At 42.9% G+C, this 121896-nt stretch overlaps 2 protein-coding genes across 6 annotated transcripts; both read left to right on the forward strand.

Annotated features, from left to right (window-relative positions):
* Window positions 1–36790: 36790 nt before the first annotated feature.
* Window positions 36791–95494, forward strand: WDTC1 (WD and tetratricopeptide repeats 1). 3 transcript variants are annotated; one of them, XM_060205621.1, is made up of 17 exons: window positions 36791–37125; window positions 47131–47252; window positions 54256–54407; window positions 56703–56786; window positions 72146–72192; window positions 73433–73544; window positions 78435–78622; window positions 80990–81172; window positions 82132–82226; window positions 82929–83044; window positions 84728–84803; window positions 85556–85664; window positions 86628–86801; window positions 89846–90081; window positions 91587–91764; window positions 92659–92851; window positions 93525–95494. In XM_060205621.1, the coding sequence occupies exons 3-17, from the start codon at window positions 54360–54362 to the stop codon at window positions 93720–93722; spliced, it is 2037 nt and encodes a 678-aa protein (XP_060061604.1). In that variant the 5' UTR covers window positions 36791–37125; window positions 47131–47252; window positions 54256–54359; the 3' UTR covers window positions 93723–95494. The 3 variants fall into 3 exon arrangements, with proteins under 3 accessions (XP_060061604.1, XP_016047782.1, XP_060061605.1); XM_016192296.2 differs by lacking the exon at window positions 47131–47252; XM_060205622.1 differs by lacking the exons at window positions 47131–47252; window positions 54256–54407; window positions 56703–56786 and having other exon boundaries at window positions 36792–37125.
* Window positions 95495–111674: 16180 nt separating this feature from the next.
* On the forward strand, window positions 111675–121579 carry TMEM222 (transmembrane protein 222). 3 transcript variants are annotated; one of them, XM_060205642.1, is made up of 7 exons: window positions 111827–111964; window positions 114375–114500; window positions 115905–115989; window positions 117243–117274; window positions 118737–118833; window positions 118917–119047; window positions 120585–121579. In XM_060205642.1, the coding sequence occupies exons 2-7, from the start codon at window positions 114490–114492 to the stop codon at window positions 120670–120672; spliced, it is 444 nt and encodes a 147-aa protein (XP_060061625.1). In that variant the 5' UTR covers window positions 111827–111964; window positions 114375–114489; the 3' UTR covers window positions 120673–121579. The 3 variants fall into 3 exon arrangements, with proteins under 3 accessions (XP_060061624.1, XP_007532546.1, XP_060061625.1); XM_060205641.1 differs by lacking the exon at window positions 114375–114500 and having other exon boundaries at window positions 111675–111964; window positions 118917–119003; XM_007532484.3 differs by lacking the exon at window positions 114375–114500 and having other exon boundaries at window positions 111728–111964.
* Window positions 121580–121896: the final 317 nt, after the last annotated feature.

Below are 121896 nucleotides of genomic sequence, written 5' to 3' on the forward strand. Positions count from 1 at the left end.
GAGTGGGAGACAGAAAGGGAAAAAGAGAGATAAACATCTACAGAACTGCTTCACTGCTCATAAGCCTCCTCCCCACAGGTGGAGAGTGGGGACTCGAACCAGCATTCTTACACATGTATGTGCTCAATTGGGTGCTTACCACCCTTATTACTGTACTTATTCTTTTAAAAAATTTTTAATATTTATTTATTTTCCCTTTTGTTGTCCTTGTTTTTCATTGTTGTTGTAGTTATTATTATTGTTGTTGTTATTGGTGTCATCATCATTGTACAAGACAAAGAAATGAAGAGAAGAGCAGAAGACAGAGGGGGAGAGAGAGATAGACACCTGCAGACCTGCTTCACCACCTGTGAAGTGACTCCCTTACTCCCAGCAGGTGGGGAGCCGGGGGCTCGAACTGGGATCCTTATGCTGGTCCTTGTGCTTTGCGCCACCTGCGCTTAACCTGCTGCACTACTGCCCGACTCCCTGTGCTTATTCTATAGGTGAGAAAGATAAGGTTCAGAGAAGGTAAGTAACATACCCAAGGTCATATAGCTAGTAAGTGCCAGGGATGGGTGAGAGCGAAAACCAATTCCATTTGGGGAAGTAAACAGTTTTATGGTTAAAAAAAGGGGGGCGGGTGGTAGAACACATGGTTGAGCACACGTCATAATGTGCAAGTACCCAGGTTCAAGTCCTCAGTCCCCACCTGCAGGGGGAAAGCTTCACGAGTGGTGAAGCAGTGCTACAGGTGTCTCTTTGTCTCTCTTTCTCTCTATCCCACCCTTCCCTCTTGATTTCTGGCTGTCTCTATCCAATAAATAAAGATAATAAAAAAATTTTTTTAATTTATTTTTTATTTAAGAAAGGATAAATTAACAAAACCATAGGATAGGAGGGGTACAATTCCACACAATTCCCACCACCCAATCTCCATATCCCATCCCCTCCCCTGATATCTTTCCCATTCTCTATCCCTCTGGGAGCATGGACCCAGGGTCATGGGTTGCAGAAGGTGGAAGGTCTGGCTTCTGTAATTGCTTCCCCGCTGAACATGGGCGTTGACTGGTCGGTCCATACTCCCAGTCTGCCTCTCTCTTTCCCTAGTAGGGTGTGTCTCTGGGGAAGCGGAGCTCCAGGACACATTGGTGGGGTCTTCAGTCCAGGGAAGCCTGGCCGGCATCCTGATGACATCTGGAACCTGTGGCTGAAAAGAGAGTTAACATACGAAGCCAAACAAATGGTTGAGCAATCATGGACCCAAAGGTTGGAATAGTGGAGAGGAAGTGTTGGGAGGGTACTCACTGCAAACTCTAATGTACTTCTGCTTTCAGGTATATTTTTTGCACTAGTTTATGGATAAGTGTGAACATATGCTCTCTGTCACAGAACCTGGTCTATATCTAGGTTTTGGGACTTTGTTAGAAAGTGAACCACCTGGGATGGAATCAGAGAATACTATGAAAGGAAAGGTCTCACCTGAGTAATGAAGCTGAAGGATTGTCATTCCTGAAGTCTCTGGACACGGTCTGAGCTGAAGCATGTTAAGGTGGCAATCATTGTGTTGATTAGGTTGTGATCGGCAGATGCAATATTATTTGATATGGATTGGGAGAGGCATGCGGGAAAGTGGGCCCTATCCTAAGGTTCCAGGACTGGTGGAAATATAGGCTCTATAGTGGAGATGTGAGGTTCCTGCTGTCTTAGGGTTCAAAAAGACAATGGATAGTTAATGTTATCATCATATTATTTGGTAATTGGGTTAACTTTGAAAAGTCCTTTTGTTAGGGTTTGCTGTATACTACCCAGTATCTTGTATATAGCTGTGCCACCGGTTGCTTCTGATCTACTTGGTCTAGGCTTTTGAGAGAGTTCGCATATCAAATACACAGCCTATATATTAAAAAGACTCAAAAATTTTTATATATTAAAATTTTATATTATTATGTAATATTATATATTATATTACATTATTATATTATATTTTATATATCAAATTTAATTTATTTAAATTTAATTAACTTTAAATTAAAATTAATTTAAATTAAATTAAATTTAAATTATTTATATATTTTATATATTTATATATTATATTATATTATATATTTTATTTTTTATATATTAAATTATATATTATTTATTTTTATATATTAAAAAGACTCAAAAAAATTTTAAGAGAAAAAAACCAAATTTCTTTTTTTCTTTCAGGCAGAGGTGTGTGTGTGTGCGTGTGTGTGTGTGTGTGTGTGTGTGTGTGTGTGTGTTAGAGAGTGAGAAGAGAGAGAGAACGCAAACCACAACACCCCTCCATGGGGACGTGGTCTTACCATGCAAATTCTCTACCCACTGAGCCTCCTCCACAGACTAAATTTTTTGTTGTTGTCCCCCACCCAAGGTTTCACAGCTCTAGGATAACTTTTTTTTTAATACAGAAAGATATACAGACAGGGAGAGAACTAGAGCATCCCTCTGACATATTTAATGCTGGGGATCAAATTCAAGAAATTCAGTGCTCTAGCCACTGCACCACCTCCCAGAGTACCCAGCCCTGATTTCTGACCTCTGATGACTAGAGTGACCTCAAAGCCCTGCTCTTCTTTCTGCACACAGGGTCTCTGCCTAAAAGTCAGAGAGGCTTTCTATATGTTTATCCAGACAGCAACCCCCGTCGCTGACATTCCCTAACTCTGTCTCTCTTGTCTTCACAGCGTTTGCCTTCAGGGTTATCTTTGGGGCTCAGTGTCTACACTATGACTCCACTGCTCCTGGAGGCCGTTTTCTCCATTTTGTTGTCCTTGTTATTGTTATTGCTGTCGTTGTTGTATGACAGGACAGAGAGAAATCACGAGAGGAGGGGAAGACAGATAGACAACTGCAGACCTGCTTCACTGCTTGTGAAGTGCCCCCCTTGCAGGTGGGGAGCAGGGGACTGAAACCAGGATCCTTGCTCCAGTTCCTGCACCTTGCTCTATGAGTGCCCAAATCAGGGCTCTACGGCCCAGCCCCCACGAGTCCACGCTCTTAATGTAACTAAGAGCGTCTTGCTCCATCTCATCACAGCCTCATTTTTTGTCATCATCACAGGGATTTCACTGCTCTGACTTCTTTCTCTCTCTCTCCTTTCCTTCCTTCCTTCCTTCCTTCCTTCCTTCCTTCCTTCCTTCCTTCCTTTCTCTCTTTCTTTCTTTTCAGATTGAAAGAGAAAAAACAGATACACAGAGGGGAAGACACCACACTGCTGATACTACCTCCAGTGTGGTGAGGACTGGGTCCAAACCTGGGTTGTACACCTGACAATACAGGTGCACTATCCTGGTGAGCTATCTTGCTGGTCTCATAGCTTCATTTTTATTCGCACTCTGCTCCTGCTGGTCAAACTATTTCTAGTTCCCTAAATGTATTATTACTTTCTTTCTCATCCTTCCTTCTTTATCCATTTCTTTCTTTCTTGCCCCTTCCTTTTCTTTCCTTCTTTCCCTTCTCTCCCTCTCCCTCTCTCTCTCTCTCTCTTTTTCTAAAGTATTACCCAACTCTGGTTTACAGTGGGCTGGTGATTGAACCTGGGTCCTCAGAACCTCAGACATGAAAGTGCTATCTCCCTGGCCCTCACATTTCTTTCACCCGGAAACTCTGACCAACACAAATGGTTGGTCCATTTCTTCCAGGAATCCCCCTTCTGCACTATCAGACGGGGTTAGGAATTCTTAAGCATATAGCATCCATCATCTCTCCTCCCAGGAATCCTAGTGGTAACCTGATTGATTCCCTACCCTCTTCCACTACATCTTATGGGTGTCACTGTCTGAATAATTTCAATTGCTTCTCCAATGCCTGTTACTCTGCAAGATGCATCTCAAACCTAAAGAAGTGAAAAGAAGTTTGCTTTGCAGACTGCTTACCTAGTGTAGTGGCTCTGCACAAAAACCTTCATGCCTGAGGCAGCAGAGCTTCAGGTTCAAACTTCAGTCTAAACAGAAACCAGAGGTAACACACCCTGGTTAAAAAAAAAAAAAGAAAAGGCGGGGGGGGGGGGGGTCCGGCGGTAGCGCAGCAGATTAAGCACACATGGTGCGAAGCGCAAGGACCAGCATCAGGATCCCAGTTCGAGCCCCAGCTCCACACTTACAGAGGGGTCGCTTCACAAGTGGTGAAGCAGGTCTGCAGGTGTCTGTCTTTCTCTCCCCATCTCTGTCTCCCCTCCTCTCTCAATTTCTCTCTATCTTATCCAATAACAACATCAGTAGTGACAATATCAATAACAACAAGGGCAACAAAAATGGGAAAAAGTGGCCTCCAGGAGTGGTGGATTCATGGTGCAGACACCAAGCCCCAGTGATAACCCTGGAGGAAAAAAAAAAAAAAAAAAGACAAGGGGGCCAGGCGGTGGTGCACTGGATTAAACACACATAGTCCGAAATGCAAGGACCCACTCAAAGATGCTGGTTTGAAGCTCCCAGCTCCCCACCTGCAAGGAGGTCACTTTACAAGAAGTGAAGCAGGTCTGCAGGTGTCTATCCTTCTCTCCCCCCTCTACGTCCCCTCACCTCTCAATTTCTCTCTGTCCTATCCAATAAAATAGGGAGGGAAATGACTGCCAGGAGCAGTGTATTTGTAGTGCCCTCACCCAGCTCCAGCAATAACCCTGGAGGGAAAACAAACAAGCAAAAAAAAGTTTGTCTCTGAGTCAGAACCCCCTATTTCATGTTCCACCTTTGCCACTTCCTACTGTGACCTTAGGTGCCTCACTTTGCCTGAGAGCCTTAGTTTCCCCTGTTAAATGAAGATAATAACATTAACATTCATTTTACTATTGTTATAACTAAAATTATAGCTATTAAAGACCAGTGTAAATACTGAAGTGTTACATAGACACAAGGATGGTTATTATCTTTCCTGGCACTGTGCTCCTGCAGCACTCACAGGCCATGATCCACCATTTGGCACTTAATTATACCCTGCTGCCAATTATCTGATTTTGCTCTTACTGCTTTTTTTTCCCCCTTTCTTGTTACTTCTAACAACCAGTGCAGAAGCCAGCTGGGATGACAACTTTTACAGCTCTTTTGCATCCCCTAGAATCCAGAGTTATGTGCTGAACAAATAGAAAGCATCTATTATTTCCTGTGACTGTAACAAATTACCATTTATTGATCACTTGTTATACTCTAAGTAGTGTTACATGCTATGTTTCTAATTCTCAGGACTATGCAAGACACAGATATTATCATCTTCACTGTGAAAACAAGTGCAGAAAAAATAAATAACTTGTTCATTGTTGTGAGTCTGCTGTGACTTTGGGACAGGGATCTTGAAAAATCTTTCTAGAATCCTTTCTAAGTTGAACTTAAAAGGCTAATGGCTTTCCAACTACTGATACTTCTCTTGATCATCTGCTCATCAGCTGATACATGTCTAGAGACAGGAATAAAAACACTGGATGCTTGTCAGAGGATGTAGCTGCCTTGCCAACGACCAGACACTGACGATAGGAGGCTTTTAAAATTTTTATCTGTATTTATGGTTTAATAATGATATACAAGATAATAAGATTACAGGGGCATAGTTCTACATTGCACCCACCACCACAGTTCTTTACCCTCTTATCCCCATCCCAAAGATTACCATCATAGTTTTCATAAAGTCTTGGTTTGGCTACCTATTTTTTTTTCAAGTTCATGTGTTTCTATTTTTTAAATTTTTTTATTTATTCCCTTTTGTTGCCCTTGTTGTTTAATTGTTATAGTTATTATTGATGTTGTTGTTGTTGGATAGGACAGAGGGAAATGGAGAGAGGAGGGGAAGACAGAGGGGGAGAGAAAGATAGACACCTGTAGACCTGCTTCACCGCTTTGAAGGGACTCCCCTGCAGGTGGGGAGCAGGGGGCTCAGGATCCTTACACCGGTCCTTGCACTTTGTACCACGTTCGCTTAACCGCTGCACTACTGCCTGACTCCCTGTTTCAATTTTTTATATTGCATATATGAGCAAAACCATTCCATAGTTGTCTTTCACAAAAATACTGGTCATTTAGTAGCAGATATAAACTATAGCAAGAGGAGTCCTTGAACAAAAAGAACCAAAGGATAAGCCTCCTTGACTTTACCTCTTCTGCCCTACCCCCATATTTTAAAAAACAACCAGGGGGTGGGAAGTAGCACAATCATTATACATAAGCACTATCTTGCCTGAGCCTCCAGGGTTTCAGATTAATCTCAGGCAACAGTATAAACCTAGAGTTGAAAAGTACTCTAGTGAAAAGAAGAAAAACAAAGAAAAGAAAAAAAATGCGAGAATATAAAAAGAAAAATAACAGAGTCAGGAAATGAACTCAAAGCCTCTTGCATACAGGATGCCAGTGAGCTGTACAGGAGACTTACGGTATGTAAGTTAGGTACAATGCTACCCAGAGCACTGACACAAAGCCTTGGTCTTGTGAGTACAACAGAGTGATACATGGTCAAGAAAAGCCCTGGAGCATCTAACAGTGTCAGCACTGAACTGCTTCCCATATATGTGTGAGCAGAATGGGATCTGCTGACCAAACTACTCACTCACTATAAGGGCTTGGCCACCTGTTAGAGTAGTTTCTATGCTTCCAGAGCAGGAATTCGATTCAGCAGGAGATGCAGAGTTTCTAGTGTACCACTAGGTGGCACTGTGCAGAGAGAGCACACAAATTACCTCCATTAAATTGGAACACTTCAATGTGAAGAATTAGCAGTGATTTTATAGTAAGCAAATATAGAGCAACCTCTTCCTTTTCCAGAATAGATGTGAGTCTATAGAAGTTATCTCAGTTGTCCAGTTTCATGTCTGAGCCAGTACAAAATATCCAGGTCCAAGGTCAGTGCATCTACTTTGAACACTCATCAAATCTCATCACAAAACCTATCTATTCAATCTGTAATATTACTTAGAACACTAATTCAGGTAATTTTTTCTGGGTCTCAGTCTTATTATTCACGGAATAGAGCAATAGTCTAGATCTGTGATGTCAAACTAGTAACCACTAGCCTTATGGATCTATTTCAACTTAAATTAAATCTCAGGCCTCAGTTAAACTAGTCACATTTCAAGTGCTCAAGAAGCAGTTGTAGGTTCTGGGTGCCATGTCAGAAAGCACGGATAGAAAATATTTATGAATTTACAGATATTCTGACAGACAGAATTAGATGGTATTTCAGGTGCCTCCAGACTTAGTGTGGCATAGATATTCTGAGAACATTAGAAGTTGTAGGACTAAATGAATAAAGTTTCCTAGCTCTTAGTCAGAAGTTTGTAGCCACACACAAGCACTGGAAAATACAGAAGAGAATATTCTTTTTTTTAAAAAATATTTTTATTTATTTGTTGGCTAGAGACAGAGAGTAATTTAGAGGGGGGAGAAAGTGAGGGAAATAGTTGAAAAACAAGATCAGAAACGAAAACACAAGTAGAACCTGAAATATAATTGGTGTATCGCACCAAAGTAAAAGACTCTGGGGTGGGTGGGTGGGGAGAATACAGGTCCATGAAGGATGATAAATGACATAGTTGGGGTTGTATTGTTAAATGGGAAACTGGGGAATGTTATGCATGAACAAACTATTGTATTTACTGTTGAATGTAAAACATTAATTCCTCAATAAAGAAATAAATTTTTTAAAAAAGCGAGGGAAAGAGACAGAGAGACACCTGCAGCCCTGCTTCATCATTTGTAAAGCTTTCCCCCTGCAGGTGGCGACCAGGGACTCGAACCCAGGTCCTTGCGCACTATAATGTGTGCCCTTAACCAGGTATGCCACCACCTGGCCCCAGAAGAGAATATTCTTTTCATGGCAGTGACATTCTAACAGACTTAAGGTACTGTATCCCAAAACCACAGCCAATATAATTAAGATACCTTAAAATAGCATGTCTGTCTTAAATTTTAATGTACATATATCTCATTAACATACATTTCCAAATTTTCTTTGAGGTCTGTATGATTTCTCACACTTCCTTCAGTCAGGCTTTGCTCATGTCACATTGCATTTCCTTTTGAAATCTTTCAATGTTTGACATGGGGACACAACACGTATAAATCTTCCTCAGTTCTGTACATCCCAGTAGCTAGCTCAGTGCCTAACAAAAGGCAATGCTAATTTAAATTTTCTTTATATACTCTCAATACAAATTCTTTGTCAGATATATGATTGGAAAATACTTGTCTCACTTGTGATTTGCTTATTTACTCGTTTCACAATGTCTTTTGAAGAACAAAATTTCCTAATTCTGATGAAGTCTAGTATATCAATGTTTTCCATTATGGAAACATTTCCACTTAAGTTTATGATCTACTGTTTACTTAATTTCTTTATTATTTTTATTTATTTATTGGATAGAGATAGCCATAAATTGAGAGGGAAGGGGATGAAAGTGAGGGAGAGAGACAGAGAGACACATACAGCCCTACTTCACCACTCTTTGCAAATCTTCCCCCCTGCAGATGGGGACCAGGGGTTCAAACCTGGGTCCTTGTGCATTGTAACATACGTCCACCCAGGGGCACCAACACCTAGGCACACTTAATTCTTGTATAAGATTCAAGGTATTAATCAGGAGGCATATTTTTAGATTTGGACTAAAGTCAATTATTCCAATGTCATTTATTGTAAAGATAATCCTTTTTCTACTGGACTTCCATCGCACCTTTGTTGCAACTCAGATGACCATATGTATATGGGATTTTTTCTAGATTCTATTCTGTCAAATTAATTTATATGTATTTTATCACCTATTCCATAACATTATTATTACTATTATAACATTATTATTACAGAAAGACTTAAATCAAATAGGAGTGTGACTCTTCCATTTAAATTTTTAAAAATATTTATTTATTTATTTATTCCCTTTTGTTGCCCTTGTTATTTTATTGTTGTAGTTATTACTGTTGTTGTTCTTGATGTCGTCGTTGTTGGATAGGACAGAGAAATGGAGAGAGGAGGGGAATACAGAGAGGGGGAGAGAAAGACAGACACCTGCAGACCTGCATCACTGCTTTTGAAGCGATTCCTCTGCAAGTGGGGGGCCGCAGCTCAAACAGGGATCCTTACCCTGTCCTTGCACTTTGCGCCACCTGTGCTTAACCCTCTGTGCTCCCGCCTGACTCCCTATTTTAAAATTTTAAAATAAGTTTACTTGTTCCTTTTCCTTTCAAGATCTCTTTTTCCTTAATATTTTTTTATATTTAATAGATAGAGACAGAGAGAAATGAGAGGGGGGAGAGAGAGAGAGAGAGAGATACAGAGAGAGACCTGCAGCCCTACTTCACCAGTTGTGAAGCTTTCCTCTGCAGATGGGGGCCTGGGCCTTGAACCTCAGTCCTTGTGCACTGTAATGTGTGCACTCAACCAGGTGCACCATCACCAAGCCCCTCAGGATCTCTTTTTAATCACCTTATCAAATTCTATAAAATATCTTACTGATATTTTAGTTGAAATTGCACTGAGTGTATTGACCAGTTTGGGGATAGTTGACATCTAACAATCTTAAATCTTTTTATTTTTTTTAATTTAAATATTTCTCTTTTTTTAGATTTTATTTATTTATTAATGAGAAAGATAAGAGGAGAGAGAGAAAGAACCAGATATCACTCTAGTACATGTGCTGCCAGGGATTGAGCTCAGGACCTCATACTTGAGAATCCAGTGCTTTATCCTCTGTGCCGCCTCCCGGACCACCAATCTTAAATCTTCTGACACATGAACATAGTATACCTCTCCATTTATTTATTTATTTTTTAAATTCTAAAAACTCTTTTATTATTGTTGCTAGTTTTTTTTATTTTTTTTAAATAATTTATTTCTTTACTGGGAAATTTATGTTTTACATTCAACAGTAAATACAGTAGTTTGTACATGCATAACATTCCCCAGTTTCCCATTTACCAATACAACCCCCACTATGTCATTTATCATCCTTCATGGACCTGTATTCTCCCCACCTACCCACCCCAGAGTCTTTTACTTTGGTGCAATATGCCAATTCCATTTCAGGTTCTACTTGTGTTTTCTTTTCTGATCTTGTTTTTCAACTTCTGCCTGAGAGTGAGATCATCCCATATTCATCCTTCTGTTTCTGACTGATTTCACTCAACGTGATTTTTTTCAAGGTCCATCCAAGATCGGCTGAAAACGATGAAGTCACCGTTTTTTACAGCTGAGTAGTATTCCATAGTGTACATATGCCACAACTTGCTCAGACACTCATCTGTTGTTAGACACCTGGGTTGCTTCCAGGTTTTGGCTATTACAAATTGTGCTGCCAAGAACATATGTGTACACAGATCTTTTTGGATGGATGTGTTGGGTTCCTTAGGATATATCCCCAGGAGAGGAATTGCAGGGTCATAGGGTAGGTCCATTTCTAGCCTTCTGAGAGTTCTCCAGACTGTTCCACAGAGGTTGGACCAATTTACATTCCCACCAGCAGTGCAGGAGGGCTCCTTTGGCCCCACACCCTCTCCAGCATTTGCTGCTGTTACCTTTTCTGATATATGACATTCTCACAGGAGTGAAGTGATATCTCATTGTTGTCTTAATTTGTATTTCTCTGGCAATCAGAGACTTGGAGCATTTTTTTCATGTGTTTCTCGGCCTTTTGGATCTCTTCTGTGGTGAATATTCTGTCCAAGTCCTCCCCCCATTTTTGGATGGGGTTATTTGTTGTCTTGTTGTTGAGTCTGGCAAACTCTTTATATATGTTGGTTATTAAACTCTTATCTGATGTATGGCATGTAAAGATCTTCTCCCATTCTGTGAGGGGTCTCTTGGTTTGGGTAGTGGTTTCTTTTGCTGTGAAGAAGCTTTTTAATTTGATGTAGTCCCATAGGTTTATGCTTGCCTTAGTCTTCTTTGTAATTGGATTCGTTTCATTGAAAATGTCTTTAAAATTTATGTGGAAAAGAGTTCTGCCAATATTTTCCTCTAAGTATTTGATAGTTTGTGGTCTAACATCCAAGTCCTTGATCCACTTGGAATTTACTTTTGTATTTGGTGAAATACAGTGATTCAGTTTCACTCTTCTGCATGTTTCAACCCATTGTTTCCAACACCATTTGTTGAAGAGACTCTGCTTTCCCCATGTAATAGTCTGGGCCCCTTTGTCAAAGATTAGATATCCATAGGTGTGGGGCCTCATTTCTGAGCTCTCAATTCTATTCCACTGGTCAGTGTGTCTATTCATGTTCCAGTACCAAGCAGTTTTGATGACTATGGCCCTATAATACAGTTTGAGATCTGGGAGTGTGATGCCTCCAGTTCTGTTCTTTTTTCTCAAGATTGTTTTGGCAATTCTAGGTCTTTTCTGGTTCAAGATAAACATTTGTAGTGTTTTTTCTATTCTCCTAAAAACGTGCTTGGGATCTTTATGGGGATAGCATTAAATTTGTAGATGGCTCTGGGTAATATATTCATTTTGATTATGTTAATTCTTCCAACCCATGATCATGGAATATCTTTCCACTTCTTTGTGTCTTTTTCAATTTCTTTGAGTAGTGACTTATAACTTTCAGTATACAAGTCTTTCACTTCTTTGGTTAGGTTTACTCCTAGATATTTTATTGTTTTTGTTGCTATAGTAAAAGGAATTGATTTCTGGATTTCAATTTCTTCTTAGTGTTTGCATAGAGGAATGCCACTGACTTTTGAATGTTAATTTTATAGCCTGACACCTTACTGTATTGCCTGATGATTTCCAAAAGCTTCTTGCCGGATTCCTTAGGTTTTTCCATGTATACTATCATGTCATCTGCAAATAAGGAGAGTTTGACTTCTTCTCTTCCAATCTGTATCCCTTTAATTCCTTGCTCCTGCCTGATTGCTATGGCAAGAGCTTCCAACACTATGTTGAATAGTAATGGTGATAATGGGCAGCCCTGTCTAGTACCTGATCTGAGGGAAAATGCTTCCAGTTTTTCACCATTGAGTATGATGTTGGCTATAGGTTTGCTATATATAGACTCCACTATCTTCAGGAATTTTCCATCTCTTCCCATTTTTTGTAGTGTTTTGATCATAAAGGGATGTTGTATTTTGTCAAAGGCTTTCTCTGCATCTATTGATATGACCATGTGGTTTTTGGTCTTGCTTTTGTTGATGTGGTGGATCACATTGATTGATTTACGTATTTTAAACCAACCTTGCATGCCTGGGATAAACCCCACTTGGTCATGATGAACAATCTTTTTGATATACTGCTGTATCCGGTTGGCTAGAATTTTGTTCAGTATTTTCGCATCTATGTTCATCAGAGATATTGGTCTGTAGTTTTCTTTTTTGGTTGTGTCCCTGTCTGCTTTTGGTATCAGGGTGATGTTGGCTTCATAGAAGCTGGCAGGGAGTATTCCAGTGTCTTCAATCTTCTGGAAGACTTTTAAAAGTAGAGGTATTAGTTCTTCTTTGAAGGTTTTGTAGAATTCATTTGTAAAACCATCTGGTCCAGGACTTTTATTTTTGGGGAGATTTTTGATAACTGTTTCAATTTCATTAGCTGTGATGGGCCTGTTCATGTTATCCACTTCCTCTTGACTTAGTTTTGGAAGTTGGTAGGTATCTAGGAAATCATCCATTTCTTCCAGGTTCTCTAGCTTGGTGGTATATAGTTGTTCATAGAAGCCTCGCATGATATGTTGAATTTCTGCAGTGTCTGTTGTGATATCTCCTCTTTCATTTAGTATCCGATTTATTTGGGTCTTCTCCCTTTTTTGTTTTGTGAGTCTGGCTAAAGGTTTGTCGATTTTTTTCACTCTTTCGAAGAACCAACATTTACTTTTGTTGATCTTTTGTATGGTTTTCCTATTCTCAGTGTTATTTATTTCTGCCCTAACTTTAGTGATTTCTGTCCTTCTGCTTGCTTGAGGGTTCCTTTGTTGTTCTTCTTCTAGGTCTTTAAGATGTGCAATCAGGCTGTTTATTTGTGCTTTTTCTTGTTTCCTAATGTGTGCTTGTATAGCTATGAACTTCCCTCTTAGGACTGCTTTAGCTGTGTCCCAAATATTTTCATAGCTTGTGTCTTCATTTTCATTGAACTCTTGAAACATTTTGATTTCTTCCTTGATCTCCTCTTTGACCCAGAAGTTGTTAAGAAGTGCACTGTTGAGCTTCCACATTTTGGGACTGTTACTAATCTTTTGTTGATTTGTTAAGTGTTAGTTTAATTCCACTGTGGTCTGAGAAGATGCTTGGGATGATTTCAATGCTCTTGAATCGGCTGATGCTGTCTTTGTGGCCTAACATATGGTCTATCCTTGAGAATGACCTATGTGGATTTGAATAAAATGTGTATTCCACTTTCTTGGGATGAATGACTCTGAAAATGTCCAATAGTTCTAGTTTATCTATCTCTTCATTTAGCTCCCTTATGTCTTTATTGATTTTCTGCCTGGATGATCTGTCAAGTTGAGAGAGTGGGGTGTTGAAGTTCCCTACTATGACTGTGTTACTGTTAATATATTGCTGTAGCTCTTTCAGTAGACGTTTGATGTATTTAGATGGCTTCTCATTGGGTGCATAGATGTTAATAATTGTTAAGTCCTCTTGATTGACTGATCCTCTGAGCATTAAGTAGTGTCCATTCCTATCTTTTTTAATCTTATCCATTTTAAAGTCTATCGTGTCAGATATGAGAATAGCTGTTCCTGCCCTTTTTTGTGGGCTGTTGGCTTGTATGATAGTTTTCGATCCTTTCACTTTAAGTCTGTGTTTGTCTTGTTGAGTTAGGTGGGTTTCCTGTAGACAGCATATTGTTGGGTTGTGTTTTCTGATCCATCTTCCTACTCTGTGTCTTTTAATAGGTGAATTCAGGCCATTGACATTTATTGATATCAAAGATTGAAGATATTTTAACACCATTCTTGTAGAGTTTTATAATGTTTTGCTATATGTCCTATTTGTGGTGGTCTGGTTGTTTATAGGAGACCTTTCAGAACTTCTTTCAGGGCAGGCTTGGTGATGGTTGATTCCTTCAACTGTTGCTTGTCTGAGAAGGTTTTGATGCCTCCATCTAGTCTGAATGACAGTCTAGCAGGATATAGTATTCTTGGCTGAAAGCCTTTCTCATTGAGCACTCGATAGATATCTTGCCATTCTCTTCTGGCCTGTAGTGTTTGTATGGAGAAGTCTGCTGCTAATCTTATGGGTTTTCCTTTGTAGGTGACTCTTTGTTTTTCTCTTGCAGCCTTCAGGATCCTTTCTTTATCCTTATTCCTTTCCATTCTAAGTATGATATGTCTTGGTGTCTTTAGGTCTGGGTTAATTCTGTTTGGGACCCTCTGGGCTTCTTGAATCTTTATGTCTTTGATGTTGTCTAGACTAGAGAAGTTTTCAACTACTATGGCCTGGAAAATGCTTTCTTCCTCTCCTTCTCTTTCTTCCTCTGGTATGCCAATAATGCATATATTGTTTCTTTTGAAGTCATCCCATAGGACTCTGTTGTTGTTTTCAGCATCTCTTAATCTCTTTTTGAGATCTCTTACTTCTTTTTTAGTTGTCTCTAATTCATCCTCAATCTTGCTAATTCTGTCTTCAGCCTCATAGATTCTATTCTCTCTGCCCTCTACTGCTTTCTGGAGTTCATCTATTTTGTTGCACTGCTCTGATCCTGTTTTAGCTTGTTCAGCTAGTTGCATTCTTAGCTTAGCGATTTCAGCTTTCAGCTCTCTAATAACCATGTTCCATATTCTCATTTGTTCTTCCTGTATTTCTGATTACAATTTTTTCAAATTCTTTACTCACTCCTGTTATTATTTCCTTAGCTAATGTTTGGATGTTGAACTCATTTTGTGCTTCACCCTCTGGAGGACTTTTAGCTGGACTCTTGTCCTGGTTCAATTCTGCAATATTTTTTCTTATTGTTTTAACCATTTTATATATTATGTTATGAGTTCCCTTTATCATTACTTTTCAAATTATTGATCACTATTGCCTGGATTGACTTGTGTCTAAGTAAGTTAATTAAAGGGTTCACAGTGGTGGAAGTTAACAGTTGTTTCAATCCCTGAGTTGGAGCTCAGTGCTTTAAAAGCCTCTTTTTTTTTTTTAATTCCCTGTTGGCTATGGGAGCCTGAGGGCTTTTAAACTATCAATAGGCTTCTTATCTTGATCACTGACTCCTGACCAAGAGATAAAGCAGGGTGTGGCAGAGATAAACCAGTGGTTATGCAAAGAGACTTTCATAGCCCCTCAGTTATGCCACCGAGTTATAGGTCTTCTCCTGAGTTTCCTGGTTAGATCTCTGTCCCCTGGTGTCCCTCCCTGTCACTGCTCCAGATTCTGAGGGTAGTAGAAATGGAGACTCAGAGTTGCACTTGGTGAGTCTCTGGGGAGTCCTCTCCTCCCTTAAGCTGTCCCCTTGTTGGTGGAGCAGACTGGAGGTGGTGTCTCAACTGATAAACTACTGAACTGTTAGCAGTCACTTAATCTCTCCTTAGGCTCCTCTCTCCTTTCTGTCACCAGCCACACGTGTTTGTACTCACCGGTGAATTACTGGGTTCCTGTGGTCATTCTAGTCCTGTCTTGTTTTGGTCCTGGGTGGTCTCCTTTAGTATTCTTAGTTGATCCAGGAGAGGAGAGGAGAGGAGAGGAGAGGAGAGGAGAGAAAGTGATCTTCTGCTTGTAGCTCCGCCCCCGGAAGTCGATTTCCATTCGTTTCTAATTTTGATTGCATCATATCTTTGTAATTTTCAGAATATAAATACTTCATATACTTTGTTAGATTTATTCTTACGTTTTGCATATGTGTGTTGTTTCAAGGGGTACTTTTAAAACAATTTCAATTTCCAGTTGTTTGTTAATGGTATATAGAAATACAATTAGGGGTCAGGCGGTATTGCAGCGGGTTAAGTGCACATGGCACCAAGCACAAGGACCAGAATAAGTATTAGGGTTCGAACCCCGGCTCCTGCAAAGGGGGTCACTTAAACCAGACCATCAAATACATAGAAGAAAACATTAACAGAACACTCCATGAGTTTTCTTTGGAAATAACTTTGAAGATTTGAGCCCAAATGCAAGAAATGAGAAAAATAAACCATTAGACTACATCAAACTGAAAAACTCTTGCACAGTAAGGAACCATGGTCAAAACAGAAAGACACACTACTGAATGGGAGAAAATCTTTATATGTCATACATCTGATAATGGGCTAGTAAATAATAACTTACCAAACTCAACAACAATAAAACCAAACAGCCCCATTAAAAATGGGAGATGGTGTACTGCACCAAAGTAAAAGACTCTGGGTTGGGTGGGGGGCGGGGAAGAATTCAGATCCTGGAACAGGATGGAGGAGGACCTAGTTGTATTGTTATGTGGAAAACTGAGAGATGTTATGCATGTACAAACTATTGTATTTACTGTTGATTGTAAAGCATTAGTCCTCCAATAAAGAAATAAACAATAAATAAATAAATAAATAAATAAATAAATAAATAAATGGGGAGAAAAGGCTCAATTGTGGTGCAACTGGTTGAGCACACACATTACAATGCACAAGGATATGGGTTCAAGTCTTTGGTGCCGACCTGAAGTGGAAAAGCTTCACAAGAGGTAAAGCATCGCTTCAGGTATCTCTCTCTCCCCATCTCTACCCACCACCCACAAAGATGTGGGGTAAAGAGGAACATTCCTGCACTGTTTATGTGAATATAAATTGATTCAACTTCTATGGAAAACAGCCTAGTGGCTCCTCAAGAACACTAAAAATGGATCTATCCTGTGATCTAGCACTTCCTCTCCTAAAAATCTACTCAAAGAACACAAAACCAGCTACTCAAAGAGATTAAGTACACCTTTGTTCATAGCAGCACTGTTTGTAATAGTTCAAACCTGGAAGCAGCCCAGATGTTCAGTGGCACAGTGGTGATGCAAAAGACTTCCATTCTGGAGGCTCTGAGGTTCCAACTTTAATCTCTGGCATCTTAGTGGATAAGAAAACTGTGATATACATACACAGTGGGATACTACTCAGCTGTAAAAAAAAAAAAAAAATGATGAAACCATCTCCTTTTCCATATCTTGGATGGAACTTGAAGAAATCATAACCGAGATAAGCCAAAAGGGAAAAGATGAATACCAGACGATCTCACTTAAAGGAGGTGCTTAAGAAGCAAGGAAAGAAAAAGGAAGCACAAGGCGAAACTTAGACTGAGTGAAGTGTATTGCAGCAAAGCAAAGGACTCTGGACTGGATTAGGAGGTGTGGGGGAGGGGGGAGTCAGGTATCCAGTACATGCTCATGAAGAGGTACTTGGCTTGGTAGTTGGAATGATGTGTAGACACCTATCACTAGGATACAAGAAACAATACTCATGTATTTATCAACAACTGTCCTGTAAATTATTATTTCCCAAGAAAATGATTTGTAAAATTAACTAATTAACTTAAAATAAAAATGTAAGCTAAAAATATTTATTTGGTGGGGGCTGGGTGGTGGTGCACCTGCTTAAGCGCACTTAGTCCTGTGAGCAAGGACCCATGCAAGGACCTGGGTTCAAGCCCCCACTCTCCACCTGCTGCTGGGACACTTCACAAGCGGTAAAGCAGAGGTAAAGCAGGGTTGCAGGTGTCTATCTTTCTTTCTCCCTCTCTACTTTTCCCTCCCCTCTCAATTTCTCTCTGTCTTATCGCATAAAACAGAAAGGAGGAAAAAGAAAGAGAGAGAGAAGAGAAAGGAAAATAAAAGAAAATGGGGAAAGAAAAAAAAAGAGAAAATAGCCTCCAGGAGTGGTCGATTCTTAATCTCAGCAATAACTCTGAAGCAAAAAAAAAAAAAAAAAAAAAGGATTTATTTGTTTAATTCTGAGAGAGAGAGAGAGAGAGAGAGAGGCAGGGAAGTGAGGGAAAAGACAGAGGCAGAGGTGGGAAGAGGAGAAGAGAAGAGTAATTAATACTCAGCTTAGAGAGAAAGAAACCAGAGCACTGCTCAGCTCTGGCTTATGGTGATTGAACCTGGAACCTTGGACCTTCAGGCATGAAAGTCTTTTTGCATAACCATTATACTATCTCCCCAGCCTAGCCCCTACCTTTCAGTTGGGTTGTTTAGATGATTTTTTATATGCCACAAATACTTGTTTAACTCTTTTGAGTCTCAAAAAGTTGTAATTGGATATGTCTTAGAATTCTCAGAGGTCATTTTGGATGAAGTGACAGAAATCAGGGAAAAAAGCCCATGTCCAGCAGAGAAGCAATTACAGTAGCCAGACCTTCCACCTTCTGTTCTTCATAAATGTCTTTGGTCCATACTCCCAGAGGATAAAGAATAGGGAAACTGCCAAACAATGGCGGGAAGGGGATATGTAACTCTGGTGGTGGGAACTGTATGAAATCTTAGCCCTCTTATCCTATAATCTCGCTCACTAATAAATAATTTTTATTTTTATTAAATCACTAATAAAAATAAATAAAGAAAATAAAGAAAACTCACAATGTAGACAAAATTCTTTTTAAATCCACCAACAAATTTCATGTGCTTTTTCTCACATCTGAATCTAAACCTGTTAGCACCAGAATAACATGCTATCCAAGTGAGCTATCGTGCTGGTCTGGAGTAAGAGTGCTTTATACACACCCAGTGCCTGGCAGGTGGACTTTGTACTACTCCTCCCCAGAAAGCAATTGGTCTTTAGTGATAGGTCTTAACCTGGGAATGAGAAGATTTTCTTTGTCCACTCCCAAAGATTTACAGCTTTTGCTGTAAATCTTAAATGTTAAATAGGAGGAAGGGCCTGGAAAAGTGTGAGGGACTTTACACTCATTCCATAGGGGCAGCCAATTATCTCGTGCACATCTTCGCCAGTGTGGGAGCTTTCTCTGCTCACCTATTCTGCCTCCTACTTCGGTGAGCAAGCACTGGATAAATATTTTTTAAAGTATATCTGGAATATCAAACTCACAGTTTCACAGATATTACACTTGGAACATTTCAGAGAAGTCTACTGATTTAAGGTAGACTTGGGAAAACTATTAAATGAATGATAGTGTACAATATTTGTGAGTATAATAATGATATTGATGGCAAGTAAAGGAGAGTTTGAGAAATACTGGCACTTGGGATCTGTTTGGAGGCAGATCAAATCCTGGCTAGGTTCCACGGGTAAGCATCCCAAGAGAGAATTATGCAAGCCATTTAGTCAATCTGTGTCTCTGTTTTCTTATTTCTTAAATAAAAAATAATTATATTTGTTGAAAACTAAATTTGTTAATATTTTTAAGTGCTTATAATTTGTCCTGGCCCTAAGTGCTTGTTCAAAGACTAAATTAAATGAACTGATGTAAGCATTAGGGAATGCATTTTTACAGTTTTTTTTCTTTAAAATTATTTATTCATTTTATGACACCAGGGTTATTGCTTGCCTGCACTACTAATCCACTGTTCCTGGCGGCCATCTTTTTTCCATTGTAGTTGTTGCTGCTGTTGTTGATGTTTTTTGTTGGATAGAACAGAGAGAAATGGAGAGGGGAGAGACAGAGAAGTAGAGAGAAAGACACCTGCAGACCTGCTTCACTGCTTGTGAAGCGGCCTCCCTGTAGGTGTGGAACTGGGGGTTCCAACCCAGATCCTTACGCCGGGCTTATGCTTCCTGCATTATGCACTTCACCCACTGCACTACTGCCCGGCCCCCTACAGTTATTTTTTTATTGTTTAGAGATAGAAACATGGAGAGGGAAAGGAGAGAAAGAGAGATATCTGCAGTACTGCTTCACCACTCTTGAAACCTCCCTACTACAGATGGGAAACCTCCCTACTGCAAGAGCTTGAACCTAGATTTTTGCACATGATAACGTGTGCACTCAAGTCAATGCACTAACACCCAGGGAACTGTATTGGGTACTGATTGTTCAAAGGTAATGTTTGTCTCATTAGTTAGTTCTCTCCTTCCTGCCTGCCTTTCTTCTTTTCTTTCTCTCCATAACTCAGCTCTTGTCTTTGCTGTGTTGATCCATCTCCAGGCCACCTCTCATTCAGTGTTGACAGGGTGGCCTCTGTAACTCCAAGGTTAGAGAAACTGTATATAATAGCTGTCACTCCAAAGGAAAGAGGTACCTCTGTGATAGGAAATGTCCCTGTGTTAGCTCTGATAGGTCCTAGTGGAGTCACATGACCATACTCAATGTTTGTAATGAGAATGTTGTCCAGTCTTTTCAAGTTCCTCATCACAGCTGCATAGGTAACTGTCAACTTATAGGGCAGAGGATGGGACTGGATAATTAAACAACAATATTATTATTATTACCTTTATTTGTTGGATAGAGACAGTCAGAAATTTAGAGGAGGGGTGATAGAGAGGAAGGGAGACAGAGAGACACCTGCAGCACTGCTTCACCACTTATGAAGCTTTCCCCCTGCAGGTGGGGACCCGGGGCTCAAATGCATTGTAACATGTGCACTATCCAGCCAGGTGCACCACCAGCCGGTCTCAATGATTAAACAATCTTCTGATTGTTCTACTTTGTGGCACACAGCTGTTAAATGAACTGCAGTGAGATATATTAATCTTTACAAATTTTAAATGGACCCATACAAAATGGTTAATTTCTTGCTACATTATGTTTCTGGGATTGTTTAGGCTGTTTGGAGACAACTTACTCCTTTTTGTTGTTATACAGCATTCCATTGTATAAATTTGACTATTACCATAATTTAACTATCCATCTTCCTAATCTGTTCCACTTGGTGACAATTTGGCTTGCTTTTTGTTGTTTGGTTGTTTTGATTTTATTGGTTGTTACTAATATTCTTGTGCACTTTGGGTAAGTGTATGAGTATAACACACAATCCACCTAGAATGGAGGATATACATGTATGTTCAAATTTACTTGATAATGTCAAATATATTTTCAAAGTGTTTTTTAATTTATATTCCTACTAACCATGAATAAGAGTTCCAGTTACTTTGGACCCTCACCAAAATTTGCCAGTGTCAATATTTTTTAAAGGATTTATTATTCATTTATTGGATAGAGACAGAGAGAATTCTAGAGGGAAGAGAGAGCTAGAAAGAGAGAGAGAGAGAGAGAGAGAGAGAGAGAGAGAGAGAGACTCATAGCACTGCTTCACTGCTCAAGAAGCTGCTCCCCTGTATAGGTGGGGACCAAGGACTTGCACCCAGGTCGTTGCACACTATAATGTGTGCACTTAATCAGCTGCACCACTGCCCACCTGCTCAATGTCTTTCTTTTAAAAGATATTTTTATTATTTATGTTTAATAAAAGAGAGAGAGAGAGAGAGAGAAAGAGAGAGAGAGAGAGAGAGAGAGCTACCAGAGCACTGCTCAGCTCTCTCTTATATGGTGGCTCTGGGGATAGAACCTAGGACTTCAGAGCCTCAAGCATGAAAGTCTTTTGCATCACCATTATGCTGCTTCTCCAGCCTTCAGTGTTTTTCATTTTAACCATTTTTGTGGGTAACTAGTGAGCTTTTCTATAATTTTCATTTGCATCTCTTTGGTGATTGGGGTTGAACAACTTTTCACACATTTAATCATCATATAAATGTTCTCCTTTGGGGGCCAGGCAGTGGGCACACCTGGTTAAGTGCACATGTTACCAAGAGCAAGGACCAGGTTGGAGCCTCCACTCCCCACCTGCAAGGGGGAAGCTTCACAAGTAGTGTCTCTGCCTTTCTCCCTAACTCCTCCGCCCTTCTCAATTTCTCTCTGTCCTATAAACTGAAGGAGAAAGAAAGAAAGAGAGAAAAAGAGAGAGAAAGAAAGAAAGAAAGAGAGAGAGAGAAAGGAAGGAAGAAGGGAGGGAAGGAAGGAAGGAAGAAAGAAAGGAGAAGGAAGGAAGGAGAGAGAGAAAGAAAGAAAGGCAGAAAGGAAGAAAGAGAAAGAAAGGTTAGGGTCTCCAGAAGAGATGTATTCATCGTGCAGGCACCAAGCCCCACTGATAACACAAGTGGCAATAAATAAAATTTTGGGAGTCGGGCGGTAGCGCAGTGGGTTACGCGCACGTGGCGAAAAGCGCAAGGACCAGCATAAACATACAGGTTGGAGCCCCCCGCTTCCCAACTGCAGGGGAGTCGCTTCACAAGCGGTGAAGCAGCTCTGCAGGTGTCTTTCTTTCCCCTCTCTGTCTTCCCTCTTCTCTCCATTTCTCTCTGTCCTATCTAACAACGACGACATCAACAACAACAACAATAATAACTACAACAACAATAAAAAACAACAAGGGCAACAAAAGGGAAAATAAATAAATATAAAAAAGAAAATAAATAAAAAATTTTTTAAAGTTCTCCTTTAGTATATACCTGTTCAAGCACTTTGTCCATTTTTATTGGGTTGTCTATATCTATTGATTTGTAGTAATTATTTTATTTTATTTTATTTTGCCTCCAGGGTTATTGCTGGGGCTCAGTGCCTGCACCATGAGTCCACTGCTCCTGGAGGCCATTTTTCCCCCCTTTTGTTGCTCTTGTTGTAGGCTTGTTGTGGTTATTATTGTTATTGTTGATGTTGTTCGTTGTTGGATAGGACAGAGAGAAATGGAGAGAGGAAGGGAAGACAGAGAGGGGGAGAGAAAGACAGACACCAGCAGACCTGTTTCACCGCCTGTGAAGCGACTCCCCTGCAGGTGGGGAGCCGGGGACTCTAACCAGGATCTTCAAGCCAGTCCTTGCGCTTTGCGCCGTGTGCGCTTAACCCGCTGTGCTACCGCCGGACCCCCAGTAGTAATTCTTTATAAATTCTGGATTAGAGGTTTTTGTGTTTTTTTTTCCTCTTATAAAGAGACTCCAGGGTCCAAGGCAGAAGAGTATAAAGTGCTCAGATTTTATTTCTATACCCTAAATATGACTCCTTTTCATTTACATATATTGTAAATATTTTCTACCTTTTCGTGATTTGTCTTTTTATATTACTGGTATGTGAAATTGCCCATGCCTCCTCATCTTTGTCAGCATTGAAATGTGCTAAAAAAAAAAAAAAAAAGAAACTTTTAGGTCTGGGTGGTGGCGCACCTGGTTGAGCGCACATGTTACAATGCACAAGGACCCTGGTCCCCACCTGCATGGGGAAAGCTTCACAAGTGGTGAAGCAGGGCTGCAGTTGTCTGTCTCTCTTTTCCTCTCTGTCTCACCCTTCCTCTCAATTTCTGGCTGTCTTTATCCAGTGAATAAATAAAGATAATAAAAAAGAGAAACATTTGCCAAGAAATTCTCATTATATTAATGAATAATCTTGTTGCAAAATGAATATTTGGTGTGCAGAGATCTACATAGCCCCTTTCCACCCCTTCTCCCCTGAGACTTCCCTATTATTGATATTTTGTATTACTGTAGCATATTGGTTATAACTGAACTAATATTACTATGTTAACTAGTCTTCATAGTCTATATTGGGATGCACTCTATGTGTTGTACAGAAATGTGGTTTCTGATGAATATATGTCATATATCCACCATTCCAGTACTATGCTGAATAGTCTCACTACCCTAAAAATCCTCTTTTCATTCCTACCTTCCTTAGTCACTCATTTCACTTCATGCAACATTTGTGTTGTCTCTATCATCTTGCCTTTTCTATACTACCATATACTTCAAATTATAAAACATGCAACCTTTTCAGACTGCCTCCTTTCACTGAATAAAATACACTTAAGATTTATTGATGTCTTGTGACTTTGTAGCTTTTTTTCCCCCCAGGGTTATTGGATAAGACAGAGAGAAATTGAGAGAGGAGGGGAAGACAAAGAGCTGGAGGAGAGAAAAATAGACACTTGCAGACCTGCTTTACCACTTGTGAAGTGACACCCCTGCAGATGGGGAGCCAGGGGTTTGAACTGGGATCCTTGAGCTGTTCTTGGGCTTCCCACCTTGTGCGCTTAACATGCTGCGCTACCATCCAACTCCATTTCTATCTTTCTTTCCTTCTTTCCTTTCCTTTCCTTTCCTTCCCTTTCCTTTTCTTTCTTCCATCCTTCCTTCCTTCCTTTCTTTCTTTCCTTCTCTCACTAGTTAGTTTTCCATTGTATGCATGTATGCTTGTTTATACATTCATCTTTTGAAGAACATATGATGGCTTTCAGTTTGGGACAATTGTGAATAATGGTGCTATAAATATCTGTATTTATGTTTTTGTGTGGACATAAGTTTTCAGCTTATTTAAGTGAATACCTAGGAATATAGTCATAGGATCATACGACAAGACTGTGTTAGGTTTTGTAAGAACCTGCCAGACTGTCTTCCAAAGTAGTTGTGCCACTTTATATTTCTGCCAGCAATGAATGATAATCCCTGTTATCCCACATCCTTGCCAGCATTTGATTGTTAGATTCTGGAGTTTAAGTCATTGTAACAGTTCTATAGTGGCATCTCATTGCCTTTAGTTGCAGTTCTCTAATAGCTGATGCTGAGTGTCTTGTCACATGTTTATTTGCTCCCTGCATGCCTTCTTTGCTGAGATATCCAGACCTTTAATCTGTGTTTTAACTGGTCGTTTTCTTACTGTTGAGTTTTTAAATGTAAGTCCATTACTTTGTTTTTAAAATATCATCCAGCCTGTGTTTTGTCTTTTCGTCACTTCAAGAATGTCTTTTACAGAGCTGAATTTTTTAAATTTAATAAATTCAAATTGTCAATTTTTTTTCATTCATGGGTAAGAAAATTCATCACCCAACACAAGATTATCTAAAATTGTTCCCTTTGTTATCTTCTAAAAGTTTCTTTATCTTTATGTTTTACGTTTAGTTCTATGACCAATCATGTATTTACTTAACCTGATAGGACAGAGAGTAATTGAGAGGGAAGGGGGGATATAAAAAGTAACAGAAACAGAGAGACACCTGCAGCCCTGCTTCATCACATAAGCTTCTCCCCTACATATGGGGTCTGGGGGTTGAATCCAGGTCTTTGCACTTGGTAATGTGTGCACACAACCAAGTAAAATATGCCATCACCCAGCCTCTCAAGTGCATCCTCTTCTCCTTCTTCCTCTTCTTCTCCTCCTCCTCCTCCTTCTTTTTCTTTGACCTCAGGGTTATCACTAGGGCTCAGTGCCTGCACTATGAATCCACTGCTCCTGGAGGCTATTTTTTTTTCCATTTTGTTCCCCTTGTTGTTACTGCTGTTGCTGTTATTATTGTTATTGCTGTTGTTGTTATTATTGTTATTGCTATTGTTGAACAAGACAGAAAAATCAACAGAGGAAGGGAAAACAGAGAGGGGGAGAGAAAGACAGACACCTCCAGACATGCCTCACTGCTTGTGAAGCTACTCCTCTGCAGGTGGGGAGCCGGGGCTTGAACTGAGATCCTTATGCCAGTCCTTGCGCTTTGCACCATGTGCACTTAATCTGCTGTGCTCCTGCCCGGCCCCAAGTACTAATTGTTTGTTTATTTTAGATAGAGACAGAAAGACAGGAAGACAGTGAAAAAGATCACAGCACCAGGGCACTTGTTGGCACACTTGGTTAAGCACACACACTACAGTGTGCAAGGGCCTGGGTTCAAGCCCCTGGTCCCCACCTGCAAGGGGAAAGCTTCACAAGTAGTGAAGTAGGGATGCAAGTGTCTCTGTCTCTCTCCATCTCTATCTCCCCCCTCTTAATTTCTTTCTATCTATATCAAATAATAAATAAAATATTAAAAGAGAGAGAGAGAGACCACAGCACAGAAGCTACCTTCAGTGTGGTGGGGGCTGGACTTGAACCTGGCCTACAGTACATGACAAGCAGAACATTATCCAAGTAAGTTTTTTCACCAGCCCTGTTAATTATTTTTGCTTTATTTTGTTTTACCTAAGTATCCAATTTGTTGAAAATCTATCTTTTTTTCACTGAAGTGTGTGTGTGTGTGTGTGTTTTAATCTAAGATCTATTGATTATATGTGTATAGGTTTATTTCTGGTTTTTCATTTTGCTTCATTGATCTGTCTATTCTTTCACCAATACCACATTCCTCTGATTACTGTATCTTTTTAAAAAATTGTTTATTTATTCCTTTTTATTTGCCCTTGTTTTATTGTTATAGTTATTATTGTTGTTGTTATTGATGTCATCGTTGTTGGAGAGAACAGAGAGAAATGGAGAGAGATGGGGAAGACAGAGAGGAGGAGAGAAAGATAGACACCTGCAGACTTGCTTCACTGCTTGTGAAGCGACTCCCCTGCAGGTGGGGAGCTGGGGACTCGAACCAGGATCCTTACACTTTCTGCCACATGCGCTTAACCCACTGCGTTACTGCCCAACTCCCTATTGTAGCTTTATAATAAGTCTTGACCTTGTATAGTATCAGCCCTACCATATCACTAGTGATTTATTTGTTTGTTTCAACTTTTTTTGATAGGATAGAAATTGAGAGGGAAAGGGGCTAGAGAGGGAAAGAGAGACAGAGAGATACATGAAGCACTGCATACAGTTCATGAAGCTTTCCTCCTGCAGATGGGGATTGAGAGCTTGAACATGGTAGCATGTGTATTTAACCATGCACCCCACCTTGTGGGTTCGATATTTTATTTTATTTTTTAAGGTTTTTGTTTATTTATTAGGAAGGTAGGAGGAGAAAGAGAAAGAACCAGACATCACTCTGGTACATGTGCTGCTGGGGATATTGAAATTGGGACCTCATGCTTGAGAGTCCAGTGCTATATCCACTGTGCCACCTTCTGGACCACCAATATTTTATTTTTGAAAGATTATTTATTTATTTATTTATGAGAGAGAGGGAGAAAGAGAGAGAATGAGAACCAGAGCCAGAACATCACTCCAGTACATGCAATGCCAGGAATCAAACTCAGTATCTCATGTTTGAGTTCAACATGCTAGCATGACCTCCCATATCTCATTGGTATTTAAATTTTGAATTTTCATAACTTGAATATGTTCTACATACGAATTACTATTTTTTACTTATCACTCTTGCCGAGTAGATGATGGAATATGGTATACACTATCACAGAGGTATAAAGAAGTACAATAACCTGTTCATCCAATAGGTAACAAAGTCTTTATTTATCAGTATCTGAATGCACTAATCTGTTCCCTGAGGGAAAAAAATCCTCTATTACCTGCAAGGTTAACAGTTATTCTCCACTGTACGTTAGACACTGAAATTCTATTTGATCTGTCTTCTGTGAGTTTGATTAGCAGAAATCATCTTATCTCCCTAGTTTTATTTGATATATGGGATCCTGATGCCCCTGAAAGCTAACTGTATGCAGCTGGGTTTGGATCCTGGATCTTAAGTTCTGCTCAAAATCATCACCTTGAAAAGCTCTATGGTAGACACATGTAGTTGAGTATCACAATATTTACTTGTCAATCTCCTTCCTTTGACTTCTTTAGCTATACAGAGGTTTTAGATGCTAAAATAAGATAAAATAAAATGTTTAATAGAATTTTCCAGGCCTACTTTGTAAGTAAAAATAGTTTTAAGACATAGCTCTGGCAAGTGAGATAAATGAATATTGGGATGACTTCAGAAACTTTTATTAATGAAAAATAGCTTTTTTTCCTTTTTTTTTTTTTTACAGAGCACTGCTCAGCTCTGGCTTATGGTGGTATAGGAGATTGAACCTGGGACTTCAGAGTGTCTCTGCAGAACCATTATGTTATCTACCCCTGCCCCATTTCCCTTTCTTTCTCTCTTTCTTTCTTTCTTTCTTTCTTTTCTTTTCTTTCTCCTGTTGAGAGAGAGAGGACCAGAGCACTACACTTGTCATTGATGCTACTATATTTGATTTGTCTTTCTTGTTTTATAAAAATATTTATTTATTTATTCCCTTTTGTTGCTCTTGTTTTTTATTGTTGTTCTTATTGATGTTGTTGTTGAATAGGACAGAGAGAAATGGAGAGAGGAGGGGACAGAGAGGAGGAGAGAAAGATAGATACCTGCAGACCTGTTTTACCACTTGTGAAGCGACTCCCCTGCAGGTGGGGAGCTGGGGGCTCCAACTGGGATCCTTATGCTGGTCCTTAGGCTTTGTGCCACATGTGCTTAACGCGCTGCGCTACCACCTTTCTTGTTTTTATGTGGTTCCACAGGTTAAACACAGGGCCTCTCCATTGTTTGTCTGTTTGTTTTGTCATCTCTGGGATGACTTATTTCCCCCCATATAGAGTCACAGAGACACAAGCAGAGACAGAAAGAAAACTATAGCACCAAAGCTTCATTCAGTTCAGTAGAAGCCAGGTTAGAACTGGGTCTCGCACATGCAGTAAACTATCCAAGTAAGCTATTTTGCTGGCCCTAGTTAAGATTCCTTTTGTTTGTTTGGGTTTTGTTTTGGAACAACAAAGTTTTTAAATCAGAAACACCAGAAATCAACTCTGGGTGAAGGAGGAGTTTGCTAGAAGGATGCTCCTATTATTCACACAGATGCTGAGTAGAGACCCTGAGAAGGAAAACTGTACACAGGTTTGCACAATTGTCAGCAGTATATTGTCTAGAGTTTCTCAAAGACTCTTCCATTGGGTAGATTGAACTAGTGAGATTGTTGCACACTGATCTTGGCTGCTGATTAATATTCTGTGCGTGTCCTTGAAAGCACCATGTAAAGCAGAACAGACATAAGGAAGCAGTAGAAAAGTGACCTGCAAATTGAGACTCAGGATCTCTGCTCCCCATGCTCCAAGGTGGTCAAGCTCAGAAAAGGATCTCAATGACAAAGTGAATAAATTTATTTATAGGGAGTCGGGCGGTAGCGCAGCAGGTTAAGCTCACTTGGCGCAAAGCGCAAGGATCCGCATAAGGATCCTGGTTCGAGCCCCCGGCTCCCCACCTACAGGGGAGTCGCTTCACAAGCGGTGAAGCAGGTCTGCAGGTGTCTATCTTTCTCTCCCCCTCTCTGTCTTCCCCTCCCTCTCTCCATTTCTCTCTGTCCTATCTAACAACGACAACATCAATAACAATAATGACAACAAAAAATAATAAAAATAAAAAGGTGCAATGAATAAAACTTTTTAAAAAATATTTATTTATTTATTTATTAATGAGCGAGAAGGAGAACCAGATATCACTCTGGTACATTGGAAACTCATGCTTGAGAGTCCAGCACTTTATCCACTACACGACCTCTTGGATCATGAGCTCAATGACTCTTGAGAGTCTACTGAGCTGACCACTGTTGGGTTCTGTGGTGGGAGGAAACAATTTTTCAAAAATCAAATTTGAAGAGTTTGTTTCTTTGGGTCCTCTATTCCTCTTTTTCTATGAGGTCTGACATGTAGAGCTCCAGACACATCCAGTTTACAGAAAGTGGCTGTCCTTCCACTTGCTCCTACTGGTTCCTCGCTGAGAAGCACCCCATCTACTTGTTTCCCCCTTTCTTTCTTTCTTTCTTTCTTTCTTTCTTTCTTTCTTTCTTTCTTTCTTTATTTCTTTATTTATTTATTTATTTTTTACCAGAGCACTGCTCAGCTCTGGCTTCTTTTTTTTTTTTAATTTTTTTTTTATTTAAGAAAGGATTAATTAACAAAACCATAGGGTAGGAGGGGTACAACTCCACACAATTCCCACCACCCAATCTCCATATCCCACCCCCTCCCCTGATAGCTTTCCCATTCTCTAGCCCTCTGGGAGCATGGACCCAGGGTCATTGTGGGTTGCAGAAGGTAGAAGGTCTGGCTTCTGTAATTGCTTCCCCGCTGAACATGGGCGTTGACTGGTCGGTCCATACTCCCAGCCTGTCTCTCTCTCTCCCTAGTAGGGTGGGTCTCTGGGGAAGCTGAGCTCCAGGACACATTGGTGGGGTCTTCAGTCCAGGGAAGTCTGGCCGGCATCCTGATGACACCTGGAACCTGGTGACTGAAAAGAGAGTTAACATACAAAGCCAAACAAATTGTTGAGCAATCATGGACCCAAAGCTTTGTTTCCCCCTTTCTGAGGTTAGCGGTAACTTCACTTGTGGCAAGCTGGCTGCTCCAATGCCCTGTTTTCATCTCCATTTAGCCACCGAAAGTCAGAGTTGTGAGTCACCAAGTGCCTGATTCCTGCTCTCCTGGTTTTATCTCACAGCCTCTGCAGGACCCGCTGCTCTTCCAACTGCTGGAGGTTCCCTGTGGAGAAGTGATAGATTGTAAATGTGGAGAAGGAGCAATTATTATCAGAGTCTTTCACTGATTAAACCCTCACTCAAGAAGTCCCAGGCTCTTCTTACTGCTAGCCCCCAAATGACAAAAATTCTTGTTCTTTGCCCTCCATCTTCAGCAGACTAGCCTTTCACACTTTTTTTACAGTCACTACTATGTGACTTCACACATGCCAGGCATGAACTCAACTGCAGAGTCACTGTCTCAGCCCATCCTCCATTCTTCTTGCCTTGAACAGAAATGTGTTTGATGTTGTCATTGTCATTATGTTACTACACTGAAACAAACAAACTAATGTTACTGGGGTAAAAAAAAAAAAAAAAAGAATTATGTCAAATAGGTGAACTAACTACAACAGTAATTTAACTCAGGGCTTTTTGTTTCATGAGAAAACTCTGCCTCATGTGTGAAAGCCCCTGTTAACCAGATTATATATTACTTGAAACTGAAACAGTCTCAACCAATCTGCTAACTATTCCTGTGGGACCATCATTTTGCAGACATCTTTGGAATGCTTTAAAAAAAGAAAAAAAGAAGACATGAGATTTCTTGACATATTCTTCTCTTGTCTCTACTAGTATCGATCTTTGCCCCTTTTTGCCTGCTAAAAGCAATGAAGACATGAAGTTTAGGAAAGGAAAGATTTAGTGGGAATATGGTTATTGTATTTATTATCTAAGTTTTATTTTTTTTGGGGGGGAGATGTATGAAAAGGGATCATTATGACTGCCACTCCTGTTACCTTTTTTCAAGTTTGCCCAGGCCCTTGTACATTTAATTTAATACACAAAGTCTACTTTGTCTTAGAGAACAAAGTTGAGTTGAAACTGTGGAAATAAGAACTTTATTGTTAAAAAGTGTCTTTATCTAAAGGATAGGAAGACACTAATTCAAAGGAACATATGTTCCCCTATGTTCCTAGCTGCATTACTCACAAAAGTCAGTGTGGAAGCAGTCTAAATATCCAACAACACATAACTGGATAAAGAAGTTTTGTGACAGTTAAGTGCACGTGGCACAAAGTGCAAGGACCAGCGGAAGGATACTGGTTCAAGCCCCCGGCTCCCCACTTACAGGGGAGTCGCTTCACAGGTGGTGAAGCAAGTCTGCAGGTGTCTCTCTTTCTCTCCCCTTCTGTCTTCCCAACCTCTCTTCATTTCTCTCTGTCCTATCCAACAATGACATCAATAATAACTACAACAATAAAACAACAAGGGCAACAAAAGGAAATAAATAAATATTTCTTTTAAAAAATAAGTTATGTGACATATATTCCATGGGATACTGCCGTGAAATAAAAATTTTAAAAAGATGATACTCTGAGACAAAATGGAAGTGGAGGTAATTATGCTTAGTGAAATAAGTAGAGGTGAAAGACAACTACTGGATGGTTTTACTCATTTGTGGAATCTAGAGAATTGAAATATAGAAGTAAACAAATGATCTCTAAGACTTTGTGAGAACTATAGTTATCATTGGGAGGGTGGGGGCACAGATCTTTGGTGGTGGGTAATCACTGTTAATCACAATTAAAAAAAATAACTTGAAAAAAAAGTGTCAAGTGCTCAGTATTCAAACAAGGAAACATTGCCTCATGAGTCAGAGGGTTTGTTTTCCTGTAAAGGGTTGAGCATGAGCAGAGAACTGAGAGTGGCAAGCAGGAAATAGATTAGGGAGCACTGAACTCTAAGATTTAGCCCCAAGTTTGAGGGTTAAGATCAACTCATTCTTTCTTAGCTTAGCTAAATATGTTTTTAGAGGAGGAGTAGAAGATAGGTAAGACAGATGAAGTAGGAGAATGATCCAAGGGCAGGGGATAGTTTGAACAGAGGTGCTGTGTGCTCAGGGTGAATTTGGATACTCTGGATGGACTAGTTGAACTGGAGTGGATAGTTTGGACCATTGGTGATTTGTGACTAATCAAGTCACTGAACTACATTAGGTCATAGTTTTCTTCTTGGTTAATGAAAGGACTGACATCAGTGGACCTCAACCTTTTCTCACAGTGACCTAAACTATGTTCTCAAAGATTTTGCAACTGCAAGTCCTAAAGAAATTACAAGAAAAGTCTGGCTTGTTTGTTTTCTTAAAGAGATTCTTGTATTATAATAATTACCACAATATAAATTTATAGTACCGTAACTTTTAGATAAACCTGATATTTGTGTTATGATGGATTTCCCCCTCCCCCTATTTAACTTAATTATTCTGTTGTTGTCGTCACTGGGGCTTTACTACTCAACTAACTTTTCAGACAGAAAGAGAAAGAAAGGGGTCCAGCAATGGCGTGCATGGTAAAGCAGACACACTACCATGTGTAAAAACCCAAGTTCAATCCCCATTCTCCACCTTCAATAGGGGAAGCTCTATAAACAATGAATAGTGACGTCTTTTTCTCTAAACCCCTCTTCTACTCTGTCTCTATCAAGGAGGGAAAGAAAGAAAGGAAGAAAAATAAAGAAAGAAAGACTACCAGGAATAGTGGTTATGCAAATGGTTATGCAAGCCCCACTGATAAATCTGGTGACAGAGAGAGAGAGAAAGAGAGAGAGAGATAACACAACATCCAAACTTCCTCCAGTGTGGTGGGGGCTGGATTTGAACCTGGACTGCCTACATGACAAAGTGGGTGTACTGTCCAGGTGACCTATTTTGCCACCTGCACTTACTTACTTTTATTTTATTTTTTAAAATATTTATGTATTCACTTTTGTTGCCCTTGTTTTTTTATTGTTGTAGTTATTATTGATGTCATTGTTATTGGATAGGACAGAGAGAAAGGGAGAGAGGAGGGGAAGACAGAGAGGAGGAGAGAAAGATAGACACCTGCAGACCTGCTTCACCGCCTGTGAAGCGACTCCCCTGCAGGTGGGGAGTGGGGGCTCGAACTGGGATCCTTATGCCGGTCCTTGTGCTTTGCTCCACCTGCAGTTAATCCACTGCGCTACCACCCGACTCCCTACTTTTTAAATTTAAATATCAAATAATAAACTCCCTACTTTTTAAATTTAAATATCAAATTATGAACTATTAAAAACGTTTACAAAGTATAGTAATATTATGGTTCATATTTCATTGTATTTATTTATTATTTATTTATTTTTAACTTGTTAGGGAGGAGGAAAATTGAAGGGGATGGGGAGATCGAGACGGAAAGAGAAAGAGAAACATCCACAGTCACACCACCCTGAGCATGCCCATTCTGATCTCAGAAACTAAGCAGGGTTCGGCCTGGCTAGTACCTGGACGGGAGAAAGAGAGATACCTACAGCATTGTTTTCACCAACCGTGAAGTGGTCCCCCCCACCCCACCCCACCCCCGACCCTGCCACCACAGGTGATGGTGAAGGACTTGAACTTAGGCCCTCTACTGTGCACTCTACTAGATGCACTCCTGTCAGTCTCCCATTGTCACAAGTCTTATTGGTATACTATTTGTCTATTTTTACGAACGGAATCAGTGGTTATTGGTATTGATCTCGTAAATATCCAATACAAAAATTACTTCTAGAGTATCCTGAAACATACAATTACACGCTATTTATATTTGAACACTACCAAAGACAGAGAGCTCACAATCTCTCAAAGTAGCCCAGCTCTGTTGGTTAGAAAGTTCTAAAATTGATCTGAAAACTAGGAGAGGTGTCAGATTCTCAACTTAATCCTTCTTTGAGTATCTGTTTCTGTTTGTTTGTTTTTAGCAGAAGACTGATCAGCTCTGGTTTATGGTGGTGTGGGGAACTGAATCTGGGACTTTGGTACCTCAGGCATGAAAGTCTGTTCACATAACCATTATTCTATCTACTCCCACATGAGTATCTCTTTCTACTGCATAAAATTAAAGGAAGAATAACATAAGATAGTTGTGAGGAGCAGATGAGTTAGTGTGAGAATGTATATCAGTGTATGCACAGAAACATGTATAGATATGTATATATGTATGCATATTAGTATGTTTATAGGCATACTATGTCTGTGTCATGTATGCATATATTCATATATGTAGAAAAAGAGAGGGTTAAAGAGAGAAACAAGGAGAGAGATATCAGAGTACTACTCAGTTCTGGCTGGTGATGCAGGGCATTGAAAAAAAAAAAAAGAAAAAGAGAGGGCAAGTCAGCACCTGGTATAAAACAATCTATAAATAGTAAATGCAGCCTTTTTTTCATGTCCAGGAATTGAACCCAGAGCTTCAACACATGTGAGGCTGTACCACTGAATTGCACCCCTGTTTGATACAGCAATTACTAATTTTTACTCTTCCTATCATCTATCCCCTACCAACAAAATTTCATTCTGACAGTTATCTTCTGAATATGTGCTATGTGCCAAAGTCTGTTAGGAGACACAGAAATATCACCCACACTTCTTCTTTGCTGGTATCTCTGAGACTCTGACATTGTCAGACCAGAACAAGGTTTAACATTCATAACCATCCTAGGAATTCTGGATTTGAATAATTTCTGTGTTAATCTTATCTGTATTAGTTGCGAGCTATGTGACTATGAGAGGATTCTTTATCTCAGTAGTAGGTATTTATCTTTCATCATAATTGTTCAACAAATGTTAGCTATTTAGTTTAATTGACCCAGCAGGCCCAACAAGGTTTTCACCAAGAAACCTGTGGAACTATGGATAGATGATATCAAAGCTTTCTTGTCCCAAAGCCTATAATATTTTTTATTCAATGGAACAGGTATGGGGAAGAAAAAAATGTTTAGTGATTTATTGATTGGTTAATGAGGGGGGGGGGGGTTGAGAGAGGGAGGGAGAGAGAACCAGAGTATTACTCTGGCACATGCAATGCTGAAAACAGAACTTGGGGCCTCATGCTGGAGAGTTCAACACTACATCCTACATCCACTGTGCTATCTTCTAGGCTGTTTCACTCCCCCCCCACACCCCCCATAAGACTTTGTGCCTGAATGATTACACTGCTCCTGGTGGACAGTCCTCCCTCCCTTTCTTCCTCCCTCCTCTTCTTCCTTTCTTCCTTTTTTTTATTTTTCCCAGATAGAGAGGCAGAGTGACTGAGAGAAACAGAGACAGATACTGCTATGAGCTAAAGCAGGTAAACACAAGCAACTCAGGAAGTGAGCGATAAACATGGGACAATACTATAAATGTTTTGCTTTTTTTCTTATCAGAACACTGCTCAGCTCTGACTGATAGTGGCAGGGGGACTGTATCTGGGACTTTGGAGCCTCAGGGATGAAATATTTGCATAACTATTATGCTATCTCCCTCACCTGTATTATTTATTTACTTATTTATTTATTCTTTACCAGAACACTGCTTAGCTCTAACTCACGGTTGTTTGGGAGATTGAAAATGGGACTTTGGGATATCAAGCATGAAAGTCTTTTTGCATAAACATTATGCTATTTTCTCCACGCTATATGTTTTTCTTTTTATTGGCTAGAGACAGTTCGAAATCGAGAGGGAAGGGCGAGATAGAGATGGAGGTAGCATTGCTTCACCATTTGCAAAGCTTTCCCCCTGCAAGTGGGGACGAGGGCTGGAACCTGGGTCCTTGTGCATGTAACATGTACACTCAACCAGGTGCGCCATTACCCCGCCCCTTCCCCCTCCAAATGCTAATGTGGACACTCAGTCTTTATTAAGCCCCTCCTACTGATTCTCACGGGAGGGATGGTTAGTGTTCAGTAGCTCAAACTCAGAAGTCTGGCAGACCTGAGCTTAAATCCCAGTGTGGTTCCTTTTCAGCAATGTGACCCTGGGTAAGTTGCTTTTAACTTCTTTATGCCACAGCTTCCTCTTCTGCAAAACACAAAATAGTTCTCTAAGGAGTTGTACTTAATACAATGCTGACATAGTAAACTCTCAATAAAAGCAAATTAATATCATCTGATAAGTGACACCATATGGGTGTCATTCCCTTCGCAGGAGATAATGGCAATGTCTTTTCTGTTTTGAGACTCCTATGGGTGAGATCTTCAGAAATGAGGCAGGAAGACGCTCTGGTCACTTCAGGAACTTCCTTAAAGTGGAGAATGTCTAGTCCATCATACTAAGGCTTCCACAAGACTAGAACTGTTTCTATTTCTTACAGTGGCAGGGGACTGTACCTGGGACTCTGCCAGCCTTTGGTTTCCCCTTAGTCTAAGGGTTTCCAGATTATTTGTTGCTGGCTCCCTCTATGGCAATCGCTGAAGGACTGAGACCCTTTTACTGTCTTCCTCGAGCCCAGGAGATGAAAGTAAAGAATCTGTTGTTTTAGCAACTCCCTAGAGAAGGAAGAACTAAGGCTCTGGGGGACCCAGGGGTCCCAGACTGAAGAGTCCACACGTCAGGGGCTCTGAAGTCTGGAGGCGCTTAGGAGACTGTGTCAGGTTCTTGGGGGCAATGGAAGCATTGGGGGGGCAGTAGGGCTGTCCAGAAACGACGTGAGGGAACATTTTACACGGATGTGAGTTGGGAGGTGTGTCTGGGGTAACTAATAGCAGGATGAGCCCACACAGCTGGAGCACTCCCTCCAAGAAGCACTACGACTCCCAGGATGCCCCAGGGCTTAGCCCGGCTTTCCCACCCGCCCACTGGCTGCCGATATGGCGAGCGGCGAAGCTGATTGGCCGCGTTGGTGCGGGGCTCCCCTATTAGCAAGCTAGAGGGCGTCGCCGGCAACAGACGTTGACCGGGCGCTGGGGGCGGAGAAGCCCGGCTCGCCATTCTGGAAGCGGCCGGACGCTCCCTCCGTAGCGTGGCCGCGGCTGTGAGGCGCGGGCTGGGGGCGGAGACTGAGTGGCGCAGGCGCGGTGCTGGGCTTCTCCTGGGTCCCCAGACAGCTGGAGGAGATAAACAGAGGAGGAGGAGGGAGGGGTGCGTGTGTGAGAGCGCGCGAGGGAGTGTGAGTGTGTGTGAGCGCGGGTGTGAGGCGGTGCGCAGGGGCGGGCGGAGGCGCTGTCCGATCGCGGTCAGGCGCCGTGCGGGGAGCATGGGAAGGGGCTAGGGCTGCCCGGGCCCCCAGCCCCCTCCCTGGGACACGCGCCCCCCCTCCCGGGAGAGGGGCCGGGCCCCCCGGATGGACATGGGCTCCTGAAGTTGCGCCGCCGCCGGTCCTGGGAAGAGGCCTGACAGGTACAGGAAGCCGCCGCCCCCTGCCCTCTGTGGACGCCCCGGCGCTCGGACGGGCCGCCCCGGCCATGCCGGCCCGGGAGACCGAGCCCGCCCGCCTCGGGGCCCCGGGGTGTCCCGGCGAGGGGCAGGCCTCGCTGGGGCGGAGAGCAGACGGGCCGGGGGCGGGCGGCGGGCCGGGGGCGCCGCGGGGGGACGGCTCCGCGAGCCCGGGGTGCTCAGTCGAGGGAGAGGTGAAGTCGTCCCATCGCGGGACTTTTTGCAGAGTTTTTCTGTGACATCTGAGCCGGCTTCCTTCTCAGGAAGGAGGAGGCAGGTGGAAGTGCCGGGCGAGCTGCGCGGAGTGACCTGCGCTTGGTTCTCTCTCTGCCTCTCCATCTCTGTCTCTGTGTCCACTTTCTGGCAAAGGCAGATGCCTTCAGTGGCCCGTTCTGGCACCAGGGTGGACTCTGCTGGGGTGTTTCCTCCAGGCGACTCGAGCGCCCTTACACAAGCTCTTTAACTTGGGAACCGACTGCTTCAGTCCCACTTGAGAGGCTGAGTAGGAAGTGTGGAGCCTGAGACCGCGAACCGGCAGGAGCCAACTCTTGTTGCTGAAAGCTGCAGTGGGACGCCCGCCGCTGCCAGCCAGGTTGAACTTGGTAGATTAGCAGGGTGTCTAAAAGAGGCATCCAGTCTTATCACGACAGTCTAGCAGCCTAAGTCGACTGTTTCCACACCCCACCCCACTCCCAAAGTTCTTTTGTGAGTTGCTTTAACTTCTTGAAATGGTGATAGAGCAACTTAAATTTTCCCTCTCGGGTTTGTGACCTTAGAAAACCTGATATTTTTTCCCGACGATGGTCAAGGTGCAGTGACAGTGAACTGTTCCCTCCTAACAAAGCCTGAAAGAGTTTTGAGAAGAAAACTGTTTTGAGCCCACCTGACCCAAAAGCATTATGAAATCCCGATTCCAGGTATGCCCAGTGGCCTGCTTCGGAGTTTTCTGTATCAGAGTCCTCCTTCAGTGACCCTTCAAGTTTGTTTTTTTTTCCGGTTGAGTTTTCCGGTTTATTCTTCCTTGTAATTCCTTTTTTTTTTTTTCTTAAGATTTGAGTTAAATATTGGCTCTTGGTTATAGTAACCTCATTGTCTACAGGAGACCAAGTAGTGATCTAGTTGGGCTTCTTTGGGCTGAGTACAAGACTACAATGAATTTCTTTTTTTCATTTTTTCTAATTTTTAAATCTTTATTTACTGGATAGAGACAACCAGAAATCAAGAGAGAAGGGGGTGGTAGAGAAGGAAAGAGACAGAGAGACACCTGCAGCACTGCTTCACCACTCTCAAAGATTTCCCCCTGCAGGTGGAGACTGGGGGCTCGAACCTGGGTCCTTGCACATTGTAATACATACGTTCAGCCAGTTGCACCACCACCCAGCCCCTACAATGAATTTCTTCACAGCAGGTGGTTGTGTGGCATTAATGGTGTTACTTTTCCTGCCATAGTTTGTGGTCATGCTGCTTTAATTCCGGATTCTGCTGTTCCTCCCTTTTGACCTGTTTGGCATTTATGTTGAAGTTACACCTCATTTTGAAGAAGCAGAAACTACAGAATAATAAAGCACCCATCCATATTTCTATATGGGGCTCCTTTCTTTGGGAAAGGAATGTATGTGGTGTTTATGGTAGATGTGTTAATGTTGATAGTTTGCCAGTTTTCTTTTTTTCCTTTTCTTTTTATTGCCACAGTACTTGCATAATGAATCCACCACTCCTGGCAGTCTTTTTTTTTTTTTTTTTTTAATATTTTATTCCCTTTTGTTGCTCTTGTTTTATTGTTGTGGTTATCATCCTTATTGTTGGATAGGACAGAGAGAAATGGAGAGAGGAGGGGAAGACAGAGAGGGGGAGAGAAAGACAGACACCTGCAGACCTGCTTCACCACCTGTGAATCACTCCCTTGCAGGTGGGGAGCCTAGGGGCTCGAACCGGGATCCTTACCCGGTCCTTGTGCTTTGTACCATGTGCGCTTAACCCGCTGCGCCACCGCCCGACTCCCCCTGGCAGTCTTTTAATTTAATTTAATTTATTTTGATAGAACAGAGAGAAGTTGAGAGGGGAGGGGGAAAGGGAGAGAGAGAGAGACAAAGAGATACTTGCAACCCTGATTCACCACTCTTGAAGCTTCCATCCTGTATGTGGGTACTGGGGGCTGGATCCTAGGTCCATGTACATGGTAACGTGCACTCAACTGGTGTGCCACCGCCACTGGGTCCCTTCTTTTCCTTTGGTAAGATTCACTTGATTCTTTTTTAAATTTTTATTTGTTTATTTATTCGTGAAGGAGAGAGAGAGAAGCAGAGAACCAGATGTCACTCTGGTACATGTGCTGCCAGGGATGGAACTCAGGACCTCATGCTCGAGAATCCAGTGCTTTATCCACTGCACCACCTTCCAGACCACCACTTTTTGATTCTTATGAGAGAGAAGGGAGCACTCACTCTTCAGCTCTTAGCATATGCATTGCCAGGGATAGAACCTGAGGCCAGATGCGTGCAAACCCTGTGTTTTACCACTGAGATGTCTCACCAGACCAGTTTTGAGTTTTAGAGTTGTAACCCTGAGAAGTTTTCTAGTTGGAAAGAAGTGTTAACTCTTGGGTATTTTCTCATGAGTATAGTCATCTCTCCCCCCACACACACACACATTTTTTTAAGTGTATTCTTTTTTTTTTTTTTTTTTTATGAGAACAGGAGATAGACCATAGCAACACTCCAGCATATGCAATGCTGGAGATCAAGACCCAAGGCCATGCATGTCTTGCATTCCAACTATGAGCAGTATTTCCATACATGTGAATTTAAAATCTGTTGTTCTAGAAGCTGAAACAGAAAGAAACAGAGAGTTTGAGAGGGGAGGGGGATATATAGAGGGAGAGAAGCAGCCCTTCTTCACTACTCAGGAAGCTTCCCCCCTGCAGGGTCTTGAACCTGGCTCCTTATGCACTATAATGTATGCACTTAACCAGGTGCACCACTGCCTGGCCCCTTTCTTTAATTATTTTTTAATTTTTCTTCTCTCATTTTATTTTGTTTTTATTTTACCAGGGCACTGCTCAGCTCTGGTTTATGATGGTTCTGGGATTGAATTTAGAATCTGTGGTACCTTAGGGATGAAAGTTTGTTGCACTGCCATTAGCTTTCTCCTCTCTCTTTAAATAATGCGTATGACCCACATGGGCAGTTTTGGATCTTAGAGAGTCATAGCCCGTAATATAAGGATAGGTCTTGAGGCCACCAGCTGAAAAATCTATACTGTTTCCTTTCCTCTTTCTTTCTTAACTTTCCAGATACTTCACTGCAACTTTGGATGGCTATTGCATATGAACTTGCATATCTGCTCAGCTGTGTTTTCTTAGCTATCTAAGATAAAATCTCTTAAAAGAAAAGCAGACAAACAAGCCCAAATCCTAGCCGTTGTCATCAGAAACCAGTACCTTAGCACTGTATTTAATTCTGGCTAATATACGTAGACATTTACTAATTGGGATATATCCCAAAACACAGCTCACACTTATTGAGGATCTGATATATGTTGGCCTGGCTAGTGTTCTTACTTTATTTCATTTCATCCTCACAACTGTCTGGTGACTTGAAAATAATTCTCCCTATTACAGAGATGAAGAGATACATTCAGAGAAGTTAATTAATTTACTTACCATCACACAACTAGTACAGGAAAAACTGGAATTCAGTCTCATGTCTGTCTGCATTAAGGCTGGATATAGAACTACCTCTAGGATTGTGTCACATGAGATAGAAGTAAAAGGCTGAAAGCCTGAGGGAATATGATCCCTGCCTTCAAATACTTGAAGAACTACCATGTGGAATGGCAACTGGATTTTTCTCTGTGTGACTCTGGAAGGCAGCACTAGGATCAAAGGACAGACATTCCAAGAGGATAAATTACCTTGTGGGGAGTGAGTTACCCATCATTGGAGGTATTCAAAAAGAGACTTTTCCACTTTTTATCAAAAATGTGACAGAAGGGTATCTATGTAAGTAATACTAACTGATCTTTTAGTGTTTTGTTTATTTACATATTTATCTTGGTTTTAGGGGTTGAACCTATGGTTCACACCTGTGAAGTATGTTATATACCTCTGATGTATTCCTGGCAACATATATGTAATACACAAACACACACATATACATATATATATATATTTTTTAAACAGAGCACTGAATAGCTCTGGTTTATGGTGGTATGGGGGATTGAACCTGGGACTTGAGAACCTCAGGCATGAGATTCTCTTTGCATAAACATTAGGCTATCTACCCCTGCCCCCAAATTTTTTTCTTTTAATTATCTTTATTTATTTATTTATTGGATAGAGCCAGTCAGAAATCCAGAGGGAAGGGGAAGATAGAGAGGGAGAGAGACAGAGAGACACTTGTAGCCCTGCTTCACCACTTGCAAAGCTTCCCCCGCAGGTGGGGACCAGGGACTCAAACTTGGGTCCTTGTGCAGTGTAACATGGTGTACTCAACCAGGTGCGCCACCACTCAGCCCCTCAATCACTTAATATTTAAAACTGTATCATTCTATGAAAATAATAGCAAATTCCTTGTTATCTTTTAATGTTTATTTTATTCATTTATCATCAAGAGAGTGAACTGGAACATTACTCTTGTTATTTTTTTATTATTTTATTATTTTTATCTATTGGATAAGGACAGCCAGAAATCAAGAGGGAAGGGGGTGATAGGGAGAGAAACAGAGACACCTGCAGCACTGCTTTACCACTTGCAAAGCTTTTCCCTTGCAGGTGGGGACTGGGGGCTCGAACCCGTGTCCTTGCGCATTGTAGTACATGTGCTCAACCAGGTGCGCCACCACCTGGCCGCCTACATTACTCTGTTATATGCAATGCCAGGGGTGGAACTTGGGATCTCACACATGCAAGTCTTATACTTTACCTGCTGCACCACTTCTTGGGCCACACTCCTTGTCATATTGACCTGTAAAGGACTGACATATATTGAATACTTTCTGTGCCCAGCTCTTGCTAACTACATTTTCCATGATATCTCATTTAAATCTCTGAAGTTATGTATGGGGTAAGCTTGATTGTTTTCCCCACTTTACATACAAGAAAACCAGGCCTTCAGAAAATTAAAAAATGAGCTGAAGGTTATACAGCTAGATTAACAGGGCTGATAGTTGGGCATGTCTGTCTCTTCTTAACTGTGTGCGCTAGGTAAGTTAGGTGTTTTCTCTCTGCTACGATTCTCCTCATCTGTGAAAGAAAACTAAATAACTAGAAGTATAATGTACACTTTTCACTGGACCTTATTGACTGCTCTTAAGAGCTTAGGTTTGGTGGGGGGCGTATATAAGTGTTACTTTAATTTTTTTTTTGTTTGTCTTTTGTTTTTGTGGTGAAGTCCATCCTGATTACAATCCTGAAACATTCTGAGAGTCACTCTTCATACTACTAGAAATAGTTATTGACTCCTCAAAGTGATTCCTTTGTGGCATTAGTAACGAATACTGAAAAAACTTGAGACCTGAGTAAGAGGAGGATTCAGTCAGTAGGTTGGAATATATGTATTAAAGGCCTGTAGAAAGAAAATTCTCATTCTACTGTAGAATCAGATGAAAAAGGTCACTGTAGATTTTTATATGAAATGCCTTATTTTGAGGATGAACAAGGTCATAATTATTAGAGCTGTGGCAGAGCTGGATGCCAAGAATAATAACCCTTAATCCACCCCTGTAGCCATCTGGAGAGGTATTAACCCTATTTCCTTTGAGTGTGGGGGGTGGGGGTGTGGAGTGAGGATGCAGAACCAGCCGGAGCAGACCTTGCCCAGGAGCTATCCAGGGACTCTCCAGAGGCAGTGTTAGGATTAGGGCCTTGACTAAAGTTTATCCTGGTTTATAACCCCCACATGCTATATTCAAAACAGAGATTGCTTATTCTTGGACTTTTTAGCAAGCCTTTCTCATAATAGAAGCCAGGAATTTCAGGTCAGGGAGCTTCATTAGTTGGTGCTCAAGTGTTTGGGTGTCCATGACTTAACCTTGTTCCCTCTTCAGTCAGACATTTGGGTAAAACACAGTTACAATTGAACTAGAAAGGGAGACATTCCAAATTGATTGGCATAGTTTTCCTAGACATTTTTTGTTAGAGAGTGAAACTTGAAAACAGGACTTCCTTCCAAGAGGCACTTTGAATTACGGCCGGATTCACAAAGATTCAAATAAGGCAAAATCCAAGACTTCATGCAGATGCTTTTAAATGTAGTGAGGGGAGCAGGGAGATGGTTCACCTGGTAAAGTGGACACTTTTCCATGTGTGAGACTTAGGTTTGAAGCTCTGACCACCACATGGAAAGCTTCCTGAGTGGTGCTGTGGATTGTTCTCTCTCTCTCTCTCTTGTTCTCTCTCTCTATCTATCTCTCTCTATCTCTATCTATCTGTCTATCTATCTATCTATCTATCTCTGTTACCAGAGCCTCCCAGAAATTGAATCATTTCTTAGAATGAACTTTCACAGAAAAAGATCCAGTCAGTCCTACAGAGATTCCTTTCAGCCAGTAATTTTAAAGATGGAAAAGAACTTCTCCATTGGTGTTTTCCACATAGGCCTGTGCTACTAACCACACCTTCCTTGGAGTTTACTGTGCTTAGGACAGCTTAGTTCACGACACTGAAATGCATTCTTTAAATTTGAGATCAGAAGAATCAATATTTTGATTCCTTAGCTTAACCGTTTGTTTTGGGTAAAATTGCTTGGACGTGACCTCATTAAAGATAATAACTTTTTCTAGTGTCCAACAGCCTGGGTCTTGATGTTAAATTCTCTAGTTTGTCCATTTAATAACTATAAGTGATCAGATTAATTTATCTGTGTCTCAGAGCCTTTATCTGTAAATTGAGGATAATAATAGTGCCTGTTTCTTAGGGTTGTTATGAGGAATCTGTCAGGTAACACTTGTAAATGCTTAGAATGTCACTTAAATATTATTTACTAGGCTCACTGGCAAGCATTTGACATGCCTTACTCTCATTCCTCTTCACTCTGTGCAGGGAGGCCTTTATCACCCCTGTTTTACAGATCAGGAAACTTGGGTTTAGAAATGCTATCACACAGAAAGTAAATGACAACTGGGATTTGCCTCTTAGTTCTGTCAGTCTTTACAGTCTAAGTTTGTATTATGCTAGTTCTAGTGACATTACTGCATTGGAAATGCCTTTGTTTTCTGTAGAATTGCTCCTGTAGGGAAACTACTCATGGAGTGAAAGGAAACTTTTATACATCTTTTGCATAATTCAAAATGTTGAAATGGCTTCAGTTGTCACCTAGACTAAAGGCAGCTGCCTGCAATGGGAGGCATCTTGACCAGGGGAAACAATAGAGATGACTTGGTTTCTATATCCACTCTCCTGTAGAGTATTCTAGCAGTGTATCCATAGAATCATTGGCTAACAACATTGGGAGGGGGTTTGTGGCTTACCTCAGTCTACTTCTCATATGGGAAATTAGGTTGAGAGAATAAAATGCCTCATTCAGGGTAATACAGGCAGTTAGAAGCAGAACGTGGTCCAGGGCACAATACCCTAGGTTCTAGTCCAGTGCTTCCTCCTTAATACCATATAGTCCTGTGCTTCTGTTCTCCCTTGTTAAGTGGATATGATAATAGCTTTCTAGCTTCATAGAATTGTTGTGAAGTACAGATTTTTTTTTAAAAAAAAGTACTTTGATAGGCATAAAACACTGTATATATGTTACATAGTAAAGCTGTTATCCATTCAAGTATTTATGGTCACTTGCTAAGTCCACATCATTCCTTGGAGACGTCAAGGGGATCAACAAATAAGTGATGAATAGCCACCCCTCAGGATGCTTTTAGTCTTTTAAGGAAGAGAAGCCACATAAATAACTTAACTACAGTTGAAGATAGAGCATAAAGAAAAGGGAGAGAACTGAATTCTAGTTAGTTGTGATTTTAAGGTAGATCAAAGAAGAAAAGTTTGGAGTTTTACTTTATAATTAAGAAGATTCATATAACATAAAACCTACCCTTTAATGTGTATGATTCTGTGGTTTTTAGTATTTTCATAAAGTTGTACAACCATCACCACTAATTCCAGAACACTTTTATCACACCCTCCAAAAGAAACCCATATCCTTTATCTTTCATCACCTCATCTTCTTCCTCAACTCTCAGCAACCTCCAATCCCCTTTCTTTTTCCTTATAATTTATTTCATGAGATAAAGAGAAGAGAGAAAGATCAGAGCATCATTCTGGCATATGTGGTACTTGAATTGAACCTTGGACCTCATATTAGCAAGTCCAAAGCTTTACCACTCTGCTATCTCCCATGCCACCACTCTGTTTTGTTGCTAGGTTTTCACCACTTGAGGCCAACTTTTTCAGATAGAAAGTGACAGTAGGAAAGATGCCTGGGTGACCAGGCTTAAGCCTGGATCACAGGCGTAATAAAGCAGGCCCTTTCCCAGGTGAGCTATCTTGCCAGTTTCCAACCTACTTTCTCTCTCTCTCTCTCTCTTTTTTTTTATAAAAAGGAAACATTGACAAAACCATAGGATAAGAGGGGTATAACTCCACACAATTCCCACTACCAGAACTCCATATCCCCTCCCCTCCCCCGATAGCTTTCCTTTTTTTTTTTTTTTTAGTTTATTTATAAAAAGGAAACATTGAAAAAAAAAAAAAACCATAGGATAAGAGGGGTACAACTCCACACAATTCCCATCACCAGAACTCCATATCCTACCCCCTCCCCCGATAGCTTTTCTATTCTTTATCCCTCTGGGAGTATGGACCCAAGGTCATTGTGGGATGCAGAAGATGGAAAGTCTGGCTTCTGTAATTGCTTCCCTGCTGAACATGGGCGTTGACAGGTTGATCCATACTCCCACCCTGCCTCTCTCTTTCACTAGTGGGACAGGGCTCTGGGAAAGTGGGGCTCCAGGACACATTGGTAGGGTCTTCTATCCAGGAGAGTCTGGTTGGCATCATGCTAAGCATCTGGAATCTAGTGGCTGAAAAGAGAGTTAACATATAAAGCCAAACAAGTTGTTGACTGACCATGAACCTAAAGGCTATAATAGTTCAGATGAAGAGTTGGGTGGTCTCTGTTTTATAGATAGCTAGTAGGCATATTTTAGTTATATTCCAAAGGGCCTGTGGCTATAGTAGTTTTTGTTTTTTTTCCCTGAGCCTGAAATCTGATATGCAGGTAGATCCAAGTTATTGTCTGGGGAGATGATGTCATGGCTGGAAAAAAGACTAGAAAGCCGGATCAGGGAAGAGAGTAGCTCCCAAATATGGGAAAGGTGTATAAATATTGTTGACTGTAAACTCCATTGATTTGATCTGATCTGGGGCCCATATTCAGCTTAGGATCCATGTGACCTCTGCATCCCTGTAGATCCAAGCTCACATTCTGTGGTCATGAGTAGGAACATTCCAGGCTGCCCCAATATCAGGACCCATCTTCCTCAGGTGTAGCATAGAGTATGTTGTCCAGCCTCCTTTCGGAGGGGACGGAACATTCTCTACCGTTGTTGATCCAAGTTGAGGGCAAGGTCCTATAGGGACCTACAGAGGGTTCTGTTTTCCCAACCTACTTTCTGTCTCTAATAGCATTTCCAATTCTTGGCATTTTGTGTAAGTGGAATCATACAACATGTGGCCTTTTATACCTAACTTCTTTAACTTAGCATGTTTTCAAGTTTCATTCAGGTTGTAGCAACTTTGTACTTTAGCCTTTTTATGGCTGAATAATATTCTGTTAGATGGATTTGACACATTTAATTTTTATCCATTGATGAACATTTACCTGTGGATGAACACTGAGTTTTGTCTGTGAATATTCATGTGTGAGTTTTTTCATGGACACATGTTTTTATTTCTCTTGGGTACATATTTTGGAGTAAAAGTCTGGGGCATATGATAACTCTGCTTAACTTTTTTTGTCATTGCTTCAGGCCAACGTTTTCATATAGAGAGAAAGAGAGGGAAAGACAGCACAACACTGAAGCTTCCCACAGTGTGGTGTGGGGCCTGGTTCAACCTTGGTGGTGTGCATGACAGAGCAGGCACTCTTCAGGTGAGTTATCTTTTTGAAAAGTATTTACTTACTTATTTATGATAGAGAAGCCAGAGCATCACTCTGGCACGTGGGATGCCACATATCAAACTTGGGATCCCTTGCTTTTAAGTCTGGTACTATAGCCACCCCTACTGCAAGCCACCTCCTGGTCTACTGTGTTTAACTTTTAAGGGAAGACTTAAAATTTCTTTTAGGTAGTATTGGTATATAAGCCTATAAAGAGGTAGAGTTTCATGTGGTGTGTATATTACCACACCACATCCATCATCCCTCCGCCATAGTTCTTTGGACCTCCTCCACACTCTCACCTACCCCTTTCACAACCTCAGTTCTGTGGTCAGAATCCAAGGGTTTGTTTTCTCTTGGCATTGTTCCATTGCTTTGACTTAAAAAAAAAAAAAGATTATTTATTTATTCCCTTTTGTTGCCCTTGTTTTTTATGGCTGTAGTTATTATTGTTGTTATTGATGTCATTTTTGTTGGATAGGACAGGGAGAAATGGAGAGAGGAGGGGAAGACAGAGAGGGGGAGAAAAAGACACCTGCAGACCTGCTTCACCACCTGTGAATTGACTCCCCTGCAGGTGGGGAGCCGGGGGCTCATACCGGGATCCTTATCCTGGTCCTTGGCGCTTTGCGCCACGTATGCTTTACCCGCTGTGCCACTGCCCTACTCCCTGTTTTTTTTTGTTTGTTTGTTTTTTTTACATACCACACATGAGTGAACTAATCTGATATTTCTTTTCCTCTCCTCAGGGTGACCAATTTTGCTTAGCTACACCCATGTTGTCACAAATGGCAAAAGCATAGTTTATAGCTGAGTGCTACCTCATTGTATATATATTTCACATCTTATTTATTTACTTTATTAGTAATTTAATATTGATTTACAGAATTGTAAGCTAATAGAGATATAATTCCATACAGCTCCCACCACCAGGGTTCTGTGTCCCCTCTCCTCTGTTGGAAACTGCAGTAGTTTTCCCGAAGGGCTGATTCTATATCTATCTATATATCTATATCTATGTTTATATCTGCCTCAGGCATAAAAGTATATTTTAATAACCATTATCCCCAGCCCCAGTTGCAGCTTTTTAAGCACAGTTACATTTCCCTCCTATACTTGCATTTTGCTGCTAGCAGAGGTGATAAAAAACGTTCTACTCTCTCTGTCCCACTATCTTACCATGGAATCGCCAATATAAGCTTTGTCTTTTAGCAAAGAAAAGAAAGGAGAAATTGTAGTACTGCCACTGAGCATAGATAACCAGAGTTTTCACATCTTTTTCAGTAGAATTCAGGTTTGACTAACGTCTGCTGAACACCTTCTACTCTAATACAGATATTGTTGTGTACTTTCATCTATATATACATATATTTTTTTCAGAATTTTATTCTATATAACAACTCATCAGTGTAGCTTCAACTCCCAATTTACAAATGGGGAAACAAATTCAGAAACGTTAAATAATGAAAGGAATGGAATTCAAGTCCAGTTGTATTTTAACTCTGCTCCTCTTTCTGCTCCCTTTTTCAGTGCCCAAACAAGAACTGGCACATGGGAAATAGTTGGTTCCTCCTATTTGCTTACATCTTACTATTCAACCCTAGGTTCCAGATGAGTAATCTTCACCAGGTGTACTTTGTTTTATGGCTCGTTAACCTCAAGCTATTATTTTACTGGCACTGTTTGCATCATGTATAAATTAATTCCTCCAAATTGAGCTGTTAATTGAATTTTATTTTCTTCCTAACTGCCATGGAAGAAAGTTCTCCCAGTAGTCTAAGTTAAAAGTTTGTGGAAGGGATAGAGTTAAATAGTGACACACTAGGCATTTTTGAGCTTCAGAAATAGAATACCTGTTAGGAGCATCTGCATAGCTGCTCATATTTTCTTCATAACATTAAGTCATGTGTTTTCCTCTGTGCCCTAGGTATTTTTGTATTTTCCCTATTCAAGATTCCCAGAAATTGACTTCCTTCTTCCTCCTCTTCTTTGTAGAGCTATCCTGAAATGTTCTAAATTACAGCGGATACTTTTCTTAAATATTTGTATTCCAGCTAAAGTTTTTATTTATTTTTACTTATTTATTTTTTAGTTATCTTTATTTATTGGTTAGAGATAGCCAGAAATCGAGAGGGAGCAGGGAGAGAGAGAGGGAGAGAGAAAGAGAGACACCTGCATCACGCTCTACCACTTGCAAAGATTTCCCCCTACAGGTGGGGACCAGAGGCTCGAACCCAGGTCCTTGCACATAGTAATGTGTGTACTCAACCAAGTGCGCCACCACCCGGCCTCCAGCTAAAGTTTTTATTGCACCTTTGTGTCTTAAAATCAAATTAGCTTCAATGTTATTAGAAGTTGAAATGTGAAAGTAAGGGCATATTCAGATAGCTTGTTCTATCCTTATAATGAAGAATATGCATTAAAACTTACTGTTAAAGTCCTCGTTTTTCTTTTTTCTTCCTTTTCAAAAAAGCTCTCATTTTGATTAGTGATTTCCAAGTTGTATTTCTTGCTCTACTACCATGTTTTTAGTTTATTTCCCCCTTTTCCATTCTTGTGCTTTCTTTTAAGATGTCTTAAGGGGGCCAGCTGGTGGCACACCTTATTTCAGGCCCCTACTCCCACCTGTAAGGGGAGGCTTCCCAAGCAGTGCAGCAGGTTTGCAGGTATCTTTTACTCTCCCTCCCCCTTTCAATTTCTCAATAAAAAAGAAAAGAAGGGGGTCGGGCGGTAGCACAGCGAGTTAAGCACACGTGGCGCAAAATGCAAAGACCGGGTAAGGATCCTAGTTCGAGCCCCCAGCTCCCCACCTATAAGGTAGTTTCCTTCATAGGCGGTGAAGCAGGTCTGCAGGTGTCTATCTTTCTTTCCCCCTCTCTGTCTTCTCCTCCTCTCTCCATTTCTCTCTGTCCTGTACAATAACAACAATAATAACTACAACAATAATGAAAAACAAGGGCAACAAAAGGGAAAATAAATAAATATAAAAATATTTTTTAAAAAATGAAAAGAATCCTGGTTCGAGACCCCGGCTCCCCACCTGCAGGGGGATTGCTTCACAAGCAGGTGTCTGTCTTTCTCTCCCCCTCTTTGTCTTCCCCTCCTTTCTCCATTGCTCACTGTCCTATCCAACAACAACATCAACAACAACAACAATAAAACAAGGGCAACAAAATAGAAAATAAATAATAAATAAAAGAAGGAGAAGAAAAGGAAGGAAGGAAGGAAGGGAGGGGAAAATGTCCACCAAAAGCAATGTATGTGTCAAACAGGCATCAAGCCCCAGCGATAACCCTGGTGTTGATTTAAAATATATATATATATATATATATAATTATATATGAATAACTGTGTACAAATAGGACTTAATTGATTAAACCAAGTGTAGCCTCTGAATTTGCTGTCCTATCTACTTATTTTGGTTATTTTATTGAATTAGCTCTTTTTGAATTTTTGTTTAAAAAATATTTTTATTTTTTAAACACCTCTTTTAAAATGATTTATTTATTTACTTATTATTGGATAGAGACAGAGAAATTGAGATGGGAGAGAAAGATAAAGAGTCAGAGCGTCACGTGCACCCCTGCTTCACTGCTCGTGAAACTTTCCCCATGCAGCTTGAACCCAGGTACTTGTGCACTGTTATGTGTGCACTTAACCAGGTGTGCCACCTGGTCCCTTTTTATTTATTTAAATGAGAAAGATACACAGAGAGACCAGAGCACTGCTTAGCTCAGACTTATGGTGGTGCTGGGGATTGAACTTGGGACCTCAGAGCCTCAGATATAAAAGTCTTATGCTGTCTCCCCAGCCCTTTTGAGTCTTTGCATGGAGCTCTGATTATAATAGTGACAATTGAAAAGGATGGTGTTTGGCTTGTTATTTGCTGAATTTTTAGTCTGACAATTTCTGGCAAAGCATTGACCTTTTTGTCATATGAATTCTTTTATTGAGTTCACAAGGGAGAGACTCAGAGACAGACGGAGACTAGAGTGCCACTCCCCTGTATATGATACTGGGGATCAAGCCTGGCAAGCACATGCAAGTCCTGTGTTCTATCTACTGAGACATCTCCCCAGCTATATATCTGATGGATTCTTGAAGTCAGTTATTTCAGTTTCTCATATGTGTTCTACCACTGAGCCACTTCCTTAGCCATTTTTTTCCCCAGTATTTATTTATTCCATGATAGAAACTAGAGCAACACTGGTTCATGCAGAGCTGGGGGTCAGCCTGTATACCTCAGGCATGTAAATTCTGCCCTCTGCCAGCTGAGTTATTTCCTTACCTCACCCCAATTCTCTTTTTTTTTAAATATGCTTTTTAAAAATTTTTTAAAAATATTTATTAATGAGAAAGATAGGAGGAGAGAGAAAGAACCAGATATCACTCTGGTGCATGTGCTGCCAGGGATCGAACTCAGGATCTCATGCTTGAGAGTCCAAAGCTTTATCACTGCACCACCTTCCAGACCACCCTCACCCCAATTCTCATGCGCGCCTGCGCGCGCACGCACACACACACACACACACACACACACACACACACACGCACACACACAGCATTGCTCCACCACCCACAGAGTTCCACTCATTTTCATTGTTCTTAGGCAGTGCCATAGTGGCACTAGGGGATGCTTCAGTGCTGTAGTGTTTTTCATGCTCTCTTTTAATCTGAAAAAGTCAATCCAGAGTAGTAAAGCTCTGGTGACAACAACAAATCCATTAGTTTTGGGCCAGGAAATAGCTTACCTGGTAGAGTGCAAAGGGCCCAGGTTTGAGCCCCTGGCATGACATGAGAGTGCCATGCACAACACCAGAGCAGCTTCATGAATGATGGTGTTGTGATGTCTGTCCTCTCAGCCTCTCATGCCTGTTGTTCCCTCTCAGCCTGTATGTGAAATTAAAAAGGGAAAAAAAAATCCATTGGGAGCTATGGAATCACACAGGTGCAAAACTCTGGCACCAAAAATAAAACCTACTAGTTTATTTTTACCTCTGACATTTTTCTTTCAGATTGCAAAATGAATGTGCCTATAGAAAATATTTGAAAACTTACCAAAAAATAGATATACTACTACTTGAGAATGGATATAATTATTTTAATATTTCTTTTTTAAAGACAGTTGTGATAATAGTGTTTATTGAAAAAGCAGCATGTTACATATAAACATTTAATACAATATACGTGGGTGGAGGGTAGACAGCATAATGGTTATGCGAAGAGACTCTTGTGCCTGAGGCTCCAAAGTCACAGATTCAATCTCCCGCACTACCATAAGCCAGAGTTAAGCAGTGTTCTGGTTAAAAAAAAAAGTGTGTATGTCTGTGTGTGTGTGTGTGAGTGTGAATATGTGTGAGTGTGTGTGTAAAAAATAATAATAATACAATATAAGCATTCCCCCTTCATTAGTAGCATTTCTAATGTCTGTATTATATCATATGGCTGTACATTATTATATATAGCTACTCTTCTGTCATTGGAAACTTGACTGGTTTAAATTATTTTTCTTTGACAAAATCTGTGATAAATATTCTTGGGTATGGAGGTTTTAAAAATTGTATTTTGTGTTTTCTGATAGTAAATTATAAGATGAAATTCTTCTTCTTCTAGCGTTTGCCCTTCTTCCGTAGCCAGTCAACAGGTCAGGTTGAAAGCTGTCAAGAGTTGCTTGTTGCTGGCTTTGAAAGTGACTGGGATCCATGTGGATTCAGTCGGCTAGGAAGGATCGTCAGTTTCCCCAATGAATGGGTACTCACGGGATGCACCACGAGAAGGTCGATCCAATGCATCCCATAAGATGAAATTATTAAGTCCATCACAATATTTATCAAAGAAATAGGTTGCTTCAAGAGATCAAGAGATTTCAAGCCTACCTATCAGGGTATTAAAGGATTTCTTTATCTGATTGGATCTTAGACATGATACTTGTGTATTTCCTTTTTACTCTTTGATCCAGTGGATCTGTTCAAGGGCTGAGTGTTTTAACTAGGTTATTGATTTAGGTTTTTTTTTAAAATGCAGCATTGGGGAATGAATCCATAGCCTCACTAAAGTGCAGTTTCACTAAACACTCTCTCTAACCCGACTTTATACTCTTTCTTTATTTTTTTAATTAATTAATTTTTTTTTTGCCTCCAAAGTTATCAAGGGGGCTTGATGCCTACACTACAAACCCACTGCTCCTGGCAGCCATTTTCCCCATTTTTTGTTGCCTTTGTTGTTGCTATTATTATTGTTGTTATAGCTGTTGTTGGATAGGACAGAGAGAAATCAAGAGAGGAGGGGAAGGCAGAGGGGGGAGAGAAAGATAGACACCTGCAGACCTGTTTCACTTCACTTGTGAAGCAACCGTTCTGCAGGTGGGGACCCAGGGCCTCTAACCAGGATCCTTATGCCTATCCTTGCACTTCTCACCATGTGTGCTCAACCTACTGCTCTACCACCTGGCCCTCACTTTTTCTTTATTTTAGAGAGAGGGAGGGATATACAGACAGAGAGAAGAGCAACTCTATCAACCATGGAGCTTCCCCAGTGGTCTCATGTGGTGCCATAGTAAGGTGTGTGCTCTACCTTGGTGACCCATATTCTGGCCTCTTGATTTAGTTTTTGAAAGACCTAAGCTGGAGAGAGAGAGTTGAAGTACAGTTTTAAAAGTTTTAGATTAGTTGCTACGGGTATCTATCAAGCAAATGAAACATCTTTCTTACTCCGTGTCTTGTTCTTATCTTTCAGGACAGACTTCCATTTCACTTGATATTCATAGTCCCCATTTTCTGGTGAAGTATGCATGACTCCTTCAGTGTTCAGTCCTGTAGCTGGGAGGCACTGTGTCCTTCTTCCTCCTCCTGTAACCCATTCCAGAGGTTCTACGGAGCAGGGCTGATGTACTATGACATAAGTCACAGCAGTTGACAATTCACTGGGTGACTGGGAGACTGCTTTAGGAGTGTAATCAGGACCTTGGAGTCACCTTATGGTATTTTTTCTCCAGGCTATTAAATGTGTGTCTTGTGGACCTGGGCTTGGCTGGAATGCTCAAGGGTCCTGAAAATCCTTCTATAGCTTCCTTTCTTCTGCTGAACTCACCAAGAGAAGATGGCAAAAGTCAACATAACTAGAGACCTCATCTGTAGGCAGATCAAGGTAAGCAGCTCAGACTTATGAGCCAGTGAATGAGGTCCTTTCTTCCCCACAGATTCATTTTATAATTGAAGAAACAGGTCTAGAGTTGATGACTTGCCTCGAATTCCATAGCTAATTAGGGACAAACCCAGGACTAGAATCAAGGTCTCTTGACTCCCATCTTCCTTTACCCAAGAACATGGAATTTCCGGAGATTCCTCTGTCCAAAGCCCTTGTACCTGGGCTACTGGGGTTAATGGAGATGGGTAAAGGAGTTGTAAACTGTATGTGCACATTTCTCTGTGTGTGGGGGTGTGTATGCATGTTTGGGATTGGGAAAATGCTATGGAAGAAAATGTAGCTTCTTCCTGTTGCTCTAGCTGCTAAATTACACTTGTAACTAACTACTAAAGCCTGCACCTGTCCTCTGCAACTTTAACATAGAAAACACTCCAATACTGTGAGATGCATGAATAACAGGGCATTCAAGTTTATTTAGCAAAGTACTGTAGGCTTTGTCAGGGAAACCCTCACTACCTACAATAAAAGAAAGAAAAAAAAGCACAAGGGTTTTATGCAAGAGATTTTATTTGAATTAAATGAAGAAATCCTGTGCTTTATAGTAAATTGGGTGCAGGAGCTTAATCTCACCATTGCCTTCATTAACTACCTGTACAAAACCTTAGTTATGACCCTCCCACCCTCCTTTTCCCCCCTTATGCCTTAGTTTTCTGTTGATAAATGCCTGTTTGCCTGCAGACTGATCTTGAAAATAAAATCTGGGGCAGGAGTAGATAGCATAATGGTTATGCAAAGAGATTGTCATGCCTGAGGCTCCAAAGCCCCAGGTTCAACCCACACACACACACCACCATAAGCCAGAGCTGATCAGTCCTTTTTTAAATTAATTAATTTATTCCCTTTTGTTGTCCTTGTTGTTTTATTGTTATAGTTATGATTGTTGTTGTTGGATAGGACAGAGAGAAATGGAGAGAGGAGGGAAAGGCAGAGGGGGAGACCTGCTTCACCACCTGTGAAGTGACGCCCCTGCAGGTGAGGAGCCTGGGTCTCAAACCGAGATCCCTACGCCAGTCCTTGCGCTTTGCGCCATGTGCGCTTAACCCGCTGCGCTACCGCCTGACTCCCCTGATCAGTGCTTTTGTAAAGAAAAAAAAAAAAAAGAAATGAAAATCTGAAGGAATATGAGAAAGTTCTTTGAAAATGTTAAGTGCTAATTTTTTTTTTTAATTAAAAATGTTCTTAAAATAGCTGGGTTGTTTTCTGGAAGGATTGTGTGCCTCTTACATAAGCCATGTACTTGATTCATAGTCTGTATGTTCCCTATATTTTTCCCAGAATCCTTTTGGAACTTTGCCCAGTTGTAGGTTTTTATGTCTTCACTAGACTGGGTAGCACTCAAAGCAAGGATTGCTTCTTAGTGGCACAGAATCAGAGTTGGAGGGACCATGCAGGTTATTAATTTTTCCCATACTCTCCAACCTTAAGATGGAAATATTCCTATTTATTTTCAATTTTTTAATTATTTATTTATTTATTCCCTTTTGTTGCCCTTGTTTTTTTTTTTATTGTTGTAGTTATTGATGTCGTTGTTGTTGGATAGGACAAAGAAATGGAGAGAGGAGGGGAAGACAGAGGGAGAGAGAAAGATAGACACCTGCAGACCTGCTTCACCGCCGGTGAAACGATTGCCCTGCAGGTGGGGAGCCGGGGGCTCAAACCGGGATCCTTAATCCCATCCTTGCGCTTTGCTCCATGCGTGCTTAACCCTCTGCACTACCGTCCAACTCCCTATTTTCAATTTTTTATCTACTTTTTTTTCTTAGCATTGTTTCATTCTTATGAATACTTTCATTCATTCATTCATTCATTCATTCATTCATTCATTCATTCGTGGGGATAGGAGGAAGAGGACCCGGAACTTTGCTCATCGCTTCTCGGCCTTTTGGCTAAGATCAAGTGTAGAACTTTGCTCTGGCACATGCCATGCCAGGGTCTGAACTCTGGACCTCATGCTTGAGAGTCCAGCACTTTAACCACTGCACCAGCCCCCCCACCTACTTTTTTTTTTTTTTCTGAAGTCCAACAACTCAGTGATTAATCATATACTTTCTCTTAGTATTATCTATCTTGGCCAAATAGTATATAAGCTCCTACAGACCAGTTTTTTTTTTTTCCAGTTTCTTAGTTATCTTTTCTGACTTCTGCAGTGCACAGTGCTGTATATACACTAACAGGGATATAACAAATCTTGTTGAGTTGAATCAGTGAAGCTCTAAATCTTTTTCTGTCCTCCAGGAGCGGGGCGCCCTGAGCTTTGAGCGGCGCTACCATGTCACTGACCCCTTCATCAGGCGACTGGGCCTCGAAGCAGAGCTGCAGGTAAGAGACCTAGTATGCAGACTCTCCACTCCTTGCCTACAGAGAATGCTTTTGTGTCATTCAAGGCATAAACAAGCTTTTCTATGCAGGTCATACCTGTTAGCTCTCCTTTCTAACAGTTTTGCTAGGTAAATCTGAATTAGGATTCATTATTGACATACAGAAATTATTTTTAGGTCATATTATTTTGCTTAGTACTAGAAAAAAAGTTTGTTGAATTGTACACCACTGGTTTTACTTTACATGTTGACTTATCTTACTTTTGTACAGAAATTTAGATAAATTGCTGCCAGGGTTATCTATGGGGCTTGGTTCTAGCACTATGGAACTTTCAATTCTGGTGACCATTCTTTTTGCTTTCTATTTTTATTTAACTGGACAGAGAAAAGTCAAGGGAGGGGGATAGGATAGGATGAGATGATAGAATAGGATAGGATGAGATGATAGGATAGGATAGGATGAGATGATAGGATAGGATGAGATGATAGGATAGGATGAGATGATAGGATAGGATAGGACAGGACAGGACTCCACTGATAGGTGATACCTGCAGATCTTCTTTAAAGAAAAGCATCACCCCTGCAGGTGAGGAGGTGGGGCTTGAACCTGGGTGCTTGCTCATGATAATGTGTGCACTCAACCAAATGTGCCTGAAATTTCATAAATGAGTGTAACCACAATGTGCCCCCTGCAACCCCCCCCCTCAAAAAAAAATCTCAGTTTACCAAGAGAAATGGTGTAGGTTGATATCTGAAAGATGGATGGGAGGAGATGGAAACACAGAACTCTGGTGGTAGGAATGATGTAGAATTATACCCCTATTGGGAGTCGGGCGGGAGAGCAGTGGGTTAAGTGCACAACACGCAAAGCGCACAACACGCAAAGCGCAAGGGCCAGCTGAAGGATCCTGGTTCAAGCCCCCAGCTACCCACCTGCAGTGGAGTCACTTCACAGGCTGCGAGCAGGTCTGCAGGTGTCTATCTTTCTCTCCCCCCTCTCTGTCTTCCCCTCCTCTCTCCATTTCTCTCTGTCCTGTACAACAACAACGACATCAATAACAACAATAATAATAACTACAACAATAAAAAAACAAGGGCAACAAAAGGGAATAAATATTTTTTTTTAATTTTTAAAAGAATTACACCCCTATTATCTTATAATCTTATAAATCAATATTAAATCACTAATTTAAAAAAGATGGATGAGAGGATCAAATTTGGGGAAGATAGGGAGATAAAAAGTACTCGAGGGGCCAGAGAAATATCTTACTGAGTAGTACATCTGCCTTCTATGAGCGTCCCAAGTTCAAGCCCTGATACCACATGGAAGGTATCAGTCCTGGCATAAAGCTCTGCTGTTGTGGTGTTAGTCTTTCTCTCACTTCACTGTCTGCCAGGAGCAGTGAAATCACATATGGGCGAGACTGCAGTATTGTAGACTGAGAAAGCACATCAGTGAAATGGGTAAGAGTAGAGGCTGCTCGGGTCAAGTGATCACAGAAGGCAAGTGCGAAGCATGATAGATGAGGTTAGAGAGGTAAGTGTGAGAAGGATGGTCATAAAAAGGCCATCTTGAAAACTATGGATTTTGTCCTAATGGCAGAGTCATGAAATGGTTTTTATAGTGTGAGCAGTGTGACCAGAATTAAGCTGTCAAAAAATTCTTGGTTTCAAAATGCAGATGCCTCAGATGTAAACTGGATACTGCTAGACCAGTTAAGAGGTTGTAGCAGTGATTTAGAATTCAGTGATGAACTGTCTGAACTAAAATTGTGACATATTGGCTGAAGAAAAGTTAGTGATCTAAAAGACATTTAGGGACCAGGAGGTGGCACATCTGGTTAAGTGTACACATTACAGTGCACAGGGACCTGGGTTCAAGCTTTTCCCACCTGTAAAGGGAAAGCTTCACGAGCAGTGAAGCAATGCTGTAGGTGTCTCTCTATCTCTTTCTCTCTCTGTCCCCCTTTCCTCTAAATTGTCTCTGTCCTATCACAATAAATAAAATTCACAAATAAATAAATAAAAGCCATTTAAAGGATTAGAGGGCGGTGGGGCAGTGGTGCACCGGATTAAACACGCATGTTACCTTGCATGAGGATTGGGGGGAGGTGGGTAGATAGCATTATGGCTATGCAAAGAGTCTCCACTATGAACCCACTACTCCCAGTGGCCTTTTCTGTTTGTTTTTTAATTTTATAGGACAGAATTGAGAAGGGAAAGGGAGAGCTACAGAGCAATACCTGTAGTACCAGCTTCATCGATCATGAAGCGTCACGTCCGTCCTGCAGTTAAGGAGTGGGGGCTAAAACCTTGGTCCTTGTGCATAGTAATGTGTGCACTTACCCAAGTGTGCCACTGCCTAGCCCCCTATTTTATAAATTAACATGAAAGAGAGCTTGTGTAATGCTGAAGATTGAACTCTGGACTTTGTGCTTGCAAGGCTAATGTTCTAGCTATTGGGAACCTCCAAGATCACAAGACTTTTTTTGTATTAGAGAAACTTGAACATGCTTAATCCCAAACAGAGAGAATCAGTAGAGAAAGAGCAAGTTGAAAATATCAATATGAGAAGCTAGAAGGTCATCTGTGTTTTGCCAGTTAAATCTTGCAAGAGAATCATGAATTCTTAGGGGTGATGTATCTATCCCAAGGAAGGAAGTAAAGGCATGAGGTAGCATGTAAGGAGAGAATAAGGAGATTGACTAACTAAACTGGGAGTTGAAAAATCATTAAGACAGGGGCCAGGTGGTGGTGCACCTGTTTAAGCACACACATTACCATGCGAAAGGACCCAGGTTCAAGCCCCCAGTCCCCACCTGCAGGGGGAAAGCTTTGCAAGTGTAAAGCAGGGCTGCAGGTGTCTCTTTCTCTTTCCCTCTCTGTCTTTGTCAAAAATTAAATAAATAAATAAATAAATAAATAAATAAAAATTTTAAAAAATTTTAAAAGTCATTGAGACATAATCTATTTGTATGTATATATGTCCATATGTGTGTGTGAAAATATCTTTTTTAAAAAAGATTTTATTTATTTACTAATGAGAAAGATAGGAGGAGAGAGAGAAAATCAGACATCACGCTGGCACATGTGTTGCTGGGAATTGAACTCTGGATTTCATGCTTGAACATCCAGCGTACCATTTCCCTGAGCACTGAAAATATGTTTTACTTAAAAATGTATCTTAGAAATTACTTCTGTCAGTTTTTAGATTTCTTTTTTTAATTTCTTTTTGGGGGAATTAATGTTTTACATTTGACAGTAAATACAATAGTTTGTATATACATAACATTTCCCAGTTTTCCATATAACAATACAACCCCCACTAGGTCCTCTGTCATCCTTCTTGGATCTGTATTCGCCCCACCCACCCACCCCAGAGACTTTTACTTTCGTTTAATATGCCAATTCCAATTGAGGTTCTACTTGTGTTTTTTTTTTCTGACCTTGTTTTTCAGCTTCTGCCCGAGAGTGTTATCATCCCATATTCATCCTTCTGTTTCTGACTTATTTCACTTAACACGAATTTTTCAAGGTCCATTCAAGATCAACTGAAAACGGTCACCATTTTTTATAGCTGTGTAGAATTCCGTTGTATATATATATCTACCACAACTTGCTCAGCCACTCATCTGTTGTTAGACACCTGGGTTGCTTCCAGGTTTTGGCTATTACAAATTGTGCTGCCAAGAACATATGTGTACACAGATCTTTTTGGATTGGGTGTGTTGAGTTCCTTAGGATATATCCCCAGGAGAGGAATTGCAGGGTCATAGGGTAGGTCCATTTCTAGCCTTCGGAGAGTTCTCCAGACTGTTCTCCACAGAGGTTGGACTAATTGACATTCCCATCAGCAGTTCAAAAGGGTTCCTTTGACCCCACAACCTCTCCAGCATTTGCTGCTGTTACCTTTTCTGATGTATGACATTCTCACAGGAGTGAAGTGGTATCTCATTGTTGTCTTTATTTGCATTTCTCTGACAATCAGAGACTTGGAGCATCTTTTCATGTATTTCTCGGCCTTTTAGATCTCTTCTGTGGTGAATATTCTGTCCAAGTCCTCCCCCCATTTTTGGATGTGGTTATTTGTTGTCTTGTTGTTGAGATTTGCAAGTTCTTTATATATTCTGGTTATTAGCCTCTTGTCTGATGTATGGCATGTAAAGATCTCCCATTCTGTGAGGGGTCTCTTGGTTTGGGTAGTAGTTTCTTTAGCTGTGCAGAAGCTTTTTAATTTGATGTAGTCCCATAGGTTTATGCTTGCCTTAGTCTTCTTTGTAACTGGATTTGTTTCATTGAAGATGTCTTTAAAATATATGCGGAAAAGAGTTCTGCCAATATTTTCCTCTAAGTATCTGATAGTTTGTGGTTTAACATCCAAGTCCTTGATCCACTTGGAATTTACTTTTGTATTTGGTGAAATACAGTGGTTCAGTTTCATTCTTCTGCATGTTTCAACCCATTGTTTCCAACACCATTTGTTGAAGAGACTCTGCCTTCCCCATTTAGTAGTCTGGGCCCCTTTGTCAAAGCTTAGATGTCCATAGGTGTGGGCAGTTTTTAGATTTCTTTTTCACAGCTGCATAATACTTTTATTATTTGGATGTATTTCCAATGTATAGATTTTTTTTTTTTCACCAGAGCACTGCTCATCTCTGTCTTATAATGGTGCAGGGGATTGAACCTGGAATGTGAAAACCTCAGACAGAAGAGTCTCTTTCCATAACTACTATGCTATCTACCCACCTCCCCAATGTGTAGACTCTGAAAGTTGTTTGTAGAGTTGGTGAAGTAGCTTACTTGGATAATGTGGTGCTTTGCCTTGTGCACAGCCTAATTTGAGTTCAGCCCCTACCACATTGAAGGAAGCTTTGGTACTATACTTCCACCCTCTCTCTGCCTCTATCAAAAAGATAGCAAAAGAAACACAAACAAATAAAGACCATTTACAGGAGTTGGGTGGCGGCACAGCAGGTTAAGCGCACATGGCGGAAAGCTCACGGACCAGCATCAGGGTCCCGGTTCAGTCCCCCAGCTCCCCACCTGTAGGGGATTCACTTCACAGGTGTCTATCTTTCTCTCCCCCTCTCTGTCTTCCCCTCCTCTCTCCATTTCTCTCTGGCCTGTCCAACATAAATGACAGCATTAACAACAATGATGATAAACAAGAACAACAAAAAGGGAAAAAATAAAATAATAATAATATATTTTTAAAATTTTACAACATCATAATGAACAACCTTGTACCCCACTGTATTTTCCTGTTTCTGGAGATAAAAGTTCAGGATAAGTGGGAGCGCTAGGCAGAGGGTAAATTTGTATGTGGTTCTGTTACATATTGCCAAATTTCCCTCTGTGAGAGTTGCACCACTTTGTCCTTCCAGTAGCTATACACAACTGAGTGCAACTCAGTTTACCAAGAGACACTGTCGTCACACTTTTAAATTTCTTACCATCTGAAAGATGAAAAAGTAATATATCCATATAGGACTTTTTTGTTAAATTTGTTTGATGCTGGGTCTCACTTGTGAGCAGTTTTTTTTTTTATATTTTATTTTATTTATTTATTCCCTTTTGTTGCCCTTGTTTATTGTTGTAGTTATTATTGTTGTTGTCGTCGTTGTTGGATAGGAGAGAGGAGGGGAAGACAGGGAGGGGGAGAGAAAGATAGACACCTGCAGACCTGCTTCACCGCCTGTGAAGCGACTCCCCTGCAGGTGGGGAGCCGGGGTTCAAACTGGGATCCTTATGCCGGTCCTTGTGCTTTGCGCCACCTACGCTTAACCTGCTGCACTACAGCCCGACTCCCACTTGTGAGCAGTTTTACAACCTCCAGACTAACATTTCATTTTATTCATATACACAGAGAAAGTAAGAGAGCATTAGAGTGTCCCCTTACATCATGGTGTTTCCATATGGTGCCAGGGTTGGAACGTGGGCTAAATGCCTGGAAGGGGCCACATTCCTGGAGTACTCTCTCTTCAGCCCATGCACAAACCTGGAGCTTCATGCATGCAAAGCATGTGTACTACCTCTGAACTACCCCTGTACAGCTTTAAGTTGCATTTCTCTTATGAGTGAAATTGAGAATCTTTTCCATGTATTTAAGGGCTATCTTAATATGATTTTTGCCGATTCTGGTATAATGAAGAAGAAAAAGAATTTATGTAACTGCATTTTTTTTTTTTGCATTCATGAGCATGGAGTAGATAAGTAAAAACAAATGAAATTGGCTTCTTCCAGGAATGAAATATATAGGGTGGTGAGACAGAAAAAGAGAATAAACCTTTTATTGCACCTTTTGTAGAATTTTTGCGCCACACGTGCTTAACCCCCTGTGCTACCGCCTGACTCCACCATTTGTAGAATTTTTAATTGTAGGACTGTGTTGAGGTTCTTTTTTTTTTTAAGGTAAGAAAAATTTTAATGATATTCTTCATAAACCCTTTTAGAATTTTAGTACATTTATCACATATACACATCAGACTTTTTTTCATTAAAAATGTGGGATTATTAGGAACCGGGCGGTGGCGCAGTGGGTTAAGAACACATGGCGCAAAGGGCAAGGGCCGGCATAAGGATCCTGGTTCAAGCCCCCAGCTCCCCACCTGCAGTGGAGTCACTTCACAAGCAGTGAAGCAAGTCTGCAGGTGTCTATCTTTCTCTCCCCCTCTCTGCCTCCCCTCCTCTCTCCATTTCTCTCTCCTATCCAACAACAATGACATCAACAACAATGATATCAGTAACAACAATAATAACTACAACAAGGGGACCAGAAGATAATAAATAAATAAATATGTTTTAAAAAAAGAAAAATAAATAATTATAAGAAAAATGTGAGATTATTAATGGCTGAGTTCTGCATTAGTTTTTATTTTCTTTATTTATAAAAAGGAAGCATTGGCAAAACCATAGGATAAGAGGGGTAAAACTCCACTCACTTCCCACCATCAGAACTCCACATCTCATCCCCTCCCCTGATAGCTTTCCTATTCTTTAACCCTCTAGAAGTATGGACCCAGGGTCATTATGGGATGCAGAAGGTGGAGGGTCTGGCTTCCTAACTGCTTCCCTACTGAACATGGACGTTGATCAGTCGATCCATACTCCCAGCCTGTCTCTCTCTTTCACTAGTGGGGTGGGGCTCTGGGGAAGCAGGGCTCCAGGACACATTGGTGGGGTTATCTGTCCAGGGAAGTCTGGTTGGCATCATGTTAGCATCTGGAACCTGGTGGCTAAAAAGAGAGTAAACATATAAAGTCAAACAAGCTGTTGACTAATCATGAACCTAAAGGCTGGAAGAGTTGGGGGTTCTCCATTTTGTAGATAGCTAGTAGGTATATTTTAGTTATATTCCAAAGGGCCTGTAAATATGCTAGTTTTTTTTTTTCCCCTGAGCCTGAAATCTGATATGCAGGTGGATCCAAGTTATTGTCTGGGGACATGATGTCATGGCTGGAAAAAGGACCAGAAAGCTGGATCAGGGAAGAGAGTAGCTCCCTACTTTGGGAAAGGGGTATAAATATTGTTGACTCCATTGATTTGATCTGATCTGGGGCCCATATTCAGCTTAGGAGCCTATGTGACTTCTGCATCCCTATAGATCTGAGCTCACATTTTGTGGTCGTGAGTAGGAAAGTTCCAAGCTGCTCCAATTTCAGGACCCATCTTCCTCAGGTGTAGCATAGAGTATGTTGTCCATCCTCCCTTCAGAGGATGGAACATTCTCTGCCGTTGTTGATCCAAGTTGAGGGCAAGGTCCTATGGGGGCCCACAAAGGGATCTATTGTGTTGTTCTGATAGAAATGACTGGTAATATTGGGGAGAGAGATTTATTCAAAGTCTAGGCCCATCATGTCTGTTTGGGATTCTCAGGACTCCCTGACTAGGGGCCCAATTGAGGGGGTGGCCTGATAGTGCCTAAAGAATGACTCTTGGCTTTCCCTCTCTTCCTTCCTTCCTTCCTTCCTTCCTTCCTTCCTTCCTTCCTTCCTTCCTTCCTTCCTTCCTCCCTTTTATATCTCTTAACTTTCATGTTTTTTGACATTTACTGTTTAAATGGAACTTTTAAGGATTTAGATTTGAAGTCAGTGGTTAAGTTAAACTTATAGGTGACTGTACTGTAGTTAAAAAGTTTCTTATATATAGCTATGTAAACTGGGCTACAGGTTTTTGTAAGCCAGAATGTATCTTCAAGGGCCTTTTAAGCATATTCCAAAAACCTGAAGGTCTTTTCTTCTTCTATTGTGGTAGAAAGTTATTTGATGCTGTCATAGACATGAACCAATTTTTAAAAAAAAAAAATTTATATTTATTTATTTTCCCTTTTGTTGTTCTTGTTGTTTTTATTGTTGTTGTAGTTATTGATGTCAGCATTGTTGGATAGGACAGAGAGAAATGGAGAGAGGAGAAGAGACAGAAAGACACCTGCAGACCTGCTTCACTGCCTGTGAAGCAACTCCCCTGTAAATAAGGAGCCGGGGGCTCGACCAGGATCCTTACGCAGGTCCTTGTGCTTCACACCACTTGCACTTAACCCAATGCGCTACTGCCCAACTCCCAAGTTTATCCAATTATTTATTCCCTTTTCTCTCAGTAACTTGTATATAGCACATTGAGAAATGGGTAAAGGTTATGAACAGATATTTCTTATATGTAAAAGGAGAATAATGATAAGATCACACATATAAAATAATCATTTATGGGGGCTCGGCAGTGGTGCAGTGGGTTAAGTGCACTTGGCGTGAAGTGCAAGGACCAGCATAAGGATCCCAGTTCGGGAGTCGGGCGGTGGCACAGCGGGTTAAGCGCATGTGGCGCAAATCGCCAGGACCTGCGTAAGGATCCCAGTTCGAGCCCCCGGCTCCCCACCTGCAGGGGAGTCGCTTCACAAGCAGTGAAGCAGGTCTGCAGGTGTCTTTCTCTCCTCCTCTCTGTCTTCCCCTCCTTTCTCCATTTCTCTCTGTCCTATCCAACAACAATGACATTAATAACCACAACAATGTTAAACAACAAGGGCAACAAAAAGGAAAATAAATAAATAAATAAATAAATAAATAAATAAATAAAAACTTAATTTTAAAAAAAAAGGATCCCAGTTCAAGCCACTGGCTCCCCACCTGCAGGGGGGTCACCTCACAAGCAATAAAGCAGGTCTGCAGGTGTCTGTCTTTCTCTCCCCCTCTGTCTTCCCCTCCTCTCTCAGTTTCTCTCTATCCTATCCAACAATGGCAGCAATAACAGTAATAATAATTACAACAACAGTGACAACAAAAGGAAAAACAGCCTTATTTATCTATTTTTGTCAACAGGGTTGTCACTACAGATAGATGCCTGCATACCACCACAACTCCTAGTGGCCATTATTATCATTATTAGTTTAGTTTTGTTTTTTTTAATAGAGCTTGAGAAACAATTGGTGAGGAAAACAGACATAGGGAAGGGGAGATACCTGCAATGCTGCTACACCACTTGTGAAGCTTCCCCCCTTTAAGTGGGCACAAGGGACTTGAACCTGGATCTTTGTGTATAATAACCTATGTGCTTTATCAAGTGTACTGCCACCTAGCCCCAAAATCTTGTATTTTCTCTAGCAGTGGCATGAGGGGGGTTGCCAGGCTAGCTTCGCGGGCGGGAGAGAGAGACAACCAGGGACTCATGGCTGAGTGGTACGCAGTTCAGTCTTTATTCATGTGGAACACAGCACAATCTAAGATATCTCTAATCACAATCCTGTCCTTATATATCCTGAGGTGGAAGTGTCAGGTCCGAAGAGGATGTAGGTAGGATAGGGGGTGGGGAGAAGGAAAAAGCGTGCAAAACAATGAGGATGAAACCAATGCCCTGGAGGCAGGGCGGTGCTTAGTTAACAGTGGTTATGTAAATAGAATACAGTGTTAAGCAGGGGGGGATTAAACCAATGAAACAGAAGGGGTCTTAGAAGCAAAATTTAGAAGCAGACCAACAGTAAAAAAAAAGGGAAAAAATAGCCTCCAAGAGCAGTGGATTCGTAGTGCAGGCACCAAGCCCAAGCCATAACACTAGAGGCAAAAAAATAAAAAATAAAACAAGAGGAGTTGGGCGGTAGCGCAGTGGATTAAGTTCAGGTGGCGCAAAGCGCAAGGACCGTAAGGATCCTGGTTTGAGCCCCCAGCTCCCCACCTGCAGGGGAGTCCCTTCACAAGCGGTGAAGCAGGTCTGCAGGTGTCTTATCTTTCTCTCTCCCTCTCTGTCTTCCCCTCCTCTCTGCATTTCTCTCTGTCCTATCCAACAACGACAACATCAATAACAACAATAATTGTTGTATGCTTTACATTGGGTTGTTCTAGCTCTCCCCCTGCCAAGAAAATTGGATCAGTCCTGCTAGTTTTGCGGGCCGCTTGGCCCCGCCCCAAAGAACCCCGAGAGGGTTCCAGAGTTCCAGAGTTGCAGAGTTAGAGAGTGCTGGGTGCCGCCGCGGGGGAAAGAGGCAACAGAGTTTTGTTTGGTGATTAGTTTGGGTTAGTTTATGAATCGTCGTTCCTGAATAAAGAAATACAGCTTCCCTGCCCAGCCGTATGTCACTGGTCGTCTCTGTTACCCGCCCGTGAAGCTAGCCCGGCCAGCTGGAGCCTCCGAATTTTAACAACAAATAATAACTACAACAATAAAACAAGGGCAAAATAATGGAATAAATTAAATAAATATAAAAAAATAAAACAAAACACTAATTCCCTAATGAAAAAAATTTTAAAAAGGAAAAAGCATTTCCAGGGACTCTGGTAACAGAGATCTCTCTCCCTCTTTTTTTTAAATTTCTTTATTGGGGAATTAATGTTTTTTTTCTTCTTTTTTGCCTCCGGGTTATTGCTGGGGCTCGGGTACCTGCACTATGAATCCACTGATCTTGGAGGCCGTTCTTCCCATTTTGTTGCCTTTGTTCTTATTGTCGCCATTTTAAAAAAATATTCTATTTATTTATTCATGAGAAAGATAGGAGGAGAGAGAGAAAGAACCAGACATCTTTCTGGTATATGTGCTGCTGGGGATTGAACTCAGGACCTCATGCTTGAGAGTCCAGTGCTTTATCCACTGTATCACCTCCCGGGTTACTGGGGAATTAGTGTTTTACATTCAAATATCTCTTCCTCTTTAAGAGCCATCTGGGGGTAGATAGCATAATAATTATGCAAAGAAACGGTCATACCTAAGGCTTCAAAGTCCCAGGTTCAGTTCTCCAAATCACCATAAGCCAGAGCTGAACAGTGCTCTGGTCAAGAAAGAAGAAGCCATTTCTAAACTGTCCCTCCTCAGTTCCTTAAAAGTGTGAGATTTCTTTCTCTCTCTCTTCTTTTTTTTTTTCTTTGTGACTTTGGGGATAAACTCTGGGCTTCAAGCATATGCAAATACTGTTGAGCTTCCACTGCAGCCAATTTTAATTTTATTTATTTATTTGCCTCCAGGGTAATCACTGGGACTCAATAGGAATCCAGGGCTCCTGGAGGCCATCTTCCCCTCCCATCCACCCCCACCCCCACCCCCACCGTTTTTGTTGTTGGATAGGACAGAGAAGATTGAGAGAGGAGAGGAAGATAGAGGGGGTAGACACACCTGCAGACCTCCTTCACTGTTTGTGAGGCATCTCCCCTGCAGGTGGGGAGCTGTGGGCTTGAACCAGGATCCTAAACAGGTCCTTGCTTTGCACTGTGTATGCTTAACCCGGTGCGTCACCACCACCACCACCGCCGCCATCCCCACCCCACAGCCCATTTATTCTGTATTTTTAGAGATGGGGAGATAAAGAAATGCCAAAGCACTGCTTTACTATTCATGGAATTCCTTCTCTCTTTTACACATTTTAAAAATTCTGATGTCATAGGCCTATTGTATTATAGATTATTATTATACTATATATTCTTTACCTACATCTAAGCCAGACTTAATTGTCATGATCAAAATGACTCCTCCTAAGTAATCTATTCCTAAGCAAATAAATATATATACCAGAGCACTGCTCAGCTCTGGCTTTTGGTTGTGTGAGGGACTGAACCTGGGACCTCAGAGCCTCAGGCATGAGTGTCTCATTGCATAACCATTATGCTATCACTCCTACTCCCCTAAGCAAATTTTAATTTGTAGAGTTCTTTAGTAATATTTCTAATTGAAGTAATGTTGGTTTATAAGACTTTAGCCTTTAATGATAGATATTTTGTCAATATTCTGTACCTTTGTAGAACATGGTTGCAACTTTCTTAATTTGCCTGCTACTAAGGTATTATTTACTGTGTAAGAATTATATTAAGTATCGGATTTGTTCACTGTCATATTTTATGTTATTGGTTTGAGGACAATTACAGTAAAACCTCACTTATTATTACTGATAGGCTGTCACCTTCAGTGCACAATGACAGAGTCATAATACAGTAGGAGTTCCACAGCAGAGGTACACACCCCACCCAGATTTACTAGGTCAAAAAAAGGCCTCTTGAAGTACCAATTGCCTTAAACTAAGCCAAAGAATAAGTTGAAATTTTATCTGTTTTATGCTCTGGACAACAAATAACAGCGTAACAGTAATGAAGATTGGTCAAGTAACTGGAAGTCTGGAAGTAAAGTAGGCCCCATCATTGGTTACTCTGCTCACTCTAGATCTGTTTTTCTTATTCCTTTGCCTGAGATAAATATAAATGTAGATATAAGTATATATATATAATTTTTATATTTATTTATTTTCCCTTTTGTTGCCCTTGTTTTTTATTGTTGTAGTTATTGTTGTTGTTATTGATGTCGTTGTTATATAGGACAGAGAGAAATGGAGAGTGGAGAGGAAGACAGAGAGAGGGAGAGAAAGAGAGACACCTGCAAACCTGCTTCACCTCCTGTGAAGTGACTCCCCTGCAGGTGGGGAGCCAGGAGCTCGATCCGGGATCCTTATGCCGATCCTTATGCTTTGTGCCATGTGTGCTTAACCCGCTACGCTACTGCCAGACTCGCATATAATTTTTTTTAACAAGAGACAGATAAAGATAGAGATCAGAGTACTGCTCAGCTCTGGCTATGATGGTACTGGGGATTGAAGCCAGGGCTTTGGAGCCTCAGGCATGAGAGTCTTTTGCTTGCAAAACTATTATTGCTGTCTCCCCAGTCCTGACCTTTCTTTAGTGTGCTGATTTTACTCAGGTTAACTTCCTCTATGGTGACAATTCCAGGTGTCACATCAGTACATCTACATCCAAAGGGAGAAAGGTGTATTTTTCTTTTTTCCTTTTTTTTTTAATTTATTTATAAAATGGAAATATTGACAAGACCATAGGATAAGAGGGGTATAATTCCACACAGTTCCCACCACCAGAGCTGTATACCCCATCCCATCCCTTGAAAACATTCCTGTTTTTTACCCGTTTAGGAGCATGGACACAGGATCATTATGGGGTGCAGAAAGTGGAAAATTTGGCTTCTGTATTTGCTTCTCCACTGAACATGGGTGTTGGCAGGTCAATCCATACTCCCAGCCTGTCTTTCTATTTCTCTAGTGGGGCAGGGCTCTGGAGAGGTGGGGTTCCAGGCTACATTGGTAAAAGGTGTATTTTTCATAAACTCTAGCTAGAATCAAAAACAGGAAAGAAGAAAAAAAAAAAAAACCTAGTCAGGTGGTAGCGCAGTGGATTAAGCGTACATGGTGCGAAGTGCAAGGACCAGCATAAGGATCCCGGTTCCAGCCACTGGCTCCCCACCTGCAGGGGAGTCGCTTCACAAGTGGTGAAGCAGGTCTGCAGGTGTCTATCTTTCTCTCCCCCGCTCTGTCTTCCCCTCCTCTCTCCATTTCTCTCTGTCCTATCCAACAACGATGACAACAACAACAGCAATAATAACTACAACAATAAAAAACAAGGGCAAAAAAAAAAAACAAAACAAGGGCAACAAGAGAAAATAATAAAAGAATTTTAAAAAAAAGAAAAAAAAACCTGCTTTTCCAGAAACTCCCAGCAACTTGTCTCTGATTAGTGCCATAGGCCCATTTCTGAGCCATTCCGTGTACCCAGGTAAATATCATGTCCAATTTGTCTTATTCCTAAATTCCTGAACTTGTCTGAAGCAAGGATATTGGATTTACAAATCTGAAACACATAGCCATATATAGACAGGTAATTAAACGAAAACCAAATTTTCATTAGGACATGTGGGAAAGCAAAAACTAATATTTGAGAATCTGTAGTGACTCATTCTCTCGTTCTCCTTTATAGAGCTCATTGGTTTTTTGTTTTATTTTTATTTTTTTGCCATTGCATACCTTCTTGTCATGGATTCTATTTCCTATGATTCTCATAAGCTTAGTTTAGTTATGATTTGTCTCTGCATACTTTCAATTTCATCATCTACTATTAACTGTCTCGCTCTCCCTGTGTTTCTCAGTTGATATCCCCAGGCTCAAGATTCTAGCCCAGTTTACCTTTTTATATCTGGCTCCACCTACCTGAAGCCAATTTCAAAAGATCAGGACTTTGTTTTGTACACCACTATCCCCGTAGCATCTGAACAGTGCCTGGCATAAGCTGAATATCCCCAGAATTATATAATTTGTCATATATATAAATGAAAGACCTACTTTCTAGTTCATTTTTTCTAGTTAGTTGGCTGCCATTGGGTTAAATGACCCTCTGGACAGATTTTTCTTTTTTTTTTTTTTTTCAATATTTATTTTATTTATTCCCTTTTGTTGCCCTTGTTGTTTTATTGTTGTAGTTATTATTGTTGTTGTCGTCGTTGGATAGGACAGAGAGAAATGGAGAGAGGAGGGGAAGACAGAGAGGAGGAGAGAAAGATAGACACCTGCAGACCTGCTTCACCGCCTGTGAAGCGACTCCCCTGCAGGTGGGGAGCCGGGGTTCGAACCGGGATCTTTATGCCGGTCCTTGTGCTTTGCGCCACCTGCGCTTAACCCACTGCGCTACAGCCCGACTCCCTGGACAGATTTTTCTATGAGTGATTGAAGGATTGTTCCTAAAGGAAAGGTTTGCATGCCCCATCTAGAAGTAGAAACAGAAATTGGTTTGAATCTCACTTTTCCTTAATGTTGGATCTCACTTTATTCTTTTTTCCTAACTGGCAGCTTCAGACAGCTGTTTCATAGAGAGGGAGAGACACCATAACACCCAGGCTTCTCCTGTGCCATAACACACCCCATATGCCATTGGGGGTCAACTTTGTGTCGTGCACATGGCAGGGCACACATCCTATCAGGTGAACTATCTCTCTGACTCACTGTTTACTATATTATACCTCAACTTTACATTTGACAGAATGGGGTCAATGAAACCTCTCTATGGCTCAGAGTTCCCCAAGACAACTAACTGATTCTCTTCTTTCTATTTATGCTCCCAGGGTCATTCGGGATGTGTCAACTGTCTGGAATGGAATGAGAAAGGAGAGTAAGTATAAGCTGGAGCTTCTGAAGAGTGGTGGAGAAAAAGTGGGAGGCTGGAAAAAAAAAAAGAGATTTCCCTTTTTCTTGACAGACCTATATTAAATAGTAGAACCAAGTGACTGCTCTTCTCGATGTTTTTAAGTTTGAAGGTTTTTTTCTTTGGAGGCTAGGGAGATAGCATAATGGTTATGCAAAAGAGTTTACTCATGAGGATTTTAGGTCCCAGTTTCAGTCCTTGTCACCTCCATATGCCAGAGAGCAGTAGTCTGGTTTAAAAAAATTAAAAAGTTTCTGGGTTTTTTTTTTTTAATCTCTAGGGCTTCACATATGTATAATTTCACTGCTCCAGGCTGCCTTTTTTTCAGGGAAGGAAAGTGGTGGTGTGTGCGGGGGGGGGTTTGCAGCACTAAAGCTACCCCCAGTGCCATTATATTCCCATGCTATACCAGGGGCTCAAACCTGATTGTGTAGCTGAGTGTGTAGCAAAGCAGACATCTAAGCCAAGTGAGCTATTCTGCCTCTACTTTTTTTTTTTAGCCAGAGTCCTGCTCAGATCTGGCTTATGGTTGTGCCAGGGATTGAGTTTAGCACTTGGGGCCACAAGCATCAGTCTTTTGCATAACCACTTTGTTACCTTCCTGGCCTATGTTTTTGAGTTTAGTCTGTCAACACACAGTTAAACAATAATTCCCAGATAGATGGAATGTTGGAGGACTGTCCAAACTTTTATTGATGCATTTAAGATAACAATAAAGGGGCCCAGGTGGTGGCACACCTGGTTAAGCACTCACATTACAGTGTACAAAGATCCAGGTTCAAGCCCTGTCTCTTGCCTCCCCCTCTCCTTTAAGTTTCTCTCTCTATATCCAGTAAATAATAATAATAGTGAGTTCTTAAAACAAAACCAAAAACAGTCGACTGATATTTTGCTAGATAACTTTTGAATTATATGCTATCTATGGTTCATAAAGTTCTGTATGGCCTAGTATCTTATCCTTTGGGGGTGTGGAAAAGGAGAAGCAGTCCAAGAAATTGATGAGAAGACAGAACCTCGGGGCCAGATGGTGGTGCACTTAAGTGCAGACGAACCTAGGTGCCCCCAGTCCCCACTTACAGGGGGAAAGCTTCACAAGCAGTGAAGCTGGTCTGCAGTGTCTCTATCTCTCTCCTTCCCTCTAAATTTCTCTCTATCCAATCAAATAAAATAAATTTTTTTTTAAAAGAACCTCTTTTTCTGCTTGCAGCTTACTGGCCTCTGGCTCTGATGATCAGCATACAATTGTATGGGACCCATTGAATCACAAGAAGCTGCTCTCCATGCACACGGGACACACTGCAAATATTTTCTCTGTCAAGGTAAGTGGGATGAATCACAGAGCAAGTAAAAAGTCCTTTGAGTATGGTTATGCTTGCATGTATGTGTCCCTGTAGTCACACCTTTGTGACCTGAGCATCTTTGGTGATTCCTAAAAATCTTGCCTCTTTTTCATGCTCTGCTTCCTCTTGCTAAGCTGCCTGTAGGTTCTTTACAAAAGTGGAGTAAGATCATCCAGACATAGGCTGTAGACTGTTAAGACATGACGTATAGGGGTTGGGTAGTAGTAATATCTATTACCACAAGGACCCAGGTTCGAGCCCCCACTCCCTACCTACAGAGGGGAAGTTTCACAGAAACAGGTCTGCAGGTGTCTTCTCTATATATATATATATCCTCTCCTCCCCCTCTCTTTCTCTATGTCCTACCAAATAAAATAGAAAGAAATAAAAGGAAAAATAGCCACCAGGAGTGGTAAATTTATCATGCAGTCACTGAACCCAGCAATAAGCCTGGTGACAAAAAAAAAGATACGGCATTAAGGTGGTGATGATATAGTCATGGGAAACCATATTGAATCACCCACTGAGGGTTTACCCCAACCGAATCTAAGTAAACAGGGAAGACACTCCTGCCCCACCACACCACCACAAAAACACAATAGCAGAAACCACAATCAACAAAAACATGAAAAAAATATATTCATCTCCATAAGGATTGTGAAAACATGTCTGAATATGATTTTCAGAAAACTAATTATGAAGACCATTCATGATTCCAAATATAACATACAAACTCTAGTTAAGAAATCTCAAGACCAGGGGTCAGGCGGTGCGCAGTGGGTTAAGCGCATGTGGTGCAAAGCACAAGGATCGGGTAAGGATCCCGGTTTGAACCCCCGCTTCCCCACTTGCAGGGGAGTCGCTTCACAGGCGTTGAAGCAGGTCTGCAGGTGTCTATCTTTCTCTCCCCCTCTCTGTCTTCCCCTCCTCTCTCCATTTCTCTCTGTCCTATCCAACAACAAACAACATCAATAGTGGCAATAATAATAACCACAATGAGGCTACAACAACAAGGGCAACAAAAGGGGGAAAAATGGCCTCCAGGAGCAGTGGATTCATGGTGCAGGCACCAAGCCCAGCAATAACCCTAGAGGAAAAAAAAAAAAAGAAATCTCAAGACTTAGGATGGGGTTAGATTGCATAATAGTTATGCAAAGAGACTCTCATGCCTGGGGTTCCATAGTCCCAGGTTCAATCCCCTGTACCACCAGAAGCCAGAGCTGAGCAGTGTTCTGGTAAAAAGGAAACAAACAAACAAAAAAAGGAATCTCAACACCTACTCACCAAAGAGTTAAGAATTTCACAAGGAGAGTACCAAGAAAAAGTATAGGAGCTAAAAGATAGCCTTGACAGCATGAGCCTACTTGAGAGGCCTTGTATCCAGAATAAATCAGCTTGAGAATAGAATAGCAAAATTAGAAGACAAGAACTCCATACTCTAGGAAAACAAAGCAGTTGAGGAAGAATAAGGAAAAAAGAAGAAGGAGAAAGAGGAGGAGGAGGAGGGGGGGGAGGGGAAGGGGGAGGAGGAGGAGGAAGAGGAAGAAGAAGAAGAAGAAGAAGAAGAAGAAGAAGAAGAAGTCCTTTGTGAGTTAGCAAAATTCCATCAGAGGAAGAATTTGAAAGTTTCAGTGGTCCCTGAAGATGAAGAGAAAGAGAGAAGCAGAGAGTATATTTAGAGCAACTACTACAGAAAACTTTCCTTCCACATCTAGATAATAGCCAAAAACTAGATATAGGAGAAGCTGAGAGGAAGCCAAAGTTGCTGAGCCCTGCAGGGGGAGGTCACTTCACAAGCAGTGAGGCAGGTCTTCAAGTATCTATCTTTCTTCCCCTCCCTGTCTTCCCCTCCTCTCTCAGTTTCTCTCTGTCCTGTCCAACAACAACAGCAGCAATGACAATAACAACAACAATTGGGGGGGAAGGAGTACTACAAGAAAAGATGTAAAGGAAATCTTAACTACAAATGAGGTGATCTGTAGTAGAGTATAAATGGAAACTAAAGCAAAAGCAACAAAAGGACCAACCATATAGGAAAAAGAAGAGCAGAAAGAACAGGGTGATGTGACCAATGTGAGTAAACCAAGGCCAACCATCAAAGGCATAAACAGCAGAACAGAAAACTCATAAATCTCAGTCTCTGCCTCACCTTTGATAGTAACAGATAAAAAATTGTTGGGTGGGATAGGTCAAGAAAAGGATGAATACAGTATAACTTCATGTATGTGGAACTTGGAAGGAGTTATGGAGGGGGGCAACACTACAACAAAGTAGTACTGAACTGGAGGAGGTATACTACAGCAAAGCCAAGTCTCTGGGGGGAAGAAGGGTTTTGAGGCCCCCTGATGAGGGGGTAATAAAAGTGTGCAGCAGACACCTGTTATACAGGGAAACCATACGAATGTATAAACAGATGTACTCTAATCCATTAACCCCAGCCAATAAAAGTAAAACAAAAAAAAAAAAAATTCTCTTCTGATAGTGAAACACTAGTTATTTAGCCCATGGGCTCCCCCTGGTGGCAACTAGTATGTGACAAACTGAAATGGCTCACCCGTAATTTTTGTTGTGCATGTTGTCTCTAGATAGTATTAAAGACCACTAGTTGTGTCTAAAGGTGATTAAATTCCACATACTGCATCCATCTCTTGTCCTTAGAGTGTGTCATTAGAGAAGATTTTATGAAAGGAGTGAGTTGTTGCTCTTGTGTGAACATTTAGTCAAGTCTGAATTCATTGTTAAAATACAGGATGATGGGGGGGACAGGCGGTAGCTCAGCGGGTTAAGTTCACAGGGCACGAAGCTCATATACTGGCATAAGTTCTGCAGGTGTCTTCTCTCCCCACCACCCCATTTTCCCCTCCTTTCTCAATTTCTTTTTGTCCTATCCAACAATAGTAGCAGCAGCAGCAGTAACAACAATGATGATAACAACAACAAGGGCAACAGAAAGGAAAAATGGCCTCCAGGAGCAGTGGATTAGTAGTGCAGGCACTGAGCCCCAGTGATGACCCTGGAATAAAAAATACATATATATACAGAATGATGTCCTACTTCAAGCACTCATTTAAGCCTTGTTGTGGATTGGGACAAAGTATCCAGTTAATATTAAAAGATATTTTGAGTGATATGGGAGGTGGCGCAATGGATAAAGCACTGAACTCTCAAGCATGAGGTCCTGAGTCTAACTCTGCCGGGCTAGCTTTGCAGGCGGGAGAGAGACGACCAAGAACTCATGGCTGAGTGGGAACGCAATCCAGTGTGTTTGTTCATCAGAAAAGAATCTGCCTTTATATCTTCCGAGGCGTAAGTGGCCAGCTGGAAAAGGAAATGGGTAGGAGAGTGGGTGGAGAGAAGGAAAAGAGCGTGAATTCCATCTAACCAGTGGGGATTAAACCAGTGCCCTGCAGGCAGGGCGGGTCTCAGGCAAAACAGTGATTATGTAAATAGACCACAACATTAAGCAATGCAGCAGACCTGGCATAATGATCAACACAACCCCTGGCAGCACATGTAGCAGTGTGATGTCCACTTCTTTCTCCTATCATTCTCATTAATTAATAAATACAATATTTTAAAAAAAGATATTTTTAGAAAATATACCTTGGCTAGGAATATAGCTCAGTGATAGAGCACATGCTTTGTATATACCAAAAATAAATAAATACAGATTCTTGAATCTTTATAACTTTGGAGGAAAAAATTACTATACCCAAGTATTTTCCTTCCTCAAAGCTAGAGGATACATACAACTCTTAAGAAATTGAAAGATAAGTTTGTTTATACTATATGTCACCTGGAGTGTTTTGTTTTCAACTTCATCATCATAGTGTTTTTGTTAGTTTTTTTATTATTATTATTTATTCACTAATGAGAGAGTATGTAGGGGAGAAAGAATGTGTGGGAGGGGAGGGGGAGAGAACACCAGAGTATCACTCTGGCAAGTGTGATGCCAAGGATCAAACTCAGGAACCTCATGCTTGAGAGGCCAGTGCTTTATCCACTGTGCCATCTCCCAGGACAAAGAATAGTGGGTTCTTGTTCTTTACAAAGGTCACAAAGAAAAGTATCTTCTTGATGCTCCACCTCTCCCAAAGGTGTTTCTCCAGCATTGGCTATTATAAGGAGTGCTGCTGCTCTGGGCGTGTGTGTGTGTGTGTGTGTGTGTGTGTGTGTGTGTGTGTGTCTGTGTGTGTGTGTGTGTGTCTGTGTGTGTGTGTGTGTGTGTGTGGTGTTTTAATTATTTCACAGAAGAGAAGGTTTGGATTCAAAAGTTAGAAACAGTTTTGTTTTTTTTTAATTTTTGTTATATATTACTGTGTTGCTCTCCAGAAATGTTTGAAGCCATGAAATGCTGAAAACCCTTTTCATTTTAAAACTACTTTTTACTTAATCCTCAGTTTATTAAATTGTCATCATGAAGGAGCTGTGGTATATGAGAGTCAGGCAGGTTTAGGATTGAATAGAGATATTGCCTATTAGTACCATGCCTTAATTTTCATGGTTTAATACTTTTAAATGTCAATAAAATAACTACTGTGGTTTCAGGCCCATGGTACCACTTAGTAATGGTACTAAGTATGGTTATCATCCATTCAATATCAATCTAAGGAAGGAATTAGAGGAAAAGGGATCATCCAGCTTGGTATAGGTTAGGAGCACTCTGGCAGACTAAGGGTATGTGTCTTGATTTTGATCTTTAGACTAATGCTCAAGAATCAAAGTTTTCTTGATAGAATACCTTGAATGGATTAACTTCATTACCTGATATGGACAGAGAAAAAGGGCACTGACATCCAAGCTAGTCTCCCATCTGTGATCACCTGCCCCCACTGTCTGCCAATCTCATCTTCAATCTCTCTGGAGCAGTTCCTGCCTCATGCTGGGGACCGCATCTTGATCACTGGGGCAGCTGACTCCAAGGTGCATGTCCACGATCTGACAGTAAAGGAGACGATCCACATGTTTGGAGACCACACGAACCGAGTGAAACGCATTGCCACAGCGCCCATGTGGCCCAACACATTCTGGAGTGCTGCTGAGGATGGGATGATCCGGTAAGGGCCCGAAGCAATCGGGTGGGGCCCATGCTTACCCAGTTCCCACTGTATGGCTCCCCTGACCCATCTACCTGTACTGCTTTTTGTCCAAAACCTGACTCCTTCAGTTCCATCCAGGGCAGTTATCTATGGACAAACTCAGCTGGAAATATTTGGTTACTTCACCCTCATCTTCCTTCCTCCTTTGTTACCTATTCTAAAGTAGACCCCACACACCAACCCAATATTACAGATGCTATGCAAAAGGTAAATGAATACATGGGTAATATCCTACTGACTTTCTGAATGACGTGTGTATTTTGGTGCCTTAATTTTATTCTCTACAACTCCAGTTGTCATATGGAGTCCTTATATTGGGTCATAGGAAGAGTCATGACTTATTTTTCTGTTTTTCTATGCAAAAATGCTTCATGACTTTCCTGGCAACCCAGTATTTACTTGGTTTACATTTTGGTCTGTATCCCTTACTGAACACCTTTGTCCCTTTTTTTCTTTTTTTGCCTCTAAGGTTATCACTGTGGCTCGGTGCCTGCACTACAAATCCACTGCTCCTGTGACCATTTTTTTAATTTTTTGGATAGGATAGCGAGAATTTGAGAGGGGAGGGTAAGCTAGGGAGAGAGAAAGATAGACACCTGCAGACCTGCTCTACCGCTTGTGAAGCCCCAGGTTCAGTTCCCCACAACACCGTAAGTCAGAGCTGAGCAATGCTTTGGTAAACAAACAAAACAAGCAAACAAATAAAACCAAGATAAAGAATTCTGTAGTCCATTTAGAAAACTGAGGAGCAAGCTTGTAAAGACAGGTGAAATCAAGGTTTTAGAAATCAAGACTCTGAGGACTTTGGTAAAAATAAACTCATGGTAGAATATTGAGGAATCTTTAGGAGAGCACTTTACTCTTTGATTTATCTTTCTAAACCATCACTCATCAGATTGAAGCCAAACAGTGAAGAGATTGTTACAGATGCCTAAGCAAAAGATAGGTGAGCACATAGGTAATATCCTTCCAACTCTTTGAATGACCTGTGTGCAAGAAGAGGTTCTACCAGGCTGCAGTGATGGTAGTATCCTGTAGCTAGGTGGATATTTTGGCATCTGACTTACCACCTGGAGGGACTTTTGGGCTTGACTTGGCACTTGGTAGCTCTTAGGTGACCTCTCATTTCTTTTCTGTCACCTCCATACTTTTTGTTTGTTTCCTGCAATAATCTAGATCAAAATGAAAACTAAAGGGGTTTGGGAAGATGGCTCAGTGGGTAGAGCACATGCCTTACCATGTCTGAGGTGCTAGATTTAATCTCTGTCACCATGGGAACACTATGAATAGTGGAGTATTCATGATAATATGAGCTCTATCTCATATTTTTAAAAAAGAATTACACACACACACTTTTTTTTTGGTCCTGTGTCCATACTTTTAATTTCTTTTTCTCTAGTTTTTAATTTATTTACCAGAGCACTATTCAGCTCTGTCTTATGGTGGGGCAGGGGATTGAATCTGGGACGTTGGAACCTCAGGCATGAGAGTCTCTTTGCATAACCATTATACTATCTACCCCCAGCCACCTCAGACACACACACACACACACACACACTTTTTTTTTTAATTTATTGGATAAAGGTAGTCAGAAATTGAGAGGGAAAGAAATAGACACCTGTAACACTGCTTCACCACTCACAAAGCTTTCCCCCTGCAGGTGGGGACCAGGGGCTTAAACTCAGGTCCTTGTGTACTGTGACGTTGCATTTAATCAGGTGTGCCACAGACCTTTGCCCCAAACACACATTTTAAGTGAGCAAAGAGATTGTTCACTAGTATCATACATGCACAAGACCCTGGGTTCATTCTCTGGTGCTACATTTAAAATTGTGTGTGTGTGTGTGTGTGTGTGTGTGTGTGTGTGTGTTATAATTAAAAAGGATCAGAGCGGATTAACTAAAATGTAGCCTTAGAAAACTATCCCTACTCTGTACTTACTAGCAATGTCATCCCAAGTAGGTTATTTCACTTGTTTGAATTTCAGTGTTATAATGGCACTTAGAGGTAATATGAGGATTTAATTAGATAATACTTACGTAACACTTAGGAACAATACTGGACACAAAGAAATTTCTTACCAAGTGTTACTGATCATTTGTAATAATACTTAGTAGCAACATCTGTTCTTAAAAATGGTATAGCAGGGCTGAGAAAGTGCTCCTGGGACAGAGGACACACATTACCATGGGCAAGGACCTATCACAACATGGGGACACTATGCAAAAAAGGAAGGTTCACTAGGAGTGGAATATTGCTTCTCTTCTGCCTTCCACAAATGGACTCATGCAGCTCCCAGTCCCCTAACTCTGCCCTCTTTCACAGCCAGTATGACCTTCGAGAGAACAGCAAACACTCGGATGTGCTGATTGACCTGACAGAGTACTGTGGCCAACTGGTGGAGGCCAAGTGCCTCACTGTCAACCCACAGGACAATAATTGCTTGGCAGTAGGGGCCAGTGGGCCATTTGTGAGACTCTATGACATCCGCATGATTCATAACCACAGGTACAAATAGCTCAGCATGCAAGTCCCTAAGAACATGTTGCCTTTCCTTCATTCTCTTGCCCTCTTTATTATTATTATTAGGGTTCTTTTAAATTAAAACTTATGATTGCTTTGGAAATTAGAAAAAATAATAAATTACCAGTCATTTATCATCTGAAAGAAAAAAATCTGTATAATATTTCTGCCTGCTCTTTTACTGTATTTGCAGTTATTACAGTATAATCTTCTTTTAATTTTTTAATATTTATTTCCTTTTTTGTTGCCCTTGTTTTTATTGTTGTTGTAGTTATTATTGCTGTTGATGTCATCATTGTTGGATAGGACAGAAAGAAATGGAGAGAGGAAAGAAAGATAGAGGGGAGAAAGATACCTGCAGACCTGCTTCACCACCTGTGAGGCGACTCCCCTGCAGGTGGGGAGCCGGGGGCTTGACATGGGATCCTTATGCTGGTCCTTGCACTTTGCGCCACGTGTGTTTAACCTGCTGCGCTACCGCTCTTTTTTTTTTTTTTTTTTTAACAAAAGTTGAATATACTCAGAACCTCTTCAGAAACCCCAGATGTAGGCCCTTTTGCCAGTCTGGATTCTTAGTGGACTTCTGGGGCAGATACAGGAAATGTCTGACCTGCTTTACTGTCATTTGTAGGTTTGGGCAATTACTGCTGTTCCTCACACACATGACTTGGAGTCCACCTTGAGCTTTAGCTTCCTTATCTGTAAAATGGAGATAATAGGGTGGTCATGAGTACCAAGACAATAAGAACGCCCCATTGGGAAAGCACTATAATATATGTGTCCCCAGAAATCTAGTTGATGGGTGTAGGGAGTTGCTGAGGTAAGGAAGAAAGATAACTCCTGCATCTCTTGGGATACAACTTAGGATTTCCTATAGAGAATATGATCTGATCTAGTCAGTGGTACAACTCAGGTTCTAACTTATATGTTTGCCTTCCCACCAGAAAGAGCATGAAGCAGAGCCCTTCGGCAGGTGTTCACACCTTCTGTGACCGGCAGAAGCCTCTTCCAGATGGTGCAGCCCAGTATTATGTAGCAGGTAGTGTTCAGCCCAGCTCTAACTCTGATTCTTACCTGAATACTGGCTTTCTTTGGGGCAGTTCAAGGAGGCATCATGGCTTGGTAGCGAAGAGCAGGAGGGTATGTGTGTAAGCATGTGCGAGAAAAAAAAAGATCAGAAAAAGAGCAACAGAGTTATACAGACCTTAACTTTTAAAAAATTTTTATTTATTTATTTATTCCCTTTTGTTGCCCTTGTTTTATTGTTGTAGTTATTATTGTTGCCGTTGTTGGATAAGACAGAGAAATTGAGAGAGGGGGGGAGAGAAAGATAGATACCAACAGACCTGCTTCACCGCTTGTGAAGTGACTACCCTGTAGGTGGGGAGCCAGGGGCTTGAACTGGGATCCTTACATCAGTCCTTGCACTTTGCGCCACATGTGGTTAACCCGCTGTGCTACCGCCCGACTCCCCAGACCTTAACTTTGATCCTGACTATCACTAAATGGCTGTCATGTGACCTTTGGCACACTTACCTTGAATGAGTCTTAAAATTCTTTGCTCTAAAATGGAGTTAATAACTAAACAAAATAAAGCAGCTGGAGCACTTGACCCAGCCTATGCTATTAAGGACTATTAAGGACTCAGTTTTAACTTTTTCTGGCTGACTTCACCCAACTCCCTATCCCTTTTAAAGGTGCTAGGAACCTCACACTAGGGTGACTGGGTTGTTCCCCACAGGTCACCTGCCAGTGAAGATGCCTGACTACAACAACCGTCTGAGAGTGTTGGTCGCCACCTATGTGACATTCAGCCCCAGTGGCACAGAGCTTCTGGTCAACATAGGAGGGGAGCAGGTATTTATGTCTGTGCCCTACCACCACGTTGTACCCGTAGTCAGGAGGCTGTGCACTGCACATCCACTGCTCTGAGGCAGAGAGAAGCAAGAGCCTCATTTAATGATGTTACAAATGAAATGTGAGGATGATGTGGCATCGTTAGAATTCCTAGAAAGATGCTTGGCTCCGCCTTTCTTCTGAGCATAACTCCAGATTAGATTGACAAATCTATCTTCGAATGTTGGCCTTCTGTTTACTGGCTATGTAGTAGAACTTTGAACAAATCTTTTCATTTTTCTGAACCTCATTTTCTTATTCTGCTATTTTCCTAGGAGGAAATCCTGGAGCTCAGAGCATTCAGCCAGGTTGTGGTGTAGGACCAGCTTTGGGAAATGTTATTTGAAAATGAATTTTGTGTCTTCTCTCAGTGAGGATATTTAGTAAGCCTTGCATAAATTCACTTGTTCTGTAAGCACTCACCAAGTATTTACTATGGGACTAGCTTTACATAGGCATTAGGGACGGGAAAGTGAAATAGGATCTATTCCAGGATAATGGGCTATAGTGCAAGAAAACAATTGACATTACAAGGCAAGGGTTGATCATATACAAAAGAGATGGGGTGGTATCTAGGGAGGTGGCATAGAGATGGCACATTGGAGTCTTAAGTATGAGGTCCTGAGTTCAATTCCCAGCATCACATTGCCAGAGTGGTACTCTGATATTTTTTCTCTCTCATTAATAAATAATTTTAACAAAAATATTCATTTATTTATTTTTGCCTTCAGGGTTATCTCTGGGACTTGGTGCCAGCACTACAAATCCACTGCTCCTGGAGGCCATTTTTTCCATTTGTATTGGATAGGACAGAGAGAAATTGAGAGAGGAGGGGGAGATAGAGAGGGAAAGAGAAAGACAGACACCTGCATGCCTGCTTCACTGCTTGTGAAGTGTTCCCCCCTGCAGGTGGTGAGCCTGGGACTTAAACTCGGATCCTTGGGCGGGTCCTTATGCTTAGTACTGCGTGCGCTACCACTCCCTTAACAAAAATATTTTAAAATAAACTAAGTGGAAAATAGATGAGTACCTGAATTTAGAACAGGATTCAGGTTTCGGAGAGTTGAACCATCATCTTACCTAAAAGTAACATGGGGATAGGAGGGAGAAGCATTCTAGAAGAGTTGTTTGTAGCCAGACAGATTTGACTGTGAGAACAAGCTGTGCCACATTCTACTATATAAAGTACTTAAGCTCTCAACCTGCATTTCTTCATTTATAGAAGGTGATGATAATTGTACTTTTTATGAGGTGGTTTCTAGGATGAAATGAGATAAATCATATAAAACACTTAGCAGAGTTCCTGGAACAAAGTAAGAATTCAATAAATGTTAAGCAATAATAAATGCTGTGTTCTGAGAAAAATAACTAGCAATGTTAGTTGGGTAAATTGCTTCCCTTTTCTGAGGCTTTAGTGTTCCCCTCGATAAAATGAGGCATTTTGCCTTATGAACTTGGAGGACCTTTTCAATTTAAACATGTGATTCTAATTAAAGACAGTAGTTCAAGAAGCTCTTAGAAATGCCTCCAAGCCTTGGTCAATAGTTCCATGCTTAATACTTGAGAAGCACCAAGACTTATGCATGGTCTAGCTACATTCTGACCTCATAGCCTGTATCTCTTTTCTTGACCCCTCTACTGTAGGTCTATTTGTTTGACTTGACTTATAAGCAGCGGCCATATACCTTCCTCTTGCCTAGAAAATGCCACTCCACAGGGGGTAAGTTCTCTCTTGGCTATCTCTTAGGATGTCTCTCTTGGGGAACTTGAGTGTGTGCTATCTCTGCCAATAAACCTTCCCCATTGCTTTATGCTACACTTTTGATCCTCCAAAAGGAGCACATTCTATGAAATGACAATGTCTATACAATAAGAAGGAAGATAAGTTAAAGGTCTGTCGAAGGGTTTGCATCTCAGCCCACTACACTTCTCCCTGAACAAACAGATTTCTATGGCAAAGAAGGTGGCTTAGTGGGTAGAGCCCATTCCTTCTATGTGTGAGGCCCCAAATTCAATTTAAAGTACTCAATATGATGAAGCAGTACTTTGGTGTCTTGCTGACAAGCTAAAGGAATAAATCTCTGAGAAAAATGGATTTCCCCCCCCACAACTTGGCACTTGAGACCTGAAGTATTTGTCCTTCCCTTCCAGCCCAGGGTCAGTCTCCTAATTGACCCTGTCCTGGCGCCTGTGGTTGATTTAGGCACCTCTTCACCCCTAGCTTCTACCTCCACTCATTTGTAGGGGTAATGCCAAGTTGAAGCTGTTACTCTCCAACCAGCAGAGGGCGCACAGGCTTTTTCTTTATGAATTTTGCCTGCTCCTCAGAACTTGCTTTCTGGGAATGGCTCCTACCCTGGAATGATAGCCCACCAGAGCCATCAGACCCAGTGATGAAAGCTAGAAGGCTGCCAAAGAGAAACGAGGACCTCCTTCTGAATTATTGCCATTTTTCTCCTCACCCCTTGCCAGAAGTTCAGAATGGCAAGATGTCCACCAATGGTGTGTCCAACGTCGTGTCCAACGGCCTGCACCTTCACAGCAATGGCTTCCGACTGCCAGAGAGTAGGGAACCTATCAGGTGAGGCTAGCCTGATTTGTCCAGTCCTCCTATCCCCAGTTATATCATATGTACTGGAAAAAAAAAGGCATATCCTATAAACACTCCTCCTGACCCCCACCTAGGCAGATTCCTGGAGTCAGAAGACAGGGACAAAGTGGCTTTTGGAGTATAGCTAGTGGTCCCACTGGCACTCCCACCTATCAGACTCCAGTCATGCTCAGACGGAAGCTCCAGTCCTCTGGCACGAGTACCTGGGGTCAGAACCAGCTGCATAGGTGCCATTGAGCTCACTCCTAACAGGGTTTCACACACACAGCCTCTGTGCCATAGCATCTGTTTTGCTTCTCCTCTCTACCAAACCCTGTGCTGGGTTTTGGATGCACAAATCCTCTAGTTCCTGAAAGAAACATTTTACAGAGAGATCAAGGGATGGAGTTGGGTGATTTAAAGGTTCCTGTTAGCATGTGGCAGGTGGTATCAGCCACTGTCATTCCTAGGGGTTTGATTAAGAATTCTATTAAGGGATGACAAAATAGCTCACTTGGATAGTGTGCTGCCTCACTATGTATGTGGCCCAGGTTTGAGCCCAGCTACCACCACACTGAAGGAATCTTCAGTGCTGTGGTCTCTCTCTCTCTCCCTCTCTTATCCTCTTTTCCTCCCTCCTTTCCTCCTTCTCTCTCCCTCTCTGCTGTCTGCCTCTCTGTCTCTATCTTAAAAAAAAAAAAAAACTTTTTTTTTTACATTAAGCCTGTCTAGGACAATTTCATCCCCCACCCTTTTTTTTTCTTTTTACTGACTCAGAAGCTGTAGGATTATGTCCACTACATATCATGGGAATCTAGGCCAAGGATTATTAAGAGTGTGTTCTTCTAGGTAATAGCACAGATCCTAGGGGCCAAAAAAAAAACCTGGGTGGTCATCAGGCAGTGCTACAGACTTCCCCAAGAACTACCTGACTTGGTTCTGCTTTTCCCATAGCCCTCAGGTAGAGTTACCCCCACATTTGGAGCGTGTGAAACAGCAAGCCAATGAGGCTTTTGCCTGCCAACAGTGGACCCAGGCCATTCAACTTTATAGCAAGGCTGTGCAGAAGGCCCCTCACAATGCCATGCTTTACGGAAATCGAGCTGCTGCCTACATGAAGCGCAAGTGGTGAGTGCACCTTGGCTAGGACAAGGAGTGAAGGTTGTGCCCCAAGTGGGCGACATCAGCCAGGGAACATGACGGTGACATCTTGCCACTTCTTAGATCCAGGCCTCTGAAGCTCACAGTTCAGTAGAACAGGGTCATAAGTAGTTTCAACATAGTACTTTGTTATGAAATGCTGTAATAGCTGGGGAAGTAGGAATTGAGAGATTGATTAATCCCAACTGTTGGAGAATTTAGGGTACAATTTGGGCTTTGAAGGAGTGGTGGAATCTTGCTAGGTGGAAATGCAGCATTTGTTGCATTTAGTTGATATCTGTCTGAAATGATTCTACAGGTTCTCAACCTTGGGGGCTTGCTTTCTTATGCTCTTAAACATTTAGACCAAACAAACAGTATCCCAGAGATCTGAAGCCAGCTGTGCTTGTGCTAGGTTGTAGTGATAAAAGAGAGTGTCCATATCCTAAAAAAAAAAAAAATCTTTTATTCTTGTAGACCATCATAGCCCCCAGCCTTCCTGCCTTCAGTACCAGCAGGCAGTCAGGCAACCCCTCCCCCACCCAGGGCCAAGGCTAGAGATGGATAGAGCTGGGCCCACAGCCATTTCTACTCCGTCTGGCATCCGTCGGCTCTGCCCAGACAGACAGGCCAGCTGGTGTGCCATCGTCTGGCTGCAACTAAGCAGGCCAGAGAGGGAGACTTAAGAAACCCACCCAAGTTAGCAGAATAGAGGATGGGAGTTTGGGAATATGCTAGCTTCACAGGCCTTAGCTCAGGCATGGAGGGTTTGCCAAGGGTTCAGATGGCAGTCAAGCCCAAAGAGATCATGGTCTCTGGGTATCTCGCCTCTCTGTCCCCAAGAGTTGGGTAGAGTTCATTGGTCTTTGTCTAGACTTCAATCCATTTCACTCATGCATTTCCTAATCCATATGTGCCCTTGATGGGTTCTTTGAACTCCTGTTATACACAAGTCACTAGAAACCCAAAGTTATGTCACTCTGAGCTGTAGAGCTCCAGAGTTCCTAGTCTCTGGACAAAGCATGTTTGTGTTTTTATTTGTTTGTTTTAACCAGAGCACTGCTCAGTTTATGGCTTATGGTGGTGTGGGAGATTGAACCTGGGACTTCAGAGCCTCAAGGTACAGGAGTCTCTTTGCATACCCCTGTCCTGGACAAAGTATAGATATATAGACACAGTTCCTCATCAGAGAGGCAGGAAAAACAATTAGTAAATCTCTGGCCAGGTTAAGTTCTATGGACATTAAGAAAAGTCAGGTGGCTTTAACTGGGCATCAGGAAAATGTGGTGTTGGAATGGGCTTTCAGTATGGGCAGGGGTAGGCAAGGAGATGGAAAGGAGGAAGGGACCATGGAGAAAGAACATTCCCAGGAAGATGAAGTGGTGTGAACAAAGGCGTGGGGTTGGGGGAGCTTGTTTGCTCAACAACAAATCCATTTGGCTGATGCACAGAGTTCGGGAAGGGACTGGCAGGAGATGAGTCTGTGAGGTAGCCTGGGGCCAGCCTGGGAAGGACTTGGAATGCAGAGCACTGGCGTTTTGGCCTCGATTCAGTGGATGATGGGCAGCTACTGAGGAGTTTTGAGGAGAGGGATGTACTGAGGTCTGTCCTTTCAGAGAGGTTGATCTGGCAGTGAGTCTAGTTGGGTGAGCCCTAGGGCCAGCCTGCTCTCTCTCACTATCCCCACATGCCTGCCAGTGATCCCTAGAATGTCACATTCTGTCCCAGGCCACTGTCCCCAGGGCTACCATCTGCTCTTGGATGCAGGGGGAGCTATTGCCCCCTGGATCTTGGCTGCTCTCTGGTCTGGCTCTCCCCAGGAGCTCTGAGGGGCACCTTGCAGGTTGTAATTGGGTTTCCAAACAGCGCCTGCTCCTTCGTCATAGTCACTTGTTCTGACGCAGGCCACAGCTTCAAAGTACCTTCTCTCCTGCCTGTCCCCACACTGGCTGTACTGCTTGTTCCTGGTCTGAGTGTGGTTGTTCCAAGCACTGAATGCTCCTCTGAGTGCTGTAGGAGAAGAGAGTCAGGAAGACACTGTCTGTATCAGATCTGCTTTGGCCCATGCAGGAGTGTTGTAAGCTGTGCCTTGGTGGAAGGGCTATAGAGAGTTCTGTTTAACACAGGGGTGGTGGGGAGCGGGGGGCTTAGGCCCACCTCACCCCAGTGGAAGAAAAAAAATAACAGCTCCCTAAGGAGAAGCAGTTCCAGTAACCCATCTGGCTCTCCAAATGAAAGGTGGGAGCAGGGTGCTGGGGGACTGTGTATCCTGTTTTCTGGCATAGGATAAGAAGAGAAGGATTTTTCCTTAGACTCCTCCCTACTTGAATCCTACACACATACACACACACACACACACACCATCTCCACTTCTTTAGAAGGTTAGAGATGAGTGGGGGTGATGTGGAGCTCCTGGTGTGCATATACACCCTCGCCATCAGCTTCCAGAGAGCTGACTCTGCCAGATTGTCAGGCCCATCCTCCAGCCCCGGGAGGTAGAGGCCACAGCTGCTATGGATCAGTCAGCCAAGACAGAGGGGGGCCTGGCTGAGGGCATGCTGCCTGCTGGTCAGACCTTGAGTCCCCAGCCTGGCACTTTTCTGGCTTCCCCAGACCACAGAACTGTCCTTGAGAGCCCCCTGCCTTGGACATGGCTTTGAAGGCCAGCCAGGGGGATTTAAGAGGGATAGAGGAAGAGGGGCAGAGGGCTTAGGGAACCTGATGTGGGCAAGATGCCAGGCCTTCTGCTGCAGAGCTGTGGGCGCCTGGGGTGAGTGGATATGCCTTTGCTCTCTCATTTCCAGCAGAGGGCAGCCTGACATTGATTTTTGTCACATATCCAGTCTCCACCTCCACCTTTCCCAAGACCTCAGGTTCTTGACTTGCCTCTTTAACAAACTCTTGTCTCCTGGGGAGCCAGCATTCTCTGTCAGAGGTGGTCTGGGGTGGCTCCAAGAGCAGAGGAGACTGAGTGGGGATTCCTTACTTGCCACATGGTCCCACCTCCAAGCTGTACTCCTTTGCCTTCCCAGGGATGGCGACCATTACGATGCCCTTCGGGACTGCCTCAAGGCCATCTCCTTAAATCCATGCCATCTGAAGGCACACTTCCGCTTGGCCCGCTGCCTCTTTGAGCTTAAGTACGTGGCTGAAGCCCTGGAATGCCTAGATGACTTCAAAGGGAAATTCCCAGAACAGGCACACAGCAGTGCTTGTGATGCATTGTGCCGAGACATCACAGCTGCCCTCTTCTCCAAAAATGATGGTGGTGAGTGGGCACTGAGGAGGGGTTGCTGTCACTCTGCATTTGAGGTGCTGTATTATATTTTGGAAGAAGATACAGGCCTGGATTGGAGAGGCCTGGGTTCAGATATATATTCAAAAACCATATGACCTGGAGAGTTGGTCTCTTAGCCTCTTTGTCTCAAAAGGCATTCAGTGCTTTCACTTCAGGGTACTGAAGATTAACAGAAGCATGTCAAAGGTACTTGGTGTAGTGACTGGGGAGATGGCTCAGTTGAGGAGGTAGCTCAGTGGTAAAGAAAAGGACTTGAATGCTTGAGGCCCTGGGGTTCAATACCTAGTACCACATATGCCAGAGTGGTGCTCTGGACCACTTCCACCCTGCCTGCCCCCCATGAAATGGAAAATCAATCCAAAAGAAAGGGAGGGAGGAAAAAGAGAGGGGGGGGAGAGAAAAAGGAAATAGAGAAAGAGCAAGCCTGTTTATTGCCTGGAACTCAGAGTAGGAGTGAGCTAAGTCTTGCCAGGCCATTACCTCTGCTCACAGTCAGGGCCCTGACTTTCCCTTGGGGCTTCTGAGTAAGGAGTTCCACCTTATAGGATGCGGCAGAAACAGTAATACAAAGCAGTCAAAATGCTTTGAATGTAGGATACAGAGTCACAGCTTCCAGACCCAGCTCTGCCATGTGGTAACCAGGTACCTCAGACAAAGCTGCAGTTATCTGAAGCTGCTATCCTGCCTAAGCAGAGAGCATTCCAAGTCTTGCCCAGCTCACCTTGTTAGCATTAGGGAGTGAGCTGGGTAATTGTAGTATGGTCTGTAAATGTGAAAGGTAAACTCAGTGAGGCAGCTGTGGAGCCTCACCTCTCTCCTTTGCAGTTTACTAACTGTAATTGTTTGCTTGAATATCTAGCAAGCACTTATCTTATGCCAGGCATGGGGCTGAGTTCTAGCTATAAAAAAAAAAAAATCAGGTGAGATTTCTGATTGATAACAGTTCTTGAGAAGAAACATAGAATCTGAAGTCTCAAGGATGATGAGTTAACTAGATACAAAAGGTAGCTGTGTGATGTAGAGTCCTTGGCATTGCAACCAATAAATGTCCTATGTAAAGGCCCCAAAGCACTCGGCCAGCCTTATTGGAGAACTATGATACCTTACCTTCCAGAGGCTTAGACTTTACTGTGTTCAGAGCTATGAGTCTATTTAGAAAAAAAACACGCACTCAAGGCTCCCATGCTAGGGCTTCACCCCTCTCAGCATTTCACCTCCACCAAATAGGCCTTGGGTCTGTTCCTCCTTGGAGCTTCCAGACATTGTTTAGGAACATGAGCGAAGGTGCTCCTGGCATCAGAGGCCTCCTCTTGGACATCCTCAAAGGCTAGGTCCAAAGATGCTTCTTTCCCATAGTTATTCCCAGTTTTCCTAAAGAGGGGTAGAGGCAGATAGCCCTACATCCTCGTGTCAGGGATGGAGCTTGTGAGAAGAGGGAGATAGTACTCTCACCTTTCCTTGATCTCTGCCCTCAGAGGAGAAGAAAGGAGCTGGTGGTGGCGGTGGCCCAGTCCGTCTCCGAAGCACAAGCCGCAACGACTCCATCTCAGAGGATGAAATGGTATTGCGGGAGCGAAGCTACGACTATCAGTTCCGCTACTGTGGCCACTGCAACACCACCACGGATATCAAGGAGGCCAATTTCTTTGGCAGGTCTGAGGCCCTGAAGAGGAGGGGGGCGGAGGGTACAGCCTGGCTGGCAGCAGGAGGCTAGGGGTTACAGGGACATAATGTTTTTAGAAAAGAGTCTCAAAGCTCAGCTCTACTTCTGTACCCTTGAGCAAATGCCTTTATCTCTCTGGGCCTGAGTTTCTTCGACTATAAAATGAAACCTGCCATCCACACTCAGAGGGCAATATGAGCACTAATGAAGTAGTCCTTAAAGCATTCACTGCACTGCCTAGACTGTCCCTCTCTCTCCACCCCTACTGTACCCCTCATTCCCCTGTACCAGAGTTTGTTTCTTCAGTGCCTGAGCCTTTTGAGTGGGGTATGAGGCAAGATTCCTCAGAGACTGGCAGTCTTGGCACATCTGCTGTGTGTTCAGAAATGTGTTTCAAGTACTAAGGGCCATAGTCTATGTCTCACACCCCACTGTAGATGTGAATTTGTGGGGTGGTTAAGACAACAGTCATGTGAACCCACGGAGGTCATCTCCAGATGGAAGCAGTACGAGAGGGTTGCATGCTGTGTAGGATTTGGGGGTCTGGATCCAGGAAGGCTTAGGACACTGCCCAGGATCCAGCAGGCATAGGACCTAATCCTCACACGCAAGGAATTTATAATATGCTTTGGAGAGTATCTTGGAGGGACACAGGCAGTTTCTTGCCCCACGATAAAGAGAATAGTTCAACAGGACTTTGCTATAAGGAAAGGATTACCCTGTGCCTGCAAGTTCTGAGTCATGTGAAGACTCCTGAGTTTGGGAGCTGAGCCTATTCAAAATTATTTGCTATACTGTCCCCTTAAGCCACACAGCCTCTACTTGAGGCTGTAGGAAGTACCCCACCTGACTTCCCTGCCCTTTGCCCCCCACCCCACCGCCAGCAATGCTCAGTACATCATCAGTGGCTCTGACGATGGCTCCTTCTTCATCTGGGAAAAGGAGACCACCAACCTGGTCCGTGTGCTCCAAGGAGATGAGTCCATAGTCAACTGCCTGCAGCCACACCCCAGCTACTGCTTCCTGGCCACCAGTGGCATTGACCCTGTTGTACGGCTCTGGAACCCCCGACCAGAGGTAAGAATGTAGACAGGCGAAGCGCAAGGACTGGTGTAAGGATCCCGATTCGAGCCTCTGGCTTCCCTCCTGCAGGGGGGCCGCTTCACAGGCCTTGAAGCAGGTCTACGCTATCTCTCTTTCTCTCCCCCTCTCTCCATTTTCTCTCTGTCGTATCCTACAACAATGACATCAATAACAACAATAGTAATAACTGCAACAATAAAACAAGGGCAGCAAAAGGGAAAATAAATAAACTCCTTAAAAAAAAAAAAAAACAGCTGAGCAGGGCTCTGGGAAAAAAAAAAAGAATGTAGACAGGGTGGCCAAAACCAGTGTAAACTGTGTGCAAAGCCTGTGGCTCAACCTGTAAAGGTTGGGAAGAGAACTGAGTCATCTAGAGACTAGAAGCTGCTAGGATGAGTGAGTGTTCATATTCCTCCCATTATGTGTCCCAGCATATGTGCCCCCATATACATCCCCGTGTATATAATATGTGGGCACCCCCATGTGTATAGCTCTGTGTGGTATATCATCCCCCTCATGTGCATTCCTCTCCACTCATATACACACACCCATAGTCATCTGGTGTATACATTCCCCTCCATATGTCTAGTTTGGTCTGTGTGTGTCTCCACCTGCCCCCCACACACATACACATACATCTCACTAGTGTGTGTGCCTCTGCCCACAGAGCGAAGACCTCACGGGCCGAGTTGTGGAGGACATGGAGGGTGCTTCCCAAGCCAACCAGCGCCGCATGAATGCAGACCCACTGGAGGTGATGCTGCTCAACATGGGCTATCAGATCAGAGGCCTGAGCAGTGGGGGCAGCGGGGCCTCTGACGACGAGGACAGTTCTGAGGGCCAGGTGCATTGCCGGCCCAGCTAGGCCCTCCTAGCCCTGGTTCCCAGCCCCTGCTATTGGCTGGGCCCCCCACCCTGGGTAAGAGGTCAAGGAGTTTTGTTTTGGTTTGTCATCATCTCCCCACAACATCATTCTTTCTTTCTCTCCCCTCCACCCCCCCAGCCCCCTATTTCCCTGTTTAGTTTGTTAGTTTGGCATCAGGGATGTGGTTGCTACAACTTCCTGGATTTCAGACTATTGGGCAGATTGCCCTTGGACTGGCCCCAGCCCTGAGAAGAGCAGGAGGGAAAGCCCTTGATTGTGTCCCCTAATACCTCCATTCATTCCCTGGAGGGCCCTGGCCTGCCATGGGTGGGAAGGCCACAAATGAAGCTGTCTTCAAGGACCACCCTCCCCTTCAGCCCCAGCAGCAGGAAGGGGAGTGGAATTCCTGTCAGTAAGGGCTAGCCTTGACCTGTCGCCACTCTTGCTCCATGTCAGACAAGGCTAGCTCCCCCTTGGTCTTCAGGGAAGGTTCTGAGAAAGGATAGGGTTTCCCCCTCCCTCCAGAGCCACCACATCAGGGTGGAAGCAGAAGGAAAGCTGGGAACCCTGGAGCATCAAGGGAGGCTGTTGCCCTTGTCACAGTCAAGCATCCTTGTTCTCCCTGCTGACACAACCTCTGAGGAGCTCAGCCTTATCCTGAGTGTCCTTGCAGAGGGTGGGACACGCCACCATACCCCACTCACTCACCCACTCATCCACCTGTGCCAGCTCATCTGCACTACAGCCACTCTCTGGGGCGCTCCTTGGCCTCACTGTGACCTTTCTGCCAGAGCTCCCAGCCAGGCCTCCTCTCACTTGTGGGCTCCCTGCTAAGGGCCTTCTGCCCTTCCTCCCACTCCACATGCAGAGCCGCCACAAAGACCAAAGAAGTGATGGCTTTTCTCTGTCCCCTGCTGCTTTAGGGGGAGGGAGGTGGGTCTCCTCCTGAGCCACTAGGATGCCCCTATTTCAGCCCCCTCCCTCCTTAGCAGCCCCAAGCTTTACACTGGATACAGCAGTCACCTCCCACTCACCAAGCCCCCCAACCCCCAAGGCTCTCAGCTAGGAGCCACTGAGGTAGTGGGTTCATCCTTCCTCCCCTCTCCCTCCCTCTTCCCCTCAGTGCTTACTTGGCTCCAGCCTTCCAGCTGTAGCCTCTGGGGAGAAGCAACCTTCCTCTCGCCCTCCTTCCCTCCCTCCCTCCCCGTCTCTGCCAGGTGCCTCCTCTCAGTCAGGCTTCAGAGCAGCCCTGGAGACAGGAGGGCCATGTTAAAAGCTTTTTTACAGTTTTAAGAAGACAAGGGGGTGAGGATAGTGGTGGGGGGTCTGGCACCATCTTGTTATTGCTTTAACCCTGGCAACACAGGTGGCAGCTTCTCTCTGTTCTTCCCCACCCTATTCCCTCTTCCCACCCCTCTTCTAGCTTGGTAATGAAGTATATTTATTGGGAAGGAAACAGCTGCTGTTGCTGCTGCTTCTCCTGCTGCTGGGATGTGCTCCCCTATCTCTTCATGACCTTTCTGCAGCCTGGAAGGGGAGAGTGGGAGTATTGGGGCTGGGGCCCAAGGACCAGCAGGGCCCCTTTGCTTTCCTGTTTTCAGCCACCCACCATTTCCTCTCTCCCTGCCTCCTGTCCCCTGCCCAGCCTGGGCCCTGCAGTGTGGAGAGACACTTAAGCCTTACTGTCCTCTGGGGGCAGGAGCCGAGCCTTTTTGTTGCTCCGCTCCCAGGAGAGTGAGGGTGACGCAATTGATTAAAACCATTTTGTTCTAGGTGTGGCTGGTGGCATTTGTGGGGGTGCAAATGGGTGTTGGGACCACAGAGAAGGTAGCTGAACCCTCACCACTATTAGCTCAGCAAGAATCTACCAGCAAGAATGATGCCAGCCTACCTTGGAGACTGACTCCTGGGAGCCTGCCCTGCACTGGTGGCTGTGATTTGCAATATTCAGCTTTCACTCTCCAAGCTGTTGTCTCGGCTATAAAATGATGAGTTTGGGGTCTTAGTAGTTTCTCAGACTTTTTAAAACAAGATAGACATTTTACATGTGACCTGAGACCCATGATCTATGTTTGTTTGTATATATGTTATGAACATGAGTTTTGCACAATAATTACCTCTGCTACATGCAGTGTCTTCTATTTACCATTCTGTTTTATTAAGGAGAAAAAATACTGACTATACCCCACTGAACTGATTTCATAACCCACAGTTTTTTTATTAGAGAACAGATTACCCAAACTTCCTCAGCCCATGACATTCACCCCACCATTAGTGTCTCAGTCAGTTTTCATAGAGCCTTTAAGCCGAAAGAAGCACTTAGCAGTTCAAGTTAAGTAGTTGAGTCCAAATCATTTAATAAGAATTTATGTCATAAGAAGCTAGTCATCATTTTAAACATATATAAATTAAAAGGGGCCTCTTAGTCCTTCTTAAATAGCTACAATTACTAATGCGATTTGTGTGCTTGTTGGACACTCAGAAACGTATTGAGCTTTCTGATCAGATTGCACCGTCACCTTCATTTCCTAGTCCACATTCACTTTTCTTTTTTTCCATCACAACAACCACTAAGAACACAGCTTCTCAAAGATGACATAGTCAAAGTGATGTGGTGCAATTTGATGGTGGAACTGTTAACCACCTTGAGTTTTCTTGGTAGCCAGGAATTTCTCTCAGATTTTAAAATGCTCTACTGTGGCCCCTTCAGATTTGCTAGGACACCTTAAGATGTTTTGATGAGCAATTGAAAACTGTGTTCCAGTACTGTGGCAAAAATAGTTTTACTACTGAAGATTTGTGATTCTTCTGTCTGTACATTTGGAAAGAGCCAGACTGAAGCATGCAGGGTCTGATCAATTTAGTGCAGGAGGCAGATAAGAGTTCCTAGCAGAGCCACAGTAGGTGGTGGTATGAAGCAGTTGCTATGGACTGCTAATCACTCCTCTGTGTTCCTAGACTGAAGTCTGCAGAAGTATCTTCACAACATGTTCAGAGCAGTGGCCTAGGAAGTGGCACAGTAACCAGAGTGCCAGACTTGCAGCATGAAGTCCTGAGTTCAGTCCTCTGCATCACATATGTGAGAACAGCTCTGGTATTCTCTCCCCCCCCCCACCCTCTCTTATTGATGAATAAGTAAATAATATTTTAAAAGATATATCCAGTGTGGGGGTAGATAGCATAATGGTTATGAAAAGAGACTCTCATGCCTGAGGCTCTGAAGTTCCAGATTCAATCCCCCACACCACCATAAACCAGAGCTGAGCAGTACTCTGGTAAAAAGAAAAAAAGATTACACACACGCGAGCACACACACACACACACATCCAGAGTAGGCACAGAGGAACAATGTTCCAGGTCAAGGGATGGAACCTGAATGGTTCTGTTCAGCTTGCATGTGGGGGATGGCAGTGAGATTCTAGGTGCAACACCAAAAGTTGTCTGGAAATAGCATAATAGTTATGCAAAGAGGCTTTTATGCCTGAGGCTCCCAAGTCCCAGATTCAGTCCCCTGCACCACCATAAACCAGAGCTGATCAGTGCTCTGGTAATATATATATATACATGCTTAGAAATTACAGTTAAAAAAAAAAACTTCAGTCAGGGCCAAGTGGTGACACACCTGGTTAAGTGCTCATGTTACAGTGCTCAAGGACTTAGGTTCAAGCGCCTGGTCCCCACCTGCAGGGGGAAAGCTTTGAGTGGTGAAGCAGTAGTGCAGGTGTCTTTCTCCCTCTCTCTTTCTGGTTGTCTCTATCAATAAATAAAGACAAGAAATTAAAAAAAGGTTAGTCTATGAAAGAAAAATTGGTTGGGGAAGGTAGCATAATAGTTGAGCAGAAAGGCTAAATTTAGTATGACCTGGGAGGTAGCACAGTGGATAAAGCTTTGGACACTCAAGCATGAGGTCCAGAGTTCAATCCCCAGCAGCACATGTACCAAAGTAATGCTCTGGTTCTCGTCCCCTCTCGCCTCCTATTTCATGAATAAATAAAAATTTTAAAAAAGAGAAAGATACCAATAAATAAATAATGTTTGTGCCTGAGGCTTCCAAATCCCAGGTTCAATTCCTTGAACCACCATAAACCAGAACTGAGCAGTGCTCTAATTAAAAAAAAAAAAAAGAAAGAAAAGAAACGCAAGGGGCCGTGTGGTGGTGCACCTGGCTTAGCACACACATCAGCATGCACAAAGAGCTAGGTTCAAACTGTACAGCCCCAAGGGAAGCTTCACAAGTGGTGAGGCAGTTGCACTCCCTCTCCCTCCCCCCCCACCAAGGTTGTCACTGGGGCTCCATGCCAGCACTACAGATCTACTACTCCTGGTGGCTACTTTTTTCCTTTTTTTTTTTTCCTTTCTATTTTATTTTTACTTGACAGAAATTGAGAGGAAAGGGGAGATAGAAAAAGACACCTGCAGACCTGCTTCACTGCTCATGAAGCACCGTCCCTGCAGGTGGGGACTGGGAGCTCGAGCCTGGATCCTTGTGCATGGTGATGTGTGTGCTTAACTGGGTGCACCGCTGCCCAGCACCAGGTATCTGTTCTGCCTCCCACTCTCCCCCATTTCTCCCCTTTCCCTCTCAATTTCTCTATCCAAAATAAATAAAATGTATTTTTTAAAAACTTATGTTTGCAATTGGGATAATGACACAATAGATAAGTACTGAACTTACAAGCATAAGGTCCCAAGTTCTATCCCTGGCATCTCATGTGACAGAGTGATGCTCTGGTGTCTCTCCTTTTTCTCATGAATAAATAAATCTTTAAAAAAAACTAAGGGGTGGTCCGGGACGTGGCACAGTGGATAAAGTGTTGAACTCTCAAGCATGAGGTCCTGAGTTCAGTCCCCAGCAGCATATGTACCGGAGTAATGTCTGGTTCTTTCTTTTTCTCCTCCTATCCCTCTCATTAATAAATAAATAAAATATATTAAAAAAAAAAAAACCAAGGGACCATGGTGATGCACCCAATTAAGCACACATATCACCATGAGCAAAGACCCGGGTTCGAACCCCTGCATCCGACCTGTAGGAGGGACGCTACACAAGCAGTGAAACAGGTCTGCAAATACCTGTCTCTGTCTCCCCTCCCCTCTCAATTTTTGTCCTGTCAAATAAAACAGAACAAAGATGGAAAAAAGGAAGAAAGGCACCCGTAGCTGTGGATTAGTAGTGCTGGCACCAAGCCCCAGCAATAACCCAGGTCACAATAAAAAATTTTAAAAATTAAAAAATGCAGCCTGGGAGGTAGTGCAGTGGATAATCTGTTGAACCCTCAACTGTGAGATTCTTAGTTTAATCCTCAGCATCACGTGTCAGAATGGTACTCTGGTTCATTCTCATTAGTAGACACTTTTTTTAAATAAAAATTCTGCTCTGTGAACCCAGGGAGATGTGCAGCAGCAGTATAGCACAGAACGTGCATGTCTGAGGGCCCAGATTTTTTTTCTTTTCTATTATAGGACAGAGAAATTGAAAGGGGAGGACAGAGAAAAAGGGTGGGGGTATGTATAATGGTTATGTGTAGACTCATGCCTGAGGCTCCAGAGTCCCAGGTTCAATCCCCCACACCACCATAAGCTAGAGCTGAGCAATGCTCTGGGAAAACAGATTTTAAAAAGAGGGAGAGAAAAAGATACCTGCAGACCTGTTTCACCACTCATAAAGTGCCCCCCCCCCCACAGGTGGGGAGTGGAGGTTCCAACCCAGGTTGCTGCACATAGTAATATGTTCACTTTACTGGGTGCACCACCGCCCAACCTGGGCCTCAGATATGATCTCCAGCATTTCACATACGAGAGAGGAGTAGTTCCCTGGTTTCTTTGTTCTCATAAAAATAAGGAAATGGGGTCAGGCGGTAGCACAGTGGGTTAAACATGCATGGTGCAAAGCGCAAGGACCAGATTAAGGATCCCAATTCAAGCCCCCAGCTCCCCACCTGCAGGAGGGTCACTTCACAGGCGGTGAAGCAGGTCCGCAGGTGTCTGTCTTTCTCTCCCCGTCTCTGTCTTCCCCTCCTCTCTCCATTTCTCTCTGTTCTATCCAACAATGACATCAGTAACAACAACAACAATAATAATTACAACAGTAAAACAATATAGGCAACAAAGGGGAAAATAAATATTTTTAAAAAGAAATAAGACTAAAAAAATAAACAAGGAAACAAACCAAGACATGGTGCACCTGATTAAGCACACACACTACAATGTGCAAGGACCCGGGTTCACGCCGTGGCGAGGCAGGGCTACAGGTGTCTCTATCTCTCTCCCTCTCTATCTATCCCCCCTCTCAATTTCTGTCCAATAATAAAAATAAAATGAAATTTTAAAAAATAAGGAAATAAATTTAAAACAAACTTTACTCTATGAAATCATTAGAGAATTTTAAAAAGGGGGGGGGGAGACGGGCAGTTGCACAGTGGGTTAACCACACGTGGCGCAAAGCACAAAGACAGGTAAAAGGATCCTGGTTTGAGCCCCTGGCTCCCCACCTGCAGGGGAGTCATTTCACAAGCAGTGAAGCAGGTCTGCAGGTGTCTTGTCTCTCTCCCTCTGTCTTCCCCTCCTCTCTCCATTTCTCTCTGTCCTATCCAATAACAACTACAGCAATAAAACAAGGGCAACAAAAGGGAGTAAATAAATATTTTTTAAAAAAGAAACAATGTGTGCTGTCCACTCTATTAAAAAAAAAAAGGCTGTCAAAATAGCTCACTTGGATAGTGTGCTGCTTTGCCATGTGAACAACCCAGGTTTAAGCCTAATCCCCACTTCATTGAAGGAAGAAACTTCCATGTGTGCTGTCTCTCCCTCCCTTCCCCTCTCCTCTGAAAGAAAAAAAAAAAGGAACCAATAACTGAAAAAATATTTACAAAACTTGTATCCAAAATATACATAGAATTCTTTCTTAAGAAAAGACTTACTTGTTAATTAGTGAGAGAGAAGGCAAGGTAAAACTAGATCATCACTCTGGTACTTGTAATATGGGGATTGAACTTGAGACTTCATGCTTGAGGCTCCAAGTTCCAGGTTCCATTTCCCACACCATTATAAACCACAGCTGAACAATGCTCTGATGCCTGTTTATCTATCATCTTTTTCTCTACCTCTCATTAAAAAGATATTTTTTTCATTTTTTTTCTTTTTTCATTTCTTATTTGTAATTAATAGGTTACAGTATTGTAAGGTTACAATGTATATAGTTCACACCACACCCACTACTCTCCTGCCTCGGAAAGATAACCACCACAGTTCTCACAAGTCTCAGAATCAGTTTGCCGGCATTTTTATTTTATAAGTCATTTTAAAAAATTAATAAAAGTACATGAGGGGCCAGGTGGTGGTGCATCTGGTTGAGTGACATGCTTACCTAGTGCAAGGACCCAGGTTCAAGCCCCCAGTCTCCACCTGCAGGGGGGACGTTTCACTGTTGGTGATGCAGAGCTGCAGTGTCTCTTTTTCTCTCCTCCTCTATCTCCCCTTCCTCCCTCAATTTCTTCCTGTTCTATCAAATAAAGATAATTTCTCTCTGCCCTATCAAATGAAATTCCAAAAAACTAATAAAGCACATGAAAATGGATAGGGAGACAGCATAATAGTTAACAAAAAGACTTCCAGGTCTAATGCTCCAGTGTCCCAGATACAGTCTCCAGCACTGCCATAAACTAGAGCTGAACACTGCTCTGGATAAAAGAAAATAAAATTTAAAAGCACACGAAAAGATGCTCATCATAGTGTCTCTAAAGAACAGGTTAAATCAATAGTAACACTACATACCTATAAATGGACGAGAATGCAAAATACAATGACAAACGCTGACATAGATATGGAGCAATGGAAACCCATTCATTGCTGGTCAGAATGTGAAATGGTACAGACACTTTGGAAAACAGCTGGACAGTTTAACAAAGCTAAATAATAACCATGTTGTATGACCAGCTATTTAGTTATTTTCCCAAGTGAGTTAGAAACTTACTATACTCACACAGAAATCCATACACAATGTTTTAAGTTTATTCCCAATTGCCAAAAACCAGAGACAATCATGAAGTCTTTTAAAGAGCAAATGTATAAACTGTGGTATAGTTAGACAATGGACTAATACTCAGTGATAAAAAGATAGGAACTTGGGAGTCAGGCGGTAGCGCAGTGGGTTAAGTGCATGTGGCGCAAAGAGCAAGGACCGGCTTAAGGATCCCGGTTCGAGCCCCCAGCTCCCCACCTGCAGGGGAGTCACTTCACAGGTGGTGAAGCAGGTCTGCAGGTGTCTATCTTTCTCTCCCCCTTTCTGTCTTCCCCTCCTCTCTCCATTTCTCTCTGTCCTATCCAACAACGACATCATCAACAACAACAATAATAACTACAACAACAATAAAAACAAGGGCAACAAAAAGGAAATAAATTTAAAAAAAACAGAAAAAAAAGATAGGAACTCTTGGGGGTCGGGCAGTAGCGCAGAGGGTTAAGCGCACATAGTGCAGCGCCCAAGGACTGGTGTAAGGATCCCGGTTCGAGCCCCTGGCTCCCCACCTGCAGGGGGACTGCTTCAGAAGCAGGTGTCTTTCTCTCCCCCTCTCTGTCTTCCCCATCTCTCTCCATTTCTGTCTTATCCAACAACATCAATAACAACAGTAATAACCACAACAACGATAAAACAACCAGGGCAACAAAGGGGCAAAAATAGCCTCTAGGAGCAGTGGATTCATGATGCAGGCACTGAGCCCCAGTAAAAAAAAAAAAAAGGTATGAACTCTCAGCCACAGACATGGAGAAACCTTAAGTACATATTAGTGTAAGAAGCCAGGTTAAAAACTGTATTGCATGTTCCAGTTGTGTGACATTCTAGAATAGTTAAAACTAGGGACAAAAGATCTCTGGTGTTCCTTTTTTTCTTTAATGTACTTCATCCTGTAATCCTAGTCTTATAACCCACTATAATCACAGATTTTTTAAAAAATTTAAATAAGCAAGTGATAAAAGCAACCTTTCAACAACCCTGCTTATTCACCTGGAGGTTAGATGAGCCTGCACAGTAAATGTACTGCAGAAGATGGTGGAATTGGAACCCCTGTATTTGTGGTGAATAGTCTTGGCCCTACAGCCTAACAGCCAGGCTACAGCCACACTGACATCCAAAATGTTAGTTGTACGACTTACAAATCCATAGATCATGTAGCTCTGAGGTTCTCAACCTGTTTATCATAATCATCTGAGAAACTTTAAGTACTACCAGTGCCCCACCCAGAGATTGCATTTTTTTAAAAAAAGATTTTAATGAGATTTTTTTATTATTATTTTTGCCTCCAGAGTTATCGCTAGGGATAGATGCTGGCACTACAAATCCACTGCTCCTGGTGGCCATTTTTTTCCACTTTATTGGATAGGACAGAAAGAGATTGAGAGGGGGTGGGGAGATAGAGAAGGAGAGGGAAAGACAGACACCTGCAGACCTGCTTCACTGCTTGTGAAGCATACCCCCTGTAGGTGGAAAACCTGGGGCTTGAACCTGGATTCTTGCGCAGGTCCTTGTACTTAACCAGGTGTGCCACCACCCAGCCACCATGACTTTGTTAAAGTCATAAGAGAAACCAGAACACCTCTCAGCTCTGGCTTATGGTGGTGTTAGGGATTGAACCAAGACCTCTGGCACTCTGGCACCTCAGCCTTGCAAATCCTGTGTTCTAATACTATCTTCTAGCAATATATATATATATATATATATATATATATATATATATATATATATATAATTTTTTTAACCAGAGCACTGATCTGCTCTGGCTTATGGCAGTGCAGGAGACTGAACCTAGGACTTCAGAGCCTCAGGTGTGAGAGTCTCTTTGTGTAAGCATGCTATCTACCCCCGCCTGCCATATTTTTTTTCATTTATTTGTGATTAATAGTGGGTTAAAAGACTGTAAAACTAAAGTGTACAGTTCCACATCACACCCACCACCAAAGTTCTGTATCCCACCTTCCCACCTCCCAAAGATCACCACTGCAGTTCTCACAAAATCTCAGAAAGTTTCTTTTTTCTTTGCAAGTTAAAGTGTATCAGTTTTCTAGATTCCATACATGAGAGAAAGCATCTGGTAGTTGTCTTTTATCTCTTTACTTACTTCAGTAAGCACAATCACCTCCAGTTTTATCCTTTTTGTCCCAAAGGACACAGTATTGTCTTTTTTATTGCAGAGTAGTAGTCCATGGAGTATACAGCCCATAACTCCTTTAGCCAGTCATCTGTCAGTGAGCATTTAGGCTCTTCCACTCTTGGTTGTTATGAATAATGCATCTTTAAACATAAAGATCTGTGTATCCTTTCAAATAGTGTTTTCATGTCCTTTGAATATATGCCTAGGAGTGGTATTGCTGGGTCATAAGTTATGTCCATTTTTATTTGTTTAAGGATTCTTTATACTGTTTTCCATAGCCAGCCTTATTTACTTATTACCAGAGCAGTGATCAGCTCTGGCTTATGGTAGGATGGGGATTGAAGCTGGAACCCAGGAGCCTCAGGCATGAGAGTCTCTGCATAACCATTGTGCTATCTCCCCTGCCTCCTATTTATTTTTATGAGCACAGTTTTAGGCATGCAAGTCTTGTGTTTTAACATACTTTAAAGATATTCTATTTTTCCATTTTAATTAATCTGAGGTAAGACCCTTGCACCAAATTATTATTGTTGTTCTTTTGCTCCTTTGCACCTGCATGATTCCACCACTCCTGGAAAATATTTCTTTATTAACAAATATTTTTTAATTATCTTTATTTATTATTGGATAGAGATAGCCAGAATTTGAGAGAGAAGGGAGTGATAGGGAGAGCAACAGAGAGAAACCTGCAGCCCTGCTTCACCACTTGTGAAGCTTTCCCCCTGCAGGTGGGGGCCGGGGGCTTGAACCCGGGTCCTTGCAAATTGTAACAAGTGTGCTCAACCAGGTGCACCACCACCTGGCCCAAAGATTATTTTCAATTTTTATTTCTTTTTTTAAAAAAAGATATATTAATTACCTATGAGAGAGCGAGCTTTACATGAAACAGAGAAATTAGAGCACATTCTGGTTCAGGCGGTGCTGGGGATTGGTGAGAGCCCAACATGACAGTTGAGTCATGTCTCCAGACACATCCTTTTTGCTTTCAATCACAGAAACAGGAAGAGAGAAGAAACACCACCACTTCACCACTCATGAAGCTTCTCCAGAGCACAGTGCTGCCATATAGTTCCAGATGCTTAAATCCCGATCCTCATGCAGGTGTGTGTTACTGCATGAGCTGCCTCCCATCCACCCCTATTCCCAGTCCATTATTTTAAAGTATCCCAGACATGCCTCTAGAGCTGCACAGTGTTGCTCTGCATGTAGCTCTACTTTTTTTGCTCTTCCCCAGCACACTGGCTTATTGGTGGTGCTGGGGCCTCAAAGGCTCAGGCTTGGGAGTCTTGCATAGCCACTATGCTATCTCCCTCCCTCTTAGCTTCACATTTTACAAATGGGAGTGGTGAGTTTGATGAGAGGCAGGAAAAAGGACTGAGCTGCCAAAGAACCCCAGTGATTAGAAGCAAAACCAGGGGGAGTTGGGCAGTAGAACAGCGGGTTAAGCGCATGTGGTACAAAGCGCAAGCACCGGTCAGGATCCCGGCTCCCCAACTGCAGGAGAGTCGCTTCACAGGCAGTGAAGCAGGTCTGCAGGTGTCTCTCTGTCTCTCTTCCTCTCTATCTCCCCCTTCTCTCTCAATTTCTCTCTGTCTCTATCCAATAACAAAGTTTAAAAAAAAATAAAAACCTAAAGAAGCAAAACCAAGGACCAAACCTGTAACCTCTGATTCCTGGTATAATTCTCTAAAAGTTGTTTGTCTTGGACCAGCAAAATGGTTCACTTGTATAGTGTACTGCTTTGCCATGAGCACAGTCTGGTCTAGAAGCCAAGCTCCTACTGTATTGAAGGAAACTTCACTGCTGTGGTTTCTATCGCTCTCTCTGCTTCTCTGTATTTTTTTTTCCTCCAGGGTTATCACTGGGGCTAAGTGCATACATTATGAATCCACTGCTCCTGGAGACCATTTTTCCCATTTTGTTGCCCTTATTATGTTGTTGTTATTGCTGCTGTTGTTGGATAGGACAGAGAGAACTTGAGAAAGGAGAGGAAGATGGGGGGGGGAGATAAGACACCTGCAGACCTGCTTCACTGCTTGTGAAGCTGGTCCTTGCGCTTTGCACCATGTGAGCTTAATCCGCTGTGCTACCACCCAACTCCGAAGTGTGGGGTTTCTTGTTGTCTTTTTTTTTTTTTTTTTTTTTTTACTGGAGCACTGCTCAGCTCTTGCTTATGATGGTGCAGGGGACTGAACTGGGGGACTCAGAGTCTCAGGCATGGAAGTTGTTTGCATAACCACTATGCTATCTCCCCAGCCCAACAGTGAGTGCTTCTTATGAGCTATAAAGTGGTAAGCCATATGAGAATTCAACAAGATATGAATGATCACTTCCCATTTTAGTTGAGGCAACATACACTGACAGGCTCGTTACTTTCCTATGGCATGACAACCATGAGCACAGCTAAGGTTCAAATACTTGGCTTGCAAGCTGAATCCTGAATTCATATCATATCATCATGCTTTACTACCCACATGGGGGGTAGGAGACTTAGCCATGCTTTCCATAATATTAGGTACATTTGCCCATCTATAAAATGGGATAGAAAAGGTTGGTATGTAAACTTTGATGTCTAGAAGGCCAAAAGTCTGTTCTCAGATGGTTTCTTTTTTTTTCATCACCAGATCTTTACCACTCTAGACCAGCTTTTCAAATAGAGAAAGACGGGGAAAGACACCACAATGCCAAAGCTTCCTCCAGTGTGTTGGGAGCTGAGCTCATATCTGAGTCTTGCATGTTAAAGCAGCTACACTAGCCAGCTGAGCTATTTTGCAGGCCCTCAAGTCATCTGTTGCATTGTATCAGCCCATGTGTCCCTCCCTATGATTTGAAAGATTTGAAGCCATTCTAGAAAACAGTTTAGAACTTAATAGGCAGAATCCCAGTTATCACAAGTCAAAGAATGAAATGGAGTGGGAGCTGAAAGCCTGTAGAAGAGAGAACAGCACAGTACACAGAAGCACACACACTGCAGCAGGCACAGCAGCTCCTCTGACCTGCATGGATCAGTCAGTCCTCTGAAGGAGATCACAGTCTCTTGGGAGACACAGGCATGTAAACAGCTAGTGCTAGTGCAAGTACACATGAATATTCAATAGGTAGACACAGTCTGCGTGCTCTGGGAGCAAAGGAGCATTTGTGGGAAACCTTGAACGTAGCTAGGAGATTAGGGGATCGGCATTCCACTGAAGCAGTGTGAGCAAAGGTGAAAAGTGGGAAGCACATAGTTCCTTCTCCGAAGGGCCGATCATCCTATAAAGTTAACTCCAAGCAAGTCTCAAGGGAGAGTCTAAGAGATAAGGCAGGGAAAGAAGGTTGGAGTTCTGTAACAGACCATGAGGACCTTGAAGGTCAGGATGAGGTGTCTTGGGGATGGGGTGTGAGTCCTGGGAACTCCTACCGGGTTCGAGAGAGGTACCTTGACCCCTGCCAAAAGAGGTGTCTGAGTTCATCCTTCAAGCAAAGCAGCATCTTACCTTGAAGGCTTGCCCAGCTTGACAGTTCCAGCTCTGCCATTCTCCCCTCCCCAAGCCAGCCCTGTAAGTGGATCCAGATGGCCATTCCTATTTTAGGTCGTGTGTGTGTGTGTGTGTGTGTGTGTGTGTGTGTGTGTGTGTGTGTGTTCTCTAGGGAAGTTGTGATTCCTATCAATCCTTTTTCTGAGCTCTGTTAGAGGAGTATCATTCAGGCCCCTGCTGTGATTCTCTGGGCCTGCAAGTATGATTTCCCTTTGGGCTGTGGGTGACGAGGGAGGCAATAGCAGAAGCCAAAGAGAGTTTTGCATTGGGCAGGAGACACAAGATGAGGATGAAAGGACACATGAAAGGATTGGTGCCAGAGAAATAACAGAAGTAGCTGGCTTCTCCCTGGCCCACCTAGCTTCTCTAGCTACCTACACCAAGTATAGGATGATGCAGGCCATAGTGAAAGGAACTAGGGCTCTCTGCTCAGACCCTACCCCTGAGCACTGTTCTCACTGTCTCCAAGGACCTCTTAAATGAGTTTGGAGTATGTTAGTGAGATGGGTCACCTGGGAGGTGCCTGCTTTGCCATTATGTATGTGATCCAGGTTTTTTATTATTATTTTTTAAATTTTATTTATTGTTGGTTAGAGACAAAGAATTGAGAGGGGAAGAGGGAGACGGAGAGGGAAAGAGACTGAGAGACACCTGCAAACCTGCTTCACCACTCCTGAAGCTTTCCTCCTGCAGGTGGGGACCAGGGGTTTGAACCTAGGACCTTGAGCACTGTGATATGTGCACTTAACCAGGTGTGCCACCGCCTGGCCCCGTGATCCAGGTTTGAGCCCAGCCTCCACTACAATGGAGACTTCAGTGCTGTGATGTCATCACCTCTCTCCCTATCTGAAATCATCAACCCAGAGAAGTAAAGCCCCAGTGAAAGAAAACAGCAGCAGCAAAAGGACTTGTGGTGGGTTTAGTGAGTTATACACAGACATATTTAGGTACTAAGCTGTATCTATGAAATATGAAAATTTTGCCAACCAGTTAAGTCACTAATAATAAGATTTTTAAATGGTTGGGGAGCTGAGAATGCAGCCAGCATGTGATCCCAAACCTGTACTTACTGTATTTATTCAATGGAACAAATATTTTTTTTAGATTTATTTTTTCCCTTTTGTTGCCCTTGTTTTATTGTTGTAGTTATTATTGTTCTTGGTGTCGCCGTTGTTGGATAGGACAGAGAGAAATGGAGAGAGGAGGGGAAGACACAGAGGGAGAGGGAAAGATAGACACCTGCAGACCTGCTTCACCGCTTTTGAAGCGACTCCCCTGCAGGTGGGGAGCCGGGGCTCGAACTGCGATCCTTAGGCCTGTCCTTGCGCTTTGCACCATGTGCGCTTAACCTGCTGCGCTACTGCCTGACTCCCAGAAATATTTATTTTTATTGCCACCAAGGTTATTGCTGGGACTCAGTGCTAGCGCAAGGCCGTTTATTTATTTATTTATTTATTTATTTTTGTTTCTTCCACCATCCCTCCCTCTTTCTTTCTTCTGTTTATTTGACAGGATAGAGAGAAACTGAGAGGGGGAGAGGGAAAAAGGGAGAAAGACATCTGTAGACCTGTTTCATTGCTCATGAATCTTCTCCCCTACAGGTGGGGAGTGGGGGCTCGAACCAGGATCCTCTTACCATGATGATATGTGCACTTAACCAGGTTCACCGCCACTTGGTCCCCTGGAATAAATATTTACTAAGCAAATTCTGTTTGCTAGATTCTACTAGGCATCATCTGGGTGTATAGAAGTAAACAAAGCAAATATAGTGTCTGCCCTCAAAAGAGTTTCTAATCTAGCAGAGGAAACAAACACAGCTACAAATGTGCTTAAAGGAAAGGAACTGTGAGAAACAAGGGAGTTTATTACCAGGAGCTTTCTGATTTTGACTGGGCAGCAAGGGAAGGTCACTTTGAGAAAGCAGCATTTAACATGAGACATGGAAGATAAATGGAAGTTGTTTTAAATGGGTTGCGGGGATATTTCAGGTAGGCAGAGGGAAATGGTGTATTCTAGGTAAGCATATGTGAGAAAAGCTGGAAAAAAAGGCCAGAGTGCCTGTAATCTAGTGAGTGGTAAGAAAAGGGCATGGTTCAGGTACAGGGTCTTGTAAGCAATCTACGGCAAAATATTTGTGTTGTACCTTAAAATGCAGTGGGAAGTCACTGAAAGTTATCAGATTAAATGCAGTGCTGTGTCAGTACTACAAAGTGTGTAGCAGGCTTAAGAAAGACTTTACAATTTACTCATTAGTACAATAATGTTTAAAGGGTACAAGACCATATAAGATGTAGACTTTCCTAGGGAAAATCTAGAAGATAGCTATGGTAACTGAATCAAGAAGTGATATAATTTATTCATTCAACAAATATATAGCACATCTAATCTATTCCAAAACCTGCACGGATGGATGCTGGTTGTTGCCCTTCAAGTTTACATACACTATACATAGAACACAGAAGAGGCACAAACTATTTTGAGTAGGCCAGTCTTTTTTTTTTTTTTTAATAGAACTAGATTGGGAGGAAGAGAGGAGACAGAAACACACATTCAGCACTGCTCCACCACTCAGAAAGCTTCCCCTCCTGCAGATGTTTGAACCCAGAGCCTCACTTATGGTCTGTGCTCTACCAGGTGTGTCACCACCCAGCCCTAGAATAATTGTCAACAGTGCCATCTGTGACCTTTATTATTTTAAGTATTTTATTTATTGAGAGAGGCTAGAGTGCTTCTCAGCTCTGGTTTATGGTGGTAGGGATTGAGCCTGGGACCTCAGAGTCTCAGGCTGAAAGTCTTTTGCATAACCATCATGTTATCTCTCTAGCCTGTGTGACCTTTATAAAGCAGCCATTGGGTGGCCCAGGAAGTGGTGTAGTGGATAAAGCATTGAACTCTCCAGCATAAGGTCCTGAGTTTGATCTCCAGCATCCCATCTATTAGAGTGATACCCTGGTTTGTGTTCTCTCTCTCATTCATAAATAAGTTTTTTAATCCAATAATTCAGTCAATTCTTTGGCAATAGTAACTGTGCTAGCCAGTGAAATCAAGGGGCTCATAAGGGACAAACATACTCTAGTGCATTAAAATTTTAGGTGCTAAGAGCCAAAACAGGGTTTCTACAGATCACATCAATAGTAGAAATGACTTCCTCAGAAGGTATTTGGATTTGTCCATATCTCCCTCTAGCCTAATCTTCAGCTGCTATCTTTATTCTTGTCTCTCCCCATTTCCTGTTACCACCCCAGCAGAATTCTATTCCTCTAGCTCAGCATCCTTTTCAAAGCACAAAGAATTGACTATTTGAATCTGGCTTCTTTATATTGTGTGTAGTTTCAGACAATTACTTAACTTGCCTGAGTCTCAGTTTCCCTGTTTATATAATTAAGGGATAAGACCACAGCTAAGGAGGACTGTAATTTACTCCATTCAGGGCTATATTCACACTCATGCACTGTGCAATGCCTTTCTCTGCAGTTCTGCATGCAGCCTTACACCCCACTCATGCCACCTGGCAAACATCAAGACTCAGCTCAGCCCACTTCCTTCTTACAGAGGGGACACACACACACACACACACACACACACACACACACACGATTTTGGTCCTTCAAAGAATGAAGAGGGCAAGGAAGATAACCTGAATGTAAGTCATAACCATTCGCCGGACTCCCTTACTCTGTTTCTTTCCTGTAACCTGGAGGAGAAACACCTAAAATCGCATGCCCGACCAGCTGATGAGAGTTAGAAGCAATATACAAAGGGCAAGGCAGTAGCATACCTGGATAAGCCACACATTAGTGTGCAAGGACCTGGGTTCAAGCCCCTGGTCCCCACCTGCAGGGGGAAAGCATAACGAGTGGTGAAGTAGGGCTGTAGATGTCTCTCTCTCTCCCCTCCCCCTCTCTGTCTCTGCCCAATAATAAAATAAATAAAAATATTTTTTAAAAAAGAATATGCGTGGTCCGGGAGGTGGCGCAGTGATAAAGCTTTGGACTCTCAAGCATGAGGTCCTGAGTTCAGTCCCTGGCAGCTCATGTGCCAGAGTGATGTCTGGTTCTTTCTCTCTCCTCCTATTTTTCTCATTAATAAACAAATTAAAAAATCTTTTAAAAGATATGCAAAAGCTGCTTCACTTAAGTGAATGAATTCCTCGGGAACCCTCAGCGAACTACATTAGTGAGCCCCCGCCCCCACGCGACATTTGCGCTGCCTGCGGGCATCCCTTCTCTGTTGCGCAGTCTGGGCAAACACGGCGGGCGTACGCGGCCAGGCAGGCCGGACCCACAAGAGCCTGGTTCCGAATCCCGGAGGGAAGGCCTAATCGGGCGGACGCCACCCCCGGGAAGTGACGCTCCTCGGGCGAGCGGCCCAGGCCGGAGCGGAGAACACACAGCATGGCGGAAGCGGAAGGGAGCTCGCCGCTCCTCTTGCCGCCGCTGCCAACCCCGCCCGGGATGGCGGAAGTGGAGGCGCCGACGGCGGCCCAGAAGGACCAGAAGGAAAGTGGCGCCGTCATGGACGTGGAGCGAAGCCGTTTCCCCTACTGTGTGGTGTGGACGCCTATCCCGGTGCTCACGTGAGTCTCTGGGCTCTGTAGCGGCAGCTGCGCGGCCTCCAGCGCTTCCGTCCAGTCCGGCCCGCAGGCGCCGACCGGTCTCTGCCAACGGGGGGAACCATCCCTCGTCCGTCCTGTCAGCGGTTGTCGGGCGGGGAGGGGCCTGAGGCTGAGAAGCCGGGGGCCCAGGCGCGCGGGGAAGGGGCGTCTCGCCCGGGGGGAGGCGAACACGCCTTCATTCATTGTCTTCGCTGCTCCATCCATTCGCGGGCAAACGCCCGCGGCTCACTTCCTCTCGGCAAGTTCCTTGCGGAATCTGGAAGCTGGAGTGGGAGTTGGGTGGAGACCACATTGGCGCCGGGGTGTCTACACTGCCAGGGCCCCTAGAGGTCAGAGTTCAACCGTCTGTCCGGCCGGTGAGGCGGCAAGGCGGCAAGGCGGCTTTCGGCCCCGGGGCGTCTGCATCCCAGACGAGACTCTTCGTGAGCAGAGCGGAGCAGACGCCGCTTTGCCCTCTTGCATCCGCCTTGCCCGCTGGGCATGACCGCTCCCGGGCTCTGCAGTTAAGCTTTCACACCACGTTGTGTGTGTGCGGTTATCCTCTCAGCTGATGCAGCTCAGCCACCTGTACCATTAAATGGCTTTTTTGTTTTTTAAAGATGTATTCATTCATATTTTAGTAGGTCAGAGAGAAACTAAGAGGGGAGGAGAGAAAGATGAGAGAAAGAGACACTTGCAGCACTGCTTCTCTCCTGAAACTTCTCCCCTGCAGGTGGGGACAGGGACTTGAACCTGGGTCCTTGCTCATGGTAATGTGTGCACTCTACCTGGTGCACCACCGCCCGCCACCCTCACCCCACTCTATTGTCTTGATCAGGTGTATGCTAATAATCAAGTCTTCTCTTTCGTTTCCTCTGTCAAAAGCAGTGGCTTTGTGTAAATGGGATCATGTTTGGCCTTAGATGTTGCTAGTCCTTAAATGACCTTAAGTGTTCTCTTATTATATTAAATACTTCATTTGCTTTGCGTTTTTCAAATGCTTGTGCATTTTTAAGAGCATCCAAGTCTGAGTCCTTTATTTTTATTTTTTTTTAAATTTTTTTTATTAATTTTATTTTTGAGAGAGATGCAAACATAGAGAGAAAGAGACAGAGAGAGAGAGAGAGAGAAAGAGGAGAGAGACCAGAACACTGCTCAGCTCTGGCTTATGGTGGTGCGGGGCATTAAACCTGGGACTTTGGAGCCTCAGGCATGAGAGTCTGTTTGTATAACCATTATGCTGTCTCCCCCGCCCTGTCTAAGTCCTTTAAAAATAAAACTTTTATTAATTTAATGTGTTTGTTAATTCAGTGTTCTTTTAACATTTCCTAAGTGACTCTTTAAGTTCCTAGAATGATTTTAGGTGGTGGGTGGGGGACATTGCATAATGGTTATGCAAATAGTCTCATGCCTGAGACTCTGGGGTCCTGGGTTCAATCCCCAACATGATAGCCAGAGCTGAGTAATGCTCTGGTAAAATAATAGTAAGGTAAAATAATTTTTTTATTAGGTGATAAAAATGCATAGTAGTGAACAAACCATATATGATATTTGCTGTCATGGAATTTAAATCACACCAGAAGATAGTAAACAAGTAAATCAATGAGAGAACTTCTGATAGCAATTAGTACTATAGGAAAGGTTAAGTGTTAATGTGTGGGGTCTATTTTTTTGTAAGTACAATTGTGTGGGATAATCAAGGAATGTATTGATTTTGCAAAAAAAACTTTTTTAAAAAATTATTATTGTTACTTTTTTTGGTTTCTTTCTTTTTTTTATTGGGGAATTAATGTTTTACATTCAACAGTAAATACAATAGTTTGTACATGCATAACATTCCCCAGTTTCCCATATAACAATACAACCCCCACCAGGTCCTCTGTCATCCTTCTCGGATCTGTATTCTCTCCACCCACCCACCCCAGAGTCTTTTACTTTGGTACGATACGAATTTTTCAAGATTTATTTATTTGAGAGAATAAGGAAAAAGAGAGACCTAAAGCATTGCTCTGGCACATGCAGTGCTGGGGATCAAACTGAGGACCTCATACTTAAAATCCCAGTGCTCTAGCCACTCAGTGGATTTTTGCATATGTTTACATTCATGTCACCCAGAACAAGCTAGAGAACATTTCTAGGACCCAGAAAGCTCCCTTGTGCCAGTCAGCTCAGCCACAGAAACAACTCTCTTTGGTCCTCTAGCATTTTAGATTAGTTTAGATGGAGAGAGGAGGGGAAGACAGAGGGGGAGAGAAAGACACCTGCAGACCTGCTTCACCGCCTGTGAAGCGACTCCCCTACAGGTGGGGAGCTGGGGGCTCGGACCGGCATCCTTAAGCCGGTCCTTGTGCTTTGCGCCATGTGCTTTCTTTTCTTTTCTTTCTTTTCCCAGAGCATTGCTCAGCTCTGACTTATGGTGGTTCAGGGGACTGAACCTGGGACCTGGCATGAAAGTGTTTGCATAGCCATTATGCTGTCTCCACGCTCTTCTTTCTTTTTTGATAGAGATGAAAGACAGGTAAGAGAGACAGAGAGGAGAAATACCTGCAACACTCCTCCACCACTCAGAGTTTCCTCCTTGAGGTGGAGGTTGGGGGCTTGAACCCAGCTCTCTACAAGTTGAGCCACCACCCATCCCAATGCCCTTTATTTACTAATGTGACAGAGAAGAGAACCAAAGCATCATTCTGGCATATTTGATGCCAGTGACTGAACCCAGAGCCTCATGCTTTTTAAGTCTAAATAGCTCTAGCCATTGTACTACCTTCTAGACTTCAGTGTGCTTTTGCTTTTGTGTAAGGTTTCACTCTGCCTTTTGTCTGTGAGAATCTGGATTACATACAGCAAAAGTTTGTTCTTTTTCATTGCTTTTTAAAAGTATTTATTCATTTATTCCCTTTTTGTTGCCCTTGCTTTATTGTTGTAGTTATTGTTGTTGTTTATGTCATTGTTGTTGGATAGGACCGAGAAAAATGGAGAGAGGAGAAGATGGGGGAGAGAAAGATAGATACCTGTAGACCTGCTTCATTGCTTGTGAAGCAACTCCTCTGCAGGTGGGGAGCCAGGGGCTCGAACTAGAATCTTTATGCTGGTCCTTGTTTTTTGTGCCACCTGCGCTTAACCCACTGCACTACCAACTTCCTCGTTTTTTTTTGTTTTTTTTTTAATGTCTTAAAAAAAATTATTTGGTCGAGACAGATAAAAATTGAGAGAGAATGGGAAGATAGAGAGGGTAGGAGGGGGGCCCAGGTAGTGACATACCCAGTTGAGCACATACATTACCATGCACAAGGACCAGAGTTCAAGTCCCAGCTCTTTACCTTCGGGGGGACACTTCATTAGTAGTGAAGCAGATCTCCAGGTGTCTGCTTTTCTTTCTTCACTCTATTAATTGAGAGGGAAGGGGGAGAGTGAGAGGGGACATAGACAGAGACACTTATAGCCCTGTTTCACCACCTGTGAAGCTTTCCCCTGCAGGTGGGGACCAGGGGCTTGAACCTGGGTCCTTGCATACTGTAATGTGAGCACTTAACCAGGTGTGTCACCACCCAGCCCCCCTCTTTTCTTTTCTTTTTTTTTTTTTATTTTAATGTATTTATGAGAGTAATAAGCAGAGCAGAGAGAGGGCCAGAGCACCACTCTGACATATGGGTGCTAGGGATCAGACTCTGGACTTCCTGCATGTAAGACCAGTGTGCTACTGCTGCACAGTATCTAGGGCCTCACCAGCAATAAGCTTGTAAGGAACAACTCATGGTTATAATATCCCTCTGAGTTTTAACCAATTGTGGGGGTACAACAGTGTCCATTGTGCTGTTCATCGGACTTGCTCTTCACTACATGAAGTCTCCTCAGCTTCTTCCTAGGCAGCTACAAGACCCTTAAGCTCTGCCCCTTCTTCCCTGTCCTTTTTTCTTCACAGGTGGTTTTTCCCATTCATCGGCCACATGGGCATCTGCACATCCACAGGCATCATTCGGGACTTCGCTGGCCCTTACTATGTCTCAGTAAGTCCCCATTCCTCCCCCCTCTGGAGGGTCCCAAGACTAAAGTGGAAGACTGGTCTGTCTTACCTGTAGGCAGCTTTCTGTCTTCCCAAGCCCCCTAAGAAAACTCCAGGACGAGTTGGGAGGGCAGTGTGGCCTCACTAGCCCAGCCCTCTGCCCACCCCTGGGGTGCTGATCTGGTTCTTTCTCTCTCTCTCCTCCTATCTTTCTCATCAATCAATAAAATTTTTTTCTAAAAAATGAGCAGATAAATATAGACAGCCATAGAATTAATAGTCAACTCATATCTGTGGTCTTGGGAGAGCTTATGCAGCAGTGAAGGAAATAGGGACACAGAACTCATTGTAGGAAACGTATGGAATTATACTTCTGTTATCTTATCATTTTGTTAATATTAAATTACTAATTTTAAAAAATATTTTTATTTAGTTTAATGAGAAAGAGTAGATACAAAAGGAAAGATACCGAGAGAGACCAGAACACTGCTCAATTCTGGCTTATGGTGGGACTGGGGATTGAACCTGGGACCTCAGAGCCTCAGACTTGAAAGGCTTTTGCATAACCATAGTGTTGTCTCCCCAGACCCTAATAAAATTTTTTTTTAATCTTTTTTAAAAAATTTTTATTTATTTATTTTCCCTGTTGTTGCCCTTGTTGTCTTTTTATTGTTGTTGTAGTTATTGTTGTTGTTGTTGTTATCCATGTCGTCGTTGTTAGATAGGACAGAGAGAAATGGAGAGAGGAGGGGAAGACGGGGAGAGAAAGATAGACACCTGCAGACCTGCTTTACCACCTGTGAAGCGACTCCCCTGCAGGTGGGGAGCCGGGGGCTCGAACCGGGATCCTTATACCGGTCCTTGCGCTTTGCGCTACGTGCGTTTAACCCGCTGCGTTACAGCCCAACTCCCAATAAAATTTTTTTTAATCAATAATTAACTAGAGAATGTGCAGCAAATGAGAGCCAGAGGGATGAGGGGATTACCTGGGAGCCACACTGAGGGACAGTGGCCGCCATAGCCTGAGTCTTTGCTTCCAGGTGCAGTGCTCTTTGCACTCCTACTGTGCTTTCTTGCCACAGCAAAGCTATGGTTGGCATTTCAGCTCTGTGCCAGCCATAGAGCAGGAACCAGACCCCACTCCTGTCCACCCCATCCTGACACACCCCTTTTAAGTCTACTCACCCACCACCAACCCAGGTCTATTTGGAGCTGGATGCAGGCTCCCTATTGACCTCTACCTTTGTCCCTCAACAGGAAGACAACATGGCCTTTGGGAAACCTGCCAAGTAAGTGACGAGCATCCCATGTGACTATCCCTAGGGTGGTTTTTGCCTGCCTGGAGCAACAGGCCAGGCCTCTGGGACACAACAGGAGCCAGCACTCTGGTGATGGGGTAAGGGGAGGAACTGCCAGGATTCACCAGAGAATATAGCCTCACCCCTCCTTCCACCAGTCTCTGGATGGAGCCTTTACTCAGGGACCATCTGGGTCCCGTCTCAGCTTTCCAATTTCATGTTTTCAGTTCCATTGGAAGGTTGAAGAAAAAGAGAATTTGGTAGGGGCTAGGTGGAGGCATACACATATTAGTACACACGAAAACCAAGGTTTAAGCCCATAGCCCCTTCTTGCAGAGGGAAAGTTTCACAATTGGTAGAGCAGAGCTGTAGGTCTCTCTCTTTCTCTCTTCCTATCTCCTTTCCCCTCTCCATTTCTCTCTTCTATCATAAGGGGGTGGGGGGGCGCAGCTTGGTCAAAATGGCCATCAAGAAATGAACAAAATGAACTTATGCCCTGGTGTCTGGGGAGTGAGCAAGCCATTTGTGATATACAGGAGATCTTGTTTGGAACTCTGCTACAGAGTTCTGTCTGGAGAGAATAAAAGCAGTTCAGGCATTTTTGGCTTGCTTGCATGCTTGGAACTTGAGGGTCTTTGTTTATTCTATTTTGGAGACCTACCCAGTATCAATGCCTCAGCTGACTGTGTGCTCAGGACAGTTGCTGCTGCTGGGACTGCGCCCAGAGGGAGTAGGCTGGAGTAGGCTCAGCCCCTGCTCACTTCCTCACACAGGTGGGAATGTGGGCCAAGGGCCTCCGGCATAAGTGTCTGCTGCCAGGCTGCATTTCAAGGACACCCACTTGCAGTGCCAGGGCACTACCACACCATTCCCTGTGCAGCAGCCAGGGGGCACTCTGACCTCTCAGCCCTTGAGACTCTAGGCTGTTTGATTGCTTGGAGCAGCCATTCTCACCCTGCTTGGTTAATCTTTTAGGTCCGCCAGCTGCTCCCCCACTCATTCCATATAGGGAGACAGGGAGATTGGATAAATTCCTCAGGGTGGCATTCCTCAAGGTGCATCTCTAGTCTCACTTCTCATGCCAACACCCTGTTTCCATACCACCACCACCCTCAGAGTCCTCCAGCAGTGCCCAGCCTCTTAGTTTCTGTTCCTCTACCTATAAGGTCCTATGCCTGCTCTATGCACAGCTGATCTCTCTGCCTTCAAACTACAATCAGATATCACCCTCAAAGCCTCTCTTATGCCCCAGCTGAGCTTAGAGCATACATTTCCCCTGGATCCACATGGTAGTAGGCCCCCACACTGTTACAGATGTCTGCTCTGTGACTCTTTCCCTAGACCTTGCTCTCCCTTGCAGCCTCAGCATTCAGCTCAAGGCTCTGTACAGAGCAGACATCAGGGGACATTCATGGAGCTGAGGCAGTGTCCAGAACTCCCTGTCTCCCTACAGGTACTGGAAGTTGGACCCTGCTCAGGTCTATGCTAGTGGGCCCAATGCATGGGACACAGCTGTGCATGATGCCTCTGAGGAGTACAAGCACCGCATGGTAGGTGGGCTGCTCCTGAGGGTGGGAGCGTGCTAGGAGGTTCCTTAGTAGCCTGGCCTGACCCATTCCTTCCTGTATCTCAGCACAGTCTCTGTTGTGACAATTGCCACTCCCACGTGGCATTGGCCCTGAACCTGATGCGCTACAACAACAGCACCAACTGGAACATGGTGATCCTCTGCTTCTTCTGCATGCTCTATGGGAAGTATGTCAGGTAGGCTGCCCATCCACCTGTCGTCCTGTCACCCTCCCCTGGGGCTCTTGCAAGCATTCCAGCAGGGCCATTTCTGTAGTCCTTCAGCCAACAGGGACAAAGCAGATGCTAATTGGAGCCATGCCAGTTATAGAACCACTGGCTGAGTCCCTGGTGGTTAATGAGGTGACTTTTTTTCTTTTTAAAGATTTATTAATGAGAAAGGAGAGAGGGCCTGGGGAGACAGCATAATGTTTATGTAAAAAGACTCTCATGCCTAAGGCTCAGGGGTTCCAAATTTAATCTCCAGCACCACCAAAAGCCAGAGCTGAGTAGTGTTCTGGCATCTCTCTCATTAAAATAAAATGAAAATTAAAAAAGAAGAAGAAAGAAGAGCTTGAACATCACTCTAGCATATGTGACGCCAGGCATCAAATTCAGGACTCTATGCTTGAGAGTCCGTTACCTTGTCTACTGTGCCACTTCTTGGGCCACTAAAGATTTCTTTTTTTTTTTAATTTATATACATTTTTAATTAAATGAGGGAGAGATAGAGCATCACTCTGGCACATGTGGTGCCAGGGATTGAACTCAGAGGCAACTATCCTGCAGTCCAGCTATACCTGGGTCCTAACCCAGCTGTGTCACTTGCTCACAGTGAGGTCACAGGTCAGCTGCTTTGGCCTCTCCTCTCTAAGCCATGTCTGCTTCTGGTAAAGTGAGGATAATGACTTTGACTCCTGGAGTCCAAGTCTAGAGTCCTTTGCTTAGTTCAAGTGAGTTGTAAACCCTCACAGGAGAGTAGGTGACCACCCCACACAGCTCCTTATCAGAAGCAGGGTGCTGAGCAGGTAGGCCCCAGAGGTGGCCCAAGAGACCACTGAAGCTATAGCCCCCTGATCTGTGAAGTGGAAGGCGTTAGCTCCACAGGGAAAGGCTGAGTGGGACTCTCCCTTGGGAACCAGCACACACGGGTCATCCCGCTGCCTCACCAAGCTTCCCTCTAACTGCACTCACAATTAGGAGCTTCTGAAAAGGAGATCCTTGGGAGTCTTTTTAGTCCAAAAGGACTTTAGAGGTCTTTTGAGAAAATCATAACTGTCCACACAGCAGAACTGGGATTAAGCCAGAGCCTGTATCTAGCCCGGGACTATGTGGCTCCAGCTACACGGTGCTAAACCTTGCCTGCCCCTCCCACTGAGCCCCATGACAAGGGGTATGGGAGAGAGCGCCTCACTTCCACATACCTATTCTGCTCTCTGATGAGCTTTCCCCAGGCACAGGTGATTGTGGATGGAAACAGTGATACCCAGAAAGGGTAGACATATCTCCACATGTCTCCACAAGAGCCTGGAATAGCCCCTGTCTGGGACTATAGGTGGTGGTTCACAGTGCACGCTAGGCCTGACTCAGTCCTTTGACCACGTTGGGGTGGGGGGATATGGAAGGAGAGACTCTAGGTATTTCCATCAGGGCAGAGCCCCATCTGGGTTTGTGGATGAGTGAGGCCAGGCATCCACTCCTCAGACCCTTTTAACCATTCCCTCCTCTCTGTCAGCATTGGGGCCTTCGTGAAGACCTGGCTGCCCTTCGTCCTCCTCTTGGGTGTTATCCTAACCATCAGCCTGGTCTTAAACCTTCGGTGATGGCTTCCTCGTGACCCTGAATCCACCAGACTCCTAAGGAGGAAGCTGCCACTTTTTTGGTTCCAGATTCTTTTCTTCACCCTGAAAGACAGGGATGAACCTGCTGGTTTTGACCCAGGGTCTGGACAAGTGGCTGGAATAAGGACTGAGGACACGCACGGGGCATGGGTGTTTGTTTATTGTGTCTCCTGGTCACTCAGAAGTTCCCTGTCCCCCTCCATTCCAGACTGTGACCCCTGTCCTTGAGGAGCCCTCTGTTCATCTTTTGGGAAGACCTTTGCTTCCCTCTGTAGGGTTGCTGCTTCCACTGCCTGCTGGGCTCCCTGTGCCCGTTGAGAGCAGGGAAGATGTTTAGACCAGCAGAGAAGGCCACACGGGCAGAGCTGGATCTGGTCTGGTGGAGATGCTAAAAATTCTCCATAAGCTAAGCTGCCCGTGGACATTCAGCACTGGCCTGCAGAAGGGTCCAGTGGACTGGAGCCCTCTTCCCCACCTGGTGTTCATCAGAAGCTTTACTAGGGGTGGTTGTGCCACAGGCATCCGCCAGCCCCTGTTGCCCTTCCTCCCACTCTCCTAGAGCCTCCTGGCACTTGGAGGCTTTAGCTGCAGTTTGAGGCCTGGGCACTTCCAATCCCGCTGAAGAGTGAGCGATGCTGACATGACCAGAGTGAGCCCTGTAGCCAAACCAATATAAGAACACTAGGCCCCAGCCCCAGGTGTAGGCCTTGTGCTAGTGATCTGCATCCCTTGGGTCCAGGGTTGGGGTATGAGTGGGGCTATGAGAGCATCGAGAGCCATCAAGGAGGGGTGGGTGGTGGTAATGGCCTGTGCTGTCCCACTCACCCTACTCCACGAATCTTCTGTGTGGGACTCCCTGGGCAAAACAATAAAGAGTTTTTACTTCTGACCATGCCTTGTCATTTTCTCTCCTCAATGTCCTCCTTATCCCTTCCGCTCATGTCTTCCTGCTGCTGGGGTGCCTGTGCCTCTGCTGAGGGGTCTGCTTACTTGCCCATGATTGAGTCCTCATCCAGGACTTGGCATCCCCTCAGTGACATCCTGCCTTGAACTCCAACTGAGGGGTATCCCCTCCTTTCCACATCTACTTCCCAGAGCTGCCTCCTCCAGGCAGTATGGAAACCTCCCCCCACATTCCCTGCCAGGAAGAACTTGGCAGGAAAAAACTAGATGGCACTGTGCAGAGCAGAGTCTGAATCTGTGCTC

Source organism: Erinaceus europaeus, chromosome 13 (assembly GCF_950295315.1).
Source record: "Erinaceus europaeus chromosome 13, mEriEur2.1, whole genome shotgun sequence".
In the NCBI taxonomy this organism is placed as follows: domain Eukaryota; kingdom Metazoa; phylum Chordata; class Mammalia; order Eulipotyphla; family Erinaceidae; genus Erinaceus; species Erinaceus europaeus.

What these genes read in the sequence shown, in the direction of transcription:
- WDTC1 (XM_060205621.1), top strand. Translation starts at nt 54,360, where the DNA reads ATGGCAAAAGTCAACATAACTAGAGACCTCATCTGTAGGCAGATCAAG. An exon ending in GCCTCGAAGCAGAGCTGCAG is followed by an intron (nt 56,787 to 72,145) that starts GTAAGAGACCTA and finishes TTATGCTCCCAG; the next exon opens with GGTCATTCGGGATGTGTCAA. An exon ending in GCCTACATGAAGCGCAAGTG is followed by an intron (nt 86,802 to 89,845) that starts GTGAGTGCACCT and finishes TTGCCTTCCCAG; the next exon opens with GGATGGCGACCATTACGATG.
- TMEM222 (XM_007532484.3), top strand. Translation starts at nt 111,783, where the DNA reads ATGGCGGAAGCGGAAGGGAGCTCGCCGCTCCTCTTGCCGCCGCTGCCA. An exon ending in ACGCCTATCCCGGTGCTCAC is followed by an intron (nt 111,965 to 115,904) that starts GTGAGTCTCTGG and finishes TTTTCTTCACAG; the next exon opens with GTGGTTTTTCCCATTCATCG. An exon ending in CTGGCCCTTACTATGTCTCA is followed by an intron (nt 115,990 to 117,242) that starts GTAAGTCCCCAT and finishes GTCCCTCAACAG; the next exon opens with GAAGACAACATGGCCTTTGG.